Source organism: Rhinolophus sinicus, chromosome 3, assembly GCF_057876585.1.
Source record: "Rhinolophus sinicus isolate RSI-liver-muscle chromosome 3, RSI-T2T, whole genome shotgun sequence".
Lineage (NCBI taxonomy): Eukaryota > Metazoa > Chordata > Mammalia > Chiroptera > Rhinolophidae > Rhinolophus > Rhinolophus sinicus.
In genome coordinates, this window is record NC_142503.1 from 85740515 (window position 1) to 85884693 (window position 144179).

The 144179-nt window shown below is 40.0% G+C and overlaps 1 protein-coding gene across 5 annotated transcripts; it reads right to left on the bottom strand.

Annotated features, from left to right (window-relative positions):
• Nucleotides 1-8363: 8363 nt before the first annotated feature.
• Nucleotides 8364-112871, bottom strand: ZNF608 (zinc finger protein 608). 5 transcript variants are annotated; one of them, XM_019728034.3, is made up of 10 exons: nucleotides 112611-112871; nucleotides 108185-109283; nucleotides 65689-65944; nucleotides 19497-19584; nucleotides 16554-19008; nucleotides 14467-14884; nucleotides 13688-13860; nucleotides 12156-12309; nucleotides 10183-10264; nucleotides 8364-9356 (listed from the first exon to the last, which is right to left on the bottom strand). In XM_019728034.3, exons 2-10 carry the CDS (start codon nucleotides 109094-109096, stop codon nucleotides 9350-9352), a joined length of 4545 nt encoding a protein of 1514 aa, XP_019583593.1. In that variant the 5' UTR covers nucleotides 109097-109283; nucleotides 112611-112871; the 3' UTR covers nucleotides 8364-9349. The 5 variants fall into 5 exon arrangements, with proteins under 5 accessions (XP_019583593.1, XP_074184651.1, XP_019583591.1 ...); XM_074328550.2 differs by lacking the exon at nucleotides 112611-112871 and adding an exon at nucleotides 110269-110921 and having other exon boundaries at nucleotides 14581-14884; XM_019728032.3 differs by lacking the exon at nucleotides 112611-112871 and adding an exon at nucleotides 110269-110920.
• Nucleotides 112872-144179: the final 31308 nt, after the last annotated feature.

A 144179-nucleotide genomic window follows, 5' to 3' on the forward strand; every position in this document is an offset into this window, starting at 1 on the left:
GCCACTCCCCAATGGCCTGTTTGGCTGAGCTCACAAAACCTGGGTCAGAGCCCATGGAGCTGCCTGCTGGGGGCCTATCCATGACTCATTCTGCTTCAGCATTAGTGTGGAGGCAGTCCGGACCAGGAGACAGTCTGGTCAGGTCACCAAACTGATGTCATAAAATCCATCTTTTATGGTCTGTCTCTGTGTATCTTATCAGTGTGGAGACGGTGGGAGTTTGGGGGCAGCTGATGCACAGGCACCTGGGATTTCTGAGACTGAGCCCATCAAGCCTGGAGGTTTATGAGCTTTGGTCACAGAGTCCCCAAAGTGACTTCTCGTCTGCACATCAACTCTTCCCAGTTAACAACATTTCTGCAGGATTCTGCTTGGCTCAGCTCGAGAGAAGCACCTGACTGAGCCACAGAGGGGAGAACTGGCCCACTCTGTCTAGCTGGGCTGGGAGGACAGGGCCTGGGCACCCGTCCCTAGAAACACCTGGTCCTAGGTAGGCACTTGAGAAATGTTTCCTGAACGAATTCAGCCTCTTGCAAAATTCCTTCTTTGGAAGGAATGTAATTCCACCCGAAGAGTTTCAGCCACTAGACCTGCCAGGTGGAGCAAAAGCCCACCCTCTCCAAGCCAGGGACCACTGCAAGGGACCACTGAATTTTCCATCCTCCGCTGGAGGGTGTTAGTCCTGTGCACACCAGAACCCAGGGCAGGAAATTGAGGCCATTCCTTTGTTTCCTTGCCTACCAACTGCTCTGCTCTCTGAAAGGTAAGAAGAGGGCAAAAGCAAGGAGGATAATCCCCCCACCCCCCATGCCCCCGAACAACCTGGGAGTCACCCCTACTCTTCCTCTTTCAGCAACAGCAAGACTGTTTTCAAAGAACCAGTCAAGGCTCTTCCTTCGATAATTCTAAGTGAATGACCCTGGGCTAACGCCTGGTTTCTCTTTCACCTCACCACTCTCGTTCTGCCCAGGCTTCAGATTCTCTAGGGGAGAACCAGTTACTGTTAAATGTCTCCCTGATTTCTGCATACGTGCAAACAACACTACCTCCCCACCACACACACACACCCCATCCCATATGTGGACTTACATCTCAGGAGAACCGGAGCGCATGCCAGGGGAATTGACCAAGTCCCGTGGGCCTCACGAAAAGGTTTATTCTCAGACAGCGTGTTCATCTCCCTCTCCTTTCTCCCTAACAGAACCCTGGTTCTAAGCCATGATCCATGCCTCCCATGCATGACCCAGGCCCAGACCCTCACCTGCCTTAGCCTGCAGAAGTCATGGCTATCTCATCCTCTTGTCCATGATGGCTTAGGAATGGAATGTTTCCTGGTTCTGGCCAAGGAGACATGAGAGGATATTAGCCAGAGGTGTCTGAGGAAGGTTTCTTTCCTCCTAAGAGAGAGACGCAAAGACTCAGTCCTGTCCATTGGACATTGATGTCTCTGGATGGGGCTCCTGGAACGCCTGTGGCCATAACAACATGAGGGATAAAGAGGAGGACAAAGTAAAGAGTATCGCAGAGAAGCAGAGCCAGCACCCCAGAGGACTGCCTGGAACTCACCCACGTAATGGAAGAGAATACAATTCTTAACATGTAATGCAATGTAAGAGAATACAATTTCCTTGCAGTTTAAGACAGTTTAAGTCATTATTTCTGTTACATGCAGCTGAAAACATCCCACTCTACAGCAATCATGCTAGAAATGCCCCCCCCCCCCATGACCATCATGTTGGACGGCGATCCCTGATACACGGGGATTACACCCCTCTTACCCTAACTTGCCAATATCACCCAATAAACAGACCCTGCAAAAATCAGGATCTGATTTAGAAGGACGGGGGGAGGAGCAGTGGACCACCTTCTCATTCTAACCTACAGTTCTTTAAGGACTGCACGAGGCTCAGGATGCCCAGACTGCCCCCTGTTATCCATATTAGGAAGAATGTTTTAATCAAATAGCACATCCTGTCCCAAGCACATACCATCTGGAACAAAATCCCCTTAGAGGCCAAGAAAAATCTAGGCCATTTTTTTTTTTTTTTGAGGCTTCTGTCATATTAAGATAAAGAAGCAATTCCAATACAAGGTTATTAGAATACAGTTTAAATGTTTATATTTTGCAAATAAATATTTCGTATATGCCCTCCCCCCTACTTCAGTGCACACAAAAATGCATTGGGCAAAAAATCAGGTTATGAGAAAAGAGTTTAAAGTTGTGGTTTGAATATCTTCCTTTTCTAATCTTTTTAGAAGTCCTCTGAGACAGTAAGTATAAGACCATAAGACCATTCAGAGCTAAAGTCCAAATCTGAGACCCTTTGCTAGAACATACCGTATTTCCCTGAAAATAAGACCTAGCCGGACCATTAGTTCTGAGGCATGTTTTGGAGCAAAAATTAATGTAAGACCCGGGTTTATTTTAATATAAGACCGGTATATAACATTAATATAATATAATATAATATAATATAATATAATATAATATAATATAATATAATATAATATAATATAATATAATATAATAATATAATAATAAATATAATATAATATACAACCTGGTCTTATATTAATTTTTGCTCCAAAAGATGCATTAGAGCTGATGGTCTGGCAAGATCTTATTTTTGGGGAAACACGGTAGCAGTGATCCTTTGTTGAACTCCATATTCTCTTCCAGAATCACAAAAGCATCAGCTTTCCCTGTCGGCATCTCACACTCAAGCACCAGTTCCCACTAAGCTCAATTCTTATATTCTGAGCTTCTAATTATCAGATGTATGTGGTAGAGAATTAGAGGTCCCAAGGACCATGATCATGAGCAGAAAAAAAGTAAATCTTCCAGCAACTTCTGCCAGCAATGCATTAGGACCCTCCACGCTCCTAGCGTGCTGCCTCTGGGTTGATGCCCAACTCCAGGAAAGGCTGCACAGGGGTCTGCCTCAGAAAACTGGAGACACACTGTATTTCCCTCATTTGCCCCTCTGAAAGTAATAAATCCTTTAGCAAAGAAAAGCTTGTTAGGTCTTCTTAATTACTTGGGCAGTTTATGATACTTTTTCTAAAGCAGGATAGAATAGTAGTTATGAAGCCTGTCCCTGTCACTTACACAGTGGTATGAATTCTGGAAAACCACTTTACCTCTGTGCCTCAGTTTTCTCAACTCTGAAATGGGAATAGTAATTGGGTTGTTATGAGAATTAAATGAGTTGGTATATGTGAAGTGGTTAGGAACAGTGTCTAATGCATAGTAAACTACATGAGTTCTGACAGTTAAATTTGTGAACTCATCCTAGAAAAAGTGCTACACACCTCATTGCTGAATATCACTATGGTCACCTTCGAAGTACTCCCCTTAGGAAGCTGTGCACTGACACCAGCGCTCAGTCTACCCTTCAAAGCAATTTTGGAACTCCTGTCTGGAATGACCATCAGAGCTGTCATCATATTACCCATGTGTCCTGAATGTCATCAACGTCTTTCTTTCAATATTTCCTTTATCTTTGGGTAAAGAAAGAAGTCATTGGGGGCCAGATCAGGTGAGTAGGGAGGGTGTTCCAATACAGGTATTTGTTTCCTTGCTAAAAACTCGCTCACAGACAGTGCCATGTGAGCTGGTGCACTGTCATGATGCAAGAACCATGAATTGTCGGCAAAAAGTTCAGGTCGTCTAACTTTTTCCACACAGCCTTTTCAGCACTTCCAAATAGTAAACTTAGTTAACTGTCCAGTTGGTACAAATTCAACAATGAATAATCCCTCTGATATTAAAAAAGGTTAGCAATATCACAGCAACAAGTTTGCGAACTTGTCAGACCTCATATATATAACTATATTAGCTGCTATTATGATGTTATTATTACTACCCAGGCAGAAAGGAAATTGTTGTTGGATGGTGTGGTAGGCAGAATAATGACTCCCCTGAAGACGTCCACTTCCTAATCCCTAAAAGATGTGAATATGTTAAGGTTAGGTATATGGCAAAGGAAAATTAAGATTGCAAGTGGAATTAAGATTGCTAATCACGTGACCTTGATAGGAGATTATCCTTGATTATCTGGACGGAGCCTAGTTAACCAGGGATCCTCATAAGAGGCAGGGATGTCAGAGGGAGCAGCTGTGATGAGTAAAAACAATAAGAAAAAAAATACACCTCCATGAATATGTATAAAGATGAGACAATAAATAACAATTCAGGTTCCCCAACTTTCCTGACTGAGGATATAACAGGTACTTTAAAGTGCTGAAGGTAATAAAATAACTAGCAAATTTTCCAATAGTGGGACATGTAATTTCATGTTTTGAAAGTGTCTCCCGGCTTGAAAGTAAGGGGATTCTGATGCCCTTGAAAGATAGGTCATGACTCGGGTCCTCAAGTGGTCACTTTCTTGCAAGGATGACAAAAAGGCTTCACGTCGCATGTCAACTTTGATCTATTTTCAGTAGCTGCCAGGAGAGCTGGGCTGAGAAGGTTGTGAGGTCTCACCCACACTTAGCTGGAAAGAGCTGCAATGATGAACCATTTCTGTTACAGACTCAGGTCAGGAGTTTTGTCCCACCCGTACCTACCTGCTATTCCATATAGAGCAGGTTGACAACAGGCCAGCCAGGGCCTGGCCATGGTCTGATCAGACCATAAACTTGGACTCCGAACCTTGCACACACTCATGGGCATTGTCAGTATCTTGGTGCATTAGAGCCCTAGAGATCTTTATGTGCTCTGACTCTCCACGTTTGTCATATTTCTTTTAATTTTATTTCCAAGTGTTTATATGAAAAAAAAAAATCTTCACTGAACTATAGATAGTACCTCTGAGAAGCTCCCAAGTTTACTCCTGTACATGGATCAAATGGGACTACTGGCAGGAAGGAAACCTGAGTTCGATCCCAGTAGTTCACTTACAAATGACTGCTTATTCCAGGTTTTCCAACTTGAAAACCTTCATCCCAAGGAAAAATAATACGTATTTTTAGAGAGTTAGTATGAGGATTTTTGACAACATATATAAAGCATATCTTGTTCGTTGATGCAATATGAGCTAAATTCAGCCCTCAGACATGGTTTTTAGACTGAGTTCATTTTCAATCTAAAAAAAAATTACTAATTATTATGTTAAAATCTGGACCATCCAATTCTCTTTAAAAAGCTAGATCTGGTCCAACTTGATCCAAGTTAGTCAAACGAATATCCATGATATATTTTAATGGAATTACCAGGAACTCTGAAGTCCTTCATGTCTTCTAAAGAAACAAAGAACGAGAAAGCAGCAGTGTATGTGTGGGACGAGGGCCAGGCAGGAGATCTGAATTTCCTATGATCATTTGGTTGTCACAATTTGGGGTAGGGGGTGTGATTAGAAGTTGCTACTGGCATCTGGTGCGTAGAGGACAGCTAAATATCCTACAAAGCTAAACATCCTACAATGCACAGGACAGTTCCCCACCCTTCCCCCCAACAAAGGGTCTGGTCTAAAATGTTAGTGGTGTAGAGGTTGGGAACCTCTGCTTTAGAGAGCAATTTTGTTAATTAAAAGAAAAAAAATCATCCATGACAGAAGTACACCTCATAGTGGGCTTCGCTTTGTTTTCTTCTCTAACGTTAACTGAAAGCAAACAACATGTATGTGACTCAGGCTTCTGCAGGAAGCAGGGACTGGATGGCTGTGGTTGGTGACAAAAGGATAAGAAATGGTACTGCCTGTCTTGTCTCTTTTTCAGAGTCAGGGAGGGAATGAAATGACCAGTAATTATCATTTAAACTGCTGTTTTATCCTGTATCAATCAGAGCTATTCATGCCGGTTACTCTCAGACTCGGGCTGAAACCACACTAAATCAGGGTCACAGCCAGTGTGAATATATAAGGCCAGCCTTTTTACTCTGCAACTGTTAATGACCTGGGCTGAACATCAATGGCAAGTTTCCATGAAAAAGCCATCAGAGATCCTAATCTAGGAACAAATGGTTCTATATGGCGCCTATTACCTTGTTTTTAATATTCTGTGTTCAATGGGACCACAGCTGTAAACAACTCTCCAGTCTCGTTTTGCCATGAAGTTAATTTGCAGTATGTCAGCACTGCAGGCTCTTTGCATATGTTGAGGACAAGCTGATATGAGCAGGCCTGGAATGAATAATGTTTAGTAAAATCAATAAACCTTATTATTAGTCGCTAAGGGGACTGATTTTATGTCTATAAAAGTAAAACAATTAGAACCGTATTAATGGCAGATTCATCATAGTAATATAATGGAGCCAAGCATGCTTGTCTTTTGGGAATCTTTAATTTACCATTCAGTAGTGACTATGTACTCAGCTAGAGAAATGGCACACATAATATAAACAAGCTCTGGCCTTTGGCAACTCATGTTGTCATCAGCAAAAACAACACTGTAACAGTAAGAGGAAGAAACAAAACTTCATTGAGTGATTAACGTAAACCAGTCATGAAAAACGGTCCAGTAAAAGCCTAAGGGGAGAGACTATTCAAATCGCATTGTGCTTTTGGTCATGTATCTCTCTATATTTACCAGCATTCCTGTTTATTACGGGAGCAGGGTGAAGCACAGTCTGATGCACCTATTTATACCCTATCTATTTAGGTACCTAACTAGAAGTGATTACGAGCCTAGTATATAATAAGCACACATCCAGTCACTTTGCAGCTAAGGCAAAACTGCCTTCCATAAGATTTTAAAAAACACTTATTACTAAAAGCAGCAAAGTCAACAGGAATCCACTGTATCGCCTACTTACCAAGAGGAACACAAAAATTCAGCTGGTGAAAATGTAAATTGACCTTAGTTCTGCTCCTGTGTTTCCACAATTGAATTATTCGGTCAGTTCCGCATGCAGACAACCAACAGAAATACCTTACACCATATTCTGAACAAGGGAAACATACTCGTTTAACTGGTCTAAGACCAATCCCAACTAGTCTTCAAGGGTACATCTGGATATGATCTAAGAACTGAAAAAATTTGATAACTTAAAAAATGATGAAAGTATGTGAAAGATTCTTAAAGTGTAGCAATAAACACAGTGTTGTTTTTTTCTTTAATAAATTACAACACGAATGAAATTCAAAAGAAAAACAAACTGAAAATTGAGATTCTCCTATTGAAATCTATTAAGAACAAGGACTAAACCCGTAAGGCACGCAGCAAAAGCAACACTTGGTGGTTTTCCAAAAGCGGAGGAAACATTTCTTTTTGATTGCAAAAATCTCTTCATTTGTGAAACACAGGCCTCTAAGTAGGGGAACTAAGCAAATTATACCAAGACAAATTTTGTCAACTTAAAGAACTTTTTAGAAAACCAAGTGGTAAAACTGTCATTAGCAATTATAGTTAAATCATAAAAACTTACAGCTGGAATGAAGCACTGAAATCAACCAATCCAAACACAGGAAGCACACCCCTATTTGAAGGTTTTGCTCTTGCTTTCCCTCTCTGCAGTGCTTTGCCCCCACATATGTGCACGCGTCCCTTCCTCCTCTCTCTGTTAGTGAAGCCTCCCACATCACTCTATTTACAGTTGCAGACTCCCACACAGTCAGCTAGGCTCACTCCCATGTTTATCTTTCCCCATAGCATTTACCAACCGGCAAATACACACAAAGTCCTCACTCAACGTTGTCAACAGGTTCTGTTACTTTAAGCGAAATGACATATAAGGAAACCAGTTTTACCACAGGCCAATTGATAGAAGTTACTACAGCATCTAATCAACGACATAATGAAAAGAAGTTGAATGACATGTCATCATTCGAGGACCTGCTATACTCTGTATATTATGTATTTTATTATGTTTACCTCACCTATTAGAAAATGCAAACTCTATGAGGACAGGAATTTTTGTATGCTTTGCTCATTGCTATACCCCAGCACCTCACAATGCCTGGGATAAAGTAGGTGCTCAATAAGTATTTGTTGGAAGGAAGGAGGGGAGGGAGAACATGAGGAAACAGTCAGTTCTGTACATCTGACAAAATATTCTAAGTGAAACAATTTAATGACAAGTCAAATAAATGGCTAACTGACTGACTTTTTATACACTTTATCTATTGTCCACCCACGTTACAAAATTTATACCTTTGGAATATCAATCCATATCAAAGAAACCTGTATCTACCTATTTGCAGTAATATCATGCTCCATATTTGGAGTAAATACCCTGCAAATATGCATATACCCACCGAATTAAATACACTATTTAGTAGTTATACCTGCATATCATATAAGGAAAGTTATTATCTGTATGCTGTATCTTATGTATTGGACATTCATAGTATTAGGAAACTTTTCTTTGAAAATTAGAATCACTACCAGTCAGCTGGAAATAATATGAGACAGACAAGAAGCCATTATAAAAAAAAAAAAACTTTTTTAATTCTGATTGCCAAATTATTTAAGGCAGGTATAAAAAAGGAAAGCATTCAATATACATTTTACATAAAATAAACTAGATTACAGCATAAAACAAGTAACCAGGCAATGGCGTTAAAGTCTCTCTCTTCTAAAACTGGATAATTGTAAACATGAAAAAAAAAAAAAAAAAAAAAAAGGACTGCAGGACTATTCAAGTAATAGAACAATCACAGATGTCTCTGGTATGCAGGCTATTGGGTTATTTGCCATTCAAGATTATCAAAAAATGACACCTCATTATTCACAGATGCTCATTATTTCCCCATTTTAATCTTTACATTATGTACAACACAGTTTTTGTGGTACTGGCAACCCCATGCCTTCCAAAAGCATTTTTTTCCACAATACACAAGTACAAACAGTGACTACAGGAACATTTTACACTGATGCGTCTTTAACAGGAGCCACCAAATAGACATCTAAATTGTACCAAGTGTCATCATCACAGTTAGCCTTTCTGAGGGGCTTATGGGAAATATATGAAGGATATGCAAAGTTCAGGCACACTGATACATAACATTATTTATTTACAATTTAAAAGGAAAAAAAAAAGAAAGTAAGCAGCCTTTTGTGGCTAACACTTTTTAACATGACAGATACACTTTTATTTCCTTTACTGAGTGGTTTGCAACTTGGCAGCAGACCCTGTGTGTGCGAGCCTGGTTACTGATACAAAAAGTAAAGAATATATATATATATATATATGTATATATACATATATGTATACGTATATATATATAAAACAGAAGTTTAATTACAGCAACATTTGTTACTCTGTGATAAAATCTGTAATTTACAAAAATGAAATGACTGGTTTTTGCCTGCCATTAAGGCATTTCAAATTAACACCATGGAACTGATGTCTGTATAAAGCGCTTCCCCATGTGATCCAGTCACATGACAACATACATTTCCAATCTTGTTATTCTCTGCAAAAGAAAAGAAAACCTTAGCATTGAGTTCTATCCACATTTGACACTTAAAATATGAAAACCATAAGATTGATAGGCTTATTTTAGTTCTATTCAATTCATGGAATCCAATTCCACAGAAAGTGAATGAACACAAGGATAATGGTATACATTGCGAAAAAAATAATTTTCCTTTTTAAAACAACTTGAGGGATAATTAAAAATAACAAAGAACAAACATTATCTTTAGCATTAAGAAAATAAATTTCGGGTGCAGCTGGATGGCTCCGTTGGTTAAGAGCGCAAGCTCTCAACAACAAGGTTGCCGGTTCAATTCCTGCATGGGATGGTGGGCTGCGCCCCTCCCCCGCAACTAAAGATTGCAAACGGCGACTGGACTTGGAACTGAGCTGCGCCCTCCACAACTAGATTGAAAGACAATGACTTGGAGCTGATGGGCCCTGGAGAAACACACGGTTCCCCAATATTCCCCAATAAAATTTTAAAAAAATAAATAAATTTCTCCATTTGTGACTATTTTTAAACATAATACCACAAAGGGAGTCACAATGAATACTTGAACACAGCTAGGAGGATAATCTAAGAAATTTTCCAACTGTTTAACAAACTGGTAAGTTAATTACTAATATACATTACAGCTACAGAAACGAGGTTCATGGTATAGAAGTTGCATGTGAAACGTAGTGGCATAAAAGCACATTCATTACAATAATATAAAACCCTAGGACTTCAGTTTTTGGTCTAAAACACCTATATTTGCTTTCCCCAACCCATTAAGATAACTCTATCTAAAAACCCGATTCCAAAGGTGGAGGATATTTACCTTCTTTGTGCAGGAAACATTCCTGATGCAGATGCTTGGGCAGCCACCTGCTGAGAGGCAACGAGGGCAGCAGAGGTCAAGCCTAATGGGGAAAAAATGCAGGGTTTCTGTGACATTCAGAAACATTAGAGTAGATCCAAGCTCAGTGGTGAAGGGCTGCAGATGCAATAAGTCCTTTCCTAAACACACACATGAAATGTTTAATGCAGCAAGGACAGAGTACAAACCACTTGGTCTAAGCAGTATCTATTCCTTTATGTGGTTTTCTGAATAGCTATTCAAAGAGAATACAGCATTCCATCTCTCTGGCTCTGCGTGGTGCTAAATGGTTTGCATGTATTCCTGAATAGAAAGCCCAGGAGAAATAATAAGTACCAGGTAACAACAGGAATCGAAAGTCACTGCAAATTATAGAAGCGACATGCTATTTACTTAGAATACAATACTTTCATAATAATTGTTATCACTTTAACATATTCCCGTGATCAAACACAATGCTCCCATAAGGTACATGGAACCAGTGAACCAAACTTAGAAACTGTCTTAACTTTTACCAAGAGAAAGGTAACAGAGAATGTAATGGCTCCAAATGGCATGAAGTTGCAAAAAACAAAAACAAACAAACAAAAAATTCTTTTTAATTCTACAGAAAACAACCCTGGGAAAAAATACAGGAAACAAACGCAAACCTAGGGAAGATTACTCTCTCCATCTGTGTCCTTTGTGTTCTCTTTTAACATCACTAGTTGACACCGAGTAACATGAGTTGAATAAATAAAATGACCATTTCACATCTGTAGCACTTTTCACTTTTGGAAGTACCTTCAAATATATCATCTTGTATTCACACAGCACAGTAAAAAGCAACTTAGCAAGTGCTATGGATGGAATTGTGTCCTTCCCAAATCCCTGTAGAAGCAATATCCCCCCAATGTGACTTTATTTGGAGACAGGACCTATAAGGAAATAATTAAGATTAAATGCGGTCATATGGGTGGGGCCCTGATCCAACAGGATTTGTGTCTCTATAAGGAGAAACATCAAAGAGTAACTCTCTCCTTCCCTCACTCCCTCCTTCCCTCCCTGATGAGCACAGAGAAGAGGTCAAATGAACACTCAGCGAGATGGCAGCTGCCCGTAAGCCAGAAAGAGAGCTTTCACCAGAAACCAACGATGTTGGCATCTTAATCTCAGGCTCCCAGCCTCCAGAACTATGAGAAAATCAATTTCTATTGTTTAAAGCCATAGAGACTGTGGAATTTTGTTAGGGCAACCTGAACTAAGACAGCAAGAGCCTAGCAAGTGACCTGTTGGTAGAGACGGTGCCAGTGCCTACCCGCGGGAAGGTGACAGAGGCAGGAAAAATGGCACGTGCTCAACTAAAACACCACGAACTGAAGCCTCCCTCATGTTAATTCTATGGGTTTTTAACAGATGTCCCTCCATCATTAGTGAAAGAGTCACAGCAGTGAAGGGCTTCCGAGGCCCTGGATTAGGTTATAAAAAGTGTTAAGCCTTACCATGTTACTCCCATTACCTCCACGGGAAAAGAGCAGCTTAAAAGGCCTGCACAAACCAGGACAAGTAATTTCACCAAAGCCTCCCACCATGCCTCCCTTTTCTCCACAATTTCCCTGAAGTAGCTATCTGATCTTCTGATTGTTAAACTCGGTGCCCCAGACACTGGCCGCCACCCTCCGTCTGTGAGATAACAGTAAGCCGCCGATAACATCAACAAGTGACAGTTATTAAGTGGTAGCCATTTCATGTCTCTGTCTCAGTAGCATACAAAGCTGTGGGAACAGCCTTACTTGTGCCACTAGGAAATACTAGGAAGCCAGTGTTCAAAACCCTCCCCAGAGCTACTGTTAACTCAAAGCTCAGTATTTTTATTTTAAGACATGAAAGGTAGTTTGGGCAATTGTTTTCCAAAGCAGAATGAACAAAGGCACAATAACCATAGAGCTGCTGACCTTGAAAAGGGTCATATTGACCAGGGATTAGTGGGTAACCCATGCCAACATGGGTGTGGTGATGTGTATGCAGGTGACGCTGGCCAAAGGGGGAGTGCCGGTCTCTCTCCCTCTCTGCTTCCCGTTCCCGCTCAGCTGTAGCCTTCTCCACTGGCTGCAACAGAAAAGAGAGATTTCCCCCCTTAGTCCTCCGACAACTACTAATAGGAGTACTAAACCACCTCTGTCCCTTCAGCAAAGGGTTTATTAAAAAGTAAATGCATAGATACGTAAAATTCCTTATTAGTGGAACATCATTTAAAAAAAAATGCTTCTGTTTCTGTTTCAGTTGGAATTAAGTCAACACTAAAGACGTGGTTCACCCAAATGGAGTATTAATGTTTTCCTCAAACGACTGAAATAAGAAGACTTCTCTCTCTCTCTATTCAGTCTTAACTGCAGGTTTAGAATCTACCCAGTTTCTTCCCCAAAACAATTTTAACATAGGGATCAAGGAAAAGAAGTCGTTGTTGAGATTTAAGGTCAAGTTTTCTGATTACCCCTCTGTTTTACTTACATTGCGGAGAGAACCTATCTCATAATTTTAAACACTTTTATCTATTTTGTTCCACTGAAAACACATATCCTAATATTTATGCCAGTATCACGTAGAGAAAAATCGCTGCCGTCTGCCTCCAAAAGCATTCCAGAATCTCTCCATTTTTGAACACTCAGAGGAGCGCTAGTTCTCCCAAATCATAATTTGGTTAAGGATCGTGCGTTTTTGATACATTTCTACCCACTAGAACTTCACCACCCTTTCACCAAAGTTCATTTTCTCCCTTGAAAAAAATCGCACTAGGAGTGCTCACAGAAAAAGATTCATAAATCATCTTTTCTAGTTTCTTTACAGAGTCCCGGTGGACTCATTCAAATCACAGACTCTATATTTTAATTTATTCCAAACTTCTTTTTCTTGCCAAGAACCACATCCTTTCTTTGGTCTCTCTTCACAACACTCTCTAGGACTAGCAGTTGTCCTTGGGTGGGGCGGGATGCGGGTGGTTGCTGGGTGGTGGTAGAGCCATCTTTCACAAAGACACACGTTGGTATTACTTCAGTGGAGTTTTAAGGACATGACAGTGAGTCAAAGACAAAAACACAGCAGATGCAGCCACCACTCCTTAGCCAAATGACTCACTCTGGCACACGACTGCATCAAAATATCTTACATCAGAAATATTTCACACGGAAAGTCGGTTCCGATGAATTTAAATGTCCACCTAAGAAGCATTCTCCTGGGTAGGCAAGGTGTAGTCGATTTTGTAACAGGAAAGCTTAGGACCACCATCCACACTTTAACAATTTCCCCCCCTCATGTATGAAACCATCTTACTTTTGAACATTCCATTCTTTATGTATTAGGATAAAACGGCATCCAGAAATCACAGCTGGGTTCCAAAACCATTGATATTTCAAGACTGTTCTCCAGCATGTCCCTTTTTCTCCCCTCAAAACGCAGTCTTTTTCAATAGTAACAAAAGGAGACTTACGGCAGGAGACTTGCTGCGGTATTGGTTGGCATGCTGCTGGAGCAAATCCAGTGCTTTCGATTCAGTGGTCGTTTTCGGGTTGATGCTGGGGCTCGTATTGACTTTCTCTGCCTCTTCTCTCCCTGACATCTTCCCATAAACAGGATAATGAAATCCTGGAGAGAGATAGGCCCCTGCAGATAAACAACAAATGCCACATCAAGTTACGGGGTTTCATCTTAAAAAAAAAAAAAAAAAAAAAAAAAACATTTGGATTACATGAATTTGGGACAAGAGTCACAGATCTTAAAATAGGGGATCACATTAAGAATGGGCTACATCATCATTAAACTGTCCCTAGGTTCTCCAATTTTCTTCTCCCGGTTAATTCATCCTGATCAACGGAGGTTATAAACAGAATTGAGCTTACAGCCATTTCATACATTTATGTGTCCGCTTAAGTGAAAGGAATGGTAACTATAATGACTATGACAGAAAGTGCTTAGAATATTTTCATAGGCAATAAAGTATCTATCAGTCTAACAGTTATAGCAGCCCATCAGAGCCCACGGAAATAATAGCTGAGGGCTCGTAACATTTCATCCTTAAAAACAAAACAAAACAAAACAAAAAAAACAAAAAAAAAACTTAAATTAGTTTCATCTTTGGGACTTTAATCAGCATAAAAACAAGCAAAACAAATGTCACTCTTGAAGGGTCTAATTGATCCTGAGTTTTGAATAACTAAGATATGAACACAGCCTCTTCCCTCCAATATAGTCAGAACCCACAACACGTACCAGGGTAACTGTGCATTAGGACGGGAGAAACAGCCCGGTATGCAGGGTGGCTGGGGTCATACATCTGTGGGTAAGGATAAGCATGCAAGTACTGTATGTAGGACTGATGCTGACTCATGGGTGAGGAGACAGCCACTCTTGTTCCCCGAGAGTCCTTCCAGTTCACAGGAGTCTTTCGATCATCATTTTTCAGCTTGTTCTCCTCCATGGATTGAGAATCAGGACGCTTGGCCTCTTTGGGCTCCTCTTTAATGCTGGTTAATGACACAGGAAGGCTGGGCACGCCACTGTCTTTATTGGGCGTTTTCCTGGGACTGTCCTCCTTTAATTTCTTTTCTCTGTCAAGGTCTTCTGACTTTTGCTGATCCAGGTATTTGGGCTGGTATACGTAATGATGCCATGTCCTTGAATCTGGGTCCTGATTTTTTTTTAAAAAAAGAGATTTGCTTTAAAATTTCAATTTTAACAAAAAACCCATTAATCATCATGATGGCACATTACTATTACTTCTAAGTTAACATTTAGTCATGTGTTAACGCTATGCGAAGAGCTTTACCTCCTCTCACAGAACAGTAATATCTGAGGTAGGCATTATTATTGATCACTTTACTGAAGACAAAAACCAAAGCTGTGAAAGTTCCAAGTAACACCAGGGTCACACTGCTGCCCAAGTGTGGTGCTGGGCTTCGAACACAGGGCTGCTGCAATTCAGAGCTGGGGCCTTAACGTCACTTCTCAACATTAAATAACATCCTCAGATATATTTAATCTAACTCTCATTTTCCTTTTGATATCTCACATAGGTAAAAAGAATTTTTTAAAAATCCAACTCAAGCTAATAATAGTAAATTTAAGTAATTATCATAGCAATTAACGTCACAGGGTGGGGGGAGGGACTTTTGGTTTCCTAATACACGTTCTTCATCTGCAGCTGAAGCTGAATAGGTCGGCTTACGCCTCATTATGTGTTCACACCTCAATCAGAATAAAATTTCAAATTAATAACACACATTATGACTCTTCTATCAGGAAACAAAGCCATCCATAGCCCCGCTCCTCCAAGTTCTAATAGAGCCCTGTGAAGCCACAGCCTGATTCAGGGGGCAGCCTCCAGAGCAGGGGGATTGGGACCCTAAATGGCCTCTGTGCCCCCCATCCCATTCATGATATAAACCCACTGGGTACCTAGGTCCTAAGTGAACATTCAAAGTTGGGCCTAAGGTCCAACTTTTGGGCAGAAATGAACATTAAGAAAGGATTCTGTTGCTCTGACTCACAGGGGGCACCTAAGCATGGGAGTGGGGTGGGGGGCAGGGGTGCTGGGAAATACCAGAATTAATACTCATGGGACGGCAGGGAGTCAGGATATCTGAGCCGTGATAGAAAGTGGTAGCACATGTGTGCCTTCATGGGGACCGATTTACAGGTGTTTGCACATCTAAGTAACCTCAGGCTCTGGGATGGTTGCTTGAGGCACATCCACCCAGATCTCCTCTCGCCTCACAAGGGATCAGCACTGAGCTCTGCTTTGGGGCACTTAACACAGAGTGTAAAACAGAGACCCAGGCATCTCAGATACCATGTGAAAGACATCTGGGACTAAAGTTTTATTTCAAAAATGAGTGGGAAATGTGAATTTAGGGACCCAGCCTTAATATTCCTAAAAGATGCCAACAGAAATTTGGAAATGTAGAACCACCACTGTTTTAGAGATCAGACTCAGAATCTCAGAGTTAAGTCAGGAGGGAACTGAGTGGTCTTGGGGCAGAATTCCCTCACTTTGGCCTCAGTAAGAAGTTCAGGGTCCAAGTCAGATTCTTGGTTAGTTAATGGCATCATGGAACACGAAAAGCACACGTCCACAGTTCTTTTTACTACACAACATGACAAGGAAATAGTGAGTAATGTGCATGTTAGAGGCACACAATAGCTCCTGAGAGAATCTTTTAAAATATTTTTTAAGAGAAGAGGAGTCCACCCTAGTGAACCCCTGGTGTATTTCCTGTGAAGCCTAACCAGATCAAGCCCAGACATGTACAAGTCTCAGACTGCTCTCTCCCTGTGGGGGCCACGCTCCACAATCTTACTTGTTTAAATCTCGAGGTTGGGTCTACACCTGTCTGCTTCATAGAGTCCATGACAGATTTCATTTCTACAGCCTCCTTAATAAGCTGGTGGTTTTCCATCTGCTTAGCTTTGAAGCTGTCGGCCTGAAGCTGCTGCTGGTGATTGGAGAGAAGCTGCGATTTACCTGTCTCCTCAGTTTTATTAGGCACTGACGGCCCTAGTTTAGAATGGTTTTTGTTAGGCTCCGGGGTAGAGGGAGCTTTTGAGATTGTGGCCGACGGCATGTTTTTCTGTTTACTGTCCTCCTTGCCCAGCTCTTTCAAGGGGAGCTCATTTTTCCTTTCACAGTCTCCTCTCCCAGTTTGGGCCATTTTCTGCTCTGCCAGCCTCTGGTCCTCATAGTACTTCTCGTACTGCTGTCTGTAGGCAGGGCTGGTGGCCATCAGAGACTTCTGGTCCATGTAGAGCCCGTAGGCATACTGGCCATAATAAAGTGACTGAGCCAGGGCAGGGTGTCTCTGTGTGATCACCGACTGGTGCTGAGGCTGCAAGGATGTGGAAGTATGGTCCACTCTCTTGGCATCTAGCTGCTCTGCCTTGTCTTTCTTCTCTGCGTCTTCCTCAGACTCCTTCTTGATCTTCATTCCCTGCGTGCTCCCACCGTTCCCAGCTGCAGGGGCGCCGACCTGGCCAGGGTGCATGTAACTTGGAGAATAATAAGGATCGTAGCCATGGTAATAGGGAGAGTGGGACTCTTTCATTTGAGATGATGGAGCTGTAGTCGAAGAATGCCCTTTTACCACACCGTCCTTACTAGAAAGGATATCTGATGGGGAACTGGCCTTTGACCTCATGCCCTCTGACCTACTGTCAGAACCACCATCATCAGCAGCATCAGATATGTCCGAATAGGCGGGGCTGCTTGTCTTGGCCGCAGAACTCTCTGCCCCGTTTTGCGTCAACACATGCAGTGGGGCCATGGGCGCCTGCCCGTTCACCAACGTGTTGCACTCCATTCTCGAGGCACTCCCGATGGAAGGACTGGGAGCATTGTCTGTGAACGTGTAAACCTTATCAGCCTCGGCTTTGATACTGGCCATTCGGCTCTCCTGAGACTCCGACAGCCCATTAGCCAGCCCTTCATTCTTGCTGAGATGGTCCTTTAAAAAATGCCCGGATAAATCTTTCCCAGCCCCCTTGGCGTCCTCTAGTTTGCTCAGCTTTGCATCCATTTTCGGGCTTCCCGTCTCTTTCCCTTCTTTGTCCTTTAGCTTTCGCTTCTCCTTTTTCTTCTTGTCTTTGAGCGACACAAGAGCTGGGTTCACGGTGATGGGCTCCCCCATAATTGTGGGCTTTGGTTGAATGGGTTTTAACGGAGGACTCTTTGGTGTGGCCTGAACAACAGTGGTCGTGAGGGAGGGCAGTCCGGGTATTGTCCCCGTTGTGGTGCTTGTAAAGGCTGCAGTGGGGATGGCGATCAGTTGTGGCGGGGTCGGGGCTGGGGCAGGGGCGATGGGCCGCGCAGTTTTCAGTTTGGAGAGGTTTTTGTCCATTTTGCAATTGTTGGCTTTTTTGCCCTTTTCCTTCTCTCCCAAATTTTTCTTGTCAATTAATCCTTCTGCTTCCAGTTTGGGCATTTCCGCAGCCAAACTGCCATCTGCTGCTGAGCAACTGTCTAAGGTGGCCGTCATGTTGGAGATGACCGGGAGGTTGTTCAGTTCATTGTTAAGGCCTTTCTTTTTTCCAGAATTCTTCCCAGCTTTAGATCCGATAACGGAACCTGGGCCATTGCTCATCAGCTCCCTCTTTCCCTTGGGGGTCCCAGGGGGGTTCCCGGAGCCAGGGGATGCTGGCCCCTTCACCTGGTCGTAAGCCGACACACTTGTGCTTGGCTCACTGCATTCGAGCGCCACGTTACTCAGTGCCTCCTCGCAGTCCGAGATCTTGTCCTCGCTGTCAGGTTCAAACTCCAGCTTGTTTTCTGGGTCTAAGTGTGCGTGAGCCTGGTGGTACCGCAGGCCGTTAATGTGCTTGTACTTTTTGTTGCAGTTTGGGTGGGGACAATCGATTAACACTGGAGAGGAGCAGCCTTGGTCCAAAAAAGTAGTCTCTGGTTTCCCTTGAGGGGTGGTGGGAGTGCTTCTAGAATTTGTGCGGACACGCTTCCCAGGCTTATTATCCTCAGAGCTGGAGTTCAGGTCTAGCTCCATAGGAGGCCTGTTTTTCCTTTTGTTGGTGGAGGAGGGGCTGGCTTTGATGTCCTCAGCAGCACAATTTGGGGGTGTCCTTCGCCCACTGGCATTGAGGCTTCCCCGCCTCCCTTTCCCATTGGCCCCCCCTCTGTTCTTGTTCTGCAGCCCTCTGGACTCTGTGAAGCTGGCCTCTGAGCCTGGGGCAGCTGCAGCAGACCTTGCTCTCTTTCCTCGGCCCCGGCCCCCTCTCATCTCCAGGTCACTTGTCGGTGACTCACAGAACCTAGGGAAGCAAGTAACAGACATCAAAATGAGCAGCCCCAAAAGGGCTAGGTAAAATCACAAGGCACACAATAGCAGCTTGAGGGCTGGGCCCATATAAAGAAAAGACACCCTATTCTTCCAGGGACAATTTTCACGCCTGCAAAAGAACAGGCTACCAACGGCTTACATTCTTTCTCAGAAAGCCAAAGAAAAACAGCTCAGGTAGCCAGCTTCAAATCCAGTTCAAATTCCCATTTTGAGAAAAGAAGAAAACAAAGAAGAGAGAAAAGGGGCAGAGAGTAGAGATCTCCTGGCAGGAAAGAAATCCAGCATCTGCATTTTACTGCGTTAGATCCTGAATTGCTCATTTCCCTTATGCTTGGTTTCAATTACAGGCAGATTTTATGTATTATTCATTTCTCTATATAGTTTCCTTGCAAAGAAAGGATGGGGGAAGGAGAGGAAGGAGGAGAGAAGAGAGCCTGAAATAAAAGGCTCTGTGCATACCTGGGAGGGGCCCAGTCGTGCTTGGTGCAGTCCAATAGGGTCCCTACGTAAGTTTTGTTCCTCCACGTGACATTGACCACTAGGACACCTGCAGGAGCAGGGAATGAAAGAAGACCACGATTAGCACCGATTACTCTTATTTCCAGTTCATTTATTATTATTATTATTATTTTTACCAGCAAAGTTCTATTCTCATTTGCTTTCAAAAACTGTGGTTTGCATTCTTCCTCTTTCTGGTTTCAGTGACCTCAAATGAAAACCCACAGGAAATTGTGTGTGTGTGTGTGTGTGTGTGTGTGTGTGTGTGTACTCAGGCGCATGAGGTACAAAAGGGTAAGGCTTTGTGTGAGAGTGTAATCAAGATACTGCTGACAGAAGGAAATGGTTTTTGCCATGTCCTGCTGTAAAATAGCAACACTCACCTCTTAATTTTTCTATTATTACACATAATTGCTTTCGTTTGGCAAGCAGCCAACAAAAACTAAGCGCCAGTTACCAGTGCTTAAACCAGAAGGTGACTGAAAGCAATCGGTTTTGTTTCCAATTCAACAATATAAAACAATGGTGGGTTTTTTATTTTGTTTTTTATTTAGAAAAAAATTATGTAGGTGTCCAAAAACAGATATAGAGCTAGGGAAGTAGGAGCCTGGAATCCACGTAGCAGACAATCGGCTATAATTTCTCTTTTTCCTAATCCTCCCCTCATTGGCTTTGTGAGACAAGAATCAGCCTTGTACAGTATCTGTTTCACTGTTTGGTCTTGTTTCATATTAAGGACTCCTAAAATAGCCCTCTTAAGAAAATAAATGTGCACAATAGGTTTGCTCTTGGGGTTATCTTTAGAATCAACTTTAGTAAGCATTTGCCACAGAGGATTAGAAAAAAAAAACCTCAAACCAGCACACTTGTTTCCTGCAAGCCATTCTGCTTTTCCCAACTGCTTTGCAGACAGACAATTTAATTTAGCACTGCATCTGTGAATTACTAAACTTGAGTGCACTTAGTATACCAAATGTCACAGGGAAACAAAATATAACATCCTCTTTATTTCACTAGAGGACAAGTGCCCTTTTAAAAAAAAATCACTCTTTAAAACATATATACACAGACCTATAATAGATTTTGAGACATACATAAAATATTAGGGTAAAGAAATGAAATATTTAAGTGAGCCTTTGTTTTCTCTTCTGTACCTACGCCCGCACTCTTTCTTGGGAACACCAAGGGACATTACTCAAAGTCTATTTCTAGCTGGTTTGCTTACATGCTCACTGCCATTTTGAATTTTACAGAAAACCTATATTGAACTCCTTTATAATAACGGGCACCTCACAAGGTAAGACTCATTTCCTTGGGAACGTTTTAACAGCAGGTAAAATATTAGAATGGTTGGGACTCAAGTAGTAGGGAAGGAAGGATTTCTTTCAGAAGTCTCAAAAAGAGATTTAAAAATTGTTTCCCATATGGTCTATGTTGCAATTACTTAAGTGACAGCTGAATTTACTCACTGTAGCAATCCTCAAGCAGGGGAGGGAAAAGCAAGTAGCAGAGCACGAAGCAAGCATCTCCTCAGGTCACGACTGGTTCCATTCTGATTCCCTCAGGAATTTTTTTTTTTTAAAACCATTGAGTATGAAAATTCATATTGGAATGAGAATCAATGGTAATTAGGTATTTGGTCAAAATTTGCACAAGACAGAACAATTGGAGGAAAGGATTCTTTATGAGCACATCCCGTCAGGAAAAGGGAGGGGGTGGGAGAGGAGGGGAAGGGGAAAACAGAGCTGGTTTTCTCATCATCTGCTCTCTGGGGCACTGTGTGTGGTGTCAAAGACCTTTGCAGCTGCTTAAAATTCTTTAGCATGTCAGCTATATTTACAGTGCAGGAATATATCTGTACTGCCAGAAGGTTACTGCATTTTAGCTTTAGATGCAATAGGCTAAATCACTGCGTTCCAGAGTCCCTGATGTAGCACAAATGTATAATTAAAATTGCTTGAAAGGAAACATGAAAGAAACAACAAACCCTCCATTCTTGCAGTAATAAAATTAAAAACAGGAAAAGTCTGCACAGACACTTAACATTTGTCTGCAGTGAAAGGCTTTTGTTATTGCTTTTCCCCTAAGGGTTTCGCATTTCCAGCAAACGCTGGCTGCGGATTGGTCGGCGCCTGCTGGGAATGCTCGCATCTGATTGGCTGGGCCGGTGGCGGCGGCCTGGAGCAGCGAGGTAGAGGTTGCGGATAAAGGAGGTTGGCGGAGGAAGGAAGCCGCGCTTCGGCGGCCGCGGGCGAGGCGGGGTCGTGCGCACCAAGCCAGGGTTCCCGCAGCCAGAGTGGGCTGCACGGGCTGCCCGGCTCGGTAAATCACCGAGGGCCTGTCCGTGCGATGAAAGCCACATCTGCGTGACAGTGCTAGTTTACCACCACGACCCACGCTGCGCAGCTCACCGTAGCACTCCAACCCGCTCCGAACCGAATTCGTTGTCTCCAAACAGGACAAAGGAAATCTGGGAGCCGGCGAGAAGGAAGAGACCCCAAACAAGCAAATCCCCGATTATGTGGAGATACCGTTTGAAGCTGCCACAAAGGCTAAAGTCCAGTTGCAACTTCCACACTGTAAAACTATTCACATCGCCTGATACTATTTCTAGAAGCCACACAAGCAGATCTCTTATCTAAGTACAAGTGATATTGTTATTATTAGCACTCATGGGAGGAAAAAAATCCTTAAAGTCCTTCTTCAACTTCAAAGGGCGTCAATATGTCAGCTTTATTTTTCTAGAAGCCCTCTGCATTTAAAATGCTCAAGATAAATGCTCTATTCCCGGGGAGATTTTGAACAGTCTCCATCACGCGGTGCTAATTAAATACGTGTGCCTGTGTCTATTTTTCTTTATATGTACAAGACGCTTCACAATGCCACAGAGTATTTATATCTGCCTAGAATTTGCATGCGACTATACACACGCACATGTTTACACAGCCAAATCTGCCTTTCTGTGTTGGAATGAAGGCTTAAAGGAATGCTTCTCATAAACGACAAAGTGTCTTGTTTCTTTGTAAAGGAAGTCTGTGTTTAGACAACATCCTATTGTGAGGGGCCAAGCATAAAGGTGTTTTTGCTCTAAAAAAATGTACATGGTTTATCATTTTGCTGAAGCCTCAAGATCCTCAACACTTTGTAAGCCATGGTCATATAACGCAGACTCTACTTTTTACAGGAATAAATGCCCAAAATGAAAATTAGGCCTTTAAAAGTACCAATTTTGAATTCTATAAATCTGAGCATAGTTATGTTTCTTAACTTGATTTTTTACATACATTGGAAATAAATGTATGTACATTTGTTCCAAGAAGATTTAATATTTCTTTTAATGCACATTTATGCTTTCAAACGTCTAGTCTATAAGCTAGGTGCTGGGGACACTTAACAAAAGTCCTTTTCGTCTTTATATTCTCAAGCATCTGACCAGGTTTATTATCCTCCCTTTCCCAAAACGTTAATAATGCCTGCCCTGTAACATTTTATATTTGAAAAAAATATCTGAAGATTGTTACCAATAAAGTAAGGACACCGCTGAAGAGAGCACGGGGTGTTTTGAGTGCACTCACCACACAGGGTTTTCCTCTTGGTATTAAGGCTTTGTCTTCAATAACTGATACAGAAGCTAAACTCTGAAGCTAAACTGATACAGAAGCTAAGCATCTCCCATAAAGCGTATTGCCTACAGGACACTTAATAAGAAAGAACATGGTCTGTGTTTTATAACCTGAGCCTGGTATCTACAAGCTAAAAGAGCCCTGAGGTCTCATAAGGATTCCACCGTCACAGTGTTCTATTATTTCCTCTTGTCAATACTTAGTGGGGAAGTGTTCCCAGAGACATAGATGGGCAGGCCCATTAAGTATTTATTGTGCATCTATAGGGTATACACTAGGTACCTATTTGGTGCTGTGGAATCAATCCTTTTGGCTGGAACTCCAGCCAATCTTTATACTTCAAGAGTCTGCAAACTTCGAACAGAGCCAACACAGGCATACCCCATAATCCAGAAGTGTAAGTATAGTTTGCATACTTACCCATACTTACCGAGTAGGCCCCTTAATCCATCACATTAAACTAGACCCTGGATGAGACTTTCACAGTGCCTGCCCTGTCCACAGTCGCTGCTCAGAGGGTAAGCTTAAGGGACTAGGCCGCTAGACCAATAATCCTAATTGTGGCCTCATCTGACAGGACTCATGCTGGGCACGTGAGAGGCAACCAAAGAGGGACTTGCTTTGGGGATCAGAATTAGTCACATGGAAGGAAAGTTAATACTAAGAGTAGAAACCTGAAGGTCACAGGGTACTAAAAGCTGAGACGTATGGTAGGCCAAAGCCCCAAGGATGCAATGGCTACGAGATGAGGAAAATAATGCGAGGCCCTCAATACTTGGTGTGTGTATGTCCCGTTGACCTCATCCCTGACAGGGTCTCTCACCAGCACCCAGGATGGCCCTGTTATTTTCCAGTCATCTTGTTAAAAAGTTGCTCCTGGTTCTGAACTGAAACCGGGCTTTGAATACTGTGGCCCTCTGTGCCTTCTGAAACCCTGGGGAGACAGTCCACCCATCATCCACTTGACAGCCTTTCACCAGGCAAAGGCAGTGGCCAATGTCAACATTCTCTTCACCCCCAGTTCATACTCTTTTTCACCCTCCAGCCTAAACAAGTCTCTTTAACCATTCTTCATGTCACACTTTCAATTCCCCTGAAAAAAAAAAAAAAAAAAAAAAAAAAACATGTCTTGAAGCTGTCCTAGTCCACATCCCCAAGGAAAGTTAAGGTTCCTAATGAATCAGGACAAAATGAAGACAAAGTCCAATGTCATCTCTTCTCTGAATCCTCTCCAGTCACACGCAGACCATGTACACCACCGAAAGCTGGCCCCTCCCTCCTAGGTCCCCAGTGCACTCCAGGTATAGCCCTCTCACCAGAATCCATGTTTTCCCTCGGCTAACCACTTCTCAGCCTTGCTACTAGAAAGATGTGGTCCTGGGACTCGGTACTAAGAGAGCAAACAAAGTGAGTCAACTGATAGTGCCACTTTCAGACCTGGCCCACAATAATCTCCCGTGCATGTTCTTCTAATCTCTTCCCTTTCTGGCTGGCTGGGGTGGGGACTCCAGCAACCTTGAAGGCCACAAGAAGATGGCAGAGTCTCCTTCATTTAGGACCCTGAATGACAAGGAAAACCCTCACCCAACAAGTACACCGACTTCGTCTATTAGGTGAGCAGCAAATAAACTCTATGTTTAAACAGTATGGAGACTATCCATCTTACCCTGGTACACAGTCCTGTTAACATTTGACACCACTTAGATACGCAGTATGCCTATCTCTGCCAACTGGACTACACTCCTGGAAATCAGGAGCGATGTCTGCGCCTACCGCACCTGGGAGCAGTGTCCAGCACCCAGAGAGGACATCCAACACTTAGGAACTACTGGATGGGGACAGAAGAGAATCTAGATTTGAATGCTACCCAGTGACTTCTTTTCACTATTCCCATACTTTTTCAATAAGCATAATCTTCCACTAGTTTATAGATGATAGAAATTCTCTGCAGAGAGATTTTGCTCCCAAGATGTTATAAATACGGTTTATGAATTACTGTTTATAGTATTTGTGAAGATGTTTCTTCAAGAACAGGGCAAATGTCTGATTTCCCAGTGGATCAGCATAACTCTGTTTATATTACAGTTTAAGGACTGTTTCAGTGCCTCATCCCAGGGACAGACATCACAAATGCTGAATTTGGAATCAGACACAGTTTTGTTTCTCATTTTCTTTTTTGAACTCTTATTCAGACCACCACATCTGGATGGGCTTGGTGTTCACTCATGCAGAAAACAGAAATCTCACACTAATAACAACAAAATGTAACCCATTTATGCCACAATCCTTTTTTGTTTAAGTTTACACATTTCTTTCCTTTTACATATTTTTTTCTAGTAGAAACACTAGTGACAATAAAAGTGCCACAATATGCTGGTTTCATGAGTTCACGATAAAGTTCATATATTTTGGATATCATATTACCCTATATTTTTACACAATGTGACTATTGTATAAGGAATGATTTATCATCATTCCTTTGTGCTGAACTCCCTCTCTCTAATATTTCGTTGTTGTGGTTTTGGTGTATCCGATACTGGTACTTTTTAAAAAGCTGTGTCTTGTGTACTGTCGTTGTTCATTTTTCTGGCTTCAGATAAGTCTTTCTTCAAAGGACAAAGCTCAGTTTATAATTATTTGGGGAAATTTTAAATTTACGACTAAGGTTGCCAATGAAATACCTGGCACCCAAAAAGCAGAGGGACTTTCCTAGGACCTCTGCCAAGTAGATATGGAGCACCAGGACAAGAAAAGTGCTGTCACGTGACCAGAAAATGCAGTATTTTTTTTTTTTTTTAAAGAGCCCTACTGCTGGGCTGAATGTTTGAAGAGTCACTTTAACCACATCCTGTAATCAAACCATCTGGAACACAGCGCTGCGATTAGTCACCCTGAACATTGGGCTTTATCTGAACAAACAGTGTATGGCAATGGAGCTTGGGAGATAGGGCAGTACTAACAAAGGGAAGTGTAATGAAACACTTTAGGCCCTAGTGTGCCACCACCCCTGCCATAAACCCCAGAGACACGCTGCTCTGGTGTTAATGTACTACTTTATGAAAGCACAGTGAGCTTCAAGATTAAAGGACTGAAGGGCTAAAAATTGCTGGTTTGGGTAGATGTTCTCTGTCGGTGGCGGGAGTACATTGGCACCACACTATCTACATTAACTATAACATCTCAGATGACAGTTCAGCATTCCTAGTAGCGTTTGGTGTTATTTTATCAGGACATTGGGGCAAGGTTCATTTATGGGAGGATAGTTATGATTCTTTCTTTGCCAGGGGTTAATCTGAACACTGAGACATTTCTTTTTGATTCATCAAAACCCTTTCCATAAATAACAAGAAAACAAATATAAGACCTTAATCCAAAGAAACACACTAAACCAACACCAAAAAACAATGGTAAAATGCTACTCCAAAACGTATTTTAAAAGACGGTATTCTTTTTTACTTGACTGTGTTTTAAGTACATTTGATCATCGGATACAGTCTATGGAATTTTTTTTTTTAAATCTGAAAGGATTTACCCTCCCTCCCCCAATACATTGAATAAGCCCTAAACGGGGGGAAAAAAAGAAAAGAAAAAAGAAAAGGGGGAAAAAAAAAAAAAACATGGCTAAAGAAATCTTGTTTCCCCATGGGCCTTACGGTTTAATACACAAAAGAACACAGAGCCACTTCCATCACTGTCACCTCCCCTGCAGCCTTTGTTCTGAGGCCTGATGAGCTGTATTGATTTGGGAAAATCATTGAGCTTCTTGGAAAACTAGACTCTCGCTTATTCACTGCCATCTATTTCTTTCCCATGAAGACAGGTGGTCAATATCCAGTTGACTGGTCAGCTAAAAGAAGCTCTTGCTGCTTTTCTTTTCTTGCTTCCCCAGTAACATTATCCTTTCCCACTTCCAGAAAATACAATGGCCTGTTAAGAAGTCTTGCGGGTAAGAAGAGAGAGCAGAAAGAAGGCTTTTGCAAGGCTGTCCCATACATTTGCATGGGGGCCTGCACTGCACATGTGGATGGTGACAATATTTTCACTGACCAAGCGTTATACAAGTTTAAGCATTAATAAAAACTTTGATAGCGTAACATACAACTTTAAAAAAATCAGATCAGATCATTAGAGCTCAATTAATGTTTACTGCAGAAAGAGATGCTTTACATCTTTTAAATAATCAGTACATGTGTTTTCAGCAAGTTTCATAGTTATAAGATGTCACAGATGTCAGTGTAGACATTTTGGAGAACAAAGAGCATATTGGGAAAAAAATCACATAGAGATCTTTAGGAAGTAATTTTTAAAATGATCAGTAACAAAAAACATGTGCTTTTAAGTTAGGCCGATATTTATATCCTAAAGCAACATTGTTCTTGATGGCTTGAGGCTAGTTTAAAAAAAAAAAATTGCTTGTTGCAACCATTCACACCACAATCTGTAGCCCTTATTGCTCAGGCAGTTTCTTTAATAAGTTTCTGCTAAGGCCCCCAGGGTCCCCCACTTGGAGATAGGCAGGAAGACAAGTTTAAGGTGTTAGTGTTGGGAGGGAGGTGGGGGGAAGAAGACCAGCCCCTGAGCTTGAGTCAACAAGGGCAGCAAGTCATAGAGACTTAGCCAGCTGCATCAAAGCCACCCCCAGCCCTTCCAAGGGGATGCTTTTCAAGCTGTGGTCCATCCAGGCTCAGGAAACGGACAGCAGGACCAGGTGATTACACTCAAGCAAATGACACAAAATAAAAGTGGGGAAGAGGCAGAAAGGAGAAAGAGACAAGGGAGATGGAACAGCAAGAAATACAGTCAGTCTTCTGAGACAGACATTTGGAGCAATTTAAATGCATGAATTGAACATGTATATGTATGGAGTATATGTAGATATGGATACATTTTTATAAAGAGGCTTCATTTTTTCGATCCAACTTTCCTTGAGGCTTGGAAGCACAGAGACAAGCGACAGCACCACTCTGATTTCCGGTACAGAGTTCTAAACCTGCATTTTCCCCTGCTCCTTTGCAGGCACACATTCGTTTATATGAAATCTAATGAGTTTAGATGACTGATTTCTAGTGCCCACAGGTTGCTCAAACCCTCTCCTTTTTTTTAGGCACAATTTCCTCATGAGAGTAGTGGAATGATGTCTCATTCCCCTCCTCCCTTTCTTCATGGGAAGACCAGAGTTTAGTGCCAATTATAACAGAACTGACTCACCTCTCCTAATCCAGTCTCACAAGCTTTAATTATTAGCTCAGTAGGAGATGATTTTTCTCTTCCTTTAAATAAAAGCATTCCAAAGTCTGGGAGAGGTATTTGATAAGAACTCACTGAACTAGGCCTACTATGAGCTATAGTAATGATACGGTTCTTATTTTATTACCTCTTAACATGTCGTTCCTTCAAGAGTGTTATTTTAGGAGACACCTCTGTACAAGGGGTCTGGGCACAAGCACCCAGCCGGGATCCCCCAGAATGGGAGGGAAGCCGCCTCTCCACACTCCCACTGAAGATAAGTAACTGAAAGAATGCAGGCCCTTCACAGCATCAGGCCCTGTGTCACTGCCTGCATTTAACATTCATTACAGGACCTTTGCAGCTAACAACTTCTACAGTCAGGATCGCCACAATATCATTACCTCAACTTGAAAAACAGGTAAAGAGAAATGCAAAATCCGGCTGGGGAGAAAAAACTATCCTCAAGGCAAAAACTCCCCCTCATGCCACTGCCCCTAAGAGAGCATACTCTAGGGCTAAAAGGGGGAAGGAGGGTATAAGATACTATAAATCTGTAAAATCGTTTAACAGGTACCTGCACTTCCCTACCTCTGGGTGCAGCAGCAAGCAGGCTGTTCCTGGCCCAATGCTCCCCCTGTGGGAGGAGTAAGCAAGCAGGAAGGCACAGGAAGTACTGGGATGAATATAAACGAAAGATGCAAAAATAAATGAATAGAATTGAAGAATGGAAAGCCTCATATACTTTGGGGGAGGGGAGGGGGCACAGAAAAGGGAACATGGAGGTATCGGTCCTCCCAACGTCTCCATCACCTCATCTGCCTCACAAACCTATTGTAGATCAATGGAGGGGGGAGATTAGCCAAATTTCAGGTTGCAATGCTAGGGAATTGCTTGTCAAAATATGTGTAATATAACTGTGGATTATAGGACTGTGTTGTAAAGTAATTTCTTATCATCCTCAGTCCTTGCGATACAACGGGACAGTGGGAACCCCTGACAATTACGCTCACATCAAAAAGCTGCTACTGATGCATGTATCTCACTGGGACTGAAGAACCAGGCTTCATATAAATTATGATGCTTTATTTAAAGTCAGAGCGCTTATTTGCTTTCGTGCCAGCTCTGGGCCTTTTTCATCTCTAGCTCTATGGGGCCCAGGAGAGCACACATTCCTGCAGCCCGGCTGGCCACCAGCTGTGTACGTCATAAATCATAAAACCTCTGAACAAGCCATTCTTTACAAAGGCCAACAGCATTTACTGGAGATGATCACTCTGCTATTATTCCACTTGCTGAAATTTAAAATAGCAATTTACAAACAGCGGCTGAAAAAACAGGGAACTGCCTCTGTCAACTCGTGTGTGTGTGTGTGTGTGTGTGTGTGTGTGTGTGTGTGTGTGTAGGCTCTGCATGTATATGGCATGGGGAGTAGGTACATTGTGTGTGTCACCTAAAGGTCACCATCTGCACATCTAAAAAGGAAACAAGGGATGTGGCTGTCAGAGAATCCAGAGTCAGTGCCCTCACAACAAAAAGCAATGGGGTGAGTGAGGTTTCTGTCCTTGGGAAACCTCCCTGTTCTCACCTGGAGGTGACCTAGCCCTGGGCAGCGTGGGAGGTAGTTCCCATACACTGGTTGTGAAGCCACGTAATCATGGCTCCGGTTCAGAATGCAATAAGGAAGCTGAAGGCATTAACTCTAATCAAGCTCAGTCTGCAGACAATTTTACTTTGAGAACTAGGGAGGAAGAAAGAATAAAAGAGGGATTGGTGATCAAATGGAGCCTCCTAAGCACCTGAAAAGATGGCTCTGGAGACAGACTCAACCTTGCTCCAAGCCCACTTTGTAGCTGCTTTACCTTGAACTAAACCTCTCTGAGCCGCCGTTCCTCGCCTATATAATAAGGAATCATATCAGTATCAAATAAGATGTGATTTATGTAAAGCATTAGAACATGGGCACTGGCACAAAAGAGTCACTCAGCGAATGGACTTGGCTTCCTCGTCCTTGAAACTGCCCCATAAACCAGGCCACGAGCTCAGGAATGGAGGGAAGTGCCAAAAGACCAAGAATTCCCCACTCAGAACTGCCACCAGCCGCAAGCCTCCTGCATTCCTTCCAGGTAAAGCACCCTGAAATATGCGTGTCTACACTAATTGTCCTCTATTCCTGGTGACCAAGCTTACTGTGCAGGTGGCAAATCTATCGTTTGGAATCTTAAGAGGTGCAAATTCCAAACATGAAAGACGTTTGCTATTTCTACATCTGTCTCAACTACGAAGGGCAAAATTAAAGGTCCCCAGTACCTAGACAACAGAAATGAGAGCCTGCAACAAGGCTCTGGGGATGCAGATGCAGGTTAAATGCAAACTCATCTTTCCAATTCCCATCTGAACAGACCAGTTTTCTTGACAATGGCCAGAGGCTGCCTTCCCACCCTCCCCCACCCCACATTCCAAAGTTCTTATCTTTCAGGGAAGAAAAAAGCCCAACAGAGTTACAAGTATTTCAATAACGTGCTTAGAGACCAGCTCTTTTCTGTAAACAAGCCTAATGAAGCGTGACTAATAGTGCTCTCCCAGAGCAGAGCAGAGGGAAAAGGGCCTTTGTTAGCACTTACTGGAGCAAGTTCTGGTTTTGCTGGAGCAGAACAAAACTTAGCTGGTTATTGATTGACCAGCCCTGCTTCCTCTCCTCGGTGGGTGTCACTGCTTTGCTGTCTATTTCTGTATACTGTGTGTATAAATACATGTGTTTATGTAGACAGAGATGTCCTACACATGCACACTCTAGGATACCGTCACACACAGCCACCCTAAGCTAACTTTAGGCTGCATTTCTTTGCAAACCGGATGACGTATTCAAGGCGTCTAAGTGAAACCTAATTCCTCTCTGATACTTGTGTCTCTTCTAGTCCTTGATATTACCTAACATTTCTCTCCATGTTGTCAGTACCGTGAACGTCAATTTCAGAGTCTGTAAACCAACTCTCCCATGGACACTTAATAGTTTCCAAAGTCACTATAATTTAACCTGATCTGCTTATTACATTCGATAGGCGATTTACTTTTGTTTTTTAATAAATTCAGACTCGCTGATGTGTCCTTTCACCTATCAAATCTAAAACTCCTGAAATTTGGCTCCAAATGATACCTGCTAAATAAATATTCTATGATGATTTTAATTCTATTCTTCAGTTAAAACTTCAATTAAAGTTTGTCTTCAGTGCTATTAATACATACAACAATGATGTTAGCAGGAAGATCTGAAGTTGACCCAGACTTCTTTTTGGACAGACTGGAATTCAAGTCAAAACCTGCTTTCCTTGCAACTCTAAGCACAAATTTCTGTATAAATTATGGACTGCACTTTAGCCTCATCTGAAACATTAGCCCCGCAGGCTGATAAGTTCTGACCCCAGGTGGCATATCAACCCTCTCAGAAGAGGCTGGAACATTAGTGCTTTGCACTGGGGACTAAGGCGTGAGAGCCAATCAATCAAGCTCTCTGACAGCTTTTACGGCCTCTGAGCTTTAGGCCCAAGTCAACCTCCAAGACTCCTATTGTTCGCATTATTCTCTTCTTCTCTGGTCTGATGAAGTTAGGGTTAAGTCCAAGGCTTCAGAGACAGAGAAAAAGGCTATTGTTAGTAACTCAGTCTTTATTGACTCTGACCTGCAGGGCAGCCAGCTTGAAGTCTTTTCCAGAAAGTAATGCACTGTTAATTGCAGCTCCTAGTCAGGGTGTGTTTTATACACCTCTTTTCACTGAAAGAAGGCCTGACTCAACATTTCAACATTTTTCCAGGTTGCCTTGTAACACTCCCAAGAGTTAAAACACACACACACACACACACACACACACACACACACACACGACAAAAATCTGATTAGTACCCAACAGTCTCTAAATCGCTAAATCTAATACCAATGCAAACACAGAATGTTTGGTTGGACAATGCTAACACTTGGAAGTTGGCATATGGAGCATTAAATTATTTATTTTCATGGCAAATGTCTGTGGGGATTAGTACATGGGGCAGGAAAAGGCTTGATGGAGAAATGAGGTAAAAACCTATTATTTCCTATGGTTGTTCTTGGCTTAAAAAAAAAACTAAAGATCTTTTTCAGCTGAAACTACTAGCTATATTTGTGAGCAGTCAGCAACCGACTGGATGGCCCCAGGGTGAAGAGTACAAAACGCGACTCGGGCTTTGTTTGAAGAATTCAGCATTCTAAAGACACTGCAAAATCATTGGTGCAAAGGCTTTCCGGGTTTCTTTGAAAGAAAAATCAGGCAAACCATTATCTATTCTTACCCCATCAGGCCTCTCAGAGAAGAAGGAAAGGCAGTGGCCTGGTAAAAGGTAAGTACCCAGGTCTGTCTGTCCTGGCTAGGTGTCTAACCCAGGTCGGCCACACAGCAAAGACCCCCTACAGAACTTGTTGAAAATGTTGAGCACCAGGCTAGAATCTAACGCCTCAAAGGAGAAATCACATGTTGACATTTTGGAAACTGAATTTCTTGGATGGAAAAAAAGCTCAAAAAACCAATGGTTTGGTTTTTCACTTAGCTTTTGATTTAGAAATTTTAAGCCACAAAATTCTTGAACATTTAGCCACAAGACTGCTATTTTATTTAGTACATCCCAGACTATGAATTAGTATATATGAATTAGTGCACACTTTTCCAAACAGGTGAATAGAAAGCCATTTTTTTAATTAAATTTTGCTTCATTTATGTGTTTGATAGTGTACTAACCACCCAAGATATGTGGATATAATTCCAGATTTGATAAGCTTTCCATAAAGGTGGTGGTTAGAACAAACTGTGCAACCAGTCCCGATAAAGTCTCTTGGTGTAGCAGATGACATTTTCTGGTGTCGTTCAATTCAACTCAACTTTAATATTAAAGAAAATTTGAAATTTCTAATTTAACCAAGAATGCACAGTCAAAGCACACTAAATTCATAAAGATCATGGGCTACCAGGGCCAAAAATTTTTTTTGAAAAGTAGTCAAAACAAAATTGAATGTGTAGCCTGTTCTTCTACAAAAGGACTTCTTTGGGCAGTCCCATTTCTTACAGCACAAGAATAAGTTAGGAAAAGATTTAAAGAAAGTCATCTGAAATATTCAAGTAGCTGTTGTATATAAAGACGGCCTACAAATTATAAGTCTTGAGTCAATAAACATGGAAGCTACAAGGGAACAAAATATGTATCACTAAAATGTTTTAAGCCTGTGGACAAACTGAACTCAAGATCTGATCACTGAATCTTGGTCTAGTCGTTGTGTCTGTGGTCTCCTCAGAAGTGTCAAAGAAGGCAATTCAAAACTAATAAAATAAGCATTATTTTATATAACAGGCAGCTAACATTTGTGCTGCTGTTCTCAAGGGGAAAAGACAGAAAATAAATATAAGGAACACTGATTGAATGCTTTACTATGTGCAGGTCACAAGAATATGTGTTTTTACACAGATTTTTTCATTTCTCAGTGCCTACGTGCCAGGTTCTGTTGTTATTTCTATTTTACTGATGAGCAAATTAACTCGAAGAAAGCTGAACCGACTGACTTGCCCCAGGTTAGAAAGTCAGAGATTTGAACACAGGTAGTCTGAGCAATGATACCGTGCTCCTAGACTCATTATGTAAGTTTATATAAACATAAGTGTATAAATAACACAATTTTGTGAAGGAGCTACACATGCAAGGATGGGGAACCACAAGGCTAAGTAAGGCCGACTCGTCTAAGTGACGACCAGGGCTATGTCTGGAGGCATGTGCTGTAGACAGTGCACATCTCTTTCCAACTCCACATCCAACAGCACATTGGAAGCTTGAAATTGACCATGGTGAGAATACTATATACAGCATAGCAAACACTAGGCATCAGGGTTCCCCTTCTCCCTGCCCCTGCAACTCCCACCCCAGAGCCAGTTGTTAGCTATTTACCAACACACCAATGGCTATAAACCTTAATTTGTTGAACTGCTGTTCTTCTCTCTCACAATGTGCTTAGTCAGAGAAACCAGTGGTCTGGGAAAAGCATGGAACCTGAAAACCCTTCTATATTTAAGCTTAACTACTTGGATGATATCCACAGTACAAAGCTGAGGGATGGTTCTAGAATTCACTAGACTACAGTTCTAACTTATTATGATGTTAGTTGTTAATTCAAAGGGGACACATTTCACAATTTCAGACTTCTCCTGTTTAAGCACTTGCATCTAACCAGTGACCAAATCATGCCTATTTTGACTCTCTACTAATTCCCAACTCCGTCCCCTCCTCTCCATCCATACAACTGCCCAAAGTCAGACCATGGTTATGTTTGCACTGTTACCACTTACCTCTCACCTGCCTCAGACCTCAATGTGCCTTTAAATGTCCAACTCCAGGAAGTCCCGAGACTCCCTGACTGCCCTGTGGATACCTCTACTACAGGACTTCCCATGGCATACACGATGCCTGATTTTACCTGCCAACCTCTCACAGTAGACTAAGCACCATGCCTTTCAAAGTGCCTGGCAAAAAAGCAGGGCCTCAATCAATGGGTATTTTTTAAAAGGCAAATGAAATATTAAAATGAATAAAACCATAAAAGAATCCCTGAGTTATAATTACGTATACAAATCAAAATATAAACGTGAAAACTGTGGAGTTGAGAATTATTCATCACCTGATTCTGATACCTCCTAGGTAAAGGAGCCCATCTCAGTCGATTCTCTCTACCTACAAAGTAATTTGATGATAATATAATAATATAGACGTAAACAATTTGGTTTCCTGTACCTTCTATTTTTCATTAGAAATTTTTCTGAAATAAGGACACCTACAAGTTAGAGAAACCAGGAACCTTCCTCTAGGATTTCAGAAGCCATGTACTCTTCTGGAACTATTACTAAAGTAACTGATGAGGTACATTTGTCTCTCACCTGATGGAGAAGCTCTAAACACAGACCATAACCCGCCCAGCCACAGCAGATCCGGACTGTTGGCCTCTCCCACTACTCCTTGCAATTTAATGAACAGTCATATCCAACAAATCTCCTCCCGATCGCCTGCCAGTGGTTATTCTCCCAGACTCCGGGCCCCAAAGAGAGATTTGTCATTGCTTAAATAAATTTTACAGATGTAATAGATAAAAGCAATAAAGAAAACAGAGCTTTTATAAAACAAAGCTGACAGAGCAGAAAGCTATCTCTCCGTAATGGCCATGTCCGTTTGTGCGTCCTCGGCTGCCTACGTGTACCAAAGGGAAACAGACGATGAAGGTTAGGAAGCATGAAATGACAGCCTTCTTTGCCTTTCAGGAAACATAAATTTTATTTGCTGAATGTCAGTTTTAAAGCCATGGTTTTCAATCTGCGTGTGTGATAACCAGAAATGGATTTCAAGGAGATATACAATTACTTCACTTAGTGCCAAGCAGTGAAAATCCCAGGTGACACGTTTGTGATTATTAACAGTGGAAAACTCGGGTGCACTTCTGAGCGATGCTTTCTTGCTCTGATCCTGGTTGGCACAGCTTAGTTCACTTGCCTTTTGGTTAGCTCGCCACTGGAAGTGGTGTTGGAAATGGAACTGGTGGAACTGGTTACTGGTACACTGACTACAAGTTGGCATTACTGGAAGCGAGTACATTTATTACCTGTCCTCAACAAGTGGCCCGTGACTTTTAAGGGACTTTCTTGGTGCCCACTGAAAGGCAGAAAGCTTTTCTTTCCCAGTGCGCTTTTAGCATGGCTCATGCTCTCCCCATGATACAAATAGATTCGTTTCTTTAAAAATGTCAGGTCTTGAGGCTATTAAAGACCATGTAGCTAGCTGCTAATAAAAGGGAAAGAGATGGAAAGGACACCATTTCAATATCCTTTCATGATATAGTAAAGGCACTTTTTCCCCCCAGAAGATTGGTAAACTCATTTTGACTAGTCTCTTCACAACTCAAATGATCAAAATATAGACTGGTTTTGCTGTATGTGTGTGTCTTAATCTGTTTAACAAAACTGCGGCATTTAATGTTTAACTCTGGTTAATTAAATTAGTCTAATTTTGTTATGGTAGATTTTAAAATCGAAACTTGATAAATGTGTATAAATCACAGTGTGCAGGCAAATATTCTACAACGTATAACAAAGAAATACTGGAAACCCTTTTTTATATATATATAAAAAAGGCTATTCGAAGAAAACATGCCCATAATAGCAACAATGCAAATGCCAGTAATCAACACGAGTAAATATGGTCAATACAGATGCAGCCGGTGGTGTCCTCTGGTGCAGGAGATTACAGAAATGAACATTTTCATTTCCTTACTATAAATTAGCAATTCAATTGAAAGTAAAAATAAATTGCCTGATCCCTGAGTGCATGAGGAATTTAGGATCAATCTTTCAAGATAACTTCTACTTAGAATGCATTCACTACCCCAGCCCAGTCATCATGTGAAAGGAATAAATGAAAGAAATTTACTGGTATGGGTTTCGGGACTGGAAAGGGGGCGATCAACTTTTTTTTTTTTTTTTTTTTTTTACAAAGGAGCACTCTTCATAACTACACCTCTTCCCGCCATTTACATCCAACCTCAGAGGAAAGGTGCTTCTGACAAGCACTGAAACTGGGCTCCTGGGACAGTGTGCATTCACTGCAGACCCGGCAATGCGTTCACGTCCCTCCCTTCACCGTCACCGTCACCTTTGTTTGCAGTCAAGACACCTGCTAGCCTGATGCAGCTGTCAGAAAGGACACACATGGCAACACTAACACCACTGTTAACTGTCAGAGTTTCTGTAAGTATGAGGGTCTTCCCATCTTCTAGGTTGGAATCCCACATTATAGAGACTATGCTGACAAGTAAAAGAAAAGCACTCCTGTCTTTCCTATTTAACAAATAGGGACTTGTACTTTTGTTTGCTAATTTAACAAGTGCATTTGGTGATGATTATGTATCAGGCATTACTGAAAATGTCTTACAAATATTAACTCATTTAATCCTCCTAACAACACAATGGGTGGTACCATATTGTGTCCATTTTACAAACAACAGACTGAGGCATAATGCAGGGTGGCGTTACCACCGAAGATCACACGGGCAGTTAGCAATGGAATTGGGAATTGGAACTCAGGGGGTCTGGCGCAAGTTTGTGACAATTACCCAGGATCCCCATGTACACTGGCCAAAGAGGGTGAACATATGCACGTGGCCCTCGATTCAAGGGGTTTGCCTCTTACCCTAATTTGTTAGGGTACTAAATCTACATGACAAGATACATGATTTACACAATAAGCTTCATCATATCGTGTCCAGAATTCCCATAAAAAACACACCAAAAAAAAAAAAAAATCATGGAATTTTCAAGCACAAAAGAATCTTGGAGACTACTTATTCCAAACTTGCTCTCTTTATCGAGAAGGAAACTGAGGCCCAGAGAGGTTAAATGACTGGAACTAGGTCCCAGGACTGAGGAGAGCAGAGCCAAAACCTCAGCTGGGTCTCCAACTTGCTTCTCTTCCAATGATCCTTTGTCCACACAGCAGCACACTGGATGGGTGGCAATCAGGACGACAGTCGCTGGTCTCTCTGTGCTTCTCTAATGAGCAAGAAATTCCTTTAAAGCCCATCACATAGGTAGGAGGCCTGACCAACAGCCAGGAGCCACTGTGGAATTTTGCCCCAGTGAGACCAACACCCATCCAAATTATCAGAAGTTGCTTTGGAGAAGAGAGGGATCAAGAAAAGGCCTCTTTGAGGTCTTGGTAAAGAAAGAGCCAGAGCACCGAGTAATAACTAAAGTCCTGTGGTACATAACACGGAACCAGGGACACCCTTTTTATTTATTCAATCCTAAATTTCTTGGCCCAATTTGCAAAGCAGCTCAAGGCTGCTAAACAGGAATGTCACACATTTATGGCACATAAAATGACTGAAAAGAATGAATCATACATAAGACCTGTTGCAAAGAGCATACTGCTAAAACACAATTCATTTAGTGCCACATTTGGTGCACCGAGAAGAAAAACAACAAGACGTCGGATAAAGCAGTACCCCTGACTGCCTTCACTGTATGCAAGTATGACATAGACTTCCTGGGGCAGCGCCTTGATAAGGGAGGTGCAAGTGATAGAGGAGAACAAGCCCGGTGACCCCCCTTATTCACCCCTCCCCTCCCCATTGCCTGCCAATGAACGATGTGCATCTCTGCACTGTCAGAAACTACATTACTAAATAGAGTCCATCTAAATGGGCACTGCGAGACGTTTGCTCTGCTTCCTTCATCACAAGGCTCAAAAGGGAGCCAGGGATGGCAGAAATGCCTGCATCCCCAGGCATTCACTGTCTGCTTTGAAAGAGGAGGTTTCTCAGGATGGCAATTAGTCATCGTACCCTAGCAGTCTAATGGGAGATGGTACATGGCTAAGGGACCTGGCAGGAAGGGCTGAGCAACACGCAATACCCAAACCAAATGGAGCAATACCGACAGTGCGTCCACAGGCTTTGTGGCTCTGACTTTTTCTACATGTTAAGAATCAGGGTTCTTAATTTTGAAGGAACTATAGGGCAGGTTTCCGAACCTGGGTTGCTGGATGGACTACAAAGAAATCTGTGAATGTCTTCTCTCAAACAAACAAGCACACATTCCCTAGGAGACAGTATACGTGGGTTTCAAACCCTGGCCTATCTGACTCTAATGTTTTCCCAAAGTCACTGGCTGATAAAAATCCCCTTGAGTGTGTATTAAAAATAGTGACTCCTAACTCTACTCCAAGCATCTAAGGTGATTCTTGGTGCAACTAGGCTAACAGACCTTAAAGAAAAACATACGTTTTATGAAATAAGACATACATAAACCATGTCGAGTTTTTCCAGGAAAGAAATGGGGAATAAAGGTTTTGATTAATTCCTTTCCAGCGTTCTGGGGGCTGGGGCTGCAGGTGGGGGTGGGAGGTATTATGTGATTCCTTTGGGAAAAGTCACCAAGCAGCCTGGAATGAGGCTGAGAACTCTTTATCGGCCTGAGCCCTTTGACAGGAGTATTAATACAACAGCTTAACTTGGTTTAAAGAAAGAATTATTTCACCATCCACACTAATCTCTTCTGGCAAGAGGCAGAATTTTGCTCTGGCTACTCACAAAAGATGATGGAGCCCAGCCAATCCTTTCTTCAATAGAGGGGAGCTTGGGGCTTTTCAAAATATTAATATAGGCTCACTTATTAAGATAAAATGATGTGCTAAAGCACTGGAAATTCTCACAATGGAGGAGCTATCTATTTTCTTTTACTGTTTGTTTTTAATGGAAAGGATCTATAACTAAGTGTCCATTTTCACATCATAACCTAAAATAACATCTTGATATACTACGTAATTGGGTGCTTGTTCTCTCACCAGAAGTCAAATAACGGAACAGGTCACTGTGTAAGATAAAATAAGTTGTAGGTTAGAGACTAATAGCAAGGCTAGCTTCTGCATTGTTCTAGGCAAGATTCCTCTACCAGGGGCACAGGGAATGTGAGGGTGGGTGTGCCGAAGGGTAACTTCCGACTCCATCTACTCACCACGTTGAATGAGTTAACCAGTACCCTTTTCATTAAGTTTATCAAAGGCCTTTTCTTTCCTTTTCTTTTGAAAGGATAAGAAAGAGAGAGAGAGAGAGAGAGAGAGAGAGAGAGAGAGAGAGAGAGAGAGAGAGAGAATGGGGAAAGAGGGAGGGGAAGAAAGCAGGAAAGGAGGAAGAAAGGGAGAGACAAGCAGACAAGCTTGCCTTTTCTACACTGCTCCACCACAAAAACCTCTTGTGAGGTCTTCAAAAATAACAATTCAGCAAAAAGTGACAGCAGAGCAACCACTGAGTCAGCCCTTATAAGTCCTTTTCAAAAAGCTGCTTTCAGTGAATCAATTTTCAATGTTGTTTCAGTTATTCTTAGGGAGAAAACTTTCTGCCCCCTCCCCTTCTCCTTTGGAAATTTGGTAACCATAGTTTCTGTATCCTGCTGAGACGTGATATGTAGAGCTGTATTCTACCTGCTATTAAGCTGCTGATAGCAGTGTTTCTGTTGCAATTTATGAGCAATGTCAGTTGAAGGCAGAGAGTATTGTACACACTATATTTTCCCAGCTGGAGATCTCCGTGAATGGAAAGCAAAAACATGAATACACATGCACTGTGGGCTTGAGGGAATAAAAACGCAAGGAAAAAAGTAAGGCTAAAAAATCAGGTGGGTGGTCTTGATTATAAACCAAGTAGATAATAAAATATTCAAAGGAAGCACTAACTAAATGGTCAGGAAATTGAGATACACAATATAAAGAGAGTCCTGGAAAAGTCTTTTTCAGCCTAGGTGTCTCCAGCTTAATTCTTAGTGATGTGCCAAGACTCACCTTGCCACCTGCGGTTTTAAATAACTTGCTGTAACCAAAAGGTCATTTGAAACCCCCAAAACAAATCCCATTCCACATTAAACTTCTAATAACGACTAGAGCACAGGTAAGCAGACCACATCCAATTTCCAACCTTCTTTTCCAAATGGCTCCACTCACACAGTACCTCAAAAGTCAGATTTACCTCTTTGCCCTTAACCAAAAGTATTTTATATGAAAACGGAAATTGGGTTTTATTTTTGTGGCTAAGAAATAGATACATTGTATTGTCTGTCCTTTGGCTTTTTTTTTTTTTTTCAATCACTGGAGTGCACAGAAAAGGTAATAGTCCCATTGAGTTCCAATTCTACAGAGAAAGAAAGGATCAAATAATGAATCAAGAATTACGCAGCAAATTTATTAAAAAGCCAAAAGATTCTTTCCCTAAAAAGCTACTGAGAAATACAACATAAGTAGTAACAGGCACCTTATGAAATCAACTTGACTTAATTCTTCTTCCATAAATAAAATGCGGAATTGGTTTATATCAGTGGTTCCCAATACTGCTGCAAATTAGAATTATGGGGGAAAGTTTTTTTAATAACCATATCATAACCTAACCCCTAAATATTGCGATTCAGTTGATTTGGGCCTAGCACTTTTTTAAAAACATGATTCTAATACTCTTTGTGAAAATAATGAATCATTAAAAAAAATCAAATTATCACCTACTGTGATGGGGACATCAGTAGGCTATACTGGCTGGGAAAATGGGAAATTTATCTCCAGGTACTAAAGGAAAAATGCGTGCAAAATGGATAATTACAAAAAGTAAAAGGAACATTCACTTATTTTCACTGAAACATAGTTTAAGATCTTTCCCAAGTAGCACTGGAACAGATCCTCAATCAAAGTGGTCAACTGTCTTCCTAATCAGAATTTAACGTTTTTGACTCAGACACTCATCTCACAGTACCAACAAGTATAAAATAATAATACCGAGCGTATTAAATTTACCAAGCCCAGAGCTAAACCAGGAGGAAAGCAATTACCATTTAAATAGCAACATGAAGTTCTTTGAAGGAACAGCCTTTTGATGTTAGCATCTCAAATGCTAAAAGGCAAAATCTCAGATCTTGACATTGTTCAGAGGAAATGCAAAAAAAAAAAAAAAAAAAAACCAACCAAACATGTCTCTTAAAATTTCTTTCATCAGAAAGAAGCAAGTCGTTTATCATAGGCTTGTAGTCAGTACATGGTGACAATAGTCAGGTCCTACAAAATTAAGGTGACTAAGAAACAACTAGGAAGAAAGGGGAAGTACAATGGACTGGCTTTTCAAACAGCAGAAAAAATATATAAATATAACAAGAAAGACTGGGCACAAGCAATTAATATACCTCTGGAGCCACTAATATCCACCGATGGGGACCTGACTATAGTATGTAGACATCCTGACACCCCCTATCCCCCCACCATCAGTGTAAACATAGTTTGTGCATCTTTTCAAATGGATTCAGAATAAAGTGGGGAGTGCTTGTCGTTGTTAAACTCAATCTCTTAACTCACAGGGGAGAGGGGAATTTTTCTCCTACAAATGATTAGAAACACCAGACAGTATGATGTATTATATTCTATATCTCCCACTCTTAATTATAGTGCAATTGATTATACTGGTCGATTAAACGGGTTGTGCACTATTCAGATACCCATTCATATTTATCCTCCAACCACAAGTGATGGTCTCATACTTTTAATTTCTAGTGGCTCACACAATGCTACGTTCATAAGAGAATTCAGTCAATTCTACTGAATGCTCTTGGCTTTTCCCCTTTGCTCTCGTTCATTCATTTGTTTTTAACATAATTCTATATTTGATTATCTCCATAAGACCAAAATCGTGAAAATGAAATAGAGTGAAACAAACCAGACAACGGCCCCCAATTTTAAAAAGAATACATGGGGGGAAAGGCAGGGAGCAGTAAAGAAGACCCTCACGTACAGTGAGACTTTTTCATTGGTTTTGTCTTTTAATTATCCGTGATATCCCTACTTATTATAATAAACATTTGAGAATTTGCCATATTGCTTTCATCAAACATTTATCTCTGGATAGGTTTTTTATTTCAAAGATTTATACAGCATGTAGTTTATGATTATTTAACTACAGAAAGACAACAATTATAATTGTTAGCTGAAATGATATATTTGAGACCTTTTGCTGCTTATTAGACATTTTCCTAAATCTGCAAGACTTTTATTTTAATTATTCATAAGACCGGGAGTGCCTACAAAGCAAGTTTTTCTGCTCAGAGACAGACCAAGTAAATTATAAGAAAATTCACCCAGGACCATAATACAGTGAGAAGTGGAGTAATAACTGGGCTAGGGCCATGTCCCCCAAACTTGCCTGATCATAAAACCCACCTACAGAACCTGGAGATCCCCAGCCATTCCTCTGGAGACCCTGGACCAGGAGATGCGTTTTAGTAAGCATTCCAGGTACATCATATCAGCAAGCAAAGTTGCACAGACCTTTCTGTGTCCCTCACTGTTTTGTGTCCAAGGAGCCCACAGCCGTGGTTCAAAAACTGTTGCACATTAGAATCACCTAAGCGGTATTTTAAAAACCCCCAAGGCCCAATCCCAGTTTAAATTAGAACCTCTCAGAGTGGCACCCAAGCATCACAGCATCACGATGCTCTAATTCCCCCAGGGGATTCCAGTGGACAGCCACATTTGTGAACTAATGACCTCTTCTAGCTTACTGCTTCTCAACCCTGACTGCTGGTCAGAATAACCTTTAGGAAGTTATACACAAACAAACAAACAAACAACAACAACCAAAACAATGCTTAGACTCCATCTTAAACCAACGGAGTCAGAATATTTGGATGAGACCTGAGCCATGGCATTGTCCCAAAGTTCCTAAAATGCTTTTAATGTGCAGTCTGGGTTGAGAAAAACAGTTCTAGTAGATAATAAGGTTAAAGAAAGTATTTAAACAACTTAATGGAGATTTATCCAAACACTCTTTCTCTGCCAAGCATGTGACTCTGTCTGACCAATAGAATAACAAATTTAAAAAAAAAAAAAAAAAAAAACAACCCAGTCTCTCCTTTGAAGGAGATTACAACTCAACTGGTCAGATAAATAATATACCTAAATGAAAGAACAAGAGACTATTATTACAAAGTATCAGCAAGGGTAAATTTACTGGACTCTGAATACTTAAGTGTGGAGCAGCAAATAAAAATGTTCTTAGTAAGTTTCCAGCTCCTATCAGCTAGGTGCACACATCACTCAAAAGTATGCATATTCTTAATGAAAATTACTGAGGCTGACTTGGAGTCATAGGTTTGAGAGAAAGTCTTCTGGAGCCTTCTAACCTGAAGACTGCTTTCCTACAGGAAAATTCTCAAACACTAAAAGTTTCTTGTCTCTACTAGGATGCTTCCTCTAAGACCACAGAAACAATCTTTAATCTATCTGTTATTTAAGGAAAATTCATGTACTAAATCCCTTTTTATGCCCCTCCCTTCCCATGTGCCAGGCACTACTGGCTGCTTGGAACACAGTAGGGAACAAAATAGACTCCACACCCACGTACCACGAGGGGCGAGACAGGTAATAACCAAGTAAGCAGCTATACTTTTAGATACTAAGTCCCTGCAGGAAATAAAGCAGTGTAAGGGTTTAGGAAGTGATGGGAAAGAAGCCAGTTTGGGGATGGGAGTCAAGGAACGTCTTCCTGGGAACGTAATATTTGAGTCAACATGTGAGTGAGACAGCTGGCCATGCAGAAGATCTGGGAGAAGAGGGTTTTGGGTGAGAGAAAGGCGAGGCAATGGCCTACAGAAGGCATGTGGACTTCTAGTTATCCAACATGGCTTCTCTCAGAAGACATACTTGAGGAGTGGGACATACCGTGTTTCCCCGAAAATAAGACCAAGCCGGACAATCAACTCTAATGCGTCTTTTGGAGCAAAAATTAATATAAGACCTGGTATTCTATTATTTATATTATATTATATTATACCTGGTCTTATTTCTTATAGTAAAATAAGATCAGGTCTCATATTAATTTTTGCTCCAAAAGATGCATTAGAGCTGATTGTCCTGCTAGATCTTATTTTTAAAGAAACACGGTTTGAAGTCGAAGAGATGCCATCAAAGGCCTCGAGTGAATGCCATTGGAGAAACACAGCCAGAACACCTCGCGATGAGTGCAAACAATGGTAAACGCTCTGTGAACTCAGGAAGCAGAGGTGAATGGAGCACACATAAAGGAGGCAGGCATTCTGTGTTCCGTGTTCTCTTTTCCTGACATTTATCTTTTTTGATCTTAAAATTCCATGTGACTCTTCAAGCTGTGGGATTAACAAACATTAATGAAATACATTTTGCACCAGCAATGACTTTTATCGGCAACGCTATTAAGAGCAGAGAAATGAAGCCACTGCTCCTTTATACTGTCGTGTAAATAGGGGCTTTTCTTTGAAGTGTGTAATAAGTGGTCATTTTATAATCTATAATACCTGAAATATTTTGTGACATACCCTCTTGGCAAAACAAATCCTAAAAACGAAAACAAAAAAATACCAGCGTACTGTTTAAAGTAGATTTGGTTTGTTGAAAAACGGGCCTGGATACCAGGAGATACGTACAGGAATGTTCACAGGAACAACAATTGAAATAGCAAAGAACTGGCCACAGTCCAAAAGCCCATGGATGCAAGAATGGATAAATACTAATGGGGCATTGTAGTCAAACAACCTGGTACAGCGATGAAAATGAACTAGAGCTTAATGTTGAGTGATAACAAGTTGAGAAAATATAGTGTACATGACTCCATTTATATGAAGTTAAAATCAGGCAAAACAAACAATGTATTATTATTTAGGAATTCAGAGAGATGCGGCAAAACATGGGAGTGAAAAACACAAAACTCAGAATATTGGTTTCATAGAGAAGAAGCAGAGTGAAGATGAAGGAAGGGTCACCAGAGGTTTTCAAAGGTCCTGACACTGTCATTTTCTATTTCATTTAGGTGGTGGGACATATATGTTCGCTTACACGTTGTTCTCTACACCTTACACAGATGTTTAAAATAGCATTTTGCATATACTTAAAATTTAATAAAACAAGTCTTGAAAACTGACTTAGGAATAACTCAGGGCTTCTTCACCCAAATATGGCTCTGGCTTATTTCACATTTGTATATAAATGCTTTTTGAAAAACATAAGTTTAACACCCTTTCTTCTATTTATTCAATATGTTGGAGAACGCAGCCCGAAGAAAAGAAAACCATCTGAAAACGCAAGGCAAACTGCAAACAAAAACCATTTTCCCTGAAAAGCCACGGGAACCCAGAGCTGGTACTCTCTTCTTTGACAGACTGTGGAGTCAGTCTGTGGTGCCCTGGTCTGACACAACCCAGGGTCTGTGAGGCACGCTGCAGCTAACATTCGCTTATAAGGGTGCCTTTTTCACAGAAAACCAAGGATTCAGTTTCCCAAGACTGCTAGGCAAGAACCTCCAAAAAAGGGAAAAATAAAACTTACATATCCATGCAAATCAAAATTCATAGAACAGTGGCAGGCAGCCAACCCAACTATTCCAGGTCTGCTCTCCCATCTGCTTGGCCAGTTAACTGCCGGAAAATACAAGCAAATCACTTCTTCTGCAACTAATTCTCAATAGGGCTCCTAAAAACCAGACTCCATGATGCAACTTTAATAAGACAGAATAGCTTATTATGATCAATAAAGCAAAGCCTTCCAGCAGTTGCTGAGCCAAACACTGGCTCAAATGCCTCTTCCATGGACATGGGGCATGTACACCATCCTTCCCCAGCAATGAGGAAGGCCCTGGGCCAGGAAAGGCTCGCAAACCAGGAAGCAGCTCTGTCCTGATTCCTCTCTACAGAGAAACCCAACGGCGTTCTCATCCTGCTCGATTTTATTAGCCCCAATATATGGTAATTAATTTACTGCAGGCTCTTAATTCATAAATGGATCAAATAAAGCCTTGCATGGCTCTTGGCAGCTAACCCTTACTAAATTATGGTGACTAGAAGTTTGTTCAAATGCTGCCCATAAGTCAGCCCCTTCAGCTTGTAAAGTTCAATTAGAGTTCTTAGCTTATTGTGTGCCTTAAAGCTTCAAAGAAGGCATTATTCATGCAGTTTCCACTGCCAAAAAGAGGAAAGCTGGCAATGAAGCAATTCCTAGAATGTGGATTCAGGCATTACCAGGAAATTTTAAAACTTCAGCTCTCAATACCCAAATGTCTCCACTTTAGAACAAATCTTAGTGAGCTGTAAAAGACTAAAATTAATCTAATGAACTATGTAAATCTACATAATAATGAAAGTTCTGACCAAGAGTGCAGAAAAGTAACACCTACTAGAGTTTCTTTTTCTATATTTCCCCAGTATAAGTGCCACTGGTAGGTTCCTATAAATGTAATAGAAAACAGGCTGGAGGCTTAATGGGAGGCCAGAAGGGACATCTTAGAATCACAATCCCCACCACCATGGGCTGTCATCTCAGTTCTCATGCTCGTATCTCGAACTGGCAGACAAAGCCTGGGGTACGACCCACCAAAGGTTTGAATATGACTGGCATTTTCTGAGGTGGCACTTCAGCTGCCATGCGTGTTTTCTTTGTATGCTGTCTACTTTCAGGCAGGGTAGTGACAGTTCTGCCCAGGCGAGCAGGGCGAGGACTTTCGCTCTGACGCTTCCCTTCCCGGCAGGTAAGTGACTGGACTCAGTTTGCCTTCCCCGGGGAGGTGCTGCGGTTGCCCTCAGAGATGAGAAAGAATTGGTGTGTTTTCCCAACAGCACACCATTAAGTCAGAAAAAGCCCCTGGCAACAAAGCTCCGTGTCTGTCTGCAAAAGAAGAATCTGGTGCTGCCAGTTCTGTAAACATCCAGCCTTTCCTATTCCTGGGCATGAGGCTTAGATGAAGGAGCAGGAAAACAATTCCACTGTGAGCTCCTGCCAGGCAGGCCAAGGCTCTAAATCTCCTTGAAGCTGAAAACAAATTAGCAGCTTTGCCTGCACCAAGCTGGCCATCAGAAAGGAGGCTTGCTTTTCACTCCAGCACTACAAACTGTGCTGCTCATAGATAACACTTTTAAGGATATAAAAATGTTTCCTTCAGCTTACTGCCTGTCACCTTATTGACTCTACTGACAGAACTGCGTGAAACCCACACAACAAGCTCCCTCAGGCCCCAACGTGGGCTTGAGCAACATGGAGGGAGACAGACAGGAGGAGGGAGGGTAGTTTTTAAAGTCATGGACTAATGACCTCCTTTCTCTTCACAATTCATTCATTCATTCACTTCTTTATTGGTAGCTACCTTTGCGCTTGGCACTAGGGGTACAAGCGTGAACCAGACAGCCAAGAATGCTTCAGAATCAGATGTCACTGTGATAGCTATAATCATATTTTACAGTTTTTATACTCAATTAGGAAGGTAAGTATCCTTTATTATACTAAAGTAGGTGGACTAAAGGAAAAAGCACCTTTCAAGGCTGAGAAGAAATACTTGAAAATAACAAGTACAGTTGACCCTTGAACAATATGGGTTTGAACTGCACGGGTCCACTTATACGCAGATGTTTTTTCAATAAAAATATAGTCGGTCCTCTGTATCCCTGGGTTTTGCATTCACGATTCAACCAACTGTGGATCTAAAACAGTATTTTAAGTCCTCGGTTGGGAATGAGGGCCTTAAGTAATGCATGGGGGTCAGAGTCCCTAACCCTGGCCTTGGTCAAGGGTCAGCTGTAATTGCTTGTGCTTTGGTGAAGTGAGCAGAGTGCTTCCAGACACACCCTGGGGCCTGGTGCTACCAGAACAAGGCCAGGGGACCTTGGCTTAATGAGGTGTCTTCAATGCATCTGTCCTTGGTAGAAGGAAGTGCTTATCAGACCTGACGCTCAGTCAGCATCTTAGAGGTGCAGGTGTTAAAGGGTTGGTCAGCAACCAAGGCAATGACAGTTTTGCTACAAACACTGAAAGGAATTTGTGAAAAACCAGTTTGGTGAACTCATGATGCTAAGATAAAAAGAACAGAACTCAAACCCAAAATAATGATCTGGCCAGGATCCAAAAGGGAGGCAGGTAGTCTGTCCAATCCCAAAGCTACTAAATTTCTTTTGTTTAAATAACCAAGAGCCAAACAAAAATGGGCAGTTTGCTATTTAATTTATATGCCACTGTTTTAAATTCCCAAACACACATAGTCAGTCTGTTTGAAAACCAAGCATAACTAAAGCCAAATTTGGGGGATGGGAGGGGGAAAGAAGGCCAAGTAAGCTATGGCAATCATAAATTGAATGACTTGATCTCTCTATAGAAGGAAAATGATAATTATGAGGCATATTCCAAATCAACTGAAATTATCTCAATTTCAGGTCATGGAATAGATGGTAGCTACCAAGAAAACTCAGCAAAGGAACTTAAGGTTCTTTAAGAGTTTTCTCATCTGTATAATGGGTATAGTATTAAAGTTTAAAAACAAGATTAAGTTTTTTTATACAAAGGAGAAATGAAACTTTACCCATTGTTTTCTGAAGTTTGCACCAAAAAAGTTGGTGACCAGGAAATCAGAGAAGGCTTTTCTGGGGAAACTGATCAAAAATACAGAAAAGGCATATGGAAACCCCCCAGCTGGGGAATCCTAGAGAAATGATACACTCAGATCTCCCTGTACCGTCAAAAGGTCCACCCAAGCACGTGGAACTTCACACCAGCTTCTTAGCACATCATTGAGGCAGAGAGCTAAGCATCATCAGGCATTGGAGACAAGTCTCCAACACCAAAGACAAAGGCCAAAACAAACACACAAACAAGAAAAGAAACTTAGAGGACTTAGAAACAACGCTGAGAGAAGGAGAGGGGAAGGGGGGGGGGGAGAGAGAGAGAGAGAGGCAGCGAGGAGGAAAGAGATAATTGATATCCTTGGGGAAATGAGGAGACACTGCATTGATGAAACTAGACTAGGAGGTTTGTAAGGAAACAATTCCAATAACAAGAAGAGCTTCCAGAATTGAAAACTATATGAGAACAGATTTTTTTCAATGAAAAAATTGAAAGAGTTGAGAAACTCTTCCGAAATCAGAAAATATGTAAAAACCTATAAACCAGAGATTTCAAAAAGGAGAAATAAAAAAAAGTAGAAGATTGATATAGAAGGATCAACTTCTAAATAAAAGGAGCTCCAGAAAGGGAGAAAATGGAAACAGAAATTATGTCCTCTACAAAGAAATACATCTACAAAATTTCCGGGGCCTCAATTTCTAGTGAGAGAACCAAGCTCAGCACAAATGATTTAAAAAGACTCATGTCTGGATACTAGGGACCAAGAAAAGATGAAGGCCTGGTAGATGGGGAAACAAATAGTATCAAACATAAGATCTCCAACCAGGATGTAGACTTGTCAAAGACAACATTGGGAAGCTCAAAGCAATGGAGCAATGTCTTCAAAAGTCTGAAAGAAAATGATTTTAGCCAATTCTTGCATCTAGCCACTTTATCAATCAAGAATGAGGGTAGAAAGAAAACATGTACAAACATTCAAGATTTCAAAAATTTTACTTCCCATGAAACCTTTCTTGGGACGCTATTGGAAGATGTTCTCACCAAAATTAAGGGTCAAAAATGAGAGAAGAGTACAAAGATTCAGAAAATACGTAAGAAGCAAATGGAATCTTTAGGATGGTATGCAAGAAAGGGCTAAGATATTTACAGCTCTGCATACAAGCTGAGCTATTAGTACAGATTAGAGCAGATCAGAAGACTCCAGAGAGACTACTCCAACAGATAAAAATGTATGGATTGCTTGGTGTATTTCAACAAATGAGAAGCAATTTGTAATTCTGGCATGATAGTTTATGGTCAATTAGTGATGGGGACATACAACACTAAGCAAACAAACAGTAAGGCAATTTATTAACTCCAGGGAGAAAGTTGAATGAGAAAGGAAAGGTACATGTCTATGCTGGGAATAACATACCATATTTTGCGGTGTAAAGTGTGCTCCCACGTATAACACGCACCCACATTTTGGCCCAAACTTTCAAGGAAAAAATCTTCCGTTTAAATTTTTTAACTCAAATTTTTATTTGTTTACATTTAGGTACTTGTTTTTTGTATTATAAAGGAATTTTAGCATTTATTTTTTAACATATTATGGTACAAGACATTTTATGTAACAAATAATTACAAAACACAATAACAGATACAAGGTACAAGAAATTTTATGTACCGGTAACAAATTTATGGTATTTAATCCATCATAGACAGCCAAGAACTCTTCCATATTGCAAGTTTGTTGTAAGTTCAGCAGAACCCATTATCTTATTTGAGGGTATTATTTTGCATACAGATATTGTAATTGATTTCTAGAGTTACACTTTCAACTCATAAGCATAAATAAAAGAATTAAAAACATTTATATAGATACGAAATTAGTACTACCCAGGTATAATGCACATCCTTGTTTTTCCCTCACAATTTGGGCACAAAAGTGCGCATTATACATGGAAAAATATGGTACATAGTCATAATAATGTAAACACTGAATACTGACCAGACTAAAACTCACTTACAGTAGGTAGCCTCTACGCTGGCCTTCACGACCCCTGCTTCTGAGTACTCACATCACTTGCCTGATGACCTCCCCGCCTTGACTTTGGGCTGGACTTAGTTCTAATAAATAGAATAAATGGCAGAAGCAATAGATTGTTGTTTAAACATTAAGTCACATGAAGACTCTGGAGTCCACTGTGGGCTGCTTTCTCTTGGATCTTGCTGGGGAAGCAAAGGGGCAGGTCATGAACAGCCCTATGGAGAGGCTCATGTGGCACAGCACGGAGTTAAGGTCCGCAGTCCAACAGCCTGTGAGGAATGAAAGCCTGTCAACAATCAGGCAAGTGAGGTTAGAGATGGATCCTTGGGCCCCAGGCCTCAGTTGACTAACCGGGCTCACAGACTGACCACTACCTCATGGGACAACCTGAGCCAAAAGCACTTAGCTCAGCTCCTTCCAAGATTCTCGACCCATAGATACTGTGAGGTAATAAACGTTTGTTTGGTTTTTCTTTGCAGGTACTACGTTTTAGAGTAATTTGTTAAACAGAAACAGACAGCTCCCAACTACATTGGGAGAATGGCAGTAAAATAAATACGTGTTGGGAGAGAGGCATAAGAAAGCTAAATCATCAACTTCCATAATAAGAAGTTAATATAAAATACCTAAAACTGAAAAAAATACATTAGTAAATAGCCACATAGACATGTGTTTTCAAAACATAGAGGAAAATACCAGCTAAAAGAATTTAAAGTAGTTAGTTGCCTCTGGAGGGGAAGGTGGAACAAGAAACTATTTTTTTTTTAAGAAACTGTAGAACTCTGTGGCTTTTAAAATTATATACATGTATACCTGAATAACCTGAATAAAAGTTAAAAAGGAAATTAAACTACACGTGAGGGTTAACTCTCGTGCATCCAATATATTCTCTATTTCACAGCTATCATTGGGGCATTTTAAGGAATCTTAATGAGTCTTTTTTTAATTAAATTTATTGGGCTGACATTGGTTAATAACATTATATATAGAAGTAGATGGAACTTATGCAGGCATTTTAGACCATGGATTTGAAAACCTGTGAATGAAACTGTTATGATTCAACCTTTTAGGAATCTGATCAGATGTCTTCAGTGTGCCCGTTCTCCTTGGAGTGTATGAGAGCATAAAATAAATGACACCCTACTCAGACCAGACTCCACTTTATCTGCACTTCTGCTAATAGTTGAACAGTGATTTGAATGAAAACTGAGTAAACAAAGAGTTCCAGAAATGGCTCCATTTTTTTGGAGATTCAAGTCACGCCTACATGCTCTTCAACAGGACTTAGCACTAACCAGGAAGGTGATATAAGGGTAGTGCCATCGAGGTGGATAGTTTGCGACGAATTTTGTTCAAAAATCCTTTAAGTCTGAAATGATTCTGGCAAGAACACTCTATGGTCTTCACATTCCTTTGCTTCCCGAATTTCAGGCACCTTCAAGAGACTATGTACTCCACCCTCCCACCCCCATTTTACACATGCGCAAAGTGAGGCCCAGAGCCAAGAAAACATAGCTAGGTGGTGAGAAAAGTGAGACGACAGCCTGGTTCTGTTGACACCTTGTCTAGGGCTTTTTTTCTAGGGTTCTTGTTTTCCTTAGTAATTTATCAAAATCCCCATAGTCCAAAGGCATTTCTGACCTACATCATATTATTTAGCGTATTCAAAATACATTAGCTTTCACAGTGAACAAGGGATGTCAGCAAAAGCAAGGAAAAGCAACCAGAACACTCTAAAAGAACTTCATTAGCTCATTACATACACATATATTTTTATAACAAATGGGGATGGTGGCATGTGGGAGTTCCAGAAGTTTAATAGTCACATAGTTCTCCTCCTCCTTTCAGCCAGTCTCCCTTCTCTCTTCTCCTAAGACCGATACGCTGCAGTAACCGTAACTGCAAAGTTATAGCAATCGCATCATTTTGTTTCCAATTGTTTTTTCTCATGGTTTAATCAGAAGTCTTTTCTCAAAAACAGTTTGTCTAGTAGGCATCACAACTGCACCAAGAACCCTTGAGGATTCTGTAACAGTACTTTTTTTTTTTTTAATCTGCCTAATAAGTAACCATCAGAACGTTAATGCCAAAAGGATGGAGAATTTTTAATAAAAATATTACAGGTACTTCTTGATTTATGCAACCATGACCTTCCAGAAGATCTTAATAAACACAAGATTTTGTATCAAATGTGAAATGCTCCTTTTATTTATCATGGGGGATTACACAGTCACCTCGCTTCTCACAAGCTTTTTCAGTTATTGTCAGTCGAGATACTTTTCACTATTCAACTAACCAAAAAAACAAAAAGAAGTTCATGTGCAGTAGACGAAAGGCCTTGGCTGCCTTCAAGGGATAGTAATGTTTTCATTTTGGGTTCTAAGCAATCATATTATGCTTACCAACTGGCCTGGCACTCCTGCTATCCCTTTTCATTTTTCATTAATGATCATAGTGAAATACATGGGGCAATGACACCAAACACTGAGCCACAGCAAGCTGAAGCTGCCAGGATTTGCGGAGTGAAAGAACACCACAAATTCAGGCTCTCTGCAATCAATCCACTAACACTCCTCAGTAAACACCAGACTACTATTTCTACTTTCCAAAACATGCAAACAATTTACAGAGTAAATGTACACTACGTAAAGGTGTACATCCTTCGACAGTATACGTGCACCTCCCTTGGGTAAAGGGTGGTGTAAAGCCTGATTCTACGGATCAGGAAGGTCAGGATAGGAGTCAAATCTGGAAAAAAACAAACGTATCAACGAGCTGCAACCCAGACCCCAATGTATTTGGGTTAGCGCCAGGCCTGAAAGACTCCTCAGAGGAGGGGCCCAGTATGGGTCAGTCCATTTTCTTCCCAATCCTTGAAGTAAGCATATATAGACAAGACAACTAGATCCCCCCAAGGCATCACTGACGCTACTAGAACTTGGTGGCATCTGACTCTCCTTTAGACCCTGCCTTGATTCCACCCGACTCATAAATTCCATACTTTGTTTTCCTCACTTTGAGAAAACGAGGAAGGTGATGCTAACCACTGCCTCAAACACTTAACAGTCAAACACTCCACATGCGTCATGCTTTGTTGAAATTCCATACTTGGAAATGTGCTACTGCAAGAAATTGCAAGCTCGGGAGGACTGGTATGAATGATTATATTTATTTTAAGAAGATATCTAATTCAAAAGCCAGATATAAAGTGAGGTGCTCTAGAGGGTGTACACTTCAGAGATTCTCCAGTAACTGAGTGAGGATTTTGTGGTTAATGCTCTCCTTCTGAATCACTGAAGATTAATGTGCAGTCAATACAGTTTTAAGTAGCTCACTGCATTCTGCTTCTTTGAAAACTGACCTGCCATTTCCCAAATCCCTATGGGTCGTTTGTCCCACTATCAATTTAGAACTTAACATTTTGTTTAGAACTCCCTGTGAATGGGATCATGCCTTTCAGTTACCCTACCAAGCAGAGGTCTTATGGAAGAGACAAGTTCAATATGGCACCAGTGTTTTGCAAAGAAGATTGTCACAATCCCAGGCAAGGCCTCCTAACTTGTCTGCCCTTGAGGACTCAAAGCCTCACTGAACTCAAAGAGCCTCTGACATGCTTGCTTACCACAGCCAGCTCAGTACTAGGTTCAGAGAGTGCCAAGCCAATGTCCCCGATCCCAATTATGGCTTTTCTGTGTTTCCAGTCTCCACTCCCTATATGTTTGTTTGGACAAGAAATAGTTTTCTATGTGTATGCTCAGGGTGCTGGAAAGAAGTGGCTCACTGTGTGTACTGCGTACAACTGGCTGGCTTTTCATATTCTGAAAAGCTACTGGTCTTCTCATGAAGCCGAGGAAAGCCGTGGAAAGCAGCCTTTGTTGGTTCTCTCAAAAACAAGTTGGCCTCTGCTGCTACTCAAGCAAAATAGGACACATGAAATGTTCTCCGTCAGCTCTTTCAACTTGACTTACTTCAAAAGTTGTCTGTCACCGTGGATATCCAGAAGACATCTACATGACAACATACAAACGGTGCACATGTACATGTGAGTCCCTGAAGAGCTGGCGGGATGCAAGCCGCCTGCCCAGTGAGCCAGAAAAACATGTGGCATTGCCTCTGATGCACGGGAAGTGGTTGGCCACTGTTCTTCTTGTTAGAGAAGGCGTAGTCAAAAACGACATTTGGGTATTTTTGTAAAAATATTTGGTGAATATTAAATTTAAAAAACATTTCACTCTATAAGCCGAATTAAGTTCCCACATTTCAGTCAAAACCTCAAACTGACAAGCAAATGTTTGTCTTTTAGCATATTTTTCAAATAATCGGTTATATTCATACACACACACGCACATAAACAAACACAGACTTAAAACTAGGAAAGGCTGATCATTTTAGGTAGAAACTAGAAATCCAGAAAGGACACACAGTCACTGTATTTAAGTTATCTGGACCTCAGTTTCTCCATCAGAGTAATAGGGTTAGTGATAGCAAGCTTCTCCAGAAATGAAAAGATGCTAATTAGATGGTGTTGGCAGAGCAACATCAAGTTTCCCAGGCAAAGTGTTTAATTGTTCAGACACACCACATGTGTCATGTGTCATTGTAAAGGAAACAGCCACATTTCTAACGCCCAAGGACTGTAATACTACAAAAGTGTCTCAACTACATATTTGAGTCAGAAGGCTTAATTATTAAATGAATATGTATGGGTGTGGTGTGTATATAATTGCTCAATTTACTATTCAGTTATAAGCAATTATTAAATGAGTAATAAGAATCTTGCCTACTTCACCATTTTGATCGGACCCCTCCTGGGTCTCCTGCCTGTGTTACATCAGACTTTGATAGACACTTTGCAACTATGCCCATAAGTTTAATTCCCCCAACTTTCTTTGCTGAGAATGGCTTTCTGAAACCTATAATATGCCCTCTCCCATTTTACAGCTTGTTTTCCTTTTTCCAGGGAAATATTAGCCAATCTTATTTGAGAACAGAAGGGCTATAGTGGGGTAGATATTATTTTTAAAAACTCACTGGATAGTTCCTCCTGCTACAGCTATAGAGAAGAAGCCCAGGGAAGAGTCTATGGAAGGAAATAAATTTTGGAGGCAGAGGTGTGTGTGTGGGGGGGATGGGGGCGCGCATCATTGAACGGCTGGGGTGTGCGAGGGAAGAAGCTGCAAACTGCTTGAGTACATTAAATGACAAATTACATACAGCAACAAATCAGGAGGCGCAAAAGTTTCCAAGAAAGATCCTGTCCTTCATCCATCCTTATTAAAAGGAGCAGAACCCAAAAAAAAAGATGTCTGCAGTGACAGAAACACAAGTGGCTTAGATTCCTCCCGGTTCAGAATGGTTGCATGACAGACAAATTTTCTCCCCTGGGTGTGTGAATTTCTCATATCTAAAAGTCTCTTTTAACTTTTTCACTTGGGGGGGAAAAAAAAGGCTGTAAGATGTCATTCTAGATATAAGCAGAAGTGAAATCTAAACCTTTCTGTCATCCAGCACAAAGTTCCCCACCAAAGCGGAGTCCCAGCCACAGACTCAGCAATGTTACTTGCACACATGCTTTCTCTGGCTTGACTATTCTGGTTTCTACGACAGGGAAAAATCTCATTCCCTTTCTATCTAGGGAGGACCCTGGCTGTGGGCATTGCAAGCTATGCATTTGACTTACAACCTCAGCCCTTTTGTCATCAAAATGTCAGGGAGTTCCAAGTCGGGAAGGGTGTAAGTGAGAAGGGCACTCAACCGGCATAAACCGGCCCAGGAAAGCAGCTCAGCGGCATGTGCTCCAATGTGTTAAAAACGTTTGTGTCCTTTAACTCACCAATTCTGTTTCCTGAAAACAGATCCTCGCATAATAATTGCAAATTCATAAAAACACTCCAAAAACTTCATGCACAAAATTATACAACGTAGTGCTTATATTTACCTAAGAAGGTGATGGCAATGTAAATATCCATCATTAGAGGAATTTAAATTAATTTGTGTATGTGTCCATTTCATGGAATATTTTATATCCGTGACAAATGCTTCTTAGAAAGTGTTTTTCACATCAGAAATGTTTATGCTTTAATGTTATGATCAAAAGAGAAGGCGATAGTCAAAAGTGTAGTATCTACCAAATGATCTCAACTACATTTTTTAAAAAATGCATATGGAAAAAGCTAAGAATGAAGTAACCTAACAAATCAAAGTAGTTGTCTGAATAATGAAACTACAGATTGTTTTTCTTCTACCTTTTGGGGTTCTTTTCCCTCAAATGTCCTAAAATGACCATGTATTCTTTTTATAATCAGTACATAAAAACCATATTGAGGATATAAATGACTAAAGAGAAAAAGCACACCAAATATTTTCTCTTTTTTTTTGTGGCGATTGATCTAATAATAGCAAGGTTGGAAGCTGAACTTTATAATGGTTTTTAAAAAAAAACAAAAAACAAAACAGTGACAAAGTAGACTTCTGGAACTATTTTTTCCAGATTGTCTAGGCCAAACTTCATTTAAAAGGAACACATTCCTGACTAGTAAGCTATACTACTTAAACTTAAACAGGTATAAAGACCATACCACGTTGTTCCATGAATTTATTCAACAGTCAACAAATATGTATGGTACCCTTACTCTGCCAGGCGCTGGGGATCCAACAGTGATCTGAACAGATGGGATTTGTGCACTTGAGAAGCTTACAGCAGAGCGGGCTGAAAGGGAGGGTGTGTGTACGTCGATGCAGCTGAAGCTGACTCAATTACTCCTGCCAAAATCAGATGCTAGAGCTATAAAGAATTTCCTATCCTTCCGTACTAAAAATAAAAACTCCACTTATTATGTCACATCTTACTCCCTCTCCCCAAAGAGCATATACAGTACTTCTGGGCAGAGGTAGAGAGAAATCCAGACGCCAGTTCAAAATTCACTCACCAGGTATGCTGCCTTGCATAGGTGAATCCCTTCCTAAGACTCATTTATTAAACTATAGATAATAATCACTTATATTGGATTTTGTTCTGAGGATTAAGGAAATCATTACCTGCAAGCAAGCCCAGCACAACGCCTGACACAGAGAAAGTAAGTCCTTTCTCTTATCCATAAAATATACATGTTTACGCATAAAAACAATGAAGAATCAAGTAAGGACAAAGACATAAAAGTCAATAAAATGGGGGGGGGGGTTGGGGTAAGTGGTACCGAGGCTAAAGGGTATAGGGTTTCTTCTGAGGTAATGAAAATATAAAATTAATTGTGGTAGGGCTGTATAACTGAATACATTTGAAAAAAACATTTAATTGTATACTTTAAATGGGTGGATTGTATGCTATGTGAATTATATCTCAATAAAACTGCTATAAAAATTGTATTTTAAAAAGTCAAGGGCGTCCGGATGGCTCAGTTGTTTAGAGCGCAAGCACTCAACAAGGTTGACGGTTCAATTCCCGCATGGGATGGTGGGCTGCACCCGCTGCAACCAAAGACTGAAAACGGCAACGGGACTTGGATCTGAGCTGCACCCTCCACAATTACATTGAAGGACGACAACTTGGAGCTGATGGGCCCTGGAAAAACACACTGTTCCCTAACATTTCCCAATAAAATTAGAAAGAAAAAATGTCAAGCAACTACAGAATAAATAAAAAGTTTGGCTAAAACCAAAAAAAAATCAATGAACTATGTTAATCAATATAAGCCCAGATGAGCCAACAGTTATTCTTTGCAACCAATGAGACCATCTGCATTTTGCAATTAGGAGGTATATTTTCAGTTCAAAGTCATAATGTATTAAGACTCTTTCAAGATGTTCTTACTAATTCCTTTACAGGGAAAAGACAAGCAGACAGGACAATACCACACACACAAATCTTACAAGACAACACTTAAATCTTTTACTATACTTAAGTCTGAAGAAAAGGTTAGTTTTAAATGTCTTACATTCTGTATTCACATATAAGGTTAGCTACGATATCAACAAACTAAAAAGGGTAACGAAAAGCCTTTACACAGTGAGAGCAAAACTTACTGCCTCATTACTAAACACCTAATGTCACCACCAAAATATACACACAAATGACACAAAAGAACAAATGTTCGGTCTAAAAACATTAAGCTGAATCCTACCTAAGAGCAGCTTACTTTTCACATTGAAAAGAGGTGAAGTGACTGTCTACGTTCTTGCTTTCCAGCAAAACACACAATCACTCATCACACCCAAAGATCGGCCACATTACCTCATCGGGAAAGCAAAAGCAGGTAAGTCGAGGAGAAAAACAAACCCCAGGACAATGTCACGGCCAAGCCTTCCCCTGCTCCCTTCCTTACTCTTTCCTTCAGCCAACAATTTTTTTTTGAGTGTCCACTATATGAATACTCATCCTCCATTTTTCCTTTCTGATTTTTTTTATGAAGCTGGTAACATTAGTTTAAGTAATCTTAAAAAAGAAAATACTTCTGTATGAGTTTTATAGTTATTTATAATACCGGGGGTGCCAAAAAAAATGTACATAAGTGGACACTTTGGTCAACATTGCTCAAGCAGTAGTTCACCGTAATCAGAAGTGTCTGGACACTGGTGGTAACCACTTTGAGCACCTCTTGTAATTGCAAAAGTTACATGTGACTTGTATTCATCTTTTGTTATCGGTATACACTGAGTATTACAATTTTAATACAGTTTCCCTTTCTTAAAATGTGTATACATTTTTCTTGCACCCTCTGTATATATCCTTAAACCAATTTTATTTTTATTGAAAAAACTTTTTGCCACCATACACAGGATAATCAGCGCTACTAAGGTGGTGTATGGTCCAGCAAATATGCAGACTAGATTTTCCATCTGAGTTGCCTTCTGCGTGTGAAAACAGGCAGCACATACGCAGTTTAGAAGGTGCATCCTTTGAGCTACTCTACCACCAATGGTGGTGAATCTCAAGGAACCAACCATACTGTTGGTTGCAGTGTGGGCAACCAACACTGCAAGATGGCCCAAGAAGCTGAGGATAAAGTTCATGGCCAATGCCCAGAGTGGCACTAACTACAAGTTCTTTCAGCTCCTCAAAACCTCTGTGGAGTGCCTGTTGAGGATCAAGGTTGGACCCTTTTCCGCATTAGCACAGTGCTGAAACAACTCTGCTCACCTGCCACACGCACACATGGGCTGATCTATCTCCGTTGAGCACAGGACCAACGGGGAGTGCACGCCCATCCGACATCTGAAAGTTCCCCCTGACTGCACAGTGCCAGTGTGGCAGGTAACAAAATGCAGAAGCATTCTTCCTCTCACACCAGGTGTTAAGCCTTCTCAATAAAAGCATACTATCATAAGTTGTTATTTATATTTCCATTGTCCCCTCTGAAAACCCCCAGTGATTTTTCTGAATACAACCCTTTATTTGCTACTTCATTAACTTTCTTTTATACTCTGGGTTTCTGAACTATTTCAAAATTAATTCAACCGAGACCACACAGAAATGAAACTACTGTGTCTGGCTCATTGGAGAAACAAACAGTAAGGTCCACCTGACCACAGTGATAAATTAGGAAGAGTGGTACCAATTAGTTGTTCATTAAGTCCCCAAAAACCTCTGTGGAGTTCACGTTCAGGATCAAAGCTGGACCCTGTTTCTCATTAGCACTGTGATTAAACAACTGTGCTCTCCTGCCACACCACAGCATCTTGTTAGGCACTATTTACCCGGTGGCGTAAGTCAGACAGGTGTCTCTGTCCATTTGGTACCCAAGGAAATGAGGTAATAACACATGCAACTTCCTTAAAGGGAAAAAGTCAAGCAGCCAGCAAAGGACCAGAACATCCTCTCTGTAATGCAGGTCTGAGCTCCTGGCAGGTGAACGCAGGATATAGAGGCCGAAAAGGAACACCAACAGACCCACAGGTAGGGGTTCATACCACTATATTCTCGCTGGCAGCCGGGCGAGACACAGGAAGTAGGATCCACACTTGCTAGCGTAGCCACGGCAGTTATATACAAAACAATAGTGGCTAAAGGCCAACTGGTTACAGCTGATGGCCAACTGGTTACAGCTGATGGCCATTTAATAACCGAGCCAGCATCTTTCCACGTGAGGCCGAGAGACTGGAAACTGCTCTTTGGGACTCTGTCCCCTACACCCTCTTTGAGACAGTGGTTTTCAGCTTAGTTTGCACATCAGAACCCTTGGCGAGCTTTGGAAAAAACACCAATGTCAGGTTGCCAAACCAGACCACATAGCCAATCCAGATCCAAGAAATAAATGCCTGGGAGTGGTGCCCAGCCATTAGCATGTTTTAGATGTTCTCCACGTGACTCAAAGGCACAGAGTTGAGAACCACTGTCCTGTACCCTACAGTAGATGTTTAAAAGGTTGTCACTGGCAAATACCAGTTTTCCTTCTCTCACTACCTCTTCTTCAGTGGCTTTACTTAACCAGTAAGAGAATGGAGGGGACAGGGATGACAGAGTGACAGAGCAGTGGTAAATGACAGCCATAACAATGAACCATGGACACAGCTGAACCAAGTATGTTCTCCGATAGGGCAAAAAAAAGCCCAATCAGAAACATGGTTCAATAAAAATCAAAAGGAAAATACATTCACGAGAGCTAAAAAGCCAAGTTCAAAATATGAATTTACACGCATTGTTGCATACACCCTGTTTTGTCTGCTTTGTTTTATTTTTCCCCCCTCAAAAGGGCAAATTTTCAAACAAATAACTACACATAGGCATGTGTGTCCCAAATGTCAGAATGAAATGCTAAGGAAATTCTTTCCAACATCTGAGAGTAATTTTGTACAATACATCATTGCTCCTATGCATTCACCTTAAAGTAGAAAGATCAGAGTAGAATAACTAAATATCTAAATGCAGTAATAGTTTTTCTCTCCTATTAAGCATGATCTGAAACCAACTAATTATTTCCAGAGGGAACGTCTCCCGTGACACTTTATTCCTGAGAACAATTTGGTCCGTAGGCCAACCAGGATTTCATGTACTGCCAGTACCACTAAGGGGAAAGTCTGTGACTAAAAGTATCCTCCTCAAATGAGGAACTCCAAGCACAAGAAACAATTAGATATTTAGTGGGGATTTCATATTTCAGTCTTGCTGTTCCCCAACCGGCATCCAAAGAAGTCACAAGAAGACTCTGTATTCCCCAAACACTGCAGATACAAGTTCTTAAAATTTCTAGGCTCTTGAAACACACACACACACACACACACACACACACACACACACACACACACACATCTACAACCTTCACACGTGTGAATGCTCATAACAAATTAGGTTTGTGAAAAACACTACCAGTTATACAATACACTCAAAATGAAAATACCAGAAAAGAGGTTTTATTCAACACAGTCTACAGGGCATTAGTCAAAGGCAACTGACAGTTTTATAACTGCTCAACTTGAAGCTCTTTGTTAGTGAAACCTTACACTAGGAAACTACTGTGGCTTACTTTCTCCTCCCCTTCTTCCCCTATCCGTCTCTTTTAGCTCTCCCAATGTGTTTGTTCTGTTCCCTTCTTTGTTTCTACCGAAAGGGAAACACTAACAGTCAAGTGGGTTTAATTTTTAAATTGGTACAAAAGCCTTAAACACTCTGTACTAAGAAAAAATGCAAATGGAATGCTCTTGAAAACGGTTGCACATTAAACACACATCTTATGACCCAGGCCTTTATTTACTAAGACGAGTTCTTAAATTCTGCGGAGGTCAGAAGTTTAGTTTATTCAGCAAGAATAACTTTGTTAGCAGCTCCAGCGCCTTCTTGTCACCACAGTAAACATCCACACATTCCAAATCCAGGAAAATGGGAGGCAGTCAAAGGAAGGCCAGAGCTGCCCAGGGTTCCATTACTGTGTGTGAAAAGCTTCTACAGCTATCAGTCTACCGTATGAATGTACAGAAGACATCCCCAGAGATGGATGGATCACAGCGTATAAAAGCAAGTACACCAAACTCAGGAGACTGATTTTTCAGAAGATAACAATAATAAAAATAATAACAATAAGAATAATAAGAATAATACTGTAAAGCTCTTTAAACATATGCCTGGTGTATAAGAATTCCATATCAACTTTATCAAGTTTTTAAACACAGATTTTTTTTCCCCCCTAAATAATCCCATCTTTTATTAGAGGCTAAGGTTAAAAGTCAAAACCCAGCAGACTTCTAAGCAAAGTAAAAAATAACCCAAGGCTTACAGCTGTTCCAGAAAGTTTGTGGCTAATTTTACAACATCTACCACCCAGTGAGGTCATACTACAGGAACTTGATCCTACCCTACACTGGAATAAATAAAATAATGACTAAGTCATAGCTAAGAAATGGAAGACAGTGCTTCACCCTAATGCATAAATTATCCAAGTACAAGAAAACCTGACTTTCAAGTTTATGGAAATTAACCCTTACTCTTTCCAAATCATTTTCTGGTCCTGAAAATTGGCACCTAAACTAATTAACGGTGACCTTCTTATGTCTTGAGTCCTATTCTGTACTTTTCACACCAAGAAACCAGCCTGAAGCCCTTATCCATCTATTCTGCTCTAGGGAAAATCTAAGGGAAGGAGAACTGTGCAACAGCCCAAAGAGAGGCAACCGGTGGTTTGTGTCCCACCTGGGATCCCTTGCACTGGATAGTGTCTGGACAGGCAAGCAAGATGGGAACATTCTAATTCCAGCTCCTCTTATATCAAGCCCTCCCAATGTGTTTGCATAGTACTGTTTTAAGTGGCTTTCCAATTAAAAGTACAACAAGGGAGGTGCCCCCTAAAATTTCTAAAGCCAAAAGTAAATTTTGACTTTCGCTTCCATTTGAGCGAACAAAAGAGTTCCACATAGCTACTGTTTTCATTCCCTTTCTCTGGTTCCTTCTTATATAAGTCTCTATTTTTCCTTACTGGTTATGTCTACAATTTTTAAAATCTAATTATGAAATATATCCTAGAAGAGTACATTTAATGTAATATGTAGAATTCAAAGATTTTTCTAAGAATTTTTGTTTTTCTATGTTAACACACCTTAAGCAATTTCTGCCTTCATATAATGATGTTTACGCCTGTCATTGATTTTCATTCTTCATTATTATTCTCTCCTTTCATCCCCCAGTTTGTCACTATTTTTAACTATTTTCTCTCAACTACTTCTTTCCCAACAATTACTCCCAATAGAGTCTCCTTTCCCATCCACTCAGCTTCTTTTGCATATATTTTACTGTCTCCTCTTTAAGTTTCAGCCTTTAATTTTTCCCGTTGTTACAGAGGAACCTAAACAATGATTTTTAGTCTCAGACTCTTCTTGTTACCCTCATCCTAGCCCTTCCCCCTCTCCTGAAAGACGGTGATATTAACAGCTGCCATCTCCTTTATCCTTGACCAGTCTAGCTTAGAGGAAACAGTTTCCCCCCGTTCTTCATTTTCCTTTGTTCCCCTGGAGGACCCTTTTCTACTCTACTCATTCCCCAGTGGAGCAATGCAGCTCTGTCCTTGGTATTTAGTTTTTAATTAGTTGGCCTCTATCAACTGCACAGAACATCTGAAACACGCTGTGTCCTTCATGAGCATGTGCTATAGATGTGGCCAGCCTTGGTCTGGATCCACGATCAGTATGGCATATGCCTGATTTATATTTCCAATAGCAATGATAGGGTTAATCCTGATCCATTTCTCTTGGACCTTGCTTCTCCTGTGACTAATGGATTGCATTTGTCAGATGGCCTGCCGAGCTAAGGGTCAGGGAAGGTGCTCTGGTATCCAGCTGGCCACAGAAGAGAACTTACTGGCTCAACTGGAGCTTAAGCCTTTGACCTTGGCTTCATTAGCTCTGAGCACCAACCAGCCATAGCCATAGTCCCATTACTGTGATGGCCCTCACTAAACGTAAGAACCCTGGCTCAATTCAGAAGCCCTAGTAACACAAAAATATCAAGACAGATAGATGAGCTGGCACACCGAGAAGAAAATGAACTTGAGCTCTAAGTCCCTTTCTCATTTCCATGATACGTCTTAGGGGACAGGGTAACCCTCACCCTGCTTCTCACAGTCCCTCATGTTAGAGCACTTAAAGTGGAGAATCACTTTTAGGAACACCTGACTCATTCTGAAAGTAAAAGCAGCCATGAACAAAAAGACAAACATAGTTCTTATTTCAACAAAAATCCAAAGAGCAGAAAAAAAACCACTCTTCTTTCCTCTCTGAATACCACAAAGCAAATTCCCCTTACAGGTGACATAAATACATCATGGGAAGAGGGCACAAGGAAATATATAAAAAGAAATTGTATTTACCTTCTTCTGTTTCATGCCACACGATCCCTTCCAAATTCACACTGGTCCCAGGTTCACAGGGCCCAAGACACTCTGGCTCTGTCACTACTCCAACTTCACAGGTATTGACACCCACGGAACGAGTCCGAACCAAAAGCTGTTCAACCGGTGCTGCAATATTGGATGAAGATGGGGAAAAGTAGGAGGGTAGAATCTGAGGCGTGAGACTGCTGGAAATCGGCGGTGGTGGTGCTGGCACTGTAAACAGGGGGTCAACCTGCAAGACAGACAGTCTTACTGCAGTGGTGCTGCATTCTGTGAGCGCTTCTTAATGCAATCTGTTCACATCACTTTTAGAACATATCACCATTCCCAATTTCATTTGCAATTATAATAGGCTTTGAGTGTTTTAATGGTACCAAAATAGAAAGTAGAACAGGAATGAGCATTTTATCTTTTCACCCCAAACAAGGCAAATCTGGGAGCTCCAGCTTCCTGCATTATAGGCAGGCCTTCGATGTCCTTCTAAACTCACCAGCAGACAACCTTTAGCTTCAGTAGACATGAATAAAATATGCTTTGCAAAATTAAGGCTATAGCCCACTTGGAATGAAATCTTATTTTCAAAATTACATTATTTTCCAAAGGAAAAACTTCCAATAAACACCACATATACATCACTGAACATCTAAGCACAGGAGATGGACTAAAATTGTTTTCAAAGTACTTTATACACCATAATGAATTAAAATCACTACTAAAATATATTAACTTCCTCTGCTGAATATATAAAATACATAAATTTGATTATATGCACTGAGACATACAAACTAGATATTATTAGCATATATTAAGCATCAACTGCAAAGTTTGGCAAAATTCATAAAAATGGAGATATGAATAGGTTTGCCCAACATCAGCAGAATTTGTTTCTCCAATATACAATTCCTTTAGTGGTTCAACTTGGAAAGATCCCTGATGAGCTTGACCAAGACTCAGCAGCCGTCTCTCTAAATCCAGGAAATAGAACTGACAGCCAACACAAGATCTGCTGCTGCAATAACTCCTTTGCACCCCCCTGTCCTGAGAAGAAGTATTTCTTCATGGAAAGTTTAGGAGTCTGGCTATCATGAGGCCAAAGGCCATGAATGTCCCAAACAGATAGATCACCAACTAACTCATTCAGTCCTTCGCCCCATTTTAACAATGATTTATGACTGCTACCGAAGAGCTTTAGTCCTGCTGACAGGTTATCAAATGTGGCAGAGCCAAAACTGCAAAGGCAGGTCTTCACCACCACTCCAGATGCCCGCTGCACATGGGCACCACCTACGTATAAGGAATGACACCTTGCATGTTGCATCAGTTGGGCTAGCAAATCATATGTATAAAAAGACACATAGAAGGTTGTTCTGGTAAAATGCTATCTTAGTCTGCTGTCCATATACCCCAGTTAACCTTTGTAAGAAATCAACGTTGTCTACAGACATAATATTATCCAGTCTTTGTTGTTTAAAAAAAAAAAGAAATGCACACACACACACACACACACACACACACACACACACAGTGCATTTCAAGATAAGTCACGTGAAGAAGTGTGCTTCTAGTTAAACAGCTGAAGCAGTCATCTGTGTGGGCTCCTTGTTCATATGACTGTAGGAACTATTTCTACAGTTTGCATTTCACTAAAATGATAAACTGACGTTCACTTGCCTGAGTGATCCAAGACGCAATAGAACAGCCCTTCATCCAAACTGCATGTTACAGAAACTTAATTTCCTGCTCTCAGAGCTGCCATAAAACTTCTTTTGCTCCATGCTTTTTATTGTTCTTCATTCTTGATCACAGAGCCCAAGAAAGAAAAGCATTTAACAGTCCCAAACCCCAGATCTGATGATTTATGCTTTCGCGTAAATACAGCTTAATGTGGATCAAAGTTCACACTGATAGTTCCTATTTTAAAACTGGGCTGACAAATGACGGAAGGAGCTCTGAGGGCGGGAATTTAAGGGAAGGGGACCCAATGTGTGAGATCAGAATGGCTTTCTAGAATTAAAAACAAAGACCAAGGAAAATTAGAAACCAGCTACTGCACTTTTTTTTTGCATGTTTCCCAACAACCTCTTAATTTGTATAGTTAGTTGTAAATTGACTATAATTTGATGCTACACATATAAACTGAAAAAAACTAAATGGAACAATATCCTCAAACTATTCTTTATAGCACTTGATTGACGGCCTACATTAATTCTCAGAGAAACAAACATAGCTTCAATTGGATAAACAAGATAATGAAATGAAACAAAAGAGGTGAGGAGTCTTAGAGAGCATCAATTCTCTGATTTAAAAATCCTGATCTTTAAAAATTGGGCCATGTGTGCAACAGAAGTTAGAAGGACAGGGCATGATGACCCTAGGACTTTGGCCCCAACTCTGACACATTAATTAAACGTGTGACTTTGGGGAATCATTTAACTTCACGGAGGCACATTTTCGTCAAGAGGAAAATGTATTGGTAACAAAACATATCACAACAGAATTTCTAGGCTAAATCCTTATGTAAGTATAACTGTACTTATGAATATATTTGCATACAGATACATACATTCATATACTATTCGGGATATGTATGTGATTCCAAACATCAAATTTCTAAAGAATCTAGATAGCTTGAATGGAGAGGCCATGGTATCCTGGGTCTACTAACAAGTTCAATGTGCTTATGTCTATTAACATACTCCACATGCAATGAAAAAAAACTTTAGTTGATGACATTTATAGAAGGGACACTGGAGCCCTGTCCCCACATGTTTTAAAATGAGAGTTTGACTATAAATATGAACTTACTCATAAACAGTCCACCAATGTGATAATAGCCTAAAACCCTTAAAACTTGATAAGAAAACTCTATAGGTAATATAGTTTTAAAGGTTACTCTTTGACTTACACACGTGAATTTCTTAGTTTTTCCACAGCCCTGGCTTCCTCACAGTAGCTCCAAACTACCCTTCCCTCAGGCCAGGGACCATCACAACCAGAGACTGGAGACAAGGGAACTTTTCTCCATTGGGATTTTAGGATTTGGAAGTGAGAACAAAGACCACCCACGTGGTCTACCGGGGATCCCTCTTCCCTAGAAATCACCAATGAGAAAGGAGGGTGGGGAATTACAGCCATTCCCAGAGGTGTTTTATTTGGCAGGTATGCTACTTTTAAAAATATTCCAATGTTTTGGCCAACACAAAAAATTAGGGAAATGTATGAATTTCCACTATCTCTTAACATAGTAACTGAAAAGTATGCTACACTGGGCCCACATTCCCCGTAGCATCAACTGGGAGGGTTGAGCCTCCCTTCAGCCTGCGGTCACCAGCCCAGACCCAGGCAGCAGAGTCTGTCCTCCCAGCTTTTCCGGGAGACAGTCACAGAATGTTTTAGATATAAGGTCATCTAGCCCAACTGACTCATTCTAGAGAGAAATGTAGCCCATAGTTGTGCAAGGGCAAAAACCTATCTCTAATGGCAGCCCAGGTGAGTATGAAAGAGCGGCATTCTACAACCAGAAACTTTACAGTAGGGATTTAACAGACATGAGGAGACAAAAGGGGTGTGTGGAACTCATTCAGAGTGTGGACAATTCTTGCTGCCCGTGAACGCTCCCAGTGGGAGGTGTTCCCCCCAAAAAAGGTTTCAGTTCTCTTGTGTATCTCACGGTGCTAACACAAAGCCACATGGACCATATGTAAAGCAGGATTTTTGAGGGCTTTCAATAGTTACTTTTGCCTTATACAGAAGATCAACTCTACTGCACCCTCATTTCTCAGGTCACTGATCCTTACACGGAACCATCATTTCTTCAACCAATGAAGCTCCTTAATACAGAGGGCAGCAACAGTTCTCACAAGTACTCTCTCTGGAGAGGAGGCCGCATACCCTTGGATTTGATAGTACTGGGCCTCAGGTTGTGTTGGGTTCAAATCCAGGCCCTCTCGGTATTTGCTGTGTGGGACTCTGAGCAAGTTACCTGGCTCAGTGTCTGGGTCTAAGAAATGGGAGCAAAAATAACAATTACCCACATAGAGTCGCGGTGAAGACTCAGTGAGATAATTCATGCTAAGTAAAGGCTCAGCCATAGTGCTTAGCTCAGTAAACAATGGCTTTAAGAAAAAAAAAAAAAAGTCCCTGCTCTGATATTACAGTTCCCTAACCCTTCAGGCAACCTTACAAAGCTCCTTTTTATATCCTACTATGTTTAACATAAATCTATAATCCCCTTCAAATGCATGGGTAAGTGCAGTTAAAGTGTGTTAAAAGTATAAGAAAAAGGGCTTAACCCTGAGAAGTTCAGCCTGGGGAAATACCGCTCCTTTCATACACTGGCATCTGGCAGCATAATCCACCCCCATTAGATACCACGTCCCGATGACTCCTACACTCCGACAAAACCTCCTTCCCCTAATCTCACGTTGTACCTCTTTTTCATACACTGCTCCCCACAAAGGCTCCTTTTACTCACCTAAACTCGATCATATATCCACCCAATAAATCATTTCTACACACCTGCTGTGTGTCAGGCACTGTGCGGCCTGCTAGCAAAACAAGAGTGGGCAAGGCTGTAGCACTAATCAATAATCATCCAAATTACAGTTGTAACTGTGGAACCGCACCCCAGGGGCTGTGGGGGGGGGGGGGGGAGGGCCTGAGTGCAAACAGCAGCATGTAGGGGGAGATGGCAAGGGGCAAGGTCAATCTCTGGAGCTGGAATCCAGCTCTGCCTTTAGCTACATAACCTCAGGCGAGTCTCTGGATCTCTGTGGGACTCAGTGGCTTAATCTGTAAGATGGAAATGACACCTGGTTAACGTGACTACTACATGAGATCACACAGACAACGTTAGCTCAGGGCCCAGTACAGAGTAACACTCAATAAATAAAAGCCATTGCCATGGTCAATATTATTATCATTATTACAAATACACTTGCGACGTAATCTAAAAAGAAATCAATAGGTGCTTTGGCCCTATAAGGCCAAATGCTAGGATTCGCTACTTTCAAAAGGCAATTTAAGAGAGGCAGTTATGAATATCTTTCTGGGGGGAAGTTCCCTAAATTGGTCATAATCAGATACTCCATTTAAAAATCGTTGGGGAATTAGTAGTCTAATAATACCAATCACTGGAATAAAAGATAAGAATGGAGAACTGGCCGGGTTTAGTAACTGTTCCTTTGTCAAAGCTCTTTTCTGTCATCTTGATGGGACACTGATGTAACCTATTGCAGCCCAAAAGAGGAAAAGCAGGAAAGCAGCCATCTCCAGTGGAAAAGGAAAAAAAAAGAAGGGAAAAAAAAAGGCCCATAAGTCTAACAGCTGGTGATGGCAGCCTGTCAAACTGAGGAAAGTTAATGTCAAGAACAGACGCGCGGCAGTCTCTCACTGTTATTTTTGCATGATTATTCCCAGGTGTTGGTGCACGCTGAGCAGTAGCCTGGCTATTTATCACTCGAGAGAGCCTAAGAGCATGGGAGTGGGGGAGCATGGAGAATAGAGAGAGGCGGGGAAGAGAAGGTTATTTACACAGATAGCGGCACTTAGTGTGTGTAATCAGAGGACGGGAGTGGGGGGGGAGGGTGGCTGTCTGCAGAGATATTCTGGCAATATTTTCCCTGTTCACCTTATTTCAAGGGCTTCCTGAGTGCTGATGAGCAAGGAAGCCTCCAAAGCCGGAGGGTTGGTGGTGGTGGCTTTGCATGGCTGGAGCAGTGACTCTATCAGCCAGTGATGGTTTCCAGTACCTGGAAACTGATAGCCAATGCGGAAGGGTTGCCAGGGCAGGGCTGGGGCGCTCTAGTGGGCACTCCTGCTCTGCTCAGACCCAACAAAGAGCCAGTCAGGTGGCTCCACAGTGGGGACAGCTAGTGCTGCCAGGAGGAGGGAGAAGGAGAAGCTCAGGGCCAGGGAGACAAGCAAGCCTGGATGAAAGATTCCCTCCCACACCCCAGGGCAGGGGAGCTCGCCCCAGGTTTCTTCCATCTGTTGCCACAAATCTCCAAGCTCATCTTGCTGTTAACCCCTCCATCCTGGGGTTCTCAGATCACCAACAACCAGAGTGGGAATGGTGTTTTATTTTGCTCAGTCAATATTTTTACATTCTAGGAGCGCGCCGGGGCACAATGACTTAATGCTCACGTTTTCTTCATATCCCAGTATTTGGCTGTTTTATGAGACTGCCCACAGTCACCTCTTTAATTTAAAAAGCATTAGACAGAGGTTGCTCTTCGTGTAGGGGAAATCACAGCTCTTTAGAGGTGACCACTGCCGCAATCTCTCACTTTCCATTTCACCGCCCTTTCTGTCTTACATCCCTGCTCCGTGAGCAAAGCAAGGGAAGCTTAAAAAACTGTTTCCTTACGCACTCATCTTTTCTCCATCCCTGATGGACAAATCTGGAACTGTATTTCAGTCACTCCTAATTAGAGAGATTTAGGAGACAGGATCAAAAGCAATTTGTGCTTTAAAGCTTTCTGCGAAAAACGACATGGGCAAATTCTTACTAAGGGCCTACCTACCGTATACCTGGCACCACACATTTTCTATGTCCTCCATTTAACTCTTACAACATCCCCATTTCATAGAGGCAGAAGCTGAAGATCTCAGAGGATGGGCAACTTATCTAAGGGGCTGAAATTCAAGGCCAAACCCCTCTGACTTCAAAGTCTGTGGACTTACCAAAAAAAAAAAAATAGTTTTAACAATCAGCAGCTACTGTTCAACACATGTACCACAGGAAGGGTTGCGTTACAGTGTGCATTCTCTCATTCAGTCTTCACAACGAGACTGTGAGGAAAGTACTTTACAGATGAGAAATAAGAAACTTGAGGAAAGCAACTTTAAAATGTCACTCAGTGTCTGCAGCCGAGCCAGACTTTGAACCAACAACATTGATGTAACAGCATAAGCAAACTCTCCTCAAAGTAAAATAGAACACAAGATGGAAAGAAACCTTCCCCCCAAAGTATTTTTTGACCCTTCTGTGTTAGAAGCCACGCCCACCTGTACCACCTTTTATTTTTGCACATAGTTCAGGACGATGCCCCTCGCGTGCAAATACCGCAATCCTTTCAGAAGCCTCACGTAAAAGCCTCACAAAACCAAAGCTCAGGTTTGTTTTGTTGTGATTGTTTTAAATCATCCAATTCCAAAAGCTACAACTACCGGTATGTACAACGACTGGGAATTATACCATTATTTCCATTTTCTCATTCCCAGGTGTGAAGACCAGAGACTGCCCTAAGTAAAAAGCTAAAGGTTTAGCTGCTCAAGGGCTTTTAAAGGCTTAGACCTGGCAGGTCTCCCTGGGGATGGACTTCCATTTCCAACCAGGTCTCCAACCAGCCTGAAATCTAGGGTCAGTCCAGGCTCAGAGCCAGTCCAGGGTCTCTATGCTGCAGGCGGGGGTGGGAGGGTGGGGATGGGGGGTTGGGGATCACTAACTTTTAGTGTATGACTCCAGAAGTGTCCCTACATGCAGGTTACAAAGCGGAGGCACAAATGGGCTAACCACATGCATAAAATGTACTTTAAACAAGTGACTGTTTTAACTTCATTTTCTAATGTTGACAGTTTTTCAAAGCAAAAGAAAAGGTACTGAGTATGTAAAGATGGAGTTTAATTAAACTGCTCAATTTAATATCTTAATTTTGTTTATTTGTTTTGAAGTCAAACCAAATTCAACCGTGTAGAGTTCCACAGGAAAGTGACACCGGTGGAGGTGGAAGGGACATAGGGACTCCAGCCTTTCCACCAGAGCACATCAGTTGTCACATACTTAGCCTCATTTGTGTTCTTTGAAAAAAAAAGTGTCCTATGCTGAGCCAGACTCTTCATGTTTTAAAAGTGCCGCTGACATCTTCCAGAGCTCAGTCTACTGGGCGTGCTTCATTTAAATAGTAGCAGTAAATGGTCGCTGTTTCCATATCTCGTTCATAAGGATTGTCTGATTTCCTCTCATCCTGTCTATTTCCAAGGACACTTAAGAAACAAAAACTAGCCACAAAGAAAGGAGACTGTTCTAAAGGTACTAAAAAGAGTCTGTCTTCTTGGATTAATCCTCCTCATGAGTCCCTTTACATACTTTGTATAAAGGTGAATTCCTGTAAAGTTCACACAATCCCATTGCTATCAATTAGACCTGGTGCCCAATCCTTAAGAGTAAAACTTTTCAAGAAGAAGCTCAACAGTTAAACTCTGGATTTTCCTTAACATGGATGCACTGATATTGATGAACAAATTACATTTCAAAACCCCTAAATATTGAGTCCCTTAGCAGATCTGGACTGCAATACACTGCCCGTCTTTGCATGACCCTAAATTCTCCTTGAAATTAGGCTGAAGTTGGGGAAAGATTGAAGGCCTCTTACCCTCACCCTTCTGGACAAGACATGATTCTAAGAAGGGAGGAAGGAGAGTGGAAAAAAAGGAAAGAAAAGCCTGTTTTTTTTGGGGGGGAGGGTCACCTTATTCTTAATCCTCATTTCTTTACCTTATACTAGGGAATCTCACTTGCATACCTAAAAGGAGTATTTTCAACTAAAATTTTAGACATTTGAGTTATCAACACAATATATGCTGGTCATAACAAATGAAATAACAAGGAAGTGCCTGAGTCACACGTAGGGGAACTCAGGGGTGCCTCTCCAAAGCATGGTGGGTCAGCCACAGAACGGGGTCATTTTGACCCCTGCCCAGCACACTGTCTTGGTAGCATTCACTCTCTTCCCTGCAAATCTAAACACTGCTCACATAAATACATGTCTTGTGACATAAACATCTTGTCCTTCCCTTTTCCCTCCAGACCTCCCAAATGCTGATTCTAAATACTGATCAATCTCAATAAATTAATGAAAGCTTTGAAATTTTAATTTCATATCAAATTAAACAACTCAGAAAAGCTCTGCATCGCTTAGCACAGAGATAGGCGGTGAGAGAGAGGTGAAATCCTAGAGCTCCTACAGCCACCTACCTGCGTAATTGCAAGGGCTCCTTGGAGACACTCACCTTCATTCTCATTACAGCTCTACCAAAAGCAAGGGTGAGGTTCCTCATCTGATTTTGTAAACTGAGGAAACTGAGGTCTTAAGAGATAAGTCACCTTTCAGGGTCAGGAGCAAAACAAGAGGACCTAGGTAGGATATCCTAACAAGAGGACCTAGGATATCCTAATGGGGACTGTCGTGACTTCTACCAAGTTCTGTACCGTAACTCAAACTTATAAAAATTGCTTCTCATAAAACCCTCCACAAAAAAGCTGCTCACAATCCAGAATTCTGTTTCCCCTCCTGAGAACAGAGCAGACTATAAAAGCCAATAGGTCATTCCCCAGGGAGAACCTCTCTTCTAACTGTTTTTTATGCATCCTTCCAGAAATTTTATCCATATAAAAACATGCAAGGGGAATCACTTTTCAATTTATAGCTTTTTGTGCTGCATGGATTTTAACATGCATATGTATTACTTTTTTAATTTCTTTTTTAAAAAATGAATTTTTAATAAAAAGATGCCAAGCCATTCCACTTTAGAATAAGAGTAAACAAATGCTAATGCAGAAGAGAGAAGGCATGGGATGTCTGAAGACTATTATTTCAACTCCTCATGCAGAGGTCTTAAAATCAACAGGTCAAGGGTAGTATTAGGACCTACAGTAGTTTGTGTGACAGGGGTACAGTGTATTGATCCCATGCCCTCTTCTTTATAAGGGCTGCTGCTGCTTAAAGCGGCCTCTCCTTGGGAAGTCATTTCCTCATCCAGCAAATTTTTGCCAGGTTCCACTATGTGCCAAGCATCTCTGCAGGAGTCCCAGAGAGGCCCCGAGGCGACAGAGGGGACTAGCAGTGGCCATACAGCAGTGTGTGGTCAGGGTTGAAGCGGTCGGTGGGTCCCAGGGCATTGTGAGAGCACCAAGGGCAGGGCAGGGAGTGTGCAAGATGGATCTTGAGGAAGTGCAGGAAGGAGCTAGGGGAAGGGACGGGAGGTACAGGCAGAGCTGAGCCATTTTGGACAGCACAGTCAGTTAAGGGGCTCAATGTGTAAGGGTTCGGGATAACAGAGAGAGCTGGGCTGGAGAATCAGGCACTCGAAAAAAGCCCAGATCAGCCTAAGAATTTGGGGGGCATTATTGCAAAATTAGAAGAGAGCACTGAGAATTTTAAAATAGGGGCATGGGAGGACAGGACGGTTGGTTCCTTTGGTGAAAAACCACACAGGAAGCTGCAGGGAAAACAGACAAGAGGGGGTAAACCTGGAGGAAGGAAGGAGGACAGTTAGGAAGCCATTACAGTAGTTTACAGATGGCAGCTGTGGTGGGGATGGGGAGAGAGAGAAGATGCTCTCAGCAAGGTGGGGGAACACAGTAAACTGAAAGAGGAGCCCCAGGGTTCTGTTTCAGTTGGTGAGGGCATCTTTCCCTGTGATAGGAAGGATGGGTGAAGAATCACCTGTGGGGTGATGTCTATTGGACCGGTGGATAGAACTGCGTGGCCCTCAGGAGAATTACCTAGCCTAGAGGGGAGGCAGTGGCATAGAGAAAGTGGTGACGCCAGCAGAGTGGAAAATGTGAAGAGTATGAAGAGAAGAGGCAGAACCCTACAGGTCCCAACACTGATGGGGCAGAAAGAGAGGAGAAGGAGTCGCCGTTAAGTCACAGCAAACCAGGAGAGAGAGCCCAGATCAGAGTCATCTGAGAGACCTGGTGTCCAAAACCACAGAGAAGTCCAGAGGAGACAGTGCCTGGAAGAGTGCCACCCTTGGGAAGTCGGTCTGGGGTCCCTCCCTACCCTCTACTTACCTGCAGAGCAAGCTCTTTCACGGCTCACAATTCCTAACACAGCCCTTAATTTCACCCTAACAGCCGTTGGCAGCCCCATCGTGTGGCCTCTACACCTCCCTGGCATCTTCTGTTTCAATGTAGGTGAAGAAATAATGATTCAACACCAAGGCTGCAACTAACGCTTTTCCTTGAGTGGACTTGATCTTTGAAAATCCAGACTCTACCCCCAAAGGCCAGCTCCCTCCACCTTCTTCTGTCACTGGCATCCACGAAGAAAACGAGGCCTTTGCTTCAGGAGTCTGGGTATCACAAACCAAGGGGTATCCTGGATATACGTTTTCAAACTGACCCCACCTGATCCTGTCCTTCCCAGAATGACACTCAGCAGTGTCCGAAGTACCCGCCTGGAGAATCACTGCCAGCACAGGACAGAGATAAACTCTCTCTCCTTCCCTTCTCTCTATTTACTCTCTTACCTTTACAAATATGTTCCCTCGTTCCCTATTTTCCTTTGCACAGACTACATATCCCATTGCCTCCAATAAGAACACCTTCCCTTTCCAGTCTAGGAGCAATAAGCCTTTACAGAGGCAGAATCAAGGGTCGTTTACCCTGCTTGGAATGTCTCTCCATCCACAGTCTGGTTCAAGGGTTGGCGAACGACCTTTTTTTATACCGTCCTAAGAATTTTTTTTACAAACGAATTTTTACTATCAATTTAATGATCGCAACCCCTAACTTTGAACCCATATGAAGTGAAATGTTATCACCATTCCCTATAAAAAGAGAATTCGATTCTTCTCATTAGAAGACCTGTATTACAAATTGTACTCAATTACTATCATTATTTTTTAATTTTGATAAATTAAAAAAAACCTGTAGAAACTGTTTTCTCTCCCCATTATGTAACTACCTACATAATATCCTTGTTGCATCTGAGCCCACAAAGATTGAAATACAGAAGGTGCCAAAAAAAAAAGTGTACACATTTTAAGAAAGGAAAACTATTAAAATTGTAATACTCAATATATACACCGATAATAAAAAATGAATTCAAGTCACATGTGACTTCTACAATTATAAGAGGTGTTTAAAGTGGTCACCATCAGCGTCCAGACACTCCTGTTTATGGCGAACTACTGCTTGAGCAACGTTGACCAAGGTGTCCACTTGTATACAGTTTTTTGGTATCCTCGGTATATACTATGGTCTCTTTACAGAAAAAGCAAATTAATAGCAAATATCTGTACAGATGCCCCTTGAACAATACCGATTTGAACTGTGGGGGTCTACTTCAGATTTATTTCAATAAATACTGTAAATTTATTTTCTCTTCCTTATGATTTTCTTTTCTCTAGCTTACTTTACTGTAAGAATACAGTATATAATATATATAACATACAAAATACATGTTAATCCATTATTTATGTTATTAGTAAGGCCTTCAGTCAACATTAGGCTATTAGTAATTAAGTTTGGGGGGAGTCAAAGTCATTCATGGGTTTTTGAGGGTGCAGGGCAGGGTTGTCGCCCCTAACCCTTGTGTTGTTCAAAGGTCAACTGTACTTTCAATAGCTGACTCAGGTCTACCCCTGGACTCTAATATAAGCTGATGGAGATGGGGAGAAGGGATGGGAGGAGCAATGTTGGAAGAGAGCAGGAAAAGGAAAAAAGGAAGCAGGGAGTAGGAAGAAGTATAGGGAATAAAAAGTAAGCGCACACAACCATTTCTGAATGGCGGAAAAGGAAAAACAAAAAAACATAAGGTACCAAGTACTTCTTAGTTTTCCCAATAAAACCCAGGAGTAATAACCCAGTGCAGAGACACAAGGAGGCATATTTCAATTCTAACTTGAAACATTCGATAAATATTTATCAAATATCTCTTTGTAATGCCAGCCATTGGGCGCAACATTAATATAATGAAAACTAAGACAGGTAAGACCTGCCTGCACAGAGCTTACACACAAGTGAATTAAAAAACAATAACAACAACTAAAACATTGTCAATAAATGACACCTCTCTACTCCTATAACAGAGAAAACTTAAGTATCTTGTGTAACACATCTTGCAATGTGTTTTTGATAACATTTTAATCTTGAAAATCGGGATATTTTACCTTGTTCCCTCACAAGTGAAAGAATTAGATGAAACAATTAATGTTCTCATACTTATTTTGTTGGGGACTAGAAATAATGAAGCAATCCCAGAAACCTGGAGTTCTTTCATCCAGAAGTCCAGTCGTGAATGAGTCAACTAAGATGGTCATCCCAGAAGCTCCTTCTCAAAGAATGACAGGTCAGTGTCTCATGCCAAGTGTCCTAGTAATGCTTTTGAACTGGTTAACAGAGTGTAATAAACAACAGTGCAGTCTCTGTGTTTGACTGTCAGATTTTGTTTACTAGCTATACAATCTTAAAGTTTTAATTAACTTTTCTAGGTCTCAGTTTCCTTATCTAAAGTGGGGATTACAGACTTATGTTTAATGTAACACACATCAAATGAGATAACCCATCTAAAGCCCTTATTATCCCCATCACATAATAAACGCTCAACAAATGTTAGCTATGACTGTCATCCCCAGCATGCACTGTGTCCAACAACCTCAGTGGTACATGTTTACAAGCCTTGTCACATGGCTAAACCAACACATTAAAAACATGCTCCTATGGTCTCTGAAAACCAAAAGATAGTTTTCAAATAAAATGGAAAATTTCAAACTATCTGGGGGTGGACTCATAATTGAACATTTACAGTTACTTAAAATCAGGTATAGAAAAAGATTTTATTTGGAGGATACAATGATTTTTTCCCCCTTCTTCCAGAAGCTGGTGTCCTGAGAGGAATCCGAGCCTAAGAATGATACCAAGAGCTTCTAGTGTCAGCATCCATGAAACAGCATTACGAACGCTAGCCTTAGCTGTTTCATAGGGGCACTTTAAGAATCAAAATAAACTCTCTGAAAATGGTCTCAAAAGAATGCACAAATTAAATAAAAATAAATACAACTATCTATTTACACAAGATGTACAGTCACTAATCCATTTTAGTTATTTATTTTTTAGAGTCAAAAAGTAATGAGGGCTTAGTGGGGGGTGGCAGACAGGGTCACACTAGCTTAGCATCTCTATTTCTAGAATATTTAATTTTACTGTCTTATTTCAGAACAGATTCTAGATGGCTATAACAAATTATTAAGATTAATTTTAGGGGCAATTCACCCAACCCCATACTTATCAAAAAATACCTGCTCTAAGAAAGAATAATGCTGGAGGTATAACACGCCCTGAATTCAGCTCGTACTACAGGGCAACAATAATCAAAACAGCATGATATTGACAGAAAAACAGACGCACAGACCAATGAAACAGAATCGAGAACCCAGAAATAAACCCACATAAATATGGACAGATAATTTTTGACAAAGAAGCCAAAAACATACAATGGAGAAAAGAAAGCCTCTTTAATAAGTGGTGCTGGGAGAATTGGAAAGTCACGTGCAAAAGTATGAAACTAGACTCTATCTGTCACCATATACCAACATTAACTCAAGATGGATAAAAGACCGAAACATAAGACCTGAAACAATAAAATGCATAGAAGAAAACATAGGTACTAAATTTATGGACCATGGGTTCAAAGAATATTTTATGAATTTGACCCCAAAGGCAAGGGAAGTAAAAGCTGAAATAAATGAAAGGGACTATATCAAACTAAAAAGCTTCTGCACAGCAAAGAAACCATCAACAAAACCAAGAGGCAACCAACTGAATGGGAGAAGAGTTTTGCAAACAGTGCCTCTGATAAGAGGCTAATATCCAAAATATATAAGGAACTCATACAACTCAACAACAACAACAACAAAAACAATCCAATTAAAAAATGGGCAGAGGACCTGAAGAGACATTTCTCCAAAAAAGACATACAAATGGCCAATAGACATATGAAAGATGTTCGACATCACGAATCATCAGAGAAATGCAAATAAAATCCACAATGAGATATCACCTCACCCCAGTCAGAATGGCTATCATCAACAAGACAAATAATAACAAGTGCTGGAGAGGCTGTGGAGAAAAAGGAACCTTCATACATTGTTGGTGGGAATGCAGACTGGTGCAGCCGTTATGGAAGGCAGTGTGGAGGTTCCTCAAAAAATTAAGATTGGATTACCATATGATCCAGCAATCCCTCTCCTGGGTATCTATCAAAAAAAATCTGAAAATATCCATAAAGATATATGTGCTCCAATGTTCACTGCTGCTTTATTTACGGTGGCCAAGACATGGAAACAACCAAAGTGTCCTTCGATAGATGAATGGATAAAGTAGTAGTGATATATATACACAATGAAAACTATTCTGCCATAAGAAAAGGTGAAATAGTACCATTTGTGAGAATATGGATGGATCTTCAGATTATTATGCTGAGCGAAATAAGTCAGACAGAAAAAGTCAAGAACCATACGCTTTCACTGATATGTGGTATATAAAACTGAAAACAACAAAAGAACAAGACAAACAAATGAAGAAACAAAAACTTATAGACACAGACAATAGTTTAGTTACCAGAAGGTAAGGGGGAAGGAGGGTGGTAGATAAGGGTAAAGGGGATCAAATATATGATGGTGGAAAGAGAACTGACTCTGGGTGGTGAACACACAATGTGATATATAGATGATGCATCACAGAATTGAACACCTGAAATCTATGTAACTTTACTAACAATTGTCACCCCAATAAACTTTAAAGAAACAAAAAACTACCTGCTCTAAATCTTAGTCACACAGAATCATAGGAGATCAGCTACAAAACAAATGGTTGGCCATAACTCTTCAAGTGGATATTAGAATCTGTCAAGAATTTTTAGTCAATGAATAAGAAATTTTATATGGTGTAGCCCCCACCAACCCTCAAAAAAGCAGATGATGGAGGGCATATTCTATACAGTAACATCAAACTATAAGGACCCTGTAGGTGATGGAGTTTCCACATTTATATTAAAATGTATATTTCTATTATGCTCTCCCTTAATATTACAGTAATTTCCATTTAGTCCATAAACACCTGCAAACAGTATTAACATTAGACTAAGCTAAATTTATATTAATTTGAATCTTGATTTAAATCATCAGTCAAGGAGAACTGGTATCTTTTTTAAATTGAAGAATGCACTTATTTTTGCCATGATGGTAAAACACTTCATAAAACTCATATACATACAATGTTTTTAAAGAAAACATTCAAGATGGCAAAAAAAAAATCTTTAAAAATACTCAATTTTTAAAAAATTTTAATAGTACCATTCAGCCCTTATATATGCACACATATTTTATATAATCAAAACCATACTGTCTTTTAATATAATTTTTCCTATTTTACAGCTACATTAGAAACTCTAACACAGTTGCTTTATGTATCAAAACTAAATGGAGAATCCATTTACATCCCTAAAGACCATCTTCTCTAAGGTAATGGTGCATTAAAATCCAATAACCATAACCAAAACAGCTTACATGTAAATTGTTTTGTTTAATAAAAAAAGTGGGGGAGGTGGGTATTTCCTTCAACCACAAATAATTTTAAGATAAGCACCTTAATTAAGTATACCTTTGGTCTTCCATGCTAATACTCATCAATAAACATTTGCTCCTTGACTATAGTGCTTATTTTAATTACAGCCCTAAAATTTACTAGGGGGAAAGGAAGTGCTCATATCAAAACCACTCTTAGGCACTTAAGGAATAAATATGGCACCCAGAAGTAAGGACGCAACTAAGAAGCTAAACCTGACAAAATAGTTTTATGTATGTAAAACACCAAATATTATATAAAAGGCACATCTATCAAGCATTTGTTTTAACTAACAATTTTAAGTCTTTATAATAACTCTGAAGCACTCTGAGATTTTATGTAACTTCTGTTTTGTTTTGGTGAGTTGGGGGATATTTGTTTCAGATAGCTTTGGTGTTAAGTGCATTCTCCTGCATTCTTACATTCTAGAGCTCTAGTAACTTTTTAAACTATAGCAGTTTATCAACAGAACTCCTCCTCCCAATGTTTGCCGCATAATTTTATTCTAAATAAAAGTTAAATCGTTCATTTTGATGAACAATTTAACCCGACACACTTTAAAATGAACGTCTCTTAAAAGCATGTGATTTTTTTTTTAAAAGCCAGTAAAAGAATCTATTTCTTAAAGTCATAAATAATTATGATATAACCACTTCTTTGAAATCCAGTATTTGCTCAAAAAAAAGAAATTTAATATTAGCAAAAAGACTTTGAGGTGCTCTGGAACAACACAGCCCAAGGATATGCAAAGGTACAGAAAGAGAGCAGCAAAATGATCTCGGAAATGATCTACTGTGTTTTCCCGAAAATAAGAGTTAACCGGACCATCAGTTCTAATGCATCTTTTGGAGCAAAAATTATATAAGACCGGGTATTATATTATATTATATTATATTATATTATATTATATTATATTATATTATAAAGACCCGGTCTTACATTAATTTTTGCTCCAAAAGATGCATTAGAGCTGATGATCCGATTACGTCTTATTTTTGGGGAAACAAGGTAAGTCTAATTTTTTTTGTTTTTGTTTGTTTTATAAGTGAGGAAAGTTAGCTCAAGGGCACAGGAAGTTATAGAATAAAGGTTCAAGACTCAGCAGAAGTTCCTCATCAAAGCCCACCCTGTGTATGCAACATGCAACCCGGTTTCATCTCTGCAGTGCTCAGAGTTCTGGGCAGATGGATCTGTCTGCAGCCAGTGAGGTGTCCCCATGTGGGCAGTGAAGGAAGACAACAGATATGATTTCTGGGACTGTTACCTCTTCCTCTTGGAAAACCTTGCTATCCCTTGTCCTTCTATAAAGCGGAGTCATACCCTGACGTATGGATTCAGCACATACTATGACTGAACAGTCAGTGCAACCTCACAATTCTAGATGGCCTACCCCAGCCATGTCACAATCTGAGTACAGGCGCACATTCTGAGAACATCCTCCCTGGTGGCCTCTTCCCTTCTTTCAGAGTGGCATGGCCCCAAGTGGCCTGGCCCTAGTCCATTCACCTCAGCATGAGTAGCAAAGGCCAAAATAGGACCTGCCACCCCAGCCTGTACCTCTTCTCATGGAGAACAGGTAATCTTTCTCTGCCTGTCATTCTCCAAGTGCCTTGTTAGAGGAACAAAAAAATTCGCTTTCACGGGCGTTAGAAAGTCTAATATTTTGTCAAACAGAAATGAAAAATAAACCTAATCTAAGCTGTCACAGAATCATGAAATGCCTCTGGCTGTTCTATCAAAGTATGTAGACATGTAGGGACTCTTTGAAGAAATGAAACTGCAGTTTATCAAGTGTGATTTATAAGCAACACTGATGTAGCTGGTAGATAACACTGCTGTCTAATCATTAGTAGTCAGAAAACAGCCATGTGAACACATCCATTATGGGCCACTGCCAAAAGCCCTTGAGATCTTGGAGATTAACAGCCAATCCTCTGTTTTACAAGCTCACATCAAAAAGAATATTAATAAGAGGAGGGGCAATGTGAAAGCTTGTCAGAGTAATTCAGCCACTAAAACCAGGCATTTTTTTCCCCCTCTCCTCTCTGTTGAATTGGCCCAAGGAAGAAGCTGGCATCAGCTACAAAGTGCAATGCTGCCAATTTCTTGGAAAATGTTTTTCACTAACATATGGGAACTTGTAAGGGTCTGCAAAACTGCTATTTGGTGAAGAAAGACAGGCAAGCCTTCTTCGTGTCTCTTTTTTTAATGCTGGAATGAAACAAATACAGTCATTATTGAATTATTTTCAAGTTACTATACATTTTAATAGAAATACCCACTGACTTTTTTCCTACACTCAAAATCTGAAATTTTGTAAAAATTCACATATTTCTAATACTTCCACCATCCACCAAAATTGAATTAGCTAAAAGAAACTATGAGTACTAACCTGCACATTAATGAGTTTCTTTCCAATGTAGAACAAAAACCAAAATGTATGATCTCTAACTTTAAGTACTTAAATTCCTTCTTTCCAACCATCTCAGGAAGACACATGTAAATCCCACTGATATTTCTGCAATTAGAATTAAACCAGTTCTCACAACCCATATATAGAAAGCATTTGCAAAAATACATGCCACAGGCATAGCATTTATTTCAGTTATATCAGTAGTTAACATACGCACCAGTGAGGAACTGCTATATTTTTGTAAATGATCAGATTAAACCAAACAGCTGGCACTAACGGTTTAGTGGGGTTCCAGCAGGCTCCCTAATATATGAACATAAGCCACACTACAAAATGCATGGCCTGGATTTCCCCTGCTAACACTTACAGATCTGTTTGCATTTTTATTTGTAGAACACTATATTTACTGAGTGTTTTCCTCATATTTCATTTGTTGTTCATCATTTCAAAATCAGTATGGGGCAGTGAGAAAAACATTAGGGGAAGAAAGAGAAGCATGGAGCTCCTGTTGCCTCTCAGTAGTCAAGCTGTTTGGCCCCTAAATAAGTCACTTAATTCAAGGGCTTGCTGACAAGCAATTGTTAAATCAAAGATTCTTTACCTGGGGTTCAAAGTCTTTGTGGAGACTGAGAAACCCTGTAATTATAGAACCAAAGGTTTACATGTTTGTAATAGGTACCCTTTCACCGCCCTCCCCACCCCCACCCCCCGAGAAAGAGTTCATAGATGCTCAATAAAATCCTAACCTACAATAGAGTTAAGAAGCGGGGACCTGGTGGTCAAGTTCAGGGCAAGTGTGGTGTTTCTCTTTCATTACAGTGCATACTCTACACACATTTGCTAAGCAGAGGCATTGCATGAGTTCTAAACCTTGGTTTCTTCACCTGTAAAACCAGAGCAATAATATGCCCCTGACAACCTTTGAAGGCCGTCCTGAAAATCAACAGGGTATGGTTTTAGAAGTACCTAAACATAATTTACAGTATTATTGAATTCAATGAACAGTCGTTGAGCAGCTAGATGCTGCTAGGTATTGTACAAAGATTAATAATTATTGGTTGCATTTTGGATATTAGAAAGGAAATCGCCTTCTGAGTAAATAATTTATCTAAGAAACTTATGGGAGGGAGGTCCTACAAGGAAACAATTCCCAGGCTTTGTTGATGCTACACTAGAAGCCCACGCCAAAAGATACTAGAGTTCTCCTTAATGGGCACCACCATCACCATCATCATCTTCATCATCTTTTATAATACATCTGATTTTGAGATTTCACTTTTCTACCATTTTTCCAGCAAAAGCTGCTTAATGTCGGAAAAAGTACACAACTTACTACAGACTCTAGAAGACCTGGCTATTAAACACAGCAACCACTCATTTAGGTGAAAAAGACTTTCACAATAAACACGTATAGTTTCAATCTAGTAAATGTATATTGGCAAGTGTATTTTTTTTAAATGTATTTTAATAACATGTTGAGTTTAATGGGCCACTTCAAGGTAAAAATTAAACCACTGTTCTATTTAACAAGTTATGACTATTAATGACATATGATTGTAATCAATGATTATAGACCAAAGCTCTCAGAATGGGCTGTGCTCCAAATTCTTATACAAATGTTGCCAAAGATGAAGGGGCCAAATTCCATCCCTGAGCTCCTAAGATCTTATTACACTCCAATCTCCTGGGCTGACTTTTTTTTTTTTTCTTTTGCAAATTAGATTGTTAACTTGGTTTAAACAATTTTCCCAAGGTCACACCTAAGCTATAAGTTATAATAGGCTCTTCTCCTTTACTTGGATAATGGATAGCCACTTGGTCAGTGACTTCTCTTTTACTTGCATAATGACCCCCCCCCCTTTTTTAAAGAGTAGCTTTCATTTGAGCCCTGAGGGTTTTGTGGGTGACAAATAAATCATCAGACAAAAATCTGCCAGTAAACAGGATGACATTACAATCTGTTATTCTAACACAGCATAACCCTCCTGGGTAAAGCATCTTTATCTCTATTCTTTAAAATTCAACAGCCATGCTCTACTAGACCCAGAAAAAAAGCAGGTGCAATATAACCGATTACACAGATGCTTTAAAGAATTAAAAACACCACATAAATGCAAGATATGTGAAAATATAGATAATTCCCAGCAACGTTTTTGCCTGTAATCTCTCCAGGGGAAAGAGACAAAAGATGTGGACCCAGAGCACCCGGCTTTGAGGCACTCCTTTCCCTGCAACACAGCACACGTTCACTGACAATTTCCTAGAATCAAGCACCGTGCTAGGTGCTAGGGAGATAAAAATAAAGAAGATGGCACCCATGCCCCGAAAGGTCTCAGGCTGGCAGGGGAAATGTACATTCACTGATAACAGCAACAAAACGGGAGAGATGCAGACACAATACACTGTATCCAGTGCAGTAAGTAGAAGTGGGGGAAATTAACAACCCTTTTTGAAACACTCAGAAAATGTAGTCCAAAAAGAAACTAAGGCCGAGAGACAGTGGCTTTTGCCGAGGGTCATCAAAGAAGTAAAAGCCAAAACATCCAAGGGGACCCAGTCTCCCAATTCCTAGTTCCACAGCTTCTCTCCCTAGACCACAACCTACGCAGGAATCAAAGAAAAGGGTCGGCTGCCTGAAGGCTCCATGTGACCAACCTCAGCAGGACTCACTGGCCTTGCTTAGCAGACTAAGAGGGCATGATAACAAACTGGCAAATTTCTGAAGCCCAGCTGACCAGAAGAAATGACCTCCATAGATCAGACTCCTGGCAGTACTACTTAGAACCACATGCTTTATACACTCCCAAGCATTTCCTCCTGCCTTCATTGCGATTGCCAACACGCTACTAAACAAAATGGCTACCTAAGCAAAGCCATGGTCCATCTTTACTCCTGTGCAGGATGGCTCTGCTCTAGGATTCTAGAAACACTAGGATGGGTATTGACTTGGCTGTAAATATTTCCAGGGCTGTAGCTGCAAATCATTAGTCCATCCTGCCCTACCTCCCATTTGACCAAATATACTAATTAACCACCTATTAAACACTTACTGAAGTCATATTTAAAGCCATGCTGTGATTTTGCTACAAAGAACCTTAAAAAACAAACGAACAGGAAATTCTAATAACCATTCCTAACATCTGCCTTTGAGAAAGAAAAACGACATATTCAAATGATCTATCTGAAACTTTTTCTAAGGATCCCCCCACCCCTCAACCTCCGTCCCTACCACCCCAAGTGGAGAATCAGAATAGGGGAGGGGACCTGGGCCTGGGTGTTTGGGGAAAGGAAGAAACTTAAGCACTCTTTAGGTGATTCAAGATACACAGCTCTGATTAAGAAGCAATGCTTTAAATTAAGGGTTCAAGGATTTTAGATATTGAATCAAAATAATTTATATTGAAATATAGCCCCAAAAGCCAGTAAAATGAAAATCACACTCACCTTCAAGTTGAAAACTATAAAGATAGTCAACTACAATCAAAGAAGTACCAAAAAACACATTTTTTTTTAAATAATCTTGGAGTAAAGCCTCAAGAAAACTCAGAAACCATAAAAAGAAATTAATTATAAACCTGATTACACAATTTAAGATATTAACAGGGGATAAAGAAAAACTAGCATAAACCTAATCAAAAGACAAATGAAGAGATAGGGAAAACATCTGCAAGCACATGAAAAAATATTTACAAAACTAAAAGAAGAGTATGTAATTAATACACACTGAAATACTTTAAAATCAGTAAGAATGGCCAACAACTCACTAGAAAATTAGAGATTATAAACTGTCAATATCTAGGAAAAAAAGATACAGCATCTCATAAACATGGAAAGGGCAAATTAAAATAATAGATAACTATCAGATTAGCACAGATGAAAGCCAAAAAATTATAATTCACAGTAATAGATGGTAGACATAGAGGCATTTCATCTTCCATTGTTCGTGGGACTGCAACTGGTGAAATCAAGTTGGGGGACAATTAAATTTTGAAATGCATTCAAAATGAAATTCGCCAGAGCATTTTGTAACTTAAAAAGAATGGAAAACACCTAAATGCTATTAGTAGAGAATCAATTAAATTATGGAATTAAAGATAGAAAGAGCATACAGTGTTGGGAAACACATACAGTTATGGGAAAAGAACAAGTTGCAGATCTGTTTCTTTAATAATGTCTGATCTGTATAAAGAGACAAGAAATATAAATGTATATGCTTGAACATATGGAGACTATTTCAAGAAAGACATACAAAACAGTTAAAAGTAGTTGGCTCTGGGGAGCAGGTCTAAGGGGGAAATAAAACCTACTTTCCATTATATAATATTTTAGTACAGTTTAAACTTTTATCGATTTATGTACTGCTTTAAAAAAATTGTTTTTAATCTAATAAAAAGTATTTTAATAAATGCAACTAGTTTCTCAGAGCTCTAGACCACTCTCCAAAGCAGGAGGCATGTTAAATTTCCAGGTAGTATACAAAAGCTCCAATGAGGTGTAAAAAAAAAAAAAAAAAAATCTATTTATACTACTACCTCATTTTAAATTTCTGTTGTTCATAATTTTAGTAACAATCAACTATATTAATACAATAGCACGTGTGCGTACACACAATTAGAGACACCTGGAAAACACTCATTCTGGGAGAGAGCCTCTTTTTAATGTCTTCTGAGGAAGGTACCATTTTGTCTTTGAAAACAATTTCATATTTATGATCTTGCACCTGAGTTCAGTTCACATAATTCACACAAGATAACACCTCCATCTCCCTTAACCCCTTAAACACTAGAATGAAATCCCCAGAACTGAGGAACAGAGCCAGGAGGAAAGCTGAGGACAGGTCCCCACACACTAGGAGCCTTCCATAGCATAATGCACAGCCTGGCCCTCCTGTGCTCTCAACCTCCCAATCCCTCCCATCTCGGAGTCTTACTTGGTTCTTTAGGGCTCCCTGGAGCCTGGAATCATGCTCCTTCCTGAACCTCATCTCCTCGCCGTTTCCCCTCTCCCTCTTTCAGCTTCAGCCACCCAGGGGTCTCATCAAACACACCAAACACACTCACTCCTCCAGGGCTTGTACACAGGCTGTTCCCTAAGTCTAAAGAGTTCTCTCCCCAGGTCAAATGGTTCCTCCTCACCATACAGTCGTCCACTGCATAATGACATTTCGGTCGACAACAGACCATGCGTGTGGTCCCATGAGATGATAATAGAGCTGAAAAGTTCCTATCGCAGCCATCGTAATGTCACAGCACAATGTTTTACTCACGTGTTTATGGTGATGTTGGTGTGAACAAGCCTACCGCACTGCCAGTCATATAAAAGTATAGAATGTACAATTACAGTATGAGCGACATACCATCTAGGTTTGTGTAAGTATGCTCCATGATGCTTGCACAACAATGAAATCACATGATGCATTGCTCAGAACCTATCCCCACCATTAAGGGGCACGGGACTGTATATCATGTCCTACTCCAACTAAACAAATATAAACCCTCCTTTTCCACCATCCTTCTCTATCTCCTCCTCCTGCTTGATTCTCCCTTACAGCCAACCAAAACACATTTATTTGTCATATTTATTTGTCCGGAATAAACTAGGATATAAGCATCATGAGAGCAGAGACTTTGTTTGCTATCGTATCTCCAGGACCCAGGCAGTGCTTGGCATATAATCGGTATTCAACAAATATTTGCTGAGTGAAGGAATGAATAAAGGAATGAAGGAAAGAATCAATCGAGACTTGCATTGACACCTCCCCCTTTCTAATATGGCTACTGTCAGAACACAAAATAGTCAAAGTTCCCTAAACTATAGGAGGATACAGGGAATAAATGAAGAAATGAACATTTAATTGTTCACAATATCTATATATCTATATTACAAAGACTCCCTTAACCCAGCAACAATATCTTACACAAATGATAAAAATGAAAACGTCTTCATTTTTCCACCACAAAACCTACCAACCCCCTGCATCGGTACATATTTTCTGCCTTTCCTCCTGTTACAATGGAGGACCTATCCCAGCTCCAGAGCCCACAGATGCACCCATGCACCATGTCTTTTCCTCCCTCTACCCCATGCCTATTTCAGAGCACCTTAGCCCCTATCTCTGGTATAAGCAGCAGCTTTTCTCCCTTTCCAGTATCATTACCATCAGCATATAAACAGGCTGCTTATTCAAGTGTCCTACTTCAAAAAATTATACAGATAGACATTCCCTGACCTCATGCTGTCCTTTGTAGAAAAGTGTGCTATACTCACCAAGTACGCAAAAGCCAAGCATGCCATCAGACTTTATTCCCCCCATGCCCACCCCTCACCCAGCACCACTTGTGTTAGAATCACCAACAACTGTCCTCCTTCCAAAGACAGCAGTCAATTCTTAGCCTCATCTTAACCTGACTTCTTGGCAGCATTTGATACATCTAATCACACCCTTCTTGCTAGACTTCCTTCGCTTGCTTTTGGGAAACACCAGACTGGCTGGGTTTTCTTCCTCCTCACAGTGGACTCGATGCTGGCTCCCCCTAATGCTCCATGGCTCAGCCCTGGGTCCTCATCTTTTCAAACTGTACTCTCTAGGTGACCTCTGCTGGCCCCAAAACTTTAAAGCCCACCTATATGGCCACTTCCCCCAACCTATGCCACTAGCGCTGGCCACTGGCCATCCAAATGGACAGCATCACCTGGCAGCCATGGTTTACATCAAAAGTGCGTCCCAACTCTTGATTCTAGATGTTATCCTTGATTCTCATCCTCTCAGCACTCCATATGCAAGTCCTATCCTCACAACCTTAAACAATGTGAGCACTTCTCGCCAACTCCACAATGAACACAGAAGTCCATCTTCTCTCACTGGGACTGCTGAAAAAGTCTTGTGACAGATTTCCCTATTTTCCTTCTTGCCTCTCGTATAGTCAGTTCTCCACGCAACCGTCAAGGGCAAGTTTTTAGAAACAAATCAAATCATGGCAATCCGTTGGCTCAAAATTCCCTAAAGGTACTTCATCATATTCAAACAAAAATCCAAACTCTTTACCACGACCGATGAGGTCCTGCGTGATCTGGCCTGTGTCCATCTCCCAATCCAATCTGGACATGGCCTGTCCAGAACCCATTCCATGTGTGTTACCCATATGGATTTAACAGCATGTGCATTCAGCCGAGAGAGACTAGCAAGCATGTCCAGAAAAACCATGCAAATAGCCAATCAATCGGAAATCCAGGCTTTCGTTGCCTTCAAGTCAACATCAGTTGTTGAATCTGTTTTTTCTCTCCCATCTCAAGTTTATACTTGGCACAGCACGCTACACTGTGATTGGGCCTCAAAAACCATAGCTATATCAGACCCTGCTTCACCCTCACCCCTTACACCCAGTTCCTAGCACCAAAGGTCTTAAAAAAAAAACGTTCTCAACAAGTAGGCCTATAAATCTAGCACTGTTTTTCCAATGACCCTCTTCTCCACTGTTTCCTAAGATGTGCCAAGATTTCCAACAGAAAGAGTACACAACCATGCACTCTGTCAGCCCTAAAACCCTCTCCTTTGCACAAGCCAAGGTATCAGAGGAAATGAAAGTACCACTGCTTGTACAAACTGTGGGGAACTCTGGCCTGCGGTGAACTGAGAGGAGGTGGGAGATACACTGGTGAGTTTTTCACACCCATTATCTTTCTGACTTGTGTCTTTGTGACCTAGACCTTGTACAGGTGCCCTCACATAATCTTTTACAGTTCCACATATGATTTCTAATTGTTTCTATTCCTCAAATCAAATTATTCAGGTATATTAGAGATGTACAGTGGAAGAAAACACAATTTATATAAATGTGCATATGTATGTATATATATATCACGTATATGTGTTATGTAACATATATGTATATATGCATGTGTTATATAACATATATACGTATTAACAAATAAGGAAAGTAGAAATATATGACAATAATACTACTCTCAAGTCTGACCACATAACTTACTGACGGTATCAATCCTCAGGTTTTCACTTGCCTATTAGGTCCCTATTTGAACCTCACTCCTTATATTAGTTATAAAAGTCCCTTAAAATATCCACTGTAAAATCAGAGGGGGAAAAAAAGCCATGTCAGACCCTGCTTCAATCTCATCACTTACACCTTTTGTTGCTAGCTTGAAATATCTTAAGAACCATTTCTACAGAACAGGTTCTCTCCAAAAGCAAAAGAACTTGACAAAGAAACAGTGCTTGGGGCAGAAAAGATGACTGCTCAGGTGTGATTTAAGACACTGAGAAAACTCTCCCGCCTCTCCCCCTCCCAGACAGTCCCTACATTTGAGCTTCATTCCTTGAGCCTTTGAAAGTCTACTCACAATGAAGTACTGGCACCATCTTAAAACCACCTTAAGGGTCATTCAATGGATTGCTAATGGAGTGCAAAGCTCTTGACAAATGGAGAAAAATAGGTTCTAAGCAGATAGGGACATAAAAGAAGGTAAAAGAAAGATTTTTTTAAAAGGAACTTAGCTAAGGAGATCAAAGCAAAGATCACCTTTTGTTTATCTTGCTCTCCCATGCTACAGAAAATAATAGCCTCAGAGCCTCACAGATCTACACTTAAACACCTCCTCGGGAAGCATCTTCTCTTGGCCTATTTTACACAGGTTTTCCGTAATCTGAAAATCATTGGCCCAACAGGGCTGGCTTGCTGCTTATGTTCCTTACCTAGCTCGGTCCTTGCGCCATTTTTAAATGCAGGGAGTTCAATGATCAAATATTAAAGCAACGACTATGTGGCAACTATAACACATATAAACTTAACCCATTTCTCTACATTTTCTGAATTTATGGAATGGGCATTTTTTCATTCCTGTGAAAGAAGTGTGTCCATTTGCTTGCCTTGTAGATCACTATGTCATAAACCCTAAGCATTCTACTCAAACAAAGCAGATCTTAACAACAGCCCCAAGGTCTACCCTTCTCCTGTCCATGACACATCCTTCTCTTTTTCCTTGTAATTCAGGGTAATACAAATACAGTTCATGGTAGAGCCCTACTAACCTACCAATTTCAAAGCCAATTTATTGGCCCAAGATTTAGGTCAGCAGTGTCCCATCTAAAACAGAGGAGGGGCCAATTTTTATCCTTTTAATCTGATTCGCATAGGTGGCAACCAGAAAATCTTGAGCAACTTTAAAAGCATCAGCTCAGATCATTGTATTCATTCCAGTACGGCCATCACATGCCAAGAACTGTGAGGAAACAAATGGATGCTGAAAAGTAGGCTGGTCCTTCTATTCACCATCTAACTGACCCTTTCTGTAAGCTTACTCCCTCTTTCAGCGTCACAGCTGCTGTGTCAGAACAGCAGGCTGGCCCAGGCCTCAGAGAGGTCCACAGCAATGAGACAAGCGCCAAAGCCTGGGCAAGAGTGGTATTCCCTAAGGTTTGAGGAGATAACTGCCAGCTCTCTTTAACCAAGAACAGCGGGTGACAGGAAAGTGGTATCTTCTTAACACACTTGAGAGGAAACCTATTTTGAGCCCAGGAAAGGCCAAACACACTTTAAACAGCACATACTAAATCATTAAACATTAAAAATCACTTCTCTTGATCCTATCTGTTCATGCTGGCTAGTAGAATAAATTCTTTAAACTTTTCCTTGACTAGAGCGTGTGTGTACATATATATACATATATGTGTGTGTGTTTATATAATATACAAATATGCTATATTTAGTGACTTGTAGTTACTTTTCATTCTTTTTTGTTGCTTAGTTGTTATTTCCTGTACTCCCCCAAAGGGTACTTTGAAATCTTTCCAGTTTTTACAATTAAACCTAACCATCTGGACTAAACTCTTCACATTCACTAAATTAGTCACAGATTTTGTGGGTAAGCTGAGAAAGTAAATGCTATGCTCAGTGCTAGGATTTAAACCACATCTACCGCAGCAAAACACTCTCTCTCCAATAATCTCTCCAATTATGCACGCACATGCAGGCTCAAATAACATGGAGGCAACTATACCTCATTGCACAGAATATTTGTACAGTCAGTATCGCTCTTTAGATCCCAAAGTGAGTTGCAACAGATCCAAACTGAAATTCTTCAAAACCCCTTCAGAATGTATTTTATAGACAAAAGATAAAACAGTACCTATTTTTCCGCCACCATTTAACTTTCTCCTACTACTAGTGTGTGCTGATAAGCTACTCACCAAATTCAGAGGTGATTTGAAGATTTCTGTATTTGCTTGTTGAATACCAGTAAAAATGTGATTTGAACATACTCAGCATTTTCCAGATTTTTCAAGTACACAAAGTTTTCAAATCTCTTCAGATTTGACTATAAGTATCAGAAAAGTAAAACTCAACGTGTTTAGGATTCGGTATGCTTAGAGAGTTGAAATCCAACAAAGGCAAGTGATTTTATGTTGTCATCCAATCACTGGTAAATAGTTGCAGATATTACAGAACTGCCATCAGTCTAAAACTTAACAGGATTTATCTGGTGGAAGTAACTTCGCAGCTGTACTATCTCCAGGTAAGCAGAAAACACTGGTTCTTACAAGGAAATAATATATATGAATTTATAGCAGGCTTATTGATTCACACGTGATAGCCTTTCAAAGGAGACTTTAACCCTTTAATGTAAGCTAAGATAGAAGCTAGTAGACGTTAGTGTAAGAAGGTTTATAAAAATCATTTTCAGAGCATCTTAAAAAGGTTAGCATTTTTCCTTTCACATTTTGTATGTACAACAAAAAGCATCCACTTAAATAGTTTGCATAAAGACGGTAGAGAGGAAGAATCAAACACAAGGGGAACTCTTGTTAATATATAGGAAGCTCAACATCAATTCCCCTGTTCTTTATGTACATGTGAACAAGAACTACATGGTATGTTCAGGTGATTTTTTTAAACCCTCAGAAACATTCCCATTGTGCATACACTGACAATTTGGTTTAAAAAAAAAACAAACCCAAAAACTAAAACAAAAAAACTTTCTTTCCAGGAGGGATTAAAACTGTAAAGAGAGTTCAAGCTTGCAAAGCCTCTCGGTTGTCATATATATTAACAGGAGCTATGTTTTTTATCTTGGCTCTTTTGTTTTGGTTCGCTAAGTAAATCTAGATTGAGCACGTATTAACAGTCAAACAATACCCCCAAAAAATCCAATTTAGGTGAGCATTGACAGGGATTTACCTCTTTGGTAAAATTTGATTTTCTACTGCATGATTTTTAAAAACGTATTTACACAAATTGAGTTCACTTAGTGACTGTAACAGTGCGAAATTTCATGAGATTTAAAAATGTAAAGTTTTAAAAATTATATTGGATGCTCACAGAAGTAAAATCCAGTCTCTTCACTAATATAGAAATTAGAACATTTGGAATGAACAATAGCATATTAAAAAGTCACTAGTTTGACCATGCTGAATCCATTTAGACTTAAATCTTTACACTCTTTTTGCTTCCCCATTCCTTTCATCCTCCTGTTGCTTACCACCCCCCCCAAAAGGAAATAGATCTGCGAAATGAAGCTATTGGTCATGACTTAAACTCAAAAATCAAGCCATTTCAAAAGGCTGATACCAAAATAACAGTACCAGAATTTAGTAAGGAGAAAAACAACACAAGATCATGTTAAGCCAATTTAATGTATTTAAACATTCAATTTATCAAATATGCAGCAAGTAACAAAAAAATAATTTTAATGTTATAGAAGGAATGGGCTTTTTCTGGCCAAACAGAATATAAAGACATCATATAGAAACAATGCTTGCAAGCATCCTGAGTTATTATTAGGGTGACAATATATAAAGAAGCATTTGGGGGTAAAGGGTTTCACTCCTAAGATTAATGTAAAAAATAAACTAAATTGGGGAGTGTTCATAATGATTCGTCTGAAAAACACTTTACTAGCGATTTTTCTTAAGCCTATTATTCATAAAAGGATTAGAAGGACAGACTACAACTACAATGGGAACAAATGACATGATTTCTGGTCTTCTGTTAAATACAATCTAGTCCTTTAAAAAAAAAAAAAAGACATTCTGAAATTCTGGCTGCCAGGCAGCAGTTCTTACCTCCCACCCCCAAAATGCTATTCCGTTTCACTGTCCTTGCTGGAGAGTTCCTCCCTATTCAATATCATGGCCCCTAATTGATGAAATAGTGGGGAATTTCAGTAAACGGTTCAAATTATTCAAGAGAATGAATGCACTGTCTGAAACTGTTTTAACAAGGGCTCTCCTCCAAACACCCCTTTTGCCACACACCTTCTTTCTACTTTTTACTCCTTACTTCCATCCTCCACCACCAATCCTCCTCGTCTGAACAAACCAGAAAATTCAGCAATAGCCATTGTCCCTCTCAATGGGAAGAACCTTAAATTTTTAGGTTCCTGACCAAGCAGCAAAGAAATGACAACCTGCCTCTGCCTTCCTCCCCTCTCTCTTTACAGCTTAACAAGTACACTTGGCCAGGCAGTTCTCACCATTAAACCATTCATTCATTCTTCCTCTGTGAAAAAAACGAGTAAAACAGCTGAGCCTGATCACAAAACATAACACTGGGCATTCAATTCCTTTACCTTAGAGCCTCATTCTTTCCCCTCCTGGTCCATAGCATTTGGTGACCGAATAAATCTTAATCTATAAACAAATGGTTTGCTCTACAATTAAACCATTCATTCTTTTTTATTTTTAAATGCTTGGCGGCTACCCAACCCAGGGACTTCTGGGCTCTTCCATTATTTAGTGCTCCTAATGGTTAAAAGGCAATAAGCTCATTTGGAGTTTATAAAACTATGCACCATCAACAAAAGCATGTAATGCTTCCAAGATGCAGTGGCTTCTACTCGCACAATGGGGAGCTGTGTGTAGTCTCCCCCAAAACAAAAATGCCCAGCTCCAATTAAGCGCCCTGGCGGCCTTCAAAGCAGTTATGCTAAGTTGCAAATACAGCAAGATCCACTTGAACTCCAACTGTCTTGTATGCTTCTCCTCCCAAGGTAGGGAAAAGGCTGGGGCAGACTGACCTCATTAAAGGGTAATTAGTGAACCCCAGGACTTAAGGGGCTAGCACAATCGTGCCTATTGTAAGCATTTCACTATGGGGCCACTATTTCCTTTAAAAAAAAAAAAAAAAAAAAAAAAAAAAAAAAAGCCTAGGAGGTCTCTACAATCTTAAAGGCCCACATTTACAATTTTGAAGGATTTCAATCTGGCTATTTTTTCTTCTCCCAGTCATAGGGTAAGAAGAAAGGAAGCAGTACAAAGAACACTCCTATGTCTTTTGTGGAATTCTGGCATAGCTAAAAGTTTTCAAATAAAATAATTTAAATAATTTATACTCTATATATAATAAATAATTTAAACTAAGTTGTTTTATATGAAGTGAAAGAAGTGCTCCACCTCTTGGTTACAGAGATTGAAAACAGAACATTAAAAAAGGGACATTATAAATCAATCATTATAGGGCTTTTATGATTATATGTGACAATGATGTTGAAAAAAACAATTGATCTATTTATATGTGAAGGTGTTATTTAGAAACTAATACAAAGTAATGTGATCAACGTAACCACTTTACCATCAATAAAATGCTTCACACCTCTTTAAAGCCCATTATTACTGTTGATATCAATCTGCCAAGATGCTGAGGACTGAATGCTACTATAAAATGCACAGTAAATTTGGCTGTTTATATTCTTTAACTTACAGAGTACAACCTTTCTGCAAATGCTAAGCCAGCGACCCACTGCCTTGGCACTACAATTCACCAGTACATAAAAAAGCACTTCTTAAGGCAAGTAACAAATAAAGCTAAATTTGACCTCAGCAACCAAGATTTAAACAACCCTAACATCTATATATAATCAGGTGGCTCAATATCTTTGTAAAAAAAAAAAAAAAAAAAAAAAAAAATCGCTGAAAAGGAGGAAACAGTAGAGTAATTATCTCCCTCAAAGTTGAACCACCCCAAAACCCCGAGTCCAGCACATTCTCCTAACAGTGGATTATGTAGGGAGGAATACAATAAGTCACAGGAAGCCACCAGCTACTACTTCAGCCCCCAAGTTCCAACAGCTACCATAGGACCCCTCAGGAGGTATGCTCAGGATCTAGGCACCCACTTAAAGGATAAGGCTGCAGCCCAGTGTGACTTCTTTAATGCTACCTTTCTATTTGTTAAGCCAATTAACCACCCAATTCCCTTTTTCAGTTTACAGCTTTTGAATATCAAATAAAAGAATTTAAAAGTGTGTAACAAGTCTTTTGTGTTTTAGCCAAATATACTTAAGCCATATTTAGAAGAAAATCTGTGTCTATTTGTGCTCTATTAAAATATTGCACCAGGAGCCCTCCATTACACATGGGCAAACATCCTCGTTTTGTTTACTTTAGAAATACTACAAAAGTTATTTGTGCAACTTAAACGTGTGACACATTTTGGGAAATCTTGAAAAGATGGAAAAGGCTTAATTATTAAGAGATTTGGGGGAACCCCACCCTAGTTTTTGTGCTTCCAAAATATATATATATATATATATATATATATATATATATATATATATATATATACACTATATACCCAGTATAGGAGGCTTTGAGGAAAAAATGCAAATCCTGGAAGTCATTCCAAACAGTTGGAAACTCTTCCTCTTAAAAGTTAAATTCAAAGGCTCAAAAAATAAATATTCAAGAGCATTAATTTGTTTCTAGATGTGTGCGTGCAAGTAAAACAGCAGTCATAATGTGGAAATTTCAGTCACATTTTGCAACTAATTGGAAGCAGATTAGAATTCCGCCTCTGGGGAACGTTGTCAAACTAGAAGCAGGAGCAAATGAAGAAAGAGGTGAGCGCGTCGTGAAGAGCTGACACATTTACAGCGCTCAGGGCTATAAACGGGTCCTGGGAGGGAAAGAGGGCGCGTCCCCGGCTGCGCGCCCCCACCGCCCCACAGGGAGCGCGCAGCCCGGCCCGCGGGCGCGAGCGGGCCACGCCCCCGGGGGGCCCGGGCCTCCATCTGCCCCTGCTGGAAAACAATAAACTAACTGGGCCTTCCGAAGAAACCAGTGGTCCTGATAAGATAAACCTGCAGACTGATAAACTGGAGCTTGCAAAAGTCAGAGGGAGAGAAGGTTTCTTTATTTTAAAAAGGGGTGGTTGGTGGGGGAGAAAAAAGAAAGCAGATTGTGGAGGATAATACAGCAATGGAGTAATGGAAACAGCTGCTCGCTTTCTACTTCAGTGTCTGGCATCTGCTGCGGCATCATGGGAAAGGCTGGTGAAGGATTTGGGCAAGGAATGTAAATGTAGACAATAGGCCAAATGGAGTTTGATGCGGAAAAGCTCAATTGCTCTGTTTTAAAATCATGTTGTTCCCTTTGGGGAGCAAAAGCAAACAATATTACTTACTCAAATTCCACCTTCAAAGCAGTTTCAAGATTTGGGAATGTGAATCACTTTCAATCAGTTACTTAAGATGTGAAACAATATAAACGGATAAAGCCTAGTTGTTGGAGCTTTGTCAGAGTGTCCGGCTCATCTTCCACAGTCTTCATGGAAAAGTTAAATTGGAGTACTTTTCTATACGTTTCACTTACTTTGAAAAAAATGTTTTCTTAAATCACCACTGCTTACTTCTGAACTGGCTCAAGGGACAATTTCTATTTGTTGTGCCTGTTTTCCCCTTGGCTGCAAAGATTCGGTTCTAATTTCATTTCCATCACAAAAGAATTGGCAAAGAACTAAAGCACAGAAACACAGAACTGAAGTGCTGCTGTGCTAGTCATAAGCCTATAATAAAGCACAGATTTGATAGCATTATCCATGTACTGTGGTGAACCACACACAAATAAACAGTGCTCCATGAAGAATGAAAACCCCAGGCTTCAACCCTTCCAATTCAAACATTGTTGCTTTTAACATGAGCCATCCATAAAATCAGCCAAGGAGGTGACAGGAAATCCAAAAGTAATCTGGTCTGGCTATGTACACTTTGCAAGAAAAATGTTAGGAGATGCTTTGCAACTCATCCTGATGATATTCTAGTGAAGAATGGGTAAAACTGTAAAACCTAGGCATAGAAACAAATGGTCCATGTATGCGAAGTGAATTCAAACACATGGAGGATGTAGCAACACGAAAAAGGACAGCCCTCCAGTAGGGGAAAGCTTGCTAGTAACCTAACTAGGAACAACTTAAACATGACCTTTGAACCTTCAGTGACTAATTCGAAAGACAAAAAAAGGTGTACCTAAAGCAGCCAGAGGGCCAGATGTGCTTTCCCAAGAAACCAACCAAGAGTTTTCTCTAATCAAAAGAACGAACAGTGACTTCTAGGAGTTTATGAAAGTGTGACCAATTGGAACTTTGTCGTCTGTTGCTAATTGAAGCATATAAAAGAGTCCATTTCTTAAAACATACTACAAACACTTTTTTTTTTTTTTTTTAATTCACTGCCACATGACAAAAACCAGAATCAAGTTGACTGGTAGAAGATCAGTGCAACCAAAAACCAAGCTATTATTTCAAACTGTCAGGGGAAGGCAGTAAAATTGCTACCAGGTCTCCTTAAGTTACCCTTCAATAAAAAGAAGCCATCAGGGAAATAAGAGGAAAAGAAAACACATCAAAACCTTAAAAGTCCCTTTAAGTAAAATTATACGTCTGTGGCACCATGCCATCTGCTCTCCGGTTAACATAATAAGCCAATTCCACAACCTAAATATCTGCTTTCTAAAATCATTATGTACAACACATAATATAATCAATATATTTTTTAAACTGTATAAAAGCGACATTCATATGGCTTTATTGGAATATGCCTAAATATCCCTCTAGGCACCTTTTCTTAAGGTGCTAGCAGGCAATGAGGAGTCCCAGGAGGCAAAAAAGCTCAGTGGTTGAGGTAGAATGTCACAGTGAATAATAATCAAACTGGGGAGAGGGGTGGGGGTGAGAAAGAAGAGGGCAGCTTTGAAAAATCAGCAGTAGTATTTACTCATCACTTCAACCCCATTTGTTCTGATCGAAACATCCTTCCCTTTGAATTCTCTTTTACAACTTATGTGTGTGTGTGTGTGTGTGTGTGTGTGTGTGTGTGTGTGTGTGTGTTTTAATTCTCATATAGCTTCACTGAAGGGGGAAACCTTCTGAAATCCAGATGAGATCCATATAGTTCAAGACCCACTGACCTACCAAAATATAAGAATTATTTGCTTGGCGATCACTTCAGTTCTTCAGTCAAAACCCATCATCTCTTTTAATGCATTCCCAAAGGTAGTTCTAACCAAAATTTAGCAGATAGAGATCTCAGCTCTAGAAGCAATGTGCCAACCTGACCCTCTTGAATATCCTTAGAGCTCTCAAAATAACATTACAAACAGCCCAACTGCTGGTCAATTGACTATGAATACTTTAACACCCTTTCACTCCTTAGCAAAGACTTTGTTCCAACTGCTAAAACCTTTAGCTTAAAAGGAACTTGCGACAGCACTGTAGTTTGTAGTGAAACTTCAGTGGGAGAGAATTAGACACCAATGGGCCCATTCACTCTGCAGCAGAGTGGAACGTAAGCAGCAATGGTGACACTCTTTTAAAAAGACGAAAGCCCATACTAACTACACCCAATCCACTGCCAACCCAACATCTATATATGCAATTATAACATGTATATACACACACCTATGCAGTACACAGAGGTACCGTACAAGGCACCAGTCTGATCCCTATGTTAGTCTATAATGATGATCTAAGTCGTGCCTAAGGCAGAAATTTCACCTGTTTTCTTTCCCCATCTATAACCTTAAATGTACAGATTAAGAGGGTTATTATTTATTGACAACAACCCTAGTGAAGAAGGGTTATTTCCACTATGACGTTGCTAAGGATAGTCCAGCATTTTCTTAGTTCTGGCTTCCATGTCCTACCAGAAGGCAACATTTAGGAATAAGTCATTTAGGAATAAACTGTTTAGTATTCAAGCAAAACCCTTGATGTTCACATCACTGGCAGGTTCAGAGTGCTGGCAATTGAAACTATGTTGTGCTGAAGTAATTACTATGAAAAACTTCCAGTGCTTAATATTAAAGAATAGAATAACATGATACTTCTACCTCTTCTACACCTCTAGAGTGTGTTCAACATGGCAATTATCTCCATTCAAGAAGCAGAGAGTTTAAAATGCCTTGAAACTCAATTATACCCATGACTTTTTAAACATACACTTCAAAAGGCACATTCAGATCACGAAGCAAAATCTTTTCCCCCACTTATAAAGAATAGATTTTATCCCTCTCCCTTGAGATATCTTCAGGTATAAGACTGACTTCTTTTTAGCTTTGGGGCCCACTTTTTTTCTTCTTTATTCAAGCAGAGGGATGACAGAGCAAATGATGAAAGACGAAGGGATCCCATCTGATAAAGACTGTTCGAAGTGCAACTCTCCCAAATGTCACTACCACCCAGCCTAGAGGTACCACCATTTTAAAAGACCAGATTGCACACTTGTTAACCAAAAACACATTACTTTGATACTTTTAAGAACGTAAAGAAACCAGGAGTTTATGATTTATGATTTAAGTGCTTGTGGCTAAAATAGCTTTCCAATTATCGAGGGCCTCTTAGGAAGAGCAAGAATGCATTATGTGCTAATGACCACAACCAGGGGTCCCTTCTCGACTCTTTTGTCAGAGCCCAAGCAGATCCTCCCCGCAGTTTCACCATTAACATGTCTGTTTCCTGTCAGCCCACTCAGAGATAATGTCATTTATCTCGGGGAGGCACATGCCCAGTCATTAGCTTCTATAAAAGACCTCAAACAAAGGCCGGATAATGTTTTACCCAGGGCTCTTACGAAAATCAGAACCCAGAAGCTTAGCTTCTAAAAGTCAAGGATTCAAAAAGTTAGCGTTAGAAGAATATATTCTTCCTTATCAACAACCCTAGACCACAGCTCCGAAGGAGAGCAAGGTCTCTGTAAACATCAGTCCAAAGCGCTATCCCCCACAATTAGATTAACCGATAAAGGCTGACCAGGGTTAGCCTTGAGAGCCTTTGCCCCCCCCCCCCGCCCCCGCCCCTTGCCTCCAGGGGGAAAATTGACAGAATAATTCAGGTACTGACTAAATAGTTAGATCTTTGAAGAACTGACCCCTCATTGTGATGGCCTGCAGGAACAGAATAACCATTAGAAAGTGTTCAATGGCTAGGCTTCTGGAAATCTTTTAAATAAAAGTGGAACTGGTTAAAATAAATGTAGAAACATGTGTTTTCACAGTGTTGCTCATATTACTGCAATTTCAAGTTTCTATGAAGTACCAGGTGAACTTTTTTAAATTAAAAAAAAACACACACACAGACACAGTCAAAATTGGAGCAAATCTCAGCCATTCAATCCTTGTTTTTCATGCTGAAAACGAAGAACAGATGGTACTTTCCATGTTGTTTGAATCTGGTTATTGAACACCTCTGTGGTTAGGGAGATTTCTGCTTAGCACTTTCGGCATACATTTCATTTACTAACTATAAAATGCTGCTTAGGAAAAATAAGTCTTTATAACACTCTAATTAAAACCATTTTGCAGCCAAGCAATTTCACTTGAAGAGCATTCTTAACCTCATGACATTTGGACAATCAATCCCTCTCCCCGCCTTTTTTACAGACTATTTGCAAAGTTATTAAAAGTTGCTAAACATTATTTTGCACAATCTTGATCAGTTGTGTGTATTTTTAAAATCTCTCCAGCAGACGTCAAATATTAGGCTCGGAACTCAGTAATGTGCCGAAGTTCATACAAATACTCCAAGCTGCATGGGTTCTCATAGAAAGCTACCTTGGCGAAAGAGGCAGCCCCGCTGCACCCACCTCAAAAGCCCTATCACCCTCTGAGGGAGCCTATAGAAAAGTAAGGAGCTGGATCAATGCTGATTGGGAGCCACCCTTTAGTTACCAACGTTTTTAACAGCTAAATCCCTTGTGTAGCTTTCAAAACAGTTTGCTGTCAGACAACAATGGACTTTGTTCTTTAATTATAGCAAGTGACCTTTCTGCCCTTTTATTTCACAGTAGATAAACTGCACTCTCTAAGCAGAATGTGTAGGGGGCACTATATTTGGGAGGGGGGTAACACATATTATCCACAAAACTCATTAATCAAAATACATTCTTAAACTGCTCACATTCACTTAGAAACCGTGCCAGAATTCCCTAGTGAAGTGTAAAAAGGCTTCCACAAGAGAATAAAATACAATGAATGATATCCTTTATAGACAGGTCCATTTGTAGACACCACCTTTAGGCTGTTAAGGACCAGCTTAGTGAAAGCAGTGTGATAGTGGAGAAATAATTCTCTTTGCTGAATATGTACTGAGTAGTCAGAACCCTAAGACAACTATAAGCTCTCCTGTGCTTTTCATGTCTGCTTAAGTATCAGCTGTGTTTAAGAAATCTTCTAAGTATTTTTGAATTCTCCAACGATCAAATAAACCCATGTAACTCTAACCATTTAGCCCAGCCGAATGCCTATGTCTGATAAGTCCAAGCTGTAAGACAGCTAAGGAGGATGCATGCAGAAGCGCCTCAACACAAGCTATTATGCTTCAAAAGAAAGGAGGGGGGAGGTGGAGAAGCAGGTTTTTAACAACCAAAAGCCAACCCGTCAAATCTACTTATTCAGACATGTCACTGGTGGCTTAACCACAAAATGGGCTATAGAAATATAGCTCAAACATCTTAGAATTATGGCATGTTTTGATTTTGTTCACGTATTAAGGGAGTGGTGACTTTTACAACATACTTGTGGTTTCCACATAAAGGAGTAGAACACTCATTGATTTAATTAGGTTTCATAAGGTCCAATTTATCATGTTTTACATGACTTTGTGTAGTGAAGAAACAGAATAAACACACCAAAAATAGACATTTAAGCATGCTGTGAAAATTAACCGGTGACAGCCAGTCTTATGAATCTCCTGTGAACCTTCCAACAAGGAAGGAATAAAAAAGCACACACACATATCCCCACTTCGTTTTTCACATTTGGCCCATCATGAGCCACATCTGATGGCTGAAAAATTAATCATCTCCACTTTTGAGGCACTTACTCTTCACAAACCCAGGTAATCAAACAAGGCTGAAATTAAAACACTATACAAAATGTCAAAAAAAAATCTTTCTCAAGATGCCTCAGTGTTGAAATATTTTTGTCAGGTGAAGCTTGTCCTACTAAATCTTTACCTCCTAAATAGGTATCCTCCTGTTTTCAGGAAGTATTTCCTAAATTGAGGTCTAATTTACACAACCACGAGTTAGTGAAATTAGAGTTACTACCCTGGGTGGCATCTGTGCAAGGGAGTGCCATCTCTGTGTGCCAAGGATGAAAGCATTCTTAAGAGAGGTAGTGCTGGGGCGTGGTGGGGGTGGGGAGGAAAGCCTGAAGGAACGGTATTCCTGAGCAACACCCAGCTTGACAGAGAATGGCCAACACGGCAGGATTCAGATCGCTAGGAGCCATCCCCTCAGTGCCCCTGTGCGCCAAACTCCAGTGGCTATGGTTGGCAGGGGACTGAATCTAAATGCACTGAGCTCTCTCCCCTCCCCCATCCCAGGCCCATCATGACTTGTTTGCTCTTCATTTATGTAATTCGTATTATCACATTTATACTGCTCTGCCTGAAGATGAGTTGCATGGATATGAATAATTTAATTCTTCCATTCTTCATCCAGTTTCCTCTGTGACTGGAAAGTGAAAAGAACACAAAAACTGGAGAACCGACACCATGCTCTAATCTCAGTTGCCATGACAGCAGCCTTTGAGATACTGAAATGTTCCGATTGCCAGCTAAACAAAATTGTTGAATGTGAACATTTGGCTGGAAGATTAAAAGGCTAAGGGGAATGCAAAAGGGCAGTACCTCCCACATTCCAGGCAGCAGTGAATCCAATCAAATGGCTCTGACTCCTTAACCACAGCCTTTGTGAGCACTGGATTAGGGCAATTCATCTAGATAGTTAGAGCAGATTAGAACTGCAATTTGAAGACTATTGGCAACAAAAGTAAATGCCCTACTGTACTGAGTAATAAGATTTCAGAACGCCTTTTAGCAGAAATTATGTGAAACTACACATTCAAACATAAGAATGAAAATCTAGGATTTTTAAAAAAATCCATTTAAATTCATCAATGCAAAATGCCGTCTAACCAAGAGGACATTATGAATAAAAGAAGTGCTCAGAGGCTTTTGGCGGTTTGGGCATTATCTACACCTTAATTTACCTTCATCAACTTCTAAAATCATCAAATCAAAACTTTATTCCTGTACTCCCACTTAAACCTTGAACATACAAACACAGACATATAAAGGATTAAATAGAAAGCAGTGAACAATTGTACACAAAAATAATTACCCAAAGACATCTTATAATTCTGATCAAGTTAGAAACAGCAAAAGTCAATTTAATAAGCATATTTCCAAACAACCACGCCACAAACCACATACGAATTTTGCTTCTACAAGGCACAACCTGTAGAATTAATCTAAACATTAATTTTATAGAAACATCATTCACACCCCCAGCTCACTCCCCACCTGCCTGGTGGACAGAGCACCTTCAATCCTGGGATATTAGTCAATGCACAACAATCACCAAACCGGTAAGTCACAGGCCTCCAGCTGCAGAACCCTGGGGGCTGTTTTTCAAACGCAGTGTCTAACTAGCCTTGAAGACAACGACAAAGATGGGAGGAAGGGTCCAAATTGCCTAAATCAAGAATCCCCACTGCTCAAATGCAACACGTAATTCTACTATCTTTTGGCTGGGTTTGCACATTTCAGGAACACCAACCCGCCAAGTCTACTTCACTTTTATTCCCAACCTTTCAGCTCCCTACTCAAGCTAGAAATCCAGGTGATAACCCTCTTGAATCTCCAGCTAAGAACTGGGCAAGAGAACAAGGGTAGAGCCCTACCCAGCAGCCACCAAAACCATTGCAGTCTTTCTACACAGTTATGAAAACCAAGGACACCAACCAAGGTTGGGGTTTAATTCTGGACCAATGAGAGGAACCCATTCAAGGATGATATCCTTTGAGAGAACTATTTTGAGAAAAATAACGAAAAAATAAATGGGTTGAGGATGGAGTATGAATTAGAATCCCCAACATACCTCTCCAGGGAAAAAACGGTAAACCCTTCACCTAAGGACACATTACCAGAAACACTAAGGCATGTTATTAAAACAGAAAACAGTTCTCCTTAGGGGAGAAACCAGGACAAGAGTCAAGTAGGTACATGTACAGGTTTTCTATTAAAAGCACACAACTGACTGACTTGGGCCAGGAGCCCTTCTGCAGGGCAGGAGCCCTTCTGCAGGGCAAAAGGTACTTAGAACACCCAGGCCCTCCCACCTGGGAACCCAAACAAACACTAGCACCACCAGCAGCAGAGGCAGCAACAGCAGAAGCAAGAGCTAAACAGTGCACCCAAGTAAGCTACCCCATACCAAATCTTCATGGAAAGGATGCATATAATAGAAATCTCACAAGGAACCAGAGAGCATGAATAAGAAATGTAAGGCACAGAGGCACAAGCCCCCCCGCCCCCCCCACCACCACCACACACACACACACGCGCACGCACAGATGCACACACACAAATGCACACAAAGAGGAAAGTGGGAGATCTAGGAAGGCGACTTTATCCTACCTTCTCCGTTTTCAGTTTCTTGATTCGCCTGTGGCTCTCCTCCTCCTCCTCTTCCTTCTTTACCAACATACAGTTTCCCATGAGCCCTGAATCCGGGGCACTTTTGCTAACTTCCCCTGCAGCCGCGACGCTGCCACTCCCAGTGCCCCCGCAGTGGAAGGGGCTCGCACCACCTCCATTGCTCTTGGCCCCAAAGCCATAGAGGTGCCCCCCGGAAGGGGCCTGGCTGCCACTGCCATTCTGGTGGCCCTGAAGCAGGTCGTGCTTGTCCTTCCTGGATTTCCCTGCATCCTTATCCCGCTTGGCGCCTCGGCTGCTCTGGCTTTTACCTGGCTTCTCCTCTTTGCTTTTCCCACAGGAGGCCGCCCCCGCGGTGGCAGCGGAGGTGCCGGTGCTGGTACTATTGCTGTTTGGGTTGCCGCCGCCGCCGCCGCCGCTGCTCACACTTTGACCCAGTGCTGAATTCATGCCAGTTGCCTCTCCAGGGCGCCCTTGGACTTCCTGCCTCTTGCCAGTGCTGCTGATCTCGGGAATCCCATACAAGGCAGCAGAAGGCAGAGATTTATTAGCATCCTTAGAAGTTTTACTCCTTTTCACTTTTGATTTGCTGGTCTCTTTGTGTGAATTCCCCTGGGGAGCAGAGGGCTGAACAGAAGCAAATTTTAGGCCATCAGCTAAGGCTGCGGTAGCACCGGCCCCACTGGAGGCCAGACCTCCACACTCTTTAGAGTTGCTGCTGCTAGTGGTATTGGTGGAATTATTCATCTCAAATTTCTGTCGGTCCTTCTCCAAATCAGCGTCCAAATCAATTATTAAATTTCCAACCCCGATTTCCCAATCATCGCCACTGTCATAAGTATCAACCGTATTTGGATCCACACCTTTTCCTGCAGTAGAAATGTTCACTGACATCCTGAAGATGAGCTCTCTAGAATAAAAATCCGATGAACTTTCCTTTGGAGATGAGGGGACATTCGTTTAGCTCCGCTGGGCTTTCTCTTAGGGAAAAAAAAAGAAATCTTCTAATCTTCCTCTTCTCTTTCCTGCCCCAGGAATGTGTCCAGGGATTTTACACCCTTCAGTCCAGGTCCACCTTTTCCTGTGAAGGGGGAAAAGTCGAATATTTCTTGTCTGGGTGTTACCAGAATAAAAAACGATTAATATTGGGGAGTCAGTAAAGGGTACAGGGAAGGAGGGAGAGTAAGGTGGCTCATGTATTGTCTCCACAGTCCAATATCAGGTATAAAGGAAAATAACCAAGCCCCCCAAACATACCCATGACAGTAAGCATCTTACAGTAGCTAAAAAAGAAAGCCCCTTTAGCAACAACACAAGGATAATCACTTTTTAAAAAGCATTAAAATAGCTTAAGGATCTGACTCAAGTCCAGAAAGGTTTAAAGAAAAGAAAGAGCTGAAATTTTTTTCTAGCACATACATGTGATATCACAGCCTCAGACAAGAGGGAGCAACACGGCTTTAAACATCCCTAAACATGTCCTAGATCTTGCAATTTAAAAGACCAGACCCTGGAAGTTCTCTGAGGTTTACTTTCAGAATGATGTTGCTAAATTCTTATTATTTCTAATTTTATTACTTCTTTTTACAAATTGGGCAATCTGGTTTTTGTTCCCAGTAAGGAACAGAAAAAACAACCAATAATCCCCCCCACACACACACATACATACTCCTCCTCTTATCCTCTGTTCCCCAACAGTTTCTACAATTTTATTTTTGGAACATACACACGTCTTTTAAGAGCCTTTCTCTATAGAAAAGACAGTGTTAGATAAAAAGCTAAATAAATGCCTTTTGAGAAAAAAATACATCTAAACTATTCTACCATATTCCTAGGTCACAGACTTGCTCAATCTGCTAAATATGCTGCTACTGACTATCCAGGGAAACTGATTAAGACATACACTTTAAGTGATCTGCGCCAAGGTGGCCTCAATGACCGCAAATGAGTGTGTGTTTGACAAAGATCAGTTAAAACGGTTTTTAAAGGGATCAGCCCCCTTTTAACAGTTGATTGTCAAGAAAAATAAATAAATATACATACACACACACACAGACATTGCTTACCTTTAATCCTTTATCATTTTTTAATTAGGCCAGCAAATCAAAATGCCTTTCCCACTCCACTCGGCAAACAAGCCTGTGCCTCATTTTACTTAAACACCAAATGATCAAGAAGGAAGAAACCAAATAACACATCTCAGCCAGAATAATCACTCGATAACATTATTCCACCTCCCCACCCCCCCTTTTGGCAAACGGATCAGGAGTCCTTTTCTCCTTAAAAAAATGTGTCACTGTACAGCTGGAAGATAATGTTTCACATTCACAACAGAAGCACCAAAGGTTTTTTTTCCTCTTAACAAGCATCGAGAATAATAGTTTTTTTTTAAATAAAAAAAAGAGAGCTTAGAGAAAAAAGTTTTCCCAACTTCTCATTCCGCCTTCAGTTCCAGACTTCAGAGTCACCGTGATCAGTAAGTAATGATCCCATGTAGCAAACCTACAGGCGTCCGCTAGTAACAAGACAGAATGTGCTAACATCGGGATAAATTAGTGAAAGGGAAGAAAGAATAAGAAGAAAGGACTGAAAATCTGGGCTGGATTCCGCCTGTTAGTCGGGAAGTGGCATTTTTCCGCCCGTCCTGACAGATTTGATTTCTTGAACTAACTTAAGAGGAAAGGAGGGGGAAGAAAGGGGGGAGAGGTGGAGGAGGAGGAAGAAAGGGTGGGATGAGAAGCCGAGCCAAAGGAGAAAAAGAAAGGTGTGGAGGCTCCGGGAGGGGAGCAGATGATTCAGTGAGCTGATAAACCAGTTATAACAGCATTCGCTCGGGGCGGGGGGAGGGGGGGTGACGGAGGGGGAGGGAAAATAACGGCGATTAAAATTGGTTCAGTCTTCGAAACCTAAAGGATGTGATGTTTTCCTCTTTTATGTTGTTTTAAGAAAAAGGAACCGAGTTCCTAGTATAGTCCCCGAGGGGGAAAAACCCGCTGTCGCTCAAGCCAATCAGTCAGGCGGTAATTCGATAATTAGAGTCAAAAAAAGATTTTTTTTAAGGCGACCTTTTCCAGGACAGTTTTCCCTATTTATAGTCGCAGCAAACGGTGCGTCTCCCTTTTATTTATTTTTCTCTCCTCCTCTCTCGCCCACCCCCTCCTGTGTTTAGTCAGATGGCCCCGGAGCTTGGCTTAGTATTTTTAATTAGCTGGCGTTTGGAAGCTAAAAGCAGTAATGAATTGTTGATGGATTGGAAGTGGAGAGTCGCTTTGCTGGAAATGTCGGGGCTGGGAGAGGGGGATGGGCGAGTTAGCAACAACCAACCATCTAAAAGGAGCGATTTTGTTACAGTGCAAGCCTTTCACATCACGTGAGGATCAAGGGCTCAATTGGTTGTCGTGAGAACAAAAATGGTGACAAGCGTATCAAGAAAATACTGATCTGGTCTTTAAAAAAAAGCTGAAGGTCTCTCCCCTCCCCCTGCACACACTCTTCACCACAGTCGCCTACCACCACCCCCCCTGCAGTGGGCGCAGCTACAAGTTATGAATGTGAAACATTTCTCGCAGATCTAGGCTCTCGGAAGTTAGGAAGGAGTGAAATGTAATGAGCACAAGAGCAAAGCAGATGTTTTAAAGAAACACCTTATAAACCTTTCCTCAACTTATCTCCAATTTGTAGGCATTCCCAAGAGGCCAGGGATAGGGACGCCTAGGCGAGGGAGGAGGGCACCTCTAAGCTACTTGGTTTTTAGGGACCCCCTCATGTCTTAAACAAAGAAAAATATCTTGCTGGCTCCCAAGCCAGGTCCTGTAATAAATATTAATACACCATTGTTACTGTTTGTGGGTTTGTTTGGGTTGGGTGGGGCTTTTTTCCCTTTAATGGTGTTTTGCTGCTTGCTTTTTTAAGGAGGTGGAAAATGGTAATTATAACCATTACATGTAATGGGTGACTATTCCCTTGTTTAACATTAAATTATTGGGCAGTAGGATGTGACAGGAGACAGAAATCGGCTTGTTCTACCCTTGCCCCCATTTTCCTGGCTCGGTTTGGAAGAGGGTCTAGCCCAGCTAGGACAGGAGAGGGAGGGGGTGAGGTGAACCAGAGAATGGACACTGCAGATCAGGATATGTAACTGTGTCACTTTTATACTCCTTGGGTTAGAGCCCAAAAGGTAATTTACTCTAAGTTACCCCGAGTGCCCAGTCAAGCTTAATTTGTGTGAAGAAGTTACAAATGCTTCACCCTCCACTGACTAAAATTCACCTTTCTTGGGTTGTTGTTCTCAATGCAAAAGCCAAACCCTGTAACTAGTTCCTCATTTCAATGCATAAAACTCGCACATTCCCCTGCATGAAGTCCCCGCTAAGTGCTATATAGAGACACACCACGCAACCGTACTTACGGTCTGTATTGGATCGAGTTGACCTTTTCCTTCTAACTGCATTGAATGTGTTTGGTTGCAGCCGCTTTATTTTGGAAATTATAATCTCTTCAACAAATTTATTATTAAAGAAGATGGACCATCAAATGTCACAGACTGTCCTGTGTATTTTTTATAAAAGCAAAAATTAAAATTAAAAAAAAAAGAAAACAAAAATCCCCCTGGTGCACACACACAAGCTTGTTCTGCAACACTGAAATCAGGACTGAAACAACACACACAGACACACACACACACACAGACACACACACAGGGGGAGTGGAGCAAAAGGAGCTCTCAGCCTCTATACCTGAAAGGGACTTTTCTTTGTTCCCATTGCCCTTTCGGACCAGGCCAATCAGAGAGCAGCTTTTATGAAACTGGGCTCTCTCATTGGCTAGCTGCTTTCTCTTGGCTACTGTAGGGGGTTGAGAAATACACACGTATAAAACACACACTGAGAGCGGGTGGGGGTGCTGTGGGGGGTGGTTGTGGAGACAAAGCGTTTTATTTTCCAACTAGATTGGGGTACAGGAACCTCCTGCAGTAAGAAGGGGGAAAAATGGTGCGCCCGTTTCAATTACTACATCATTCACATAAAACACTTATTTCTTGAAACAAACCTCAAACAGGCTGCGAGGAGCGGATGTCGGTAAATACAAGTTTGATTGTGTTATCTTGGGGGAAATAATGTATGTGATCACTCGGTGGCAGAGGGAAGCCAAATGAGCCACTAACGCGTAGCGAGGAAAAAAGGGAGGCTGGCTGCGAGACTGAGCGTTTTGTTGGCTTCCCTTCCGTGTCGCAAGGACTCGGCAGCGCGAACTCCCAAGACTGATTTTTCTGTGTGGTAGCTCCTGGCTTTCAACCCTCCCCCCACCACTTTGCCCTTCTTCCATTTTTTTTTTTTTCCCCTCGTGTCTCTCTTTTTACTCGCAGATTAAATAAGAAAAATCGATCTGGGGGTAAAGGCGGTGGTGGAGAAACAAGTGTAACCCTTTTGTTTCCAGTCTTCTGGTCTACAGGCACTGAAGTGCGAACGCTGGCAACCATTTAACCACCACTACGTGAACGGTTCTTCCCTGGAATTAGTAACAATCTTTCCCTCCTGGTCCTATGCGGCTCCAAAAAAATACAAAATAAAATAAAGTCCCAGCCAACCTTATTAACACCTCAGGCCGGCCTTATATATTTTTTTAATCGATTTGTGGGAGATAAATATACTGGGAGGATTAACCCATTCAACAGTTCCAGCCCGCAGTTTTAAAACTGACAGATTGTTAGTTCACTTTCCCACAAATCTTAACCTTGGGGAGAAAATGGTGTGTGTGTGTGTGTGTGTGTGTGTGTGTGTGTGTGTGTGTGTGTGTGTGTCAAACTCCTCTGACTGCTACACCACGCAATATACCCTAAGCACAGAAATATTTTAGAATTTATTGTAGGACAAAGGCCAGTAACCAAATTAATAGGACTCTGAGGTCACTGGATAAGAAAGGTTAATATGAAATAAGTTCAGTATTGTACTGCAACAACTAATATACTTAAGCTAATGTATTTGTGTATATTATGCCTTTAGAGCACTTTTATTTTTAATTTCTCATTGTTATTTTCCATTACTTTTAGAAACTAGAATATGGAAATTCTAAAGTCAAAGGGTGCTCTGAATTTAATCGAAAGCATTGTGATTTTGAAGATCCAGCACTGCTGGGATTGTAATTTCCACATGACAATGGCAATTTAAGATTATCTTAGCAGAGTCAAATGGACATATAAAGTGATTTAATCCTAGCAGAAGATAGTTTATGATAAAAATATTCAGTGATAACTTTGTGGAGCAATAAAAATATCCATGTGACGTTTTTACTAAGTAATGTCATGTTTGAGCTTTCAATATAGTTCACAAAAAATATGTCCATCAGTTGTTCCACAACCCAAGATGAACTAGATTTGATGCTGCAAACAGAAATAGAGAGCAGTTTCCACCCTTTTCTAGGGTATGTAAGCTAGAGGAACGAGACCTACAATAGTTTTTAGATCTCTCTAAATAGATTTGTATTCAAATCAAAGCTGTACATTAACAAATAAAATGGGGCAAATTAGATATCTGATATCCACTTACCCTCCATTTCAGTTTTGATGTTTGTTTTATATTTTTGAATGTACAGATTTTATAGTTTGTGTATGTTCCATTGATAATAACACAGCACCATATGGTGATTTTTAACTTGTCTTCTTTTAGAAGAGTGGTTCCTCAAAGGACCAGATCACTCTTGGACACTTCCAGTGTCCCTGGAGTATCATCTACATTTCAGCCTTTGGAAGCTGGTAGCTATTCCATATGTTATATCAGTTTGGAAAAAATCAATGGTTAAGTCTTAAAGCTACTGGACTTCAAAAGACATGGAAAAGAAGACCTGGTGAAGTCAGAAAAGGGTAAAAGCACTCCTCCAACACACTCTCTTGGGGAAAGTAAATCACAGGGTCTGCAACATAGATTTAGTATAACTAGAACCAAAGTGTAGGCTTCCTGATACTCAAATCACCTGATCCAACCCTAACTTCAATACCTGGCCCTAAATCCTAAGCCTTTTTGATAAACCCCAACTGGTCAAAGATAAATATGAGAACTCAATCACATGTTTAACCCACACCATTTTGATAAGTTAAATCATTTTCTTTCCATTCCAACATCTCCACGCTGAATTTGCACCCTCCCCCATCTCCTGCCCTCCAAGTTCTTCCAGGAGACTTGAATAAACCAGAGTTGTTATGCTGTCTTTGCATGTGGTTGTTTTATGTTGTTTGACAAAGGGGCCAATCAAGAGATATCAGAGAGCTATCAGCTAATTGATGACTGACACTAAGATAATCACCAGCTTAGAAAATCAGAGCTACACCCCTCACAAAATTGGAAGTTCAATTAACTATATTTCAGAGAAGACAATTTTATCTTTATCTCTTATCAAGATAACAGAACAGGCTAGTCTCCCTACTAACATTCGTGGGCATATATTTGATAATCCCAGTACATTGTTGTACAATATGTGCACTTTGTAGTTTTACATTTTAGTGTGTGTCTGCTCAGAGATGTGGTAGAGGGAAGGAGCTGTCTGGTAGTGAGTCTAGGAGGGATAGACGGGTGGGAGGAGAATGAGGATAGAGTAGAAGGAGCAGTTAAAGAGTGTTATCCCATCTCCAATAACCCTCACCACTAGCTCTGCCCCTGCTCTTCCTGAATTGATTACATAGTGGTCAGAAGATCCTGGCACAAGACTGTCCCTTTTTCTTCAGGGCAGAATTGCACAATGCTGAGGAAGTCAGGGGCTTTGAGCAGTAACACAGGAAAACCTGGTGGTCTTTCTTTGGTGCCTATTTCCTCTGATTTGTGGTATATTATTAAGGATCAGGAATGATTTCTTGGGTTTTCGTTTATTTGTAAGGGAGTCCGTAACTGGGCCTAGCTTTTCTAAGTCTGTGCCAACGTTGACACTTGAGATTTACTCAAGACCAAGGGGGAAAAAGTGGAAAACAAAGTTATAAAAAAATAAAGCCTACCTGGACATGGGCTTAATTTATGGGAAAAGGAACTTAATTTAGACATAATGAGAAACTTTCTGACTGGCCGAGAAGATTGTGGGGAAAAATTCTTATCTGTCTAAGGTTGTTTATGAACAGACCTGCCTTGCGGCAGGGGGCAAGTGACCTGCCCTGGTTCTAGGGAATGTAGAATTGGTGATTTATTAAACACCCACGCAAACACTAAAAGATGTTCACTCTTTTTACCTACAGGTACCATCCTAACTTCCTACCTCTGAAAGGTCTTGTAGAAGAAACTCTGTCTTTGCCTTTTCACACATGCTTGCTAAGTCCAATTCAAGTTTCTGTGGAGTATTTTTAACAATATCCATCTCTAGACAACTGTCATCAACAAAAGGTTAGCAGTGTCCTTGGTCAAACACATGCCATATTTGCAGTATCCTGAAATATCACTGGACCAAAATAAAGTGCCAAAAAGTGGTACAGGATAGTTAGCATGTCCCTAGGTAGACAGGGAGGTCTCTGGTGGAATAAAGAAAAGACAGTCATATCCTAAAACTTCAGGTTTTGAAATCACTCCTTCGCTCCAGGACATAATGTAACAAGGCCTTGAGGTTAATCATAAAATTCATTTTGACCTGACAAACGGAACAGATCTGATAGCTAAAGAGTGGGTTACTTTGTTAATTTCTTTAGAATGGGCAAGCAGAACAAACCTGGTAGACAAATTTCATTAGAAGGCACCAGTTCCCTTCTTCAAACAAGTTCCCTTCTTCAAACAGATCCCCTTCCCCAAGCAGGCAAGGGAAGGTAAAAAAGTAAGAGCGTTTGCCTGTCATGGGGCACCCTCCATTCCGGAGCCCCTCCCGCTCAGGAGCTGCAACCTCTTCTCCTGCCTCTGATAAACTATCCTCTTTTTAAAACTTTTTGCCTCCCCTGGTCCGTGTTTCCATTCTTCGGCTTCACGAGACACGATCCCGGCCCACACTCAGAAACTGCCGGCAGATCCAACATCAGCTACATCAGAAGAAGGTGTTCAGAGAGAGGACCCTGAACGCAGAAACATTTCAGGTCCTTCCCTGGGGGTGGATGAGGGGAGAAAGACCCAGATGGTGGTCACCCTGCCATGGGAAGATTCACAGACTGATATACATCTAGTGAATATGGGCATTTACACACACTGTATAACACAGCTCTGTTAACTTTTCAGGTCATTTCTATGCCCTATAAGCTCACCTTCAATTTAACTTCGTGAAGTGTAACAAAGGGACCGTATATCCAAGGGAAGGAGAATAATGACTGTCTTCATAAATCTTTATAACACAGTTTTGCTTATACAAATTGAAATGACATAAAGCAAATTTCCCATGCTCTGATTGAAGGCTACCATGAATTTTCATAGTAAAGAACTATAAAGGGAAAGGAGGAGGAGAACTCTATATGTATGTAGTTCCCCATTCCTTCTCCCAATCCTCGACCTGAAAATAAGAAGGAAAAGCAACACGTCTCATCCCTTTCATGCCCCGAAGTTCTAGAGAACGCAGCAAAATATTGCAGGGCAGCACATTCTTCTAAAGGAAAACAGTTGTATACTGCTCACATTGAGAGAACTGCAATGTAGGTCAGTGTTAAGTGTCTGAAATCTAACCTCCACGTGGCCCAGGCCCTTGTGGTGTGGTGTGCACTACTATATCTGAATGGGTGCCCAAGCAAGGTCTGCGAATTGGTTAGCAAAGTAAGGCAATTTACATCGCATGTAATGAAACCATTTCAGGAAAAGGATTTTTCTTTTATGCCAGTGGAGACCGGGTGCGTAAAGAAGATCAAAACACAAGCTACATTTTTTTAAAGCTACTTATTGGAGATTGCTGTTGCTGGTTTTATTACAATATGTATTTTACAGATTTAGGTAATAGCCCTGATTTTTCAAATCGACCTCTGTTTAGACACGTTTCACTTTGGGCTGTTTCTTGTCTGCAAAATTACAGTCATTTGCACGTTATTACAGTGAGTAGGAGACAGATTGTATTTAGCGTTGGGTGGGGGAAGGGTTATTATGGGAAGTGATCTGCTACGGTCAGCACATAATTTCAGCCTGAAGAAAATTGCTTCTGAATGGCTGGTCTGTTAGCTAGCCAAAGAATGGTCACTGGGAGAGACTGAAAAATACTTCTGCTTAATCTGCATTATAGAATTATTCTTATTTTCAGAAAGATGGTCTGTGGAAAGAATGATTGTAAACTAAATTTAAAAACTTGTAGGTGAAATGTTGTCACTGCTCTATTTGGCTCTAAAACAACAACTACAACAAAATACAAGCACCAAGCAGGAGAGGGCCAAAAGGCAGCAGGATACAGCCCCTATGTTCTACTCCTTCTTTCTTCCTTTCCTCCCTTTCTCTACTTCCCCTTTTGTCATTTTTTAAAATCTCTATGACTTAATGACAGTGGATTTTTGTATACCAGTGGTGCCAAAACAATGTATGCACATACTTGTGTTCATTTTTTGTTATCGGTATATTGAGTGTTACAATTTTAATGCAGCTTTTTTCCCTTTCTTAAAACATGTATACACTTTTTTGGCACCCCTTGTATATGTAAAAATTTGTGAGAGTAATACCAAATGCATTTCTAATTATATCTGTAGCTTTCACACATATATGACTGATGACTGCAAGGAAAAAATTTCCTTATATAACTTCTTTTGGGAGGGTAATGGAACCCCTTTCATTGTGAAAGTATTTCATATACTATTGGCACCACAATTTAAGGATTTTTCCACACTTTACAAACTACATTCTATTTGTAAATATTTCACAAAGCTGACAGATTAATAGAGCAAAAATAGTAACCCCTAATTTATAATTTAAATCAAAACCCTTATATATCTCCTACGATGTCTTAACATATTTGGTTGAAAAAATCAAGAGACTAAAGTTTATTTATTTATTTATTTATTTATTTATTTATTTATTTTTTACATGTATTGGGGTGACAATTGTTAGTAAAATTACATAGATTTCAGGTGTACAATTCTGTCTTACATCAGCTAAAGTTTATTTTAAAGAAAAATTAAAGAATACCATTATACGCAGCTTCTTTGGCTGCTAAATATCACTTTTGTTGGGAACAACTGTGCTTCTTTTGTTTTCAAAACAAGCTTTCCTAAAGGATGAATCATACAATCATTTGGAGACTATGCAATAAACAACAGAAAGGCAGAAAGTTGTTTTGCTATTTTCTCAGCCTCACAGTTCCTCCCCATCCTCTCAGCTCAGCTGAGCCTCCAGTCCACCAGCCAGTCATCATTAGGGAAATGAGGTTCTCAGTGTCTTGATTGGCTGACTCCTGGGCCATTATGTTAAGGTTTCTACAGCTCAAAGTGCTCTCCATGCCAGCCTGTTCTGTGACCTTCCAAAATTATTTTAATCACTTTTCTTTTTCCTCTTTTCCTTTTCCTTTCTTCTCTTTTCCCTTCTTTTTGTTTCTCTTTTTGCCTTCTGTTTTCATTTTTTAATATTTTTTAAATCAGCTAAGGAAGCACCTTGCATTTTTTTTAAGACACCTTTAAACTAATGAACATGTTGGGGACATGTTCATTAGTATGGGGACATTTCTTCTAACCATATTTTAATATTTTCTGCTTATTTGGGTTCTCGTGGTATTTCCTTGGATTTTAGAGGAATCCCACAAAGGTTAAATGAACAAATTGTTCTAACACATGCTTTAAATTTTATATTCTAAGCATTCTTTCCCAACGAGAATTTCTTTTTCTCTTAGATTTTAAACATTTAGAACATTAAATTAGAACACTTTTAATGGAATATTGAGAAACAGTCATGCCAGACCATTTTTAGGAGCACAGCAGACAATGTATTTTTCTTTATAATTAAGATGTTGCATCATACCTATAATTTTAAAAAGTGTTTTTAAATTTTAGATTGTTATCCTTAAAGAGTAATACCTATCTTAAGGGTGCATAATTCTTTCAAACTTAAAAGAGGTTTGTAATTCAAGAAAATAAATAATGGGAAATAAGTGTGTGACTTACTATGTTCCAGAAATTCTTCTTAATTCTTCATATGTATCAATTCACTTAATCTTCATAGTAGCCCCATGAGATAAATATAATTATCATCAGAAGAGAAAACTGAGACACAGAAAAGATAAGTAGCTTTTTCAAGGATCACAACCAAATGTTGGTGGAGCCAAGAATTAATGCAGAAAGCCTAGCCTGTGCCTGGAAGCTTACCACTGCACTGGACTGCCACTAAAACATGACTCCAGACAACAGTTCCATCCATTTTGTCCAGCACAGAAACATTAGCAGTTGACTGATGACTTCTCTTCCTTAAAGAATAATGAACTTAACTGCTTTTCAAAGAAAAACCATGTGGTCATTTTCCATCAGAGATCAATACTATGCCAAGCAAAAGTGGCATTTAAGACTCAGGACTTTTGAAAAATCAGTTTTTGTTATTACTCAATTGAAAATTTTTACACATAAAAAAATTACCATAATGGGTGGCAGAGCAAGGTTAAATGTGACATGAATGGTCATTATTAACACTGTTAGTATGTACATTGGGATCATAATATATTCTTTACATAACACACACATATCTATTTGGAAAATTCTATATTAAAAATTGCAAAGAAAAAGCTACTAGGTCTTAGAGAAGGAAGGAGTATTCAGAAACACAATTTATCCCTTGGCTTTGGAACATTTTTGGCATTAGCCCAATAGGGTAAAATTGTCTCAAATGACATGACTGTGAATATAAACAAGCAGCAGATTACCCTTGCTTCCTACCATGTGTTTACTCCAGGTTTTATTTGTTTATTTGTTTGTTTTAGTTCAAATTCACTCACTGACCATGTATGGTGAAAATCTGTAATGTTCTATTTATATTTTCAATATGTACTTAGGAGACTCAATTGAACACTTCATAACTTTCTTATATAAACTATATTTCAATCAAGAAGGAAAAAATCAATCCCATGTAGAAATATATTCAATAGAAATTAAGGAATCTTGAAGATTCACTATTTCATTATAAGTATATTACACATTGGAAGAATGAAAACATATTTAATAATTTAGATTTCTTCAGTGTATGTTTTGTCTTATTCAAAGAAAGAGTTGTAGAAATGAAACTACCATTTCAGACACAGTGAAATGTTTTTAAATTTATTAAATTTTTTATATAAAACATACAGTGAAAAACACTGTATAATATAAGCAACATCGAACAAAATTAGCTTAACTAAAGAGAAAAAATGTTTAATCTTTTTACAAAAAAGGTTATGACACTGAGATTAAAAAAGAGCATTAAAGTAGATGAAATCATGGTAACAGTTACTATTCTTAACAAATAGGATATAATTTTGTGAAATAATAAGATTATAACACAAGCAGTCACTGATAAAACTGTTATAGCAGAAAATGGATAAATCATTAAATACAATGAGATTTAACTATCACTGTGAGAGAAATGATATGTAATTAGAAAAAGGAATACAATATAAAAAGAGCAATGTTTCTGTCCGTGATTCCACGTTACTAAAAGTCTAGTGATAAAAGAGGAAAGTATTTCTGAATCTATTAATAAATTATGGACACAATTAACATGTATTATAATAACAATAGTCCTCTCAAATCCAAAGTCATGTCCTATCAACCTTTCATTTTATTTAACAAACACCTGTATAGCATTTATTCTGTGAAAGGTACCATGCTAAGCATTTTACAAATATTGACTCATTTCCTGTGATTAAGCTGAGATTTTCATTCAACAAACCTCTATTGTGTTTACATGTTCACAGAAGATACAAAGAGGAATAAGACATGATCTCTGCTATCGAGATGTTTCAACTTTTGTAGTTGAGATAAGACACTTGGCAAACTCAAAAAGGATTTGATTTATGATAATAAGTATAAAGAGTATTACTTTGAGAAAGTAGAAAAGCTAACTTTATCTAAGGAATCAGTATAGGCTGTAGGGAAGAAGTAGGTTAAATTGTTGGGCCACATTTGGATGGAAATAGAAGGAAGGTCATGCCAAGCAGAGGAACGAGCACAGGTGTGGAGGTAAAAAAATAATAGACCAGCAAGGTTGGTTCAGCTTAGGTAGATCACAGGGACCCTGAAGAGAAGAATGGTGGTCAGGCCGTAGGATGAAGTTTTATTGTAGACAGGGCCATTAGGAACCCATCACAAAGGTGTTTTGGTGAGGGAACAATGGAAGCTGACATCCTGCCCATGCTCTGCTCACCAAGCTATGTACCCTGGCTCTGTGCTGTATCAGCCTAAGAAAGGGTGGCCGTTTATAATGTATAAAAGGGTGCTCTCAGTCTGAATGGATTAGAGAGCTACCTTTATCCCCTATGAAGAGAAGTTTGGTATTATCACAAGGCAATGAATGGACTAGCTCTAGTAGAACTAAGGCAAACTCTTGAATCTTTTATAAGTTAATTTACAGCTACATATATATAGGACCATTTCTGATATTATACATATATATATATATATATATATATATATATATATATATATATATGTATAATATCAGAAAAGGTCCTATATATATATAATATCAGAAAAGGTCCTATATATATATAATATCAGAAAAGGTTTAGGAGATAGTAAATGAATTATATCATCCATTCATCCATGCCTGGCTGAGTTCTTGGAAATCAACCTTTCATTTTATTTAACTAACACCTGTAGAGCATTTATTCTGTGACATCCTGTAATGGTCAAAAATATTTGTTAAATTAATGAACTTATATTGAACCTCCATATACGAGAATAATAGAAAGGATTTCCCCAAAATGTAGGGGACAATAATGGTTAATGAGCAGCTCAAGGTGTATTGAGATACTGTGTTTCCCCGAAATTAAGACCGGGTCTTATGTTAAGGTTTGCTCCAGAAAATGTATTCGGGCTTATGTTCAGGGAATGTCATCCTGAAAAATCATGCTAGGGCTTATTTTCCAGTTAGGTCTTATTTTCGGGAAAACATGGTAATGTTCAAGCCAACAAGTACATTGAGTGGACAAGCAATAACAATAAACATGTAATAAACCAACTCTGAACTCAGAAACTCTCAACTTAGAAAGAACGAATTCTACATGAATATTCTACAGCCAAATTAAATAAACTAACCAGAGCAGGAAGAGGTCTTTATGAATGAAAACCTGTTGAAAGATAGGTCTTTATGAACAAAAACATGTCAACTGAAGCAAAAGTTAACATCAACAAACAGAACATAGGGTCAAAAATAGGGTCCCTGGAGAACACCAACATCTAAGTTTGGAACAGAAAGTGTAACTACTTGAATGATGAATGAGTGAACACAGAGATTAAAACACAAAACCAAAAACCAACTAGGTAAGGGATACCTCTAAGAAGGAGAGAGTAATCAACAATTCCAACTGCATCAGGGAAATCAAGTAAGTTTAGACTGAAAAGCCTCCATTGGTTTTTATTTGGGGAGAGATTCTGTGATCGTGGAGGTAGCAACGTAAGTTAAATGGCAGCAAAAACCAATGAGTTCAAGACTGACATAGAGGAGAGCAAATGGAGAAATGAAATTACACTCCTTAGATGCTTATTGTTGAGAAGGAACAGAGAAGGGTAGTTTGAAGAAAGAGTCTGGGAGGAGAATTTGTTCATTTGTATTTTTCTAATATGAAACAGCCTTCAACATACATTTTGAGAGAAAGGAGTCAGTAGAGGGAGTAATTGAAGTTTTCGAGTTTAATTGATGAACAAGGATCCTAGCTGAGAATGGTGAGAAAGGGAAGGAGACCACTCAGTTGTGTCTACAGTGAGACCATTCAGACATGAACAAGCATTTCTAGCATAGGAAACCCCAAAAGGAGGGAGTAAGTGGAGACTTAGGGAGCTGCTTCAATAGAATGACTGCCCTTCACACAGTAGGAGCAGAAGGACAGCGGTGAAACCCCAAATAGTTTCAGCAAGCAGAAGTGCGATAGATAATATGAATAAAGATCTAGATAATTAGAATTATTTTATTCAGACACCTAACGCTCTTAATAATTCAGTATATCCAGTAACTTTCTGGAAAGCTGATGAGTTAAAGGGAAAGAAACTTAACTTGGGATATTAGAACAGATTTATCTTGTTGTAGTATTAAAAAATTGAATGTTTTGGGCTAAACTAGACTCTTTCTTAACAGGTTTTAGATGACAAAAATAAGAAGGAAATTCAGGGGGTTTCTTTACATTCTAACTTTACATCTCACTATGCCATATTTGTCTAAGGTCAAAGGTTTCTGTTTTACCCAGATAGCTATATGTAAACCAAAAGTGAATGTTCATCATTGATCCACATTTGAGGCACTTGCTTCAGTGCAAAGTGGAGCTGCTCACATTAAAATCTCATTTTATATCGTTCTTTTATTCATTCACTTAAATAAGATGTATTAAACACCAATGATATTCCACATACTATGCTAGATTTGATGATACAAAAAAATCTTTATTGGTTAGTTCTTGAAAAGGACCCACTTTACATATTTTATTTTCAAATATATTTTTTTAAGTTGGATAGTCACTTAGGGATGAATGTAATTCTACAAAGTCATTAACCTTTCACTCCAAAAACAAGAAACTAATTAATGGACTTCCTGCATCCCTTAGCTGAGGCATAGGTCAGTATCAGAAAACAAGGTTCAGGATGTCCAGTTTCAGGACCCAGGTTATCAAAACCTCAGGTAACCCCAGGTCACAAACAAAACTTCCAAGATAAGACCGTTTCAAGAAGAAAACAAAAACATTTGTAACTTCAGCAGCCATCTCAGAAAATTAATTTAGTTAAGTTCAATAGAAGACATAGTAAGAAAGAGAAATTTCTTAGGATGATAAATATCATTTTGCTGTCAATAGAATCGAACTATATACTAAAGATGATTATGCAAATATTCTAAAACTCTTTTTCAAAACATTCAGATATTCTAATGGAAAAAAATAATTGGGAGTGGTATATTATTCTCAAGAGGAATCAAAAAAGACTTATGGAAGTCATGAAATACTGTAGCTCTAGAAATATAGTATACAAAGGAACAATATATGGACTGGATATATATGTAATATCTGGTAACAGCATTAAAACTATTAAATGAATTAGCAGTGGAAAAACAGGTTATCTAGCATTTTTCAGACCCTTAGCTATATATCTATTTTTCCATTTGAAAAGTTTAACATATAATTAGTTTCTTTTTAAATTAAAGTTTATTGGGGTGACATTTGTTAGTTAAGTTACATAAATTTCAGGTGTACAATTCTGTAATACATCATCTATATAAAGTATCTGATTTTAAGAAAATAACTTCATCAGGATATAATTTATGTACTATAAGATTTACCCATTTTAAGTGTATAATTGAATAAATTTTAGTGTATTTATAGAAATTTGTAACCATCAGCACCTCTAATTGTAAAATATTCCTATTGTTCTAAAAAGTAAAAGGTATAGTTACTAATGGGGTTTTCAATAATAATTTTAGGAGCAATATTTAATGATTTGATACTCTACAAAATGGTATTCACATAAAAGTCATGATTGGAAAATGAGTTTGATATTTAAACATATGACAATTACTATCTAAAATATTCACCTTTTACAAACATCTGATAATCCTTTACAGAAATTGATATTAGACATTCAAGATATGATAAAGTGAAATCCTGATATATAGTTAATAATAATTATGACAGTTATCTAGTCATCTTTTTTTCTTTTTTTTGGCCCCTCATCTCCGAATTCACCCTTTTGGCCTGCTTTGTAAAAATGTATCTGATCGCTTTAATTACTTTTCTTTGCCAGCTGACACAACATTAAACTTTGTTAGTAGAGGGCACTAAAGAGACATTGCAGAAGGAAAGGGTTTTGTATCCTGGTTCTGGTATCTTTACTTGGTAGGCTCCTGCAGCATAACACTCTATTCCTGTAGTATATAGTAACAAGTGACTTCCTTTGGCACCTCCTTGGCCTGTATTGCAGCTAAATGTCTCTTATGAGACACCTCCCAGTGTAAAGTTTTCTCCAACATACTAGTGGGCAGATTTCCTACTGTTTCTGAGGGGATTTTCCTGCAAATTCTGCCAGCATTGCCCCACAATGACTTCTTTGCCATCCAGTGAGCCAAGGCAATATTGTCTCCAAAAGGGTCTAGATCTCATTTCGGGGTGTGTGCAGGAGAGAACTCTTCCTTAGGTATTTTATCTCTGCACTAGGAATAGTGGTTTTATTATATTGTATTATTCTGATATGATATTAGATACCTGTTATTCCTATATTCCTTAAAGTTCTCTTCTTACTAGCCAGTCCCTCATTACTAGAACCCTCTGTTATACTTAATAATTCTTTATATTAAACTTTCCCTGTTCAAATTACTATTTGGTTTCTCTCCCTGATTAGATGCAGACTGATATAAAAATATACCGTAAGCCAGAAATACCTGCTTTTAACAAAATCTTTATAACCATCCCCTTATCAAAAGACGGTTTAATATCCACTTGCTATAGACCTATAATTGTATGTGAGATCTAGAAAGCTGTGACTCAGTTCAGGAAGAGAATTTACACTAATTTTGAAAGAAAAAAAAGAATGGTAATGCTGAGTCATGGTAGACCAAACATTGGACCAGAACTGAAGTGACCTGAGAATCTTGATTATTTCAGCCAGTGTTCTAATTATCTACAGCTATGTAGCAAGCAACCCCCCACTTAGTGGCAACCAATTGTATATGTTTCCTGATTTGGAGGGTCAATAATAAGAGCAGACCCTGCTGATGAATCCTTCTGTTCCATGTGGTATCAACAGAGGACACTTGTGGTACTCAGAGGGAACATGGGCTGGTCTAGACGGTCCAGGACAGCTTCACTCACATTTCCGGCACCTTGGGGAGATGCCTGGAGGGCTGAGCTCAGCTGGGACTGTCAACTGAAATACCCACACATGGCTGTTCCAGCCTGGTAGCTTCAGGACAGACTCTTTATCTGGTACCTCTGCACTCCAACAGTGAGTATGCTAGTGCCCAAAGTGTTAGCTGCCTGGCCTTTTATGATCCAACCTTGGAAAGGCACATACCTCACCTTTCTGATAATCAACAGTCCTAGTTTGTCTGGTTCTGAGGAGTTTCCTGAGGGACTTGTGGTACTAAAATCAGGACAGCTCTGGGAAACCCAGAACAGTTGGTCACCCTAGTGCCCTACTGTATGTATCAGTCTAAAAGGTCGTAGCCCACCCAGATTCAAGGGGAGGGGACATAGACCCCTACCCATATGAGGTCTATGGGAAAGTGTCAAATAATTTGAAACTATGTTTTTTAAAAACACCCAGCCAGTTAGTCTCTCTGAGATTCATTTTCCTTATTTCAAAGGAATAAGTGATTTATGGAAAGCAGCTTCTAAACTTCGATCCAGTTCTGAACTTTGATTCCATCAAAGGGAAACAAAAAGAGGCAGTAAGAACTATCGTTGGGCTGTAACAAACTCACTGTGCATTTAGGTTGCAAATAGATGATTGTATTTTCAGACTTGTTTATTAAATTTTGCAATGTGTGTACTGGTGGATCTTTTTAAAAAATGAATCTCGCTCAGCAAACCTGAAATTCTTTTAATTAGCAGTTTGTCTTCAGTTCTGGGAATTTTCTACATTATATTCTTTCTTCCATTATCTCTGTTCTACCTATCTAGAGGTGTTACTGAATAAATGTTAAAAATTCTGGATATATCTCCTGTGTTTCTTAACTATTTTCTCATGCGTCCCATATTTATGTCTGTGTTAGTTTGCTAGGGCTGCCGTAACAAAATACCATGGACCAGGTGGCTTAAACAAGAGAAATTAATTTTTCCACAATTCTGGAGACTGAAAGTCCAAAATTAAGGCCTCTCTCCCTGACTTTCAGATGGCTGCCTTCTTGCTGTGTCCTCACATGGCCTTTCCTTTGTGGGCATGTATCCCTGCTACGTCTTTTTGTGCATCCAAATTTCCTCTTGTTATAAGGATATCTGTCTGATTTCATTAGGGCCCACCCATATGACCTAATTTAACCATAATCACTTCGTTAGAGGCCCTTTTTCCAAATATAGTCACATTCCAATGTACTAGGGGTTAGGGCATCAACATAAAAATTTTTGAGGAACACAATTCAGCCCATCACATTGTCCTTTTGGCCTGCATTCTGGTAGAAACACTGGGCTCCGTATTCCTGCCCATTGATTCAATCATATCATATCCACTCTGCTATTTCTCCTATTGAGGATTTTTTTTTCAATAACCATAACTTTTACTTCCCAAAATTTGAATGTTTCTTTTTCATATCAGCTTATTCTTTCATGTACACAGTATTCTCTTGACCCTTTCACAATAACAATTTTTTCTAGTTTAAATACATGATTCTATTACTTGAGACTTTTCCCTCCGGACTTAGTTCTTCTGCATCCTGAATTTTGAGCCCCTTTCTCAAAGTGTTTTTCTTCAAATGTTTGGTTGTAACTCGCCATCTGGGAAGGAAGAGCGCATCCTGGTTTATTTTCTAGGTTGGGAGTGCCCCTTGGCATTTGTAAATTATTGGGGGGCTGCCTCCAGTGCACACCTGTAAGAACTCCCACTTCAGAGGCCCGTATTCAAGGTTTTATCCTAGTTGTAAATGCTACATAAAAGGGAATGAGGGCAATTGAATCCAGCAGATATTCCCCCCAGTAGACCTTGTGTCACATTGGGCTCCTCTCCAACTTGAACTCATATGATAGAGGCCTTCACCATTCGCTTCTTATTTTGTTTCAGAAGCAGTTAGGGTAATAATCTGAAAGTGGAAAGAATTTGCTTCTGGCTATTCAGATAATATGGCAAAGGAGCAAGAAGTTGGACCCTACTAGTACAGTTTTTTCAAATGTGGTTCTTCAGGTGCCCTGAGGATTACACTGGGACCCCTGTTGAAGTTGATACACAGTAGACCATTGTTGAGATTACTGATATCACCTTTTTAGTAGCTCTCATCTATCCACGTTTTTCTCCACTGGTTTCTATCTTCCAGAAATTTCTCAAAATATATGGTAACCGATGTTGTTTTGTAGCACGCTTAAAGGTGAGTTTCTGTCACTTCAGTGGAGTTTTGGGTGTAAGGGGCATTACACAAGTATGATTAGGCCAATATCTTGCTATAATTCCTATTGAGTTTTAAATGGAAGAAATTAAAAGAATCATGCTCATCTCAAAAAATGCGTTTTTTTTTAAAGGATAAAATACATAACGTACATAAAGCAAAAAGGCATAAGCTTCCTGTCACTCTCTTCCTAATCTCACTTTTCCTCCAGTAGAAACTTCTCCTGATAGTTTATTATGTATCTTTCCATATATTTTTTACCATGCATTTACAAGCATATACATGATATGTAGAGTTTCTTTCTTTCTAAAACTTGAATTGCACTATTACAACTTTTTTGCAATTATTTTTTCACTTAAGAATAACTGATAAACATCTTCTCAGTTCAGTACATATAAATGATCTCGTTCTTTTTATGGCTATATCATATCTTTAGGCTGGAAATACTACATTATTATGTCAATTCTCCAATTGATGGGTACTATGGACTGAATATTTATGTCCCCACCCTCAAATTCATATATTGAAATTCTAATGCTCAATGTGATGGTATTTGGAGATGAGATCTTTGGGAGGTGCTTAGGTCATGAGAATGGAGCCCTCCTGAATGGGATCAGTGCCCTTATAAGAGAGACCCCAGAGAACTAGCTAGCTCTGTGAAGTTACAGCGAGAAGCCAGCCGTCAGTGAGGACGTACTTTAATGAGGAAGTGAGTTCTCACCAGACACTGAATCTGGTGGTGACTTGATTGTGGACTTCCAGACTCCAGAACTTCAGGAAATAAATTTCTCTTGTTTATGAGACACATAGTCTATGGTAGTTTGAACAGACTAACAATGGATATTTAGGTTGTTTTCAAAAAGCTTATGGTTTGATTTCAAGATCTCAGAGTTATTATATGTAAATTGGGAGTATTAAATAATATTTTATATCACTACATCAAATATTCTGAAAGCACTATTAAATAGGGAAAATGGAGATGATTCCAGGAAAAGTCATTTAGTCATTGTCTCTCATATGCTTGGGATTAAAATTATAAGACAGAAAATACTAACAGTGGCCATGAAAGTAAATATCTCATCAAATATTTGCTTTACATGGGTCATTTGAAGTTGTGTCAACTCTGAACACATTGCCTTAAACTGTTGAAAATCCAAAAATAGTGTAATACTGCTCTCCTTATTGTTTCTTATTCAGCCCATATCAGTTTACTGCTGTGAGCTGTTTTGTCCTAATATTTATTTAAGTGCTCTCTGTGTGCCAGGCATTGTACTAAACCTTTATCCAGAGTATTTCATTTAACCCATAATGAACCCAGAAAAGTATTAACCCCATTTTTAAATTAGACAGACTTTGTTCAAGTCCCAGTTTTACTCTTTGTTAGCTGTGTGGCTTTGTGCAAGTAAATATAACTTCTTTGAGCCTTGGTTTCCTTATAAATAAACTAAAGACCATACTTCAGTATTAAATAATTTAACAAGCAGTCACTGAGCTCTTACTACGGACCAGGCAGGCATTCTCTCAGGCACTGAATAACAAGGTTTCTTGGAGGATTAAATGGAATCATCTGTGTAACATAACACCTGGCACAAACAAGGCATTCAAATGATAACTACTATTATTGAGGCTAGAATGACACCAAGCTTGAATTTGAACCCAGGTCTACATGTGTCCAAAGTCCTTCCTTCTGCCCATTTTTTAATGGCTCAATGCTATCTTCCTAAAACCAACATCGTATGACTGTACCTATAATTCACTATTCCTGTCACTGATTTATGTGATCCAATTCATACAATTCTTCCAAGGTTAAAAAGTAAACCTAAACCCACCATAGTTCCTAGCTCAAATAATTTTTTATGTCTCTGATTTCATTATATCTTTGCACTGTGTACTGCATCATCTAGTTTTCCATAGGTTGTTACATATTTTTTCTCTAGTGCCTTCTTAAATGTACCTATCTTTCACGACTTCAAGTAAACAGATGGTACTTTCTACTTCTCTTATGTTTCTTTTACAGGCCTTAAGCTGTGACTAGACACATGGTAATATACAAATGAAATATACAATATGCAAATGAAATCTGATTTTACAAAATTTACAAATCAAAAGAAATAGGACAATCAGTATGACACAGATTTACCTGTGTGACAGAGGTGAGTGATGGAAGATTGAAAAAGAGGCAAAATTTAAAACATGTAGGCTTTTTGAAGTTGAAGGAGAATAATACCAATGCCTGTGAGGTTACAGAAATAAAATTGGGAAGTGCAAGTCAGCAAGAATAAACATCTAACCTAACAGTTTATTTAGGGTTGTAAACAGAAAGAACTTCACGGTTCAAATGGTAAGCATTTTTCACTGCTTTCCATAAGCAACAATGCTACTCACCTTTCACTAGAATCTTAGAGTTTGCTTGTTAGGATACACAGCAGAAGGGACCATAGGACAATAAATCCAAGCATACCCAGAATTTTTGTCTCCAGCAACACATCACATCTAAAACTAAAAACTCGAAATACCTATATTAGCTTTTCACGTATATGTATACATATATATGCTTATATAAACATACACACACGTATACGTATACATATGCTTTGTCTTTCAAGACTTCAAGTGGACAGATGGTATTTTGTACTTCTTTTATGTTTTTTTTACAGGGCTTAAGCTGTGACTAGACACGTTTTATATATATATATATATATATATATATATATATATATATATATATATATATACTTTTTTTTTCTATTTTTATGTAATAATTCCTTGACTAATTCTGCCCAAATGAAGCAATGTGGTTAATGGGTAGATGAGACGTCTTACAGCAGCAGAGGATCCGGTGATTTGCACTGAGTGGAATGAGCTAACTGAGGATGGGGCAGACACCATGAAAAGAACCCTAGATTCAGAGTTAGAATCCTGAGTTCTTGTCCTAGATGTCACTAATCAACTGTGGTGCCTAGGGCAAGCCACGTAAATGTTCTGCTGTGCCCTAGTTTTTCTTGTTATAAATTGGGACAATAAGGCTTGCTCTACTTACCTCATTAGTTTGTTGTGAGGGTCATAGGAGTTAATGTGTATGAATGTACTTCTAAAACATAAAGCCATCTGCAAATGCAACGCATTTTCATTTTGTATCTTGACTAGTGAAACTATCAAATAAACCTGTAGCTGGATCTTGACTATTGTGGAGCTTACAAACAGGTATAATAAATTTGCTAATATTTACACTGAAATTATATTTCCAGTATAAATTGATAGAGGTATCAAAACAGTTATATACATATAAGCCTAAGAATATGTTAGAAATTGATGTATTAGAAACTGATAGCTATAGATGTTGAGATAAAGACATAAGAGTAAATGTGTGATCTAGATCCGTTAGTTTACCATTTGATAAAATAATAATGAGGTTGAACATTTTGCTAGAGTAGTAATTCTTTGAAAATGTAACCTGAGCAAGTATGGAAGAAAATATTGCACAATTCAAATCAAATGTCGTTAGTTAGAAAAGACCTCAGAGAACATTCTAATCCAACTCCCTTAATTTTGAAGCTAAATCATGGAACCTCAGCTTGCATGTGTTTTGTCCAACACCATAAATCTCAGATGTGGTGAGATTACTCAGTGCTATCTTTGAAACCATTTTCAAGTCTAAAGGGAGAGACTGGCTCAAGGTGGTGGCTGGATTAAGAATCTGGGATCCCAGAGATGGGCAAAATGGATAATGCTGTTGATAATGATAATGTTAGGAGACTAAATGAAGCTCATGGATAGCCATGAGTAGAGGTAGATTTGTTGAATGATCCATTCTAATAGAAGAGCAGAAGTGAGCCAGGCACATTCTAGAGGAAAGAACAGGTCACTTGAAGGGACACTTTGAGCTGGAGATAATGTAGACACATGAGTAGATTCCAGAAGTTAAGAGTGGCTAACCAAAATGTGCTTGGGAATAAGTAAGAGAATAACAATACCACCACAGTCGCTATTACCACTAGTACTACTACTACTACTACTACTTATAGCTAACTTTTATTGAGTGCTATATGCCAGGCATGGTGCTAGGTGTTTTACATAATTCTCTTTGTAAAATCTCTCTTACATGCACAATTGATGTAGAACTATTATCCATTTTAAGAAGGAGGAGATGAAGGCATAGTGAGAGAGTTGGAGCTTCACTTGCCTAAGTCCAAAGTCCACATGGTCAACTGCTGTGGACCATTACCGCCAAAGAAAAAGACAGTAAGAGGACATGTGCTGGATTTAGCAATGCCAGTCCTTGATTCATAGACTAATGGGTAGGGGTGCAGTGTATAACTTCCACAAACTATCAATGAATTTAAATACAATAAATTACCCAGAACTTACATTTAAACTTTGTTTCAGAATTATAACTTCACTTTAGCATCTTGCACTAATTTTGTGTCATTCATATGTACACGATTTTTCATTTTAGTGTAGTTATGCTAAAGTGGATATAGAGAGTCAATGGACATTAGTTACAATTAATTCTAGTGGATTGATTTTATACCAAACCATAATCAAAATAATCAGGTCATTTATATACTGGGTAAATATTTATGGAATTATAGAATCAGAAATCTATAAAATGTTGGCACATATATTTAGAAGAAGCTATTTCTGACTTTCACAATATTACCAATATTCATTCATTAATTCATCCCTTCAACAAATATTTATGGAGCTTCCATTGTGTACCAGGGATATCTGTTACATACACACCAAAGTCCCTGCTGTCATGGAGTTTATATTCTAGTGAAGTTGAAAAATAAGTAAGTAAACAGGTAAACAGATATGATAATTTCAGATAACGAGAAATGCCATGAGGATAAGAGAAGAGGTTGATATGAGGGAGCATGATGAGGGCAGAAGGAATTTTAACTTTCTGACTGCCTCTACTCCTTCATTAAAAATCAATAAAGATCTCCTTTCTTAAACGTAAAATATTCCTCTGACTTGGGTTTAAAATAAACACCAAAATATGCTTGCATTAAAGGGAATAGTAACTAAGCAGTGCCCTTTGAAACAGAGCCAGACCCAGAAAAATCATGTCCTGGTTCTGTGTGACCCAGGGGTGCATATGAATAAGGCTCCCCGGGCATTTTCCAATCCATCCTTGGCCACTGGCTGCAGTCTCTTTCAGGGTAACACAATGCCAGGATTCCAGTCAGCTATTAAAGATTGATGAAATAACTGACTGCTGTGGTCTGGTTAGTTCACAAATAAAGGTACAGTACATACATTTTTCCTTTGTTTTTGTTTTTTTATCATATCCCTCAATAACATTAGGCTAAGTTGATAATACAAACTGGCATTCTGAAGTTATCAAGAAACTCCTGATATTGGCTGTATCAGTTCCATAATGTTGCTATTTCATTTTCTTAAGCCAAGAGGCTCCAACTGGGAAATAATGCCTGTTATGCCTTATCACATACAGTAGCCCCCACTTATCCATTGGGGTACATTCCAAGACCCCAAATGGATGCCTGAAACTGCAAATAGTGCCAAATCCTATATATATATATATATATATATATATATATATATATATATATATATATATCGTGTTTTTTCCTATACATAAAGATCTATGATAAAGTTTAATTTATCAGTTAGGCAGAGTAGGAGATTAACAACAATAACTAATAATAGCATAATTATAACAATATACTGTAATACAAGTTATGTGAATGTGGTCGCTCTAGCTCTCTCAACACATTTTATTGTACTGTGCTCACCTGTCTTCTTTTGATGATGTGAGATGATATAGTGCCTACGTGAAGAGATCGAATGAGGTGACATAGGTCTTGTGACAAAGCTTGAATACAAGCACTGCGATACCACCACAGTCAATCTGATAACCAAGATGGCTACTAAGTGACTAACCGGTGGGTGGCGTGTACAGTGTAGATACTCTGGAAAAAGGGATGATTTACTTCAAGAGTAGGGATGGCACAGGTTCATGCAAAATTTCATCATGTTACTCAGAATGGCCTGCAATTTAAAACTTAGGAACTACTTATTTCTGGAATTTCCCATTTAATATTTTTGAACCACGGTTAACAAAATGCGGAAAGCGAACCCACAGGTAAGGGAGGACTACTGTCAATAAACACCATCACTGAAGTTCAGAAGTATAACGCTGTGGAAATGTGGACATCTTATCTTTATAAACTGATGGCCCCTAGTGTGTCTCTATGGTTAATAGGGAAACGATGAATGCAAACTTTATGATCTTATTTGAGATAAACAGCAATAAAAAAACTGGCTCAAGATATTGTTTTGCTGAACAATAATCTTTAAAAATCCACCATTTGGGAGAACAAGAATGGAATGGGGAGAGAGAGTGTGAGGTCGGAATAGGGGAGAAATGTGAAGAGGAATATAAAACTCAGCAAAAACCAGGGGACTGTCAGGAGGTGAAGTTAATTACTCCAACTGGAGGCCTTGACCATATACACATACATCTCTTACGATCAGGGAAGTCTCCGTGTCAGGTTTACATAGAAATCCTGACGGGTACTACAGTCTCCAACGGAAGCTGCTCCTTCTACTCACAAAAACTGAACTCGCAAGGATTGTCCACTTTGAAAGATTTCGTTTGGTTTGGGCCCAAATCACCTAGGCTCCATTAGGAGAGCTGTCCCCAGTGTTTTTCTTCAGAACCAGCACAAGAAATGTATTTTCTTTCAGTCGGTCCAAACTCTCTATGGGCCGCAGCCACCATCAAATGGGGATTGACATCTATTTGTAGCACAACTGGAAAAGGCAGTTTCATTCTGCATTATTTAACATGGCAACATTTTGCACATATAAATCATGTCCAGCTTTATTAGATTAGGCCAATTGAAGAAATATATACACCTGCCTGTCATGTAAAGCCCTTCATCTTGGGGAGTAGACTCCCCAGGGGGACATCTCAGGAGGTAAATTGAATACTGAGTGGTTTATCTTGTGATGGGGTCTGAGTTGGAAATTGAAATTCCTGCATGGACACCGAATTTCACATCAAAAATGAGAACCTAGTTTATCTCTGGTGGTTACCAGGGTACTAATCACTCTGGAAATTTAGATTTACATGACTATGGCTGTCTTGTGTCCTTTATGTGGGGGGGGGGGGACTGTCAGTGTGATAGGCTCTTTGAGGTCTTCAGATGAAAGGCATTCTACAAACACAAACTATCACTTGCATAAATCAGCCAAGTAGCTGGATATTATTTCTCGCCATCTCTGGGTTTGCCAGAACAGGACAGGAGATAGCAAATAGTATACAGTGAGATGAAAGGATAGAGATTAATAGGCGACTGCTTTTTAATCAGATAAGGACTGACGATGCAGTTGATCAGCCTGATTTCTATTACGAGAGAGAAAAAAAAACCAACAACCCAGGGTTGTTCTCATTGTACTTAAAAATCTCAGCGGAAAAATCTCTTTCATAAAAACAGGCTTCAATCTCAAATGCTCTTCCTATTTTAAGTTCAGGGGGAAAAAATCCCTTAGTGCCACAGATGGGGATAGCACTAAGAAAATGGGATTGCATTCCTTCTTCTCCCCCCTGGCCCCCCTTCCCCCCTTTCCTTTTGAACCTTGTTAAAGGGGGAACCTATGCATCTGAAAAGAAAAACATGATGAGGAGACCCAGTGCCATTACTTTGGAGAGCTGAGAGGTGGAGAATGAAAAAGCCATTGGTCTCAGTTTTACTGCCACAATGGCCTTTTATGAGAGGGATTAGATACGCCAAGAACGGGTGCAGCATTCACTGGTGCCCCAACGACAATCTGGAAAAAGGACGATAAAAATCAGTTTGTCGTAAGGTTAAATCACCAAAGACTTCCTCGATTGTCTTTTCAGATTGTTTTTCCTTTGGAAAGAAGATGAAAAAAGGAAGAAATATGGGCAAAAGCTGATTTTTTTTTTCCTTTCCCTTTTTTCCCCTCAGTGCAAGATGTAGCATTCAGAAAACATGTTGAGCGAGTTGAGGCATTAAAAAGATCAGTCTCTGGCTGTTGAATGAAAGGCTGTTGTGCGTGTGACTCACATACTAAATGGAAACCTGCCTTCAAAGCCTATTTTACTGCCTAATTATATATACACAAAATGTAGCTGTCTGTTTCAATCAAATCATAGGAAAAGGAATAAAACTCCTCTAAAGATGCAATTTTCATGGTTTGTCATAACCTTAGAAACACTGCTAATGCAAAAGGAGGAAGTACAGCTGCACGGTCCAGATAAGGTTCCAGTAATTGTTTTTCTTTTAATTATTACTTTATAAAGACATTATACCTCCTACTCCGCAGAAGGAAAATTAGTGTCCTCTGTCTCCTCTTTTTTTCCCCCTCCCTTCCCATTTTCACACCAAGCTTGTTGATATGCATTTCAGCTGTGGCTAGAAGCCAGCGTAGCTATGGAAATAATATTTAAGTAACCACCATAACTACAGCTTTCAGAGGGTTCCAGGGAGGAAGCTGTTTCCAAATTTATGTTTTGAATTGAGTAGAGCTTTCCAAAGCACAAAATAGAGTGCCCAGGGATCAAGACAAAGTGCTTAGACCTAAACAACTGTTTGTACTCGGCTTTCAGGGAAATCGGTTCTATTCATAATAACTAACACATTTATTTTTTAAAATTATTAATTGAATGAACATTTTCATTGTTGTCATTCTCACTGAAGAATGATGTCATCAAATACACAAAAGCCTTTTCTCCCTACCATTTTATATGTACAGATCTTTTTTGTACAATAACCCGAAACTGTAGAGTTTAATAAGCCATTACTAATTTACATATTTTCATAGATTTAAATCATTAAAATGCAATGATATTTTAATGGCTTAATATATATCTAATTGCGGATTAAAACTTTCTAACACTGGAGATGGCATTGAACAGACCATCAAGGGATTTTAAGTGCTTAATTCAGGAAGCATTGGCAGCCACTAACATTTCTGAGGGAAACAGAGTTTATCAATGGATGAGCACATTGATTATCTTGTAATGTGTATGTTTTTTAAAAATCATAATTTTAATTACACCTACCACTCTTTTTCTTAATCTCTTCCCGCCTACCCCCGGTTCTATCTCCAGCCTACTGTGTTTCGAAACTGCTATATGACTCTATGGAGTAAGCAATCTGATCATGAATTCTACGAGGATTAAGCAGGTCTGCTCATAAAGCTACTCTCAATGACTCTGAGAAATCCTGGGGCATGAGAAATACGTAGAAAATCGAAACAAGCAAAAACGGAATGAGGCCTATGCTCTAGAAATCACTGTGTACATCCCAAATTCCAAAAGAAAATGGGACTAGCGACTTGTCAAAAACAAATGTGCACAATTGTTCATAGTAGCACTACTCACAATAGACGAAACGTAGAAACAACCCCAAATCCATTGATGAATGGATAAACAAATTGCCACACACACACACACACGCACACACACACACACACAACAGAATACTACTCAGCTATAATAAGAAACGAAGTACTGATACATGTCACAATGTGGATGAACCTCTAAAACATACTAAGTGAAAGAAGCCAGACACAAAAGGTCACAAAAGGTCTGACTCCATTTATATGAAATATCAAGAATAGGTAAATCCATAGACACTGAAGGCAAATTGGTGGCTGGTGGTTGTCAGGGGCTGCAGGATAGGGGGAGAGAATGGGATGTACCTGGTTAATGGGTAAAGGGTTTTATTTTGCAGTGATGAAAATGTTGAATGAGATAGAGGTGGTGGTTAACAACATTGTGAATATACGAAATGCCATTGAATGATTCACTTTAAAATTATTAATTTTATGTTGTGTGCATTTCACCTCAGTGGCAAAAGAAAACTATAATTGCATTGTTCACTCAGCTCACTCATTGGTGACTTCAAGAAACATCTATTTACCACCGACTATGTGTCAGGCATGGGGAATGCATGGTTGAATCAGATAGGCAAGCTGCATGGTACTTGCATAGTGGTTGGGGGGATGAAGAAAACAAACAAAGCAAACAAACTCAATAATTACACACAGCGTTATCTGACAAAGAATGACCAAGTCGGTGGTGTGGGTACTTCAGCAGGAGGGGTTCGTGAAGGCCTTTCTAAAGAGAAGACATTTAAGTGCAAACTTGAAAAATAAGTCATACATGGGAAGAAAATTACTGGAAAAGAGAATAATATACAAAGGCATGACTTACCATGTTGCAGGAACAGAAAGCAGTCCAATATGGTGGCCAAAGTGAGTTGGGTAAATGTACAAGGTAAAGTCAGGGAGGGAAGCAGGAGCCAAGTTATGCGGGACCTTGTAGGCCACGTTCAGAAATCTGGATTTCATTCTAATTGTGATAGGAAGACACTGAAGAGTTTAGAGCAGAGAAGTGATGTGCATTTTCCAAAAGATGACTGTCACTGACAAATGGAGAATCAGTTAGAGGGGGTGCCATGTAGAATTTAGCAGGCTACTGCAGCACCCCAGATAGAAGACGATGAAATCCTGGACTAGGCTGTTGGCAGAGAAAGTGGAGAGAAATGGACGGATTCAAGATCAATTGTGGAGGTAGAACTGTCAGAACCTGTTGCTGGATTAGGTGAGTAGGAAGAAGATAAACGGGAAACATAAAGAATGACCCCTAAGGCTTTGGCCAGGGCTGTTGGGTAGATGTTGGTGCCACTTTCAGAGCTGAGAACTGTGTTAATTTTCTATTGCTGCTGTAACAAATGACCACAAATTTAGCAGTTCAAAACAACACAAATTTATTATCCTAAAGTTCTATAGGTCCGAAGTTCAACATGAGTCTCACTGGGCCAAAACCCAAGTGTCATCAGCACTGTGTCCTGTTGTAGAGGCTCTAGGGGAGAATCTGTTTCCTTGCCATTTCTAGCTTCTAAAGACCATCCTCATTTCTTGACTCATCTCATAAGGTCCTTTCTACACTGCATCTGTCTGAGCTTCCATCTATCATCACATCTCCCACTGTCCACAGCTAGGAAAGTTTCTCTGCCTTTAAGGATTAGATTGAGCTCACTTGGATAATTAATCTGCTATATGTCTAGTTTCCTTTTCCATTGCCACATCTCCTCTCTTCTGACTCCTTCTTTCACTTGAAAGGAAACTTGGGAATCTGTTGGGTTCAACTAGTTACTCCAGGACAGCCTTCCCGTCTCACGGTCCTTAATCTTCATCACATCTGTAAAGTCCCTTTTGCTACATAAGGTAACATATTCACAGGATCCAGGAATTAGTATGGAAACATCTTGGGAGGTCCTTAATTCTTCCTACCACAGGGATAATTGGGAGAGGACTAAGATTAAGATAATAAATGAAGATTTAAGTTTGAGATGACTGAGAGACATCCAATGTGGATGTTGAGTCTCCACTTGCATATACGTCTAAAGTTCAGGAGAGAGGTCTTGGCTAATAGGTATGGATGTGGAAGTTGTGGTATTTAAAACCACGTCACTAGGTAAGACCACGTAGGGAGAGAATGAGATAGAGAAGCAAACCGTGGAGCACGCCAGCTTTTAGAATTTAGGTAGTGTAGGGGGAGCTGGCAAAAGAGATGAAAAGGTAACCAGTGAATTAGGAGGCAAAGCATCAAAGAACATGGTATCTTGGAAAGTCGTGGAAGAAGAAAACCATTTTAAGAAAGACATTCTTAGTGTAGTGGAGGGATAGAATAAGAGTGGGTCAGAGAAATGCCCTTTGGATGTGGCAACAAGAAAACCATTGGTGAACTTGCTAAAAGATGTTTCCATGGTGTCAGAGGGAACGTGAGGTGAGAAACTGAAGCCTGCAAGGTTAGATCAAGTTCTGAAGACATTTGGCAATGAAGGCTAAGAGAGTACTAGAATACAATTTGGGGGGATGTTTGTGAAATCAGAGGAGAGTTTTTGTTTTTTGTTTTTGTTTCTAAAAGAGATGGAATATATTAGGTTGATGGTTCTCAAATTGTGGTCCCCAGACCAGCATCAGCACCAGCTGGGAACTTGTTAGAAATGCAAGTTATTGGCTCCTACCCCAGAGCTGTTGAATAAGAAATTCTGGGGGAGAGCAACCTGTGTTTTATCAAACCTTTCAGATGATTTTGACACAAAATCAGGTTTAAGAACCACACTGGCTATGATCTAATGAAGAAGGAAGGCTGATGTTACAGAAGAGAGGAAATGCCTGAAGATTACAGGAAGATATGAGGAGATAATAGATGTCCTAGTAGAAGGATGGAATATTGATTGAATTAGGAATGTTTTCCCTTGGAAACATCCTCTTTATAGAGGTAAGGTAAAGAAGATGGGGCCGGCCTGGTGGCTCAGTTGGTTGGAGCGCAATGTTCCTAACGCCAGGTCGCCAGTTTGATTCCCACATGGGCCAGTAAGCTGTGCCCTCTACAGCTAAGATTGTGAACAACGGCTCTCCCTGGAGCTGGGCTGCCATGAGCAGTCAGAGGTCAGTGTGAGCTGCCATGGGCTGCTATGTGCTGCCAGGAGTGGCCAGTGGCCAGTATGAGTGGCTCTCAGCCATTGTGAGTGGCCGGCAGCCAACGACAGCTGCCGTGAGCTGCTGTGAGCAGCCGACCAACGAGTGGAGCGCAAGGCTCATAATACCAGCACGGGCCAGGGAGCTGTGTCCTACACAACCAGGCTGAGAAACAACGGCTTGAACCAGAGTAGGGAGGGTGGGGGAGGTGGAAGAAGGTGGGAAAAAAAAAAAAGAAGATGAATCCAGGGGTAGGTAAGGCTGCAGATCAGACAACAAGAAGATGAAAACAAGACATGACCAACTAATTTTTTTTTAATTAAAAAAAAAATGGGATTGGTAAATAGGTGGTATAAAATGGAATGCTATAAACAAACATTTGATATTGTAATTTCAGCAAGACATATGACAAATTGCCAATGTCATGCTCAGAAAGGATAGAGATATGAAAACTGGAGATGGGGAGAGTTGAGTGGGTGTGTGGTTCGTTGAACCCAGAGGGAGATTTTTAGTAGTGTAGTAGTGGCAGGTCTCCATAATATCACTTCCCTGTTCAACATTTTGCCACCTACTTTGCTGGGACAGAGGAAGTATACTTACCAAACTGGAATTTGGTACAAAACTGAGAAGGCTAGCAAATATATTTGATGACATAATGTAGACTCATAGAAATCTTGACAAATTAGAATGATGGGCCAGAAACTGAAGATAAAATGAAACAATGACATCACTTATGTATTTATGCTATTTAAAAAATTAGTTTTGGTGACAATTTTGGGATAGAATAAGACTAAGATTTGGATTAAGTGTAGTTTGTAGGAGGAAATTCTTGGCATTTTAGTTACCTACAAGGTCTACATTGGCCACGAAATTCAATCTTAGCTTGCATTAATAAAAGTGAAGTAACCAAATCAAGAGATACTTGTACCTTTCTCCAATTGTCATACACCTGGGATTGTGTACAGGGCTAGAGGACATTGAGGACAGGGGGACATCATGCATCTAGATATGGGTGAGTGCAATGAAAAGTCTGGAAGTCATATTATAAGAGGAATTTTGAAGTGACTGGACTATAAGTATTTCTTGAGCCAGACAAAAATGTATATGCTGGGGACAGAATAGAAAACTGGAGAAAGTTCTTATTCTGTCTCATGGTTCTTATAATGTAGAGGATAGACGAAAACAGATCATAAACAAGACAATAAATAAATGAAGCAGATAATTTTAAATAGTGATCATTTCCTAAACACATTCAGATCGTGTTATTCAACTTGTACATGTTGTGCAAGTTCCCTTTACTGGCTAAAATTCATACCAACCAATGCGTCAACTGAGCATTCAGAACCCTCCATAATGAGATTTGAATTTACTTTATCCCATACTCTTTCCATTTCTATGCCCTACTGACCTAGCTAACAAAGAGGAGGAAATAAGTTTAGTTTTCACAATAATGTTATATTGCACATACTATTGTCCCCATTTCATAGAGATAGAAGAAAGTTTGTTTTCAAGATGGCTGCAATAATTCCTCCTACTCCCATACTCATGCTTTTTTACAATGTGACTTTGCCTTTCCTCCCATCCAGAGGTAGAGTTTATTTCTCCATCCTTTGAATCTGGGCATGGCCATGATACTAACTTTGGCCAATGGGATATTACAAATGTGCGCAAAGGTTTGAAAAGTGCTTGCACATGGGTTTGCTTTGTTTGGGTTGTGGTTGCAACCCTGAGACCATATGTGAACAAGCCCAAGCTAGCCAGTTGGAATAGTTATGGGGAGGGGAACAAAGTTATCCAGGATAGATTTGTGGCCTCCCCATTCGAGCCACTGTATGACTTTATCTGCATGGATGACCCAGGAGAGACCAGAAGAACTGCCCAGTAAAGCCTAGTCCAAATTTCTGACCCACACAATAATAAGCCAAAAAAAAAAAAAAAAGTTATTGTTTCAGGCCTACTAAATTTGGGACTGTTTGTTACACAGCAATAAATAAATAGTTGCTAGAGTGAGGTTCAGAGAGTTGCTCATAACCTCACAGGAAGTAAAATGTTGGAGCTGTCATTCCAACCCAGGTCTGCAAACTGCACTTCCTGTTTCACAAGAAGTAAAATGTTGGAGCTGTCATTCCAACCCAGGTCTGCTAACTGCACTGCCTGTTTGCTTGCCAGTACGTATATTACTTCCCCCAAAGTGTCCCAAAAGAGCCACTGACAAGGTTAAATTATATGTGAGTGAAGAATACATAATTGTGCATTTGGCAATGATCTAAACTCAGGGAAATAGTTCTCAGAAGAACTGGATGTGTGGCAATGTGGTTTGCATGTTAAATTGAGAAATGCCTTATAAAGTCCTTAACCAAAAACTAGTTTTGCCTTAGATTTAGGGA

Bases quoted from the DNA above. Each gene is read 5' to 3' on its own strand.
- ZNF608 (XM_019728034.3), bottom strand. From the start codon at position 109,096: ATGTCAGTGAACATTTCTACTGCAGGAAAAGGTGTGGATCCAAATACG. The intron at 14,885-16,553 runs GTAAGATTGTGG...AAAAAAAATCAG, and splicing joins CAACCTCGAGATTTAAACAA to GACCCAGATTCAAGGACATG. The intron at 12,310-13,687 runs GTAAGTCTCCTT...TTTCTGTTGCAG, and splicing joins ACCGCAGCAAGTCTCCTGCC to CCAGTGGAGAAGGCTACAGC.